Genomic DNA, 144,179 nt, shown 5'->3' with positions numbered 1-144,179 from the left:
GATTGTTGTATCCTCTAGTTAGATCTCTATCAGGGAAATTTTTGTTTTAGGACACTGCAAAGCAGGCCTCAATCTCTACAATTTCGTAACTGTATTTTCTGTGTAATCATCATACCAGTATGTTTTTTGTAAATTGATTATTGTATATAATATATATTTGAATTTTCAATTAGTTTTGTTGATTATATACTTATGTAATAACATTTGATTCGTCTTTCAACATCATCTGCCTCTTTTAAAAAGGACTCATCCTTGAATTTTCATCTCTTCATCTCTCACCCACAATATCCAAAGGACAAACAACTTTTAACACTAAAACGAATAAATATCAACCAAACAGGATAACATGCACGATTATAGATTCTGCCGGATTTTTGAGATATATTTGATTTTCACCAATCACTTCTTCTTTATTAACCTCACCTTCATCATCGGTGTCATAGATGGGTTATGTATCACACACAAAGTTTGTGTTACAAAATGGAATGCTCTTATTTTCATCCTCCCCGTCCCAAAAGATTGGTTAAATTCCGATAAACTCGAGAAAGATACTTCTAATATTGCAAATTTGGGATTCTCGACCTTTAAATCAATGTTCCTCAATGGATCATCGCAACGATCTCGTCTTGGTTTAGAAAATTGATTGACCTCCTTGTAATCGTTTCCCAAACGCACAGTTCCTATTAAGTCTTTTCTCCTAGCGAGTCTTGATGTAAAAAGTTGAGTTCTTTGATCTGTTGTTGCAGATGTTCAATCTATAATCACGTAGATTGGTTGCATCATTCATAGCACCATGCCAACAAACTTGTCCAGTGAACACAAAGAACATAAAATACGATTTCGAATATCGCTCTTTATTAATCAAAATCAAATGTTAAAACTCAACAACGATATTAGCGACTCCTTGATATTCAGCTTCAACGCTCGAGCGTGAGATCATGTTTTGACGCTTGAAAGACCATGCCAAAAGATTGTGACCCAAGAAAACACAATAACCTAAAGTGGATCTTCTGTTGACCAAACAACCACCCATATTCTACATCTGAATAGGCAACGAGGTCACAATTTGGAGAAATAAACAGCTGAAGGCCATGATCAGTGGTTGATGTGCTTCTTTTAAGTACTAGTTTTAAACCAATTAATCTAGACTAACAAACACAAATAGTAGTATACCTAATCGATAAATAACAACTAAAAATTATATACTAAAGTTATCTAAGTAAGCAATTAAATAAATGGGGGTGGGGGTGGGGGTGGGGGGGTCTAGTTTTGCATGTCTAGAAACTTAAAACCAAATAGCAAGAAAATACTTTTAGACTAAAGAAGAAACAATAAAACAATTTTAATTCAAGATATTATAAAGACTTTTTTTTAGATGCCATTCACTTGCTCCTATGGTTGATTTCGTGGAAAGTCTAATGAATTATAGAGTGATTGTTTACTAATTCCTAGATTGATTAGAATTATTATCAAAAGACTAATCCTTTAATTTAACAAACTCATTCGTTCACTGATCAAGAGAACAAATTAATAACAAAACTAGTGTGATGTTAGTATTATGGACGACTTGTAGTTTTGATTAGTGTAAATGGTTTTTAAACATCAATACACTAGTAGGGCTGACAAATATGTACGACAGAGAACTAATCAACATGTTATCAACCGAACCAATTAAATCGGTAGCCAAGTTGTTTGGTAGCCAATATGTTTGGCTGGTAATACCATGCCAATTAAGTAGTCATGGTACGGTAACGGTATGGAATTTTAAATACTACAGTTGTACTGTACTAACCAATATATATATATATATATATATATATATATATATATATATATATATATATATATATATATACAAAGAAATATGAGTTCTCATATCTTCATGTTTTAATTAGAATAACAACTAACAAATCTTAGAATTACTAAACTAATACATTGACCGACAAATTTCTTGATACTTATTGTTTGATGTGCACTACATTAACTAAAACTTAAAAAGGAATATTAACTTCTCATTCCTTGTACTTTTAATGTTACCATTTGTTTCCTCTAGCAACTTGATAGGGGCGGACGTTTTTTTAATCCTTTTAGTGGTTTCCAATAAAAAATAAAAAAATACTACTAGAAGTGAGTGAAGGAACGGCTAAATGTCCACAAATTCAACTTATATTCATGTATAGTATATATATTAGTTAAAAATTTTGGTATATACCAAATACCAATATATACCAACCAAATTTGTTGGTAGCCAAATTAATTGGTACCAAGTACACTTGGTACGGTACTGGTAGCTAAAATCTTATACCAACTATAGTTGGTACGGTACGCGGTTTGGAGAAAAAAAAAACTCGGTACCGTACCAATTCCACCCCTATACACTATATATGATTGTTCTTCATATATCAAATTTCATATCAATTTACCAACTTTTCTGTTAGAGGAGAAGTTCTAGGATAGTTTGTGTCACACCCCCAAACAAGAACGACGGAATCGTTCGAGGGTGGATGACTTCCTGTAGTATCGTAACAGTTGAATATATAGTAAATAAAGTAAACACAACCATCATATATGTAATTTAAGAGTTACATTGTTGGATGATACTTGTCTCAAAAACAAATTACAATATGATGATAAAATGAGTTTAAAACTGACGCCATAGCATCACTTCTCCAAAAGCTGAAGTTTACCTGTATTACTGAATCCCGGAGAAATACAAGTAGATTTGAAAGATTAGATCAACATTTAAGCTGGTGAGTTCATAAGTATTTAATGTCAATGTTTGTATAAATTTAAATGAATTTGTTTATAGATGTTTGAAAAACTCCTAGAAAATCTCATATTTCCTACTAGTATAAAAGTAGTCTTTTACTAAGACCCGACTGTTTCGAATGTTGTTTCTAAAATTCCAATATTTTTCCATAAGTGTATGGTAGTTAAAAAGTTCCAAAAATTATCATGCAATAGTATTTTTCATGTCTAGAATAGTAGATTTATATATGTAAAAGAATTACTAAGGCATTAGATAATCTCGTAAATCAACGTATTTTTAATACTCCATGTGAGTTTTATAACCATACTATTGACCAAGACTGCATGTAACAACGTTCTTCAGGCGTTGGAATGTTATGACGTTTGTCACCCCAGACCTGCTGGTCTAACTTTAGCTAACAGTTTAGGTGCGAGATTGTCAATCCCGTATAGATCTATACACAAGTATCACGTTCTCCCTACAAGAGATTATGGTATATAATACAGGACTTTAACTGCGTACACGAAGGTACGTGAAGCTGAATGTCTCACAAAACTTAGTATCAAATAGATTTATGTATGAAAAGTTCATTTGTTCTTATATATGAAAGTATTTCCTTGATGTAGTACTTATAGTATGTAAAATCTCTTGAATATCTAGTAAACTATACCTATTATAGTTTTTCTCAAATGTATGATTCATTGTATGATAAACCCGAGTGCAGTATCAGCTTGGTATGTAAGTACAACATTTGTAATAACACTATTGAACATTTATACACCGGAATATAAATAAAGTGTTTGATATTTGTATAACAACATGTTTTTACTCTTAAAGGACAAAATGTTATTGAATAGGTGTCGCATGCGAACGTTTTCATATGGTAGTTATGACTTATGAATCACATATGATTTGTTATATAAAGATAAGTGTAGTAAAAGCTTAATGTTTTCCACACGAGAGTAACCGTTTGTTTACTTGTATTCCCCCCCCCCCCCCCCCCCTCTGAAAGTGTATAAAAGCATTTATAAAGTATTTGAAAGTGTAGTTGTAGGGTATGAATCACTTGATAGACAGAAGAAGGTGAAACGAAAACTAAGCAGAACTTCGGCTATGGAAAGTTGAATTTCTCGGGATTCTCGGGAATCTCGGGAGTGAAAAACCTTCCTTCGGAACTTGGGTGTAAAGACCAGGGATTCGGGATGGCTTTAGGGGGTTTAAACGCAGAGCTTCGACACGAGAGAGAGAGAGAGAGAGAAGAAATGAGCAATGGAACCCAACACCTTCGGCTGCTATTTATAGCCCTATTTTGGGCGCCACGTCGTGGTACACCTCACCACGTCGTAGTGAGGGATTCTATCCTCTTCCGTTGACGAGACGTTTGCTGACGGACCTAGCACCCATCAATCACAATACCACGTCGTGGTGGGCCTGACAGCCTCATATTTTGTGCCGAAAACTTGTAAAATTCGTAATTTCCACGTACGAGTTCCGTTTTTAACGTTCTTTATATCCACGCGTAGGTGAGATTATGCTCTATAACTCTCGTTTAGACTCCGTCGGCAGATTTTGACTTTGATTTATTTTTAACGGGCCGGGACCCAAAATGTCCGTTAAAAATCCATAATTTCTTCATTTGAGGTCCGTTCTCATCAGACTTTATGCCGTTGTGCTACTATTGTTGAGATCTTCGATTCTCATTTAGGTTGTATTGGCTAAAAATCTCTCGATCTCTATTTCGAGTATTTTAGCTGTCTGCTGCTATATTTGGAACTTGAAAAAATCATAAGTTTCTCATACGAAGTCAGATTTGGACGTTCTTTTATATACGCATACGGTCTAATGATATCTACAACTTTCATTTAGATACTTAAGGCTAAATATAATTGTATTGAAACTTCGCGTTTTACGTTTATCAGTATTGTCAGTTTTTACTGTGACTCTTAGATTGGTCATAACTTTTTCGTTATAACTCGGTTTTTAGAGTTCTTTATATTTCTGAAACCCTTGATACAATGTTTATCATTTTATGTAACCCAATAGAGACTTTTGAACATTCAAAATTTTGATACAAATTTCATTACATTAAAAGAGATTACAAATTCTTGATTTGTTAGGTCATTACACTGATTCGAAATTATCGGGTTGTCACAGTTTGTTATTGCTCTAATACTACGTAAAATAGAGTATTTACCCTTAAAATCATCTTTCACTGATAATCTTCCATAATAAATGAAAATAATTTGACATATGTCATTCTCTCATTAACTTGGACACATGTCATTTTTTGGTATTTTTAAATAATTTTTTTTTTCCATTTGTCATTTTCTCATTTTATTTTATATTTTCTTAATTAGTACGTCCTATTTACACTTCAATTAATAGTTACCTTAATTGAAAATAGCAATAAATTACAATATTAATATTCATATAGTATTTAACATTTTTCTTTTTAAAATCAAATTTTAAATTCAAAATTTCAAATTTATATAAAATTTTATTTAAACTTTCATATTTAATTTTTTGTTTTATCAAACCCGTATAACATACGGATCTCACACCTAGTGCATAATATATACACGTATACAAGATAAACGGCCATATACAAGCCAATTAAATACAATGGACTAGACTCTATCTCAAATACGTATACATAACAATTATATTAATATGCTAACAGTTAAAACTCGCCTATCTAATGGTCTCCCGATACCTTTAGGCATTGAGAAAGATAGTACCATAATATTGTATGTGGACCCTATTGGTCTCCCGATGCCATGTAAGGAATATTATTCCTTCATCCCTCATGGGTGATTTGCGATTTTTTTATACATAAGATATACAAAGAAGACTTTTAGAATACAACAACATAGGAAAGAAAGTAATATAAAGAGATTATGAAGATTTGACATGATCAACAATATCCTCTAATACATTCTCAACAATATTATAATAATACATTGATATCAAATACATATCAATTATTATCAAATGTCCAAATACGGATACATTTCAAGTTCATCGATGTGCGTCACATAAATTGTGCAAAACAAATTTTAGAAATTAACTATGGTATCATAAATACATATTAAATATTCGTATAACGATACATTTCATATTCGTCGATTTCGTACAACGAAGTGATTAGCATACCAGAGTGACGCAAGGCTCCGAAGCTTGCTTCTTTTGGTTACCGGTTGGGGGTTTGAAACCAGAGAAGTATGGTACATGAATTGTGCAACACGAATGTTAGATATTACTTAAGATCTCCACAATGCAAAGATTATAGGATTTTAACGAGGAGCGGGAAAGATGGAGTGAGGTTAATCTCATTGTTAGTGGTAACATGGAGTGTGTTTAATGGAATAGTCTTACGATTACTAGTTGTATTGCAATGTGTTTAATGGAGTGTGTTTAATGGAATAGTCTTACGATTATTGTGTTGTGCTGTATGTTCCAAACTATTGTGTATAATTATACTTGCCTAATAAATAAATGTCAAATGATGAGAATTAGAATGCTAATGTATCAACTCATTCAAACTTAAAGTTGTATAAAGAGTGGAAATTTGACTTTTTAAATCATTAAATCTTTTTTTAGAGTTCAATGAATGTAAGATGACCTTAGAATGCTAACGTGTCAATTCTTGGTCGATACGGACATCAAATTCAGATTGATCCTTGAGTCGGGCTGTTGATGCTAATTATATTATAACAAACGTGATTTTTTGTACTTGTTAGATGTATGTAACGACCCGATACAACAAATGATTGGGATTAGTTTGACGTTTTTTTTTTTTTGCCTTAATTAATTAATGTACATATCAGATCGTGCCTCCAAGTATTTTAAACAAACTAATCATGCATTGAAGCTCTACGTGCACTCATGTTGTTTGACAATGATATGCTTCTGTGAAGCCAAGCAACCAACATTTCTCCTACTAGAAAAGCTCGGGAAGAACTCCAAATCCAAATCAGTGCCATTCTTGTTAGCTTATCAAAATGGCGACTTTGTTGTCTAAGCGGAGATCAAAAGTACCGAAAAAGGTTGAATCCAGAAGAGGCTGTTTCCGATCGTGTGTGACAATGTTCGTGTATCCTCTTCCCGCAGCTCTCTTTTTCATGATCCTGATGTTTGTGTGGTCTTCCTCCACCACGTATATTTCAGGCAGGATCGTTCATGTGTGTGTCTCTTCTCGTAAGCTGAGCAACCTCTACTGTCTCTCAGCCACCACACAATCGAACGCGGAATTCCATCTTCCATTCACGAATTCCACTTCTCAAGAATTTCTTGAGAAAGAGATTCCTGTTCTTGAAGAAAAACTTGAAAAGGACAGTGGTTTCCCGATTCCTGTCTCGGAAGACATTTCTGTTAACCGAAACCTCCAAGGTGATTCCAATGACGTTGTTCAAAACCCGACTCCTTTGCTTGAGAAAAGAGTCACGAATGATGAGGTTGAGGTCATGAGTGACCTCAAAGACGATACCAAAGAAGTTCCCGATGTTGCTGTTGACAACCCGCCTTCTATATTGGAGAAAGAAGTCAGGAGTGATGTGGCTGAGGTGATGCACGACCTTAAGGAAGTTTCTCATGATGTAAATCTTGAAAACCCTAATCCTCAGAATGATACGATTGAAGAGATCAAGAAAGCGAGGAAAGTAGTGGAAGAGCAGCTACGAGTCCAAAGGTCATGGATCACGAATCAAAATCAGAATCAGAATCCAAACCAGTGTGAAGGTCGGGGAATCTATGTCTATGAGTTGCCACCAAAGTTCAACAAGGAGTTGGCAACTGATTGTCACAACATGGTTCCTTGGGTCGACATGTGTAAGTATTTTAGCAACAACGCATTGGGAGAGCCCATACCAGAACTCGGGAATCGTTGGTTCCGGACTCATCAGTACTCGTTGGAATTGATATTCCATTCCCGAGTTCTAAACCATCCATGCCGTGTTTACGACGAAAACCAAGCAAAACTCTTCTACGTTCCATATTATGGTGGATTAGACATCTTGAGATGGCATTTCAAGAATGTTTCTAGCGAAATTAAGGATTCTTTGTCATTGGAACTTTTAAATTGGCTAGAAATGCAAAAGCCATGGGATAAGAACCTAGGCAAAGATCATTTCTTTGTTTTGGGAAAAATTTCTTGGGATTTCAGGAGAAAGGAGCAAACCTCATGGGGGACAAGATTTCTCGAGCTTGAAGAAATGCAAAACCCGATAAAGCTCATGATCGAACGACAACCATGGGAGATTAATGACATCGGAATCCCTCACCCAACTCACTTCCACCCACAGTCCGATGCCGACATCCGTTCATGGCAACGTACCATCATCTCATCAAACCGGCGAAGCCTTGTCAGTTTCGCTGGTGCCGCCCGTCCTGGAGCCCTGGACAACATTAGGTCTATACTAATAGACCAATGTACATCAACAAGCGAAGAACACTGTAAGTTCTTCGATTGTAAGTCAGGGCTCTGTGATGAGCCCAAATCACTTGTGGGCCTATTCATGGAGTCTGAGTTTTGTCTTCAGCCTCCGGGAGATAGCCCAACTAGGAAATCAGTGTTTGACTCATTGGTGTCCGGGTGTATTCCGGTAGTTTTCGACCCGTTTACGGCATACTATCAGTATCCATGGCATTTGCCTGTGGATCATGAGAAGTATTCAGTATTTGTGGATCAAGAAGAGGTTAGGGAGACGAAGGTGAATGTGGTGGAAAGATTGATGAAGGTGACACGGAAGGAGAGGGATGATATGAGAAGATATATAGTCTATGAATTGATGCCAAGATTAGTATATGGAGACCCAAATGCAAAATTTGAATTGTTTCAAGATGCATTCTCCATTACAATCAATAACCTAATCGAAAGGGTCAAAAGTTTGAATTTGGAATAAGTTTCCTATCATTCAAAGAGGAGAAAACTGAATTTTTGATTATATTAAATTTGTTTTGTGTTTGTTTATTGATGTATTTTTTAATGATTCATCAGGTTATAAATGTAATATTCATTAATTGATTTGTTTATATGTTACCGATTTTTGTAGTGTAATGATTTTATATATTGTAATTTACTCGAATGAAGACAACCTTTTCTACGTATAAGTTAAAATAAATAAATAAAAAATAAATTGAGAACACATTTATAACAAACTAGGTGTCAGACTCGTATTTTATATGGGTTTAATAAAACAAAAATTAAATATAAAAATTTAAACAAAATTTTATTTAAATTTAAAATTTAAATTGAAAATGAAACATATTAAATACTATATGAGTATTAATATTGTAATTTATTTGTTATTTCCAATTAAGGCAATGATTAATTGAGGTGGAAATATGATGTGTTAATTAAAAAAAGATAAAAAAAAAATGACAAATGAAAAAAAACATTTAATCAAAAATACCAAAAAAATGATATGTGTCAAAGTTAATAAGAGAATGATATGTGACAAAATTATTTTCATTTATTATGGAGGATTAATGGCTGCTATCCATAGTTTTAAAATTGGTTTTTTTAATTGAACCGTAAAGGTGATAAGTTTCCGATTCAATAGAATTAACCGGTTCGACCGTTGGTTCAATCAATTTCTATTTTTTTTTTTTTTATGTTTTTTTTTTCTTATTTTCTCTCACACAAAATTAAACATTAAAAATACACATACTAAAAAACTCATAACATTAAAAATACACATAAAAAATAGTCTTAGATCATTCAAATTACATTAAGAAACACATAATACTTTTTGCATCAGTACATACAAATAAAAAAGAAAATAAAGTATATTATCAAAACAAAGTATGGTTTTAGATAAATACAAATGTTTCAAAAAAGATTTATAACATCTACAATGTATTTGTATTCAATTTTAAGAGAAATCTAAATAAATATGAAAAGACCACCATAGTTTGTTATGTAAAATATTCAATTTTTATGTATTTTTATTCAATTTAACCGGTTCAAATAGTTACATTTAACCGGTTCAAACCATTTTTTTTGTAAAAACCGACCAATTCTTTTTGGTCCATAAATAAACATAAACCCGATGCTAGTTGAACCGCTTATTTGTCTTGTTCCAGGTCCAACTGGTTCGACCGACTGATTCAAAAGGTTTCTTAAAACACTACTACTATCAACCTAACAGTATCAAATGTTTCATTCATCTTTTAGTTTGAAGATTTAAATGCCATATGTATAAGAATAATGTAATAGTAGATCAGATTTCCAAAAAAAAACTAATTTAATAATAATAATAACTAGGGAAATATTCCCTACTTTGCATGGGTGGGGGGTTTGTTTTTTGTTTGATTCTATAAATAGAATGTAGTTGCATGTGAAAATAGATTGCATTTAAAGATAAATATTACAAAATAAATATTGCATAGATTGCTCTAATATTTCATCTTCTAAAGTTTTGTGAATTAATTATCAAGATATCCCTATAAGAAACCCAAAAACCAATCCATAAGTAACAACCTACATTTTTTTTGTGCATTATAACATCCTATGTCTTTATATTTTATCACTATACTTAAAATAAATTTCTTAGGAAGACATAGTATTCAAGAAAATAGAAGTAGGACACCATAATAAACAGAAGTGACCAAAAACAACAATACTGTGAAAGAGCACCAAATCATTTTGAAGAAAAGAGGTATAATCATTAAAATGAGTTAATGCAATATAGTGCTCATGTGGTTAACTTCACCATGTTATTTGAAGTCCTTTAAAAACTAGTGTAATTATTGCTTGAATTTGATTTGCTCTATATTTAGTTATTTTTCTTTATTTGAAGGTAAGGGTAAAATGATCATTCATCATTACCCATTCGACAACTTAACCTTGACTTAATGGGAAAATAGGAAGAAAAAAACCTTCTAAACTTTGATCGGAGCGAATAAGGCACGTGATAGGGTGTTTAATATGGAGAAAAATAAGTATAGAAAACGGTATGCAAGATGGAGGGAAGAAACTTGATTAGCAACGGGCTTTGTCAAGATCACCAAAATAAAGTTAATAAATTTCATTTGTCAATTAAAAATATCTAATTTTTATAAATTATAATACATTATTATATCTAAAACCCATAAACATCATCTTGAAATATAAAAGATAATTCTTTTTGGTTTTTTGGTTAACCATATTTGTAACCAAATTGAAAAACCAAAGACTTATCGGTTCGCTTAATCAAAATGTCATTATGTCATAAGAGGGCCATAGATTCATTAGTTCGGTTAATCAAAAAGTATGTTGCTACCGAATGATTTTCCATAGTTAATAATGAAAGCATACCTGAAAGCAACTTCTTCATACTCTATGATGTTGATCTATCACTGATTCTTGTTAGGATTCACATCCAAAACAAATAATATAAAATAAAACATTAAAATAAGATGAATATAATTTTATAAAAACAAAAATTTTCATTGGAACTGGAACGGTCAACAAAAGGTTTGATCATGTTTACTTTCTTGATTTTTAATTTTTAGTAATATAAATGTGGACAAAATTTTCAAAAATCACATAAGCACCTACTGATGGTAAAGATCCAATATGTAGTTGACCAATATACCCCTACAACCTACTTTAGAGGGATAAATTTAAGACACGAATTTATATTTAAAAAAAAAAAAACTACAAGCCTAAATAACCATCTAAATTTCTAGAAGGGCAAACCCATAAAAATGAGGAACTTTTTGTTTTGTGAAGTTTTGATTCTTTTAGAGGCACACATGCCTGAAAATAAATATAAAAAGTTAGTTTTTTTGAATTAAAAGAGAAGAAATAAAATAACTGATATTGTGAGCTTATGAGTCAAATAGTAGGATCGTGTCTCATAAATATTAGATAATGAACTTTAATCCAACTCCAGACAACTCCTTTTTCGTTTCTGACTTGCTCTTCACCGCATCAAAAGGATCTAAAACATGAAAATAGAAATGTCATGCTATGACTGATTTCTATTGTTTTCCACAATTTTGAAAAGAAAACCTGAGAGTTTTGAACAGGAGCTCGGTTGTTGGCAAGTTGCATCACAAATATGAAACTTGGAGCATCCAATTACAGAGAATTACAGTGCTATCAACTTTCATCAACTCCTATACAACCATGAGAGTAGAATAAATTTAAGCAAAATACGATTAATTTAGTATATTAATTGATAAAAGTTACACCTTCATTGTTTCTTCATCTCGATGTTTGTTGCGACTTTATAGACATGTTGATGTTTGCTTTCTATTATACTCAAAACTGAACGTGACATTACACCTGCTCCATTCACAACCACATCCTAAATAACACCATGGATCATATTACACTCACAGTGATCACAACAAACCATTTATCTGATGTGAGTGCCTTCTTCTTTCTGACACCGAAAACATACAACAATAATATTGAAAATATAAATAAATAAATATTAAGTTAAAATAACAAAATTATTATAATTTACCTACCGGATCACAAAGCATTATTGTCTGATCATCATATTCTTTAACATTGAAATCATGCTTCCTTCCTTCCCCTACCTCTATTCTGTAAATCATTTCACATATTATTTGTTAGTTTACAACGTGTCGCAAAGTTGATTATGTTGGATTAGTGTCTAAGTCCATAACTATTTTGGTATGTACTTGACCCGATGGTGCATGGTCCTTTTGGGTTGCCTTCACCAAAGCAACTTGATAGGATGAATTATGGAGAGAAAAGATTAAATATGATTTATTAATATATTAAAGGAGAAATCATATTGTTTAAATTAATATTAGTCAAGAATTAATTGGTAATTAGTTTTGTGACTAAAAGAGATTAATTAAACTTAAGGGACTGGAATTGTAATTATAAGATAATTGCAATTTGGGCTATGGATTGCCTTATATTAAGGAGTGGACGAATTCTATGGGAAAGCCCATGAGGAAATCGTCCAAGGCCTTAAGGAAAGGAATCTATGGGTTGCTTAGGGTTTAAGCATCCAATTTAGGTTTCCTTGTTAGATAACCCTAATAGCCTAACTATATATACATCCTTTATGACCCAAAAACGTGGCTAAGCATCCTTCTAGGGTTTAACATGCTTTAGGGCAGCCTCCATCCTCTCTCCTCTTCATCCTCTTGCTCTTGGTGTTTGTGAACCATTAGAGGAGTGACATTTGTGACTCTAAGCTTTCTAAAGTCAATACAAGGAGGAATTGGATTGTTATTGCTACATAACAATCAAGGTAATGTTGTAAACCCATTCTTATGTTAATATGATTACTTGTATGCTAGAATTAGGGTTTATAGTCTTGGATAACTTGCATGTACAATAGAGAAACCTAGATCCAAGCATTAGGGTTTGTATGAGCACATAAGATGTTCTTATGATCAAAACCCATCAGTGGTATCAGAGCCTTGATTGGTTTCTATTGTATTGATGGTTTGTTTGTTTGTTCAAGCTTAAAAATCGAAATTTAGGGATTCTGGGGGCTGAACTCGCCGAGTCTATAAATGAACTCGTCGAGTTCATGCTGACTCGACGAGTCAGTTGGTCAGAAAGAGGGAAAAACGGGATTTCTTGCTATTTTTGCTTGAGGATACTTGCCTTATCATATTAGATCAATATAAATCCGATTTTTTGATATATATGAGTATATTCTTGATCTAATTGAAGATATTTATCAATTAATAAAATATTTGTTTCCTTATGTGATAATTGATTAATTATTTTGATTAAATTGGTAAATTGTTTTGCAAGAAATCATTAAATAAATCAAATATGGATAATTATGTGATTAAATGTTAATTAGGATTATTTGTTATTTGATCTTTGTTGTTATGAAAAGTTTCATATTTTCTCCTTTAGGTTTTATAGTTTAAATTTAATCCCAAAAGTTTTGTTGTTTTGAAATTTAAATGGTTGAAACCCTAATGTTTTGAAAAAGGTTTCAAAACTTGCCCTCAAGTTTTGGAATTTAAATTTTGATTAATAGTTTAATTTTGATGTATATTGAAATTCTAAACCCTTATGTTTTGAAATGTTTCAAAACTTGCCCTCAAGTTTTGGAATTTAAAAGTTGATTAAAAGTTTAATTAGGAATGTTAAATTCTAAGACCTTAGTATTGTTTTGAAAAAGTTCAAATCACACCCTTATGGTTTTATTAATTTATTAAGGAGTATAATTAAAAGAGGTTTAATAATTAAGGAGTATAATACATGGTATGCTTAGCATACCAAGAGGAAGTGGATCGCGCATTTGAACCTCGTACGACGTCTGTACGCCTATATACGCGGGGTGTACAAGGGGTTTAGTGAAACACTAATTTTAGGGTGTTGCACCTTATATAACCTCCTTAAGTTCCTAGGGTTGGCCTCTTTATCAGCCTCCATTGCCCTAAAACCATAATCTCATACCCGAATAGCATCTTTGAGTGTTCTTGAGCCTTGGTCTTGATTTTAGTGGTTTATGCTCCTTGAAGTGATAGTAGAAGAAGTTGAAAGACTCATTCATTTGGAGGAAGCTTAGAGATCCAGATTTAGTTCTATCTTTTGATGACTTTTGAGGCACAAAGTTCATACCTTGTCTACTCTTTATTTAGATCTCTTCATGTTATGGTTTTATGCTTCTTCGTCCCTTTTTGGTTGGTCTTGATGGGTAAAGTCAGTTTTAGAAGCTAAATCTTGTAGATCTGGATATTTGAAGAGCTCCTTAATCTTAAAGGTGTAAATTTTATGGTGTTTATGGTCTCATGCATGAATTAAGTCATCTATTAAGTCCTTTTGAGCTTTAAGAGCTTCATTAAGCCATGCATGCACGTAAAGTTGGCAACTTTACGTGGTAAACCACCTCAAGGATGTCAGATCTAAGTTTTGGAGTGAGTCTTAATTGATTAAGAGCTGGTAAATCCAAGTTTTCCAAATGGAGGAGTATGTTGGGCGTACAACTAGAAACGCTTAGCGTACAAGCCCTAAAGTGAGTACATTGTGCATACGCACTGAGTACACCTCGCATACTCAGCCAGTTTGGGCTTCGATGTTGTGGCTTCTCGGTAATAGGCTATGTTGGATTTTGGTTTCCTTGGGCCTTTTCATGCCATTAGAATTCAAGTGTTTTACGTTAGGAATATTTTTGGACCTTGGATTAAGGCCCATGAAAGTGTTGAGCCTAATTTGGAAATTTGGACCATATTCGGGCCTTGGGTGTTTATTTGGAATTTGGGCCTTTGGATGGTTGGTTTCGGCCTAGGCTTTGGACCAAGTTGGGTAAAGGGTAAAAGAGTCTTTTACCCTAGTTTAGACTCTTAGTATGGGCTGGGATCAAATTATTAATTGGATGTTATTGTGACTGATAGCTCGGGGATTTATGGGACCAGCAGCTAGAGATTTATCAATGTGATTCAACAATTCGAAGTGAGTTTCGTCACTATGTTTAGCGGGTCGAAGGAACTAATTTCGGTCCATGATTTTGTTATGTTAGGATGTTATATGTTCAATGGGTGTCGAATCCATCAAATAAATAAATCCTATTTGCACTTATATGATTTAAAAATAATAGTAATAGTGGCAAACAGGGTCGATCCTCATGGGCTCGGTTTTAATCCATAAATACACCAAAATAGTAATGTTTTTATTCCTATTCATAAAAAGTAAATGTGGGGGATGATTTTTGCAAACGAGTAAACTAAAATACAGTACTTACCTCAACTTCTGCATTATGTTTTGTATTTTGTGCATATACATATAATCTATTTGTGAAATTTCCTGTTGTTCCACATAGGCAGAAGAATCTAACAATATTTATGGTAAAGAGTACATACTCTTGGTGTCTTCATATTAGCTTTGTGTTCACTGAATTTGACAATACTCATCTCTACATTTGTTGTATTTAGCTTAGTGATTAATTTGATGTTTGTTCATGTTATTCATTTTATGTTCCTATTATTGTTTTGTTGTTCTAAAATAAAGCATAGGAAAAGAGGTATTTTTAAAAATATTGTCAAAAGTGTTTGCTTATTGTTGTTCCATGTTCCCGAAAGGCCGAAACAATAAGATAGAGGATGCTCTGCTAAATTAAAGGAATACCAATAAAGAAAACATATGGTAACCTATCAACATAGATAATGACAGACAAAGTAATAGAAAATAAGAAAATACATACATAAGATATGCATTTAATGGAGTTAAGGAGGTGAAATAAGTTGTTATGCAAGTAAATAATTTGATTAAAAACGCAAAATTTGTAGCAAATCGAAATACTAAAACCTGGATAATATAATTACAGTTTTAAATAACTTTTTAGAATGAACATACCTTATCGGTTATGATATTTTTATGTTTTTAATAACTTTATTATTTATAATAATTAATGTTGAACCACCTCGATCCTTCGTAAGTTACATTTAATAATTGTTTATAAACAGAACAGTTTGAAATAACTCATGTAAAGCACTAAATTGTTACATAATTGTACATATTTTTTTAAACGCCAAACACACACACATTTTGATATATTTATAAATTATATATTTCGATTACAGACTTGAACCCACGAACAAGGACATTTTCGGCAACACCTTTAAGGTTAGCACATTAATATAACTCAACTTTCATTTGTTATCGAGGATCCAAAATATGATGTTAATTGCAAAGACACGACACAATCAATTATCAAATTAACCACGACATACTACGCTAATTTTGGTAAAAATTTGAATTAATTGTAAAAGCATGCCAATTGTAAATTGCTTCGATTCCACAGGATATCAATTGATTCGAAATTTCTAACAATTTAAATTTTCAACTTTTTAAATTTAAAAAATGTCAAAATTTCAAATAGTACACTAAAATATTAAAATTTCAAAATTTTAAATAAATTTCAAATATTTAATTTCTTACGATGGATAAATTTTTTGAAAGTTTTCTAATAAATTATTTATGTTCAAATAAAAACAATAAAAAAAACTATCATATTTATTAATTTTGTTAGGATACAAGGAATACTTAATTCTTAAAAATAAATTCTAATAACCTGTTTGGGCGTCGATTATTCGCTTGACCGATTATGTATCTCTACCTACATACCGATTTATCATTACTCATGTGTTTGGGATGATGGTAAATATAACAAAGTTTTCATTTGGATGATTGGCCTAACTTAAGTATGAATACAATAAAATAAATATCATTTTTAAATTTTTTATTTGTAATTTACATAACTACTATTATATCGCATATCTAAATTGGACAAAAGGTTGGCACTCGTCCCATACTGTTTTAGGCCATTATTTGTGAACATGAATTTGGTTAGACGTGTATTCTCTTTGAATCATTTTCGAGTTGATGAAGTCTAACAAACAATTCAACAACACTGAAATCTATACATAAAATTTGATATTTAAAGACGTGTTAAATGATTATTAATGCACAATTAATCACATGTTCATATACATTTGTAAAGAATCACAACTTTTCATTTTTAATTCTTATTGATTTAGTTTTCTGCTACCATAACTATTATTGATAATTGTTTAAATATAGTAACTATTTGTACAAGAAAACTAATCATCTATAGAAAACTCACTTCTGAAAGATATTATTCACACCCGTTGCTTAGTGCGGGTAAACGATTTGTGTGTGTGTGTGTGTCTATATATATATATATATATATATATATATATATATATATATATATATATATATATATATATATATATATATATATATATATATAGATCCGTTAAAAAAAGTTTTTGGTAGGAAGATAAGAAGTTTTTTTTCTACATATTTTTTTGACGAACAAAAAAAATGAATCACTAGATGATTCATTTGTTAGATAGTTCACAAGAAAAAATTCTCAACAAAATATCTTTATGATTTATTTTTAAGTAAATAAAGAAAAAATTCACTTTTATGACAATTTTAGTGAATAACAACAAAATCATTATAAAAATGAATCATCAAGACGTTTTTTTGAGAATTTGTTCTTGTGAATCATCTTACAAATGAATCATCTAATGATTCATTTTGTTTGTTCGCGAAAAAATATGTAAAAAAAAATTTTCTTACCTTGCTACCAAAAATTTCCTTCTTATTTGATCTTGATTCTATATATATATATATATAGGGATGAAAGTGGGTCCAAACCCGGACCGGATGGACCCGGAACCGGTTAACGGGATTTTGTAGAACCGAAAACCGGACCGGTATATAGGATCTGGTTCCCGTTCGGTTCCGAGTACGGTTCCGGATAAAGTGGGTCTAGAACCGGAAAACCCGAAAACATCAAAGTGGGTAAGTTGGAACCGGATAAATTGGGTTTAGAACCAAAAACCCGGAAAAACTGTAATTTTTTTATAATTACTTACTACTTAGTGGGTTGAACTTTGAAAATTTTCATATTGATATCCCGATTTTGGGGGACTGTAACTCATTGAATATGAAATCAAAATTAACAAAATTATAGTCTAAAATCATGTACAAACTCTAAAATTCACTCTGGAAAAACCGCATATCAATCCGATTTTAAACGAATGAGATATGCATGTGTTAAAATTTTCACATAATACAAATTACAAAAAACAAATATCTGAAAAGTTGAAAATTTTCAGTTTTGATATCCCGACTTCGGAGGACTGTAAATCATATAATGTTAAACTAAAAATGATAAAATTATAGTTTAAACGATTTCAAGTTGGAAAAAACCACATGTCAATCCGATTTCAAACGAATTAGATATGCATGTTTTAAAACTTTCACCGAATACAAAAACACTGAAAAACTAAAAACTTCCAGCTTTGATATCTCGACTTTGAGGGACTGTAACTCAACAAATATAAAACTAAAAATGGCAAGTTATAGTCTAAAATCATGTACAAACTTTAAACTACATGTTGGAAAAAACCACACGTCAATCGGAGTTGAAACGAATGAGATATGCATCTTTTAAACGTTTCACAAAAACCGGTTCCGATCCTAAAAGTTGTTCCGGTGCAAAACACTGGTTCCGGTTTTTAGACCTGGTTTACCCGGATCCGATGGACCCAAACCCGGATTACCCGGAACCCGAATAAAACCAATTTTTAAACCCGTAACCGGAGCCGGTTCTATATATTCCGGGTCTAACGGTTCCGGTTTTCCGGTTCTAAATCTCATCCCTAATATATATATATATATATATATATATATATATATATATATATATATATATATATATATATATATATATATATATATATATATTGTTAGGCGTGTCAGACCCAACAAATAATAGGGGTACAATAGACTCCAAATACACTGCTTTAATGCACTAAAAAGTAGTACAAGGCAAGCAGGGTCGAACCACAGAGACACGGGACAAAAGTCTATACCTTTTTGCACAAGGTACTTTGGTCACAAAGGGGGGTTTGTTTGCAAAAGTAAATAACTAAATAACAATCTACTTTAAAAACATGCACAAAATGAAATAGATTTGTAAACAAATTGATTGAATGGTTCTAGTTCTTGTTCTCAATGTTGTTGTTCAACTTGATTATGACTTGATGTAATTCAAGATTGCTATTCTATGTTGGTACTGAAAGATATTAACACGCTCTAATAACTCTCGCTTGCCAAATTATCTAACCAAAACACGCTCTTTGATTAGACCTAGCTTTACTAATTCAACCTAAACACGCTCTTAGATTGTATTGAAAAACTGCATTAAGTTTTGTACAAGCTTCCCAACAATGTTCATTTCTTCTCATACGCTCGGAAGTGTGAAAACATGTGATATATGTTTTACAATAAGAAAACTTATTGCTTGTTACCAATTATTAACTCAATAGAACAATTAGGTGCCCTAAAAGTTAATTAACTACACAAAAATTCAATTCATGAAAGTGGCCAATCAAACACAAATCAAATTCAAGGATTCTAGTTTAAACAAAAACATAATCACTAGAATAGAATCACAAATCAAACATCAAATCATATGCTTCAAGTCAAGCAATCAACATTTTTTTGAACAAGAACTAGAACTAGGGTTTCTTAGCCACACATGGCTAAGAACAAATCAAACAAGAATAAGATGGAATTGGAATGTTTAATCCTTACAAAAGTGAAATCCCAATGTTTGCAATGATTAAGTCTTCTCAAAAGCTCCAAGAATTCTCCCAAAATTGGCCTAGATCGCCAGAAACTACTCCCAAAACCGTTCTCTCTTCAAAATGACGTCTCCTGCTCTTTTATTAAAGTTCACGTGACATGCCATGAGGCCATGCGTTTTTGGCATGGCCATGCCTTTTGCCCATGTGTTTTTTCTTTGGCATGGCCATTTGTCTTGACCATGCGTTTTTGGCATGGCCCATGCTTTTTGCTAAAATTCCAAAACGTCTTCACTGTTGGCTCCATCTTCATGTTCCAAAGCTCTACGTTCCAAGCATCCAAGCATCCATGCATCCATGCATCCAAGCTCCACGTTCCATGCTCCATAATGCCTGCAAAATAAATCAAAAATAGTGAAGTACCAGGCACTCTTAATGAAATATGTAATTGCCCTAATAATCAACTAAATGCAAGAATTATAAAGTAGAATGCTATAAAAAGACGAAAATAAACATGCAAAATAGGTGCATAAAATGCACCTATCAAACCTCCCCAAGCTTAGACCTTTCTTGTCCTCAAGAAAGAACAAAATTGAGAATCAACCTAGAGAAGACGACAGGTGACTAAAAAGAAACCAAGATGAAAAGAATGGAAGGAACGAAAAGGACTAAATGGAATTAAGAGTGCATGCATGCAATAAAAGAAGAAATAAAGAAAATAACATATGTACAAAAAGATATATTTTTTTCCAAACATTAATGCAATGAACAAAACAAACGAACATGTTCAATCCAATTAACCTCATTATATCATACAGTCGAAGGTGTAGCTGTCGGGCCTTGAGATAACTTGACATTAACCCCATAAAGATATATAACAAGTAAAACAAGGTTTTTTAGCCATTCCCTAGTGCAACTCAACAAAATCAAAAGTTACAACACTTGTTCACTTTTACAGGTATTGGGTTAGCACATGGAACAGATTATGGTCTTACTCTCGTGAAAACATGTGATGCAAAATATGCTCATTTTCATTTTTCAAATCATGACAATGACTGACTCTAGCTATTTGTTGACTGACAACAATCTTTTGCTAAAAAATATTTTCTAAGAATTCCCTAATATTTACCCAGATTGGTTACACGTTTCAAACCACTTACACCAGTCAAAGTAGTTTACGGTCAGTCCCAATGTTTACAACCAAACATTTTTCAAACATATTATTCAATTGAACTATAAGCATAAATATATACAAACTATCTAATTATATTTTTCTGCAAATAAAGCTCATGGTTTCCTTTGAAGTCCGTGTAACGGGCTTCCAACCAACACATCCAAATCAGATGACCTTAGTGTGCTAGATTTAAAGAGATCCCTCGGGTTTACTTGCCCGAACATCAAAGGCCACAGATTAGCTTTATTTGTTATTATTAAGTTCATGACTTTCTATGGAACCCGTGTAGCGAACTTTCAACCCAATCAGTCCCAAACAATTTTGCTTTAGGCAATTAGGTGTAAAACACCCCTCGGAGTTTACTTGTTCGAATCCCAAAGGTCACAGATTAACTTAATAATATTTTTATTTATTTATTTATTTATTTTATTTTTTTTATTTTTTTTTTATTTATTTTTTTATTTTTTTTTTTTATTTTTTTTTTTATTATTTTTTTTTTTAGACTGATGTAAACGCGCAAAGACCCGTAAGTATAGTCGGAAACAATGTCCCTAAGCAGGGTATTTAGAAGGGAATAGGTAGAAAAGACTTTTTAGAGCGCTGGAGAATTCGAGTCACTGAAATTTTATATTCATTTTATGACTCTTTGAAATTGGAGTTTGGAGATGAATGAGCAATAACTCATAAGACCGATCGTGTGTTCCAAGGGCTAAACTATATCTCTCTTTATGATGCGGTGTTGATAACTTTATCATTTTTTATTTTGCACGAGCAGCTTCGGGAGACGTGTTCGTGTGAGATTGGTTTGCTTCAAGAGTTTTAATGAAAAACGAACAAGTTCTAATCTCAGGCCACGACTAATCTACTACTTCAACTTATTCAAAAGGATTAGGTTTCTTTAGATTGAATTTTTTTTTTTTTTTAATTTTTTTTATTTTTTTACATGCATGCTGAAACTAAAACCTAGTACAAAAACCTAGTACAAAAACCCCTCCCCAAGCTTAAGATCAAGCATCGTCCTCGATGCTCGGAGAGGATAGGGCAACCTACTAACCACGAATGTATAACTATTTAGAGCATATGAACGAATTCTCAACAATTCTAGTCAAACAATCTTAGGATTCATGCATTAAACTTGAGATATGGAAGGAATGTACCATTCAAATGCTTGAATTTGTAGTGTTGGCTTGTATGATTCAGTTCATCTTCAACCTCAAGAAAGCTTGAACTCTTCAATGGTGGAATGTCTAATTGGAGATGAAAGCTTCTAATCTTCCTTCCAAAAGCGCCTCCCCAAGCTTAGTCTTGAACTCTATACAAGAATTTTCGAAACCCAATACAAGAATTAATTCAAATTATACAAATCAAGAACTAGGGTTCATAGGATTTATGAAGGAAAATTCGATCTTTTACCCTCTAATTGAAGAAATCGATCTATAGAATGAAGATCATGAAGTTAGGACTTGATAGTAACATACCTTGGTGGCTTAATCTTGGATTAATTGAAGGAAAAAATCGAAAAATAGATTCCGATTTTGAAGAGTTCTCGGTTAGACGTGAAGAGGGGGGGAAGACGAACGAATGAACGATCGTGCGAAGAAGGGAAGAAGGAGAAACGGACGCGAGGTAGAATCGATTAGCCCTATGTTCACCGAGTCGCAGGCCAAAGCTTGTTTATGGAGGCTGTGATATGCGATCGCGAGCCGTGCCCTTTTGCAGTGAAGGCTGTGCGTTTTTTAAAAGAACTTGATCAATTAGCACGGCCATGTGTTTAGGCCGTGCGTTTTTTGGGAGCCCCATGCGTTTTTTTTCTGTTTGCAACAAACTGCGACGACACGCATGATCTAGAACCTAGGCCGTGCGTTTTGGCCTTTTACCCATGCGTTTTGGAGCCAGCCCGTGCCAAAAAATTTTTTTTCTTAAAAACCTCGAAGTGGCAGCATGGGCAAAAAATTATGACCATGCGTTTTAGCATAGGACCGTGCGTTTTTGGCTTACCCCGTGCGTTTTCTTTCTGTTAACATGAAATTTACGATTTTTTTTTTTTTTTTTTTTTTTTTTTTTTTTTTTTTTTTTTTTTGTAAACAAAAACATATTTTCTTTGAGCATTAAATAGAAAAGTTATTTGTGCGGAACCCTCGAAAAGACGTAAAAACATTTCAACACGGATGAAATAAATCAAAATAAAGAAAATAGAGAGAAATACTCCCGAGTTGCCTCTCGGTTAGCCGCCCTTGTTTCAAGTCTTTGGCTCGACTTTGCCCTTTAGATTCACTCAGTGTAGTCCGGGCGTTCCAAGCTATCAACCTCCATATCTTTCTCTTGGAAACCTTCATAGAAAACCTTTAACCTATGGCCATTAACTTTGAACACTTTTCCAGTTTTGTTACTCTTAATCTCAACTGCACCATGATCAAATATATTAGTAACAATGAACGGTCCTACCCACCGGGACCGTAACTTACCAGAAAACCATTTAAGTCGAGAGTCATAGAGTAATACCTTTTGACCAATTTCAAAGGTCTTACGGGAGAGGTACTTATCATGGAATGCTTTGGTCTTGTCTTTGTAGATGCGTGAACTCTCGAATGCTTCATTTCTTATCTCCTCCAGCTCTTGGATCTCTAACTTTCGGTGAACACCCGCTTCATCCATCTTCATGTTTAGCTTTTTGACAGCCCAGAAAGCTTTGTGTTCCAGTTCAACAGGGAGGTGGCAAGCTTTTCCAAACACAAGTCTATAAGGTGACATCCCAATTGGAGTTTTATACGCAGTTCGGTATGCCCAAAGTGCATCTTCTAATCTCAAACTCCAATCTTTGCGGTTTGTGTTCACTGTTTTCTCAAGTATGGACTTGATTTCTCTGTTTGACACTTCAGCTTGTCCATTTGTTTGCGGGTGATAAGCTGTGGACACCCGATGTTGGACTCCATACTTCTTGAGAACTGATCCAAGAGTTTTGTTGCAGAAGTGTGTGCCCCTGTCACTGATCAAGGCTTTTGGAGTTCCAAACCTACATAAAATGTTAGCCTTGACAAAATCTACAACAACTTTTGCATCATCAGTTCTGGTTGCCTTTGCTTCTACCCATTTGGAAACATAGTCGACAGCCAAAAGGATGTATAAATTTCCAATGGATGAAGGAAAAGGACCCATAAAGTCAATACCCCATATATCAAATATTTCACAGACCAAGATGGGGGTCAAGGGCATTTGGTTTCGGGTACTCAAAGAACCTGTCATTTGACATCTCTCACAGCTTTTACAAAAAGTGTAAGAGTCATGAAAAAGTCGGGGCCAATAAAATCCACAGTCTAAAATTTTCCTGGCGGTTCTTTGAGGACCAAAATGCCCTCCACAAGCATAACTATGACAAAAGTTAAGAATAGATTGTACCTCATGTTCTTCAACACATCTTCTTATTACCTGATCTGCACAATGTTTCCAAAGGTACGGTTCATCCCAAATGTACCTTCTCGCTTCTTTTTTGATCTTATCTCTCTGTGACCTCGTGAGCTCGGGTGGGAACTTTCCCGTGACCATGAAGTTGCATATATCCGCATACCAAGGTGGTGTTTGGATAGCAAACAAATGCTCGTCCGGGAATGTGTCATGGATGGGAGTCGCATCTTTGGGTTGAACTATTCGGCTCAAATGGTCGGCGACTAGGTTCTCTTTCCCGCTTTTATCTTTGATCTCAATATCGAACTCTTGCAAAAGCAGCATCCACCGTATTAACCTCGGCTTCGAATCTTTCTTGGTAAGTAAGTGCTTTATGGCTGCATGGTCCGAGTATATGATCACTTTAGTTCCAAGGAGGTATTGCCGAAACTTCTCTAGTGCAAAAACAATAGCGAGCAACTCTTTTTCTGTTGTGGTGTAGTTGCATTGTGCACTATCAAGGGTCTTTGATGCATAGTAGATGACATGGTGTGCTCGACCCACCTTTTGACCCAATACTGCCCCTACAGCCGTGTTGCTCGCGTCACACATGATCTCAAACGGGAGATCCCAACTAGGTGGTTGGATGATTGGAGCAGAGGTGAGTAAATCCTTCAAACAATCGAAGGCATCCTTGCATGGCTGAGTGAACTTAAATTCAGCATCTTTTTGGAGTAGTTGACACATCGGCACTGTAATCTTTGAAAAATCTTTAATGAACCGCCGATAGAAACCTGCATCCAAAAGCTTCATGATTTCTTTCTTTACCACCTCCATCATGGGTGGATTCAGTCTTCTCTGTGCTTCTCGAGTTGGTTTGAAGTCCTCCTCCATGAGGATCTTATGCATGCACAAGGAAGGGCTCAACCCCTTTATGTCAGCAATTGTCCACCCAATAGCTTTCTTATACTTTTTCAGCAAAGTCACCAACTCATCTTCTTCTACAATGGACAGCTTGTTGGAGATAATGACAGGCAAAGTATTCTCTTCCCCAAGGTACGCATACTTCAAATGATCTGGAAGAGTCTTCAATTCTAGCTTAGGTGCCTGTACAATAGAAGGAAGAAGTTTTGTGTCAGAAATGGGCAATTTCACATTGCTATTATCATACCTTATTTTCTTCTTTTCTTCCATGCTCTCCACAATTTCCAACAACTCTTCATCTAACTTGAAATTTTCTGCAATCTCTTTGACTGACTTGCTATCAATATTCCTGCTCAAAACTAACTCCAACAAATCATGGTTAGTCAACTCAAAACACTTTTCAGTCAAAGGTTGGATTATATCAACAAAATTTATGCAATGAACATCACTTGGGTACCTCATTGCTTCATAGATATTGAAGTTGATGACCTCCCCATCGAATTCCATGGACAGTGTACCATTGTAGACATCAATTTTTGTTCTTGCTGTTTTCAAGAATGGTCTACCTAAAAGTATGGAACTCGAGGATGGATGGTCATCATCTCCCATATCAAGCACATAAAAATCTGCAGGAAAGACAAGCTCATTAACTTGCACCAAAACATCCTCTAATACACCCTTTGGGTGTACTATAGAACGATCTGCAAGTTGGATGATTACCCCTGTTTTTGTTAAAGTGCCTATGCCAATAGATTTATAAACAGAATATGGTAAAACATTAATTGAAGCTCCTAAATCTAGCATAGCACGGGGGACATACAAGTTTCCCAATTTGCAAGGAACGGTAAAAACACCTGGATCCTTGCACTTTGGGGGCATCCTTTTCTGCAAAACTGCAGACACATTTTCACTTACTTTCACTGTCTCATTACCTCGCAGTTTCTTTTTAGATGTGCAAAGTTCCTTAAGAAACTTAGCATACCTAGGTACCTGTTTGATCGCATCTAAGAGAGGAATGTTGACTTCAACTTTCCGGAACATTGCCATGATTGCACTATCTTCTCTCTCTTTTTTGTTGCTGCTCAATCTTGATGGAAAAGGTGGTGGTGTGATCTTTGCTTCTTTCTCTTCCGGCTTCTTTTGCTCCACCATTTCTTCTTTCTTTTCATCCTTCTTTGGTGGTTCTTCTATCACCAACTCCTCTTCTTCTTCTTCGGGTATCTTCGGGCCGTCATATTTCTTTCCACTCCTCAAGCTAATTGCACAAGCATTGTGCTTTGGGTTCTTTTCAGTTTGAGGAGGTAGCTTTCCTTGATTCTCCATTTTGCTCACCGATTGAGCAAGTTGTGCCATTTGTTGCTCAAGATTCTTGATGCTTGCCTTGGTCTCTTGCTGAAAACTTTGGGTGCTGGTGGCTAGGCTTTTGACTATGTCTTCTAAGGACATACTTGAGGATCCAGCTTGTTGAGGAAGAGGGGGTTGTTGTTGCCTCGGTTGGTAATTTTGTTGTGGGAATGGAGGCCTTACTTGGTAATGGGGTGGGGGTCTTTGTTGATAACCCATGTTTTGGTTGTTGTTCCACCCTTGATTGCCTCGGGGTTGATCATAAGTTCTTTGATTATGCCCGGAATAGCCTCCTATAACATTTGCTTCTTCATATTCTTCTTCTTGCAATTGAGGACACATATCAGTCGGATGTCCCACTTGAGTGCAAATGCCACAGGGACGGGGTGTGGATTGCACACCTTTGTCCTTAGCAAGCATCATTACCACCTTAGTCAATTCGGATAGTTGAGCTTCAATTTGAGGAGTGTGCACTTCTTTTACACCTCGAGGTGCATCTGTGTACCAATCTTCATCTTGACTAGTATGCTTTGAATCCTCCGCCATGTTTTTTATGAGATCCCGAATCTCCGTTGGGGTCTTGTCAGTCAAAGATCCTCCACTTGAAGCATTAAGAAGTCTTCTTTCCCAAGGAGTCATGCCTTCAATGAAGTATTGAAGGATTTGATACTCACTAATACCATGCTTTGGGCAACGGGCACAAAGCTTTTTGAACCTCTCCCAATATGTATGAAAGGCTTCTCTTTTGTGTTGTTTGATCCCAATTATCTCTCTTCTTAGGGCTGAGGCTTTCATTTCTGGGAAGTATTTGTCTAAGAAGAGGCGTGCAAGATATACCCATGTGTTGACCGTCCCCGGTGGAAGGTCATAAAGCCAATCTTTTGCTGAGTCTTGCACTGCAAAGGGAAATGCCCTAAGCTTGATTTGGTCTTCAGTGACATTGTGCGGTTTCATGCCAACACACACAACATGGAACTCTGTGAGGAACTTGTGGGGATCTTCATTTTCTAAGCCTCTAAAGGTTGGGAGTAAGTGAATGAGACCGGATTTTAATTCAAGGTTTGTGGCTGCCGGATAGGTGATGCAAAGAGGTTGTTGAGTAACCTCTTGCCTCGCCCATTGGCGAAGGGTTTGTTCGGGTGGTGGATTTGGAGGCGGATTCCCTCCATGGTTGTCTCCCATGGTATGAGTAGTGGTTGAAGTTTCTGTGGGTGTATTGTTTGGGTTGTGATGAGTAGGTGAAGAGGGTGGGGTGGTATTTCTAGATGAGGATGGTTGAGGTGAAGGTAATGGACTTTCTGTTTCGGATGCAGACACACTTGAGAGGGTAATATCCTCCCAAATGTTGATGACCGGGGGATTGGAGGATGAAGAAGTACCGGAAACTGGTTGCCTCTTACGAAGCTTGGCTTGCTTCCTTAACTTCTTTGCAGTCTTCTCTATCTCCGAGTCAATTGGCAGTGGTATACCTGTACGAAAGGATCTAGGCATAAACAATTAGTAACACCGTGTCCCCGGCAGCGGCGCCAATTTGTTAGGCGTGTCAGACCCAACAAATAATAGGGGTACAATAGACTCCAAATACACTGCTTTAATGCACTAAAAAGTAGTACAAGGCAAGCAGGGTCGAACCACAGAGACACGGGACAAAAGTCTATACCTTTTTGCACAAGGTACTTTGGTCACAAAGGGGGGTTTGTTTGCAAAAGTAAATAACTAAATAACAATCTACTTTAAAAACATGCACAAAATGAAATAGATTTGTAAACAAATTGATTGAATGGTTCTAGTTCTTGTTCTCAATGTTGTTGTTCAACTTGATTATGACTTGATGTAATTCAAGATTGCTATTCTATGTTGGTACTGAAAGATATTAACACGCTCTAATAACTCTCGCTTGCCAAATTATCTAACCAAAACACGCTCTTTGATTAGACCTAGCTTTACTAATTCAACCTAAACACGCTCTTAGATTGTATTGAAAAACTGCATTAAGTTTTGTACAAGCTTCCCAACAATGTTCATTTCTTCTCATACGCTCGGAAGTGTGAAAACATGTGATATATGTTTTACAATAAGAAAACTTATTGCTTGTTACCAATTATTAACTCAATAGAACAATTAGGTGCCCTAAAAGTTAATTAACTACACAAAAATTCAATTCATGAAAGTGGCCAATCAAACACAAATCAAATTCAAGGATTCTAGTTTAAACAAAAACATAATCACTAGAATAGAATCACAAATCAAACATCAAATCATATGCTTCAAGTCAAGCAATCAACATTTTTTTGAACAAGAACTAGAACTAGGGTTTCTTAGCCACACATGGCTAAGAACAAATCAAACAAGAATAAGATGGAATTGGAATGTTTAATCCTTACAAAAGTGAAATCCCAATGTTTGCAATGATTAAGTCTTCTCAAAAGCTCCAAGAATTCTCCCAAAATTGGCCTAGATCGCCAGAAACTACTCCCAAAACCGTTCTCTCTTCAAAATGACGTCTCCTGCTCTTTTATTAAAGTTCACGTGACATGCCATGAGGCCATGCGTTTTTGGCATGGCCATGCCTTTTGCCCATGTGTTTTTTCTTTGGCATGGCCATTTGTCTTGACCATGCGTTTTTGGCATGGCCCATGCTTTTTGCTAAAATTCCAAAACGTCTTCACTGTTGGCTCCATCTTCATGTTCCAAAGCTCTACGTTCCAAGCATCCAAGCATCCATGCATCCATGCATCCAAGCTCCACGTTCCATGCTCCATAATGCCTGCAAAATAAATCAAAAATAGTGAAGTACCAGGCACTCTTAATGAAATATGTAATTGCCCTAATAATCAACTAAATGCAAGAATTATAAAGTAGAATGCTATAAAAAGACGAAAATAAACATGCAAAATAGGTGCATAAAATGCACCTATCATATATATATATATATATATATATATATATATATATATATATATATATATATATATATATATATATATATATATACCAAAAAATCCATCATTTACAAAAAAAACTCACCATTTTTTTTCGTTTAAATTTTTTTTATGCCATGTTTTTTATCAAAAAAAAAAAAAAAAAAAAACCCGAATATACCGTTGTTCACGATTTTCCATCTGCTTTCCATACAGATCGATGATGATATATAAAAAATGAACTTTTTTTTCGAAAAAATCTCACCATTTTCTTTAATGAAAAAAGTTAAGGTCTATTTTTATAGAAAAAAATTAATAAATATATCAAAATTCATATTTTTTGTATTTTTTAAACATAGATTCATATTCATGTAAAAAAAATAATATTTCAATTCAGATTCACATTGTGAACTTGTTCAGATTGATATTGTAAACTTGTTCAGATTCACATTGTGAACTTGTTCAGATTGATATTGTAAACCTCCTCAGATTCACAATGTAAATCTGAACTGATCGGAGCTTTTTCACATTGTGAATGTTAAAATTTGAAATATGCAATTTAGATTCACAATGTGAATCTACACTGATCGAAGTTTTTTTTTTTTTTTTAATTTTTAGTTTTTTTTTAAAACTTTCTCATATTCACGGTGTGCATAATAGTAATTCAAATTCACAATGTGAATAGGAACTGTTCGAGATTTTTCATATTGTGAATGTTAAAAATTGAAATATTTACAATTTAGATTCACAGTGTGAATCTACACTGTTCGAGGTTTTTTTTTTTAAATCGGTGTTGATGTTTATTAATAGAGTACAAAAAATTAATATTTTTGGTATAATTAGTTTTTTTTTTATAAAAAAAGCTTAAATATTGAAAAAAATAAGAAAACTAAGTGGGTTTTATTACGAAAAAAAAAATCGTTTTTGATGTATCATCATCGATCTCTATGGAAAGAGGACGAAAAATCGTGAACAACGGTATATTCGGATTTTTTTTCGATAAAAACATTGGCCTAAGAAAAATTTAAATGAAAAAAAATGAAGTGAGTTTTGTTATAATCCGGTACATGTGCGTCCATTATAAAAATTTACAATCATTTCTTTTGTCGTTGATCGCTTTAAATTCAGACGCTTTGGATTGTTTCGTTGGTTCCTTGAATAATAATGGTTATCTATTGAACTTCTCCATATATATATATATATATATATATATATATATATATATATATATATATATATATATATATATATATATATATATATATATATATATATATATATATATATATATATATATATATATATAACTCATTGTATAAAGTTAAGAGATTAAACTCTTACACACTTGTTTAATGGAGTGATTTTATTATAGTGTGAAACTAAATTTATTCGACTCTTATTATATATATAGATATATAGACAACATTTGATATATGAGTTTAAATTTTCTATTAATTATTACATGTAAACCTAATTTTGTTTGAAGAGGGGTGAATCGTGCAGTTTGGTATCAAACAAAAAGGTCAAGCTCTCCTCTTCTCCCTTCTTTCTTGTGTAGCCATTATCCTCTGATCGGTCAACCAGCCATGGCAAACCAACCTAAATCCATCCATGATTTCACAGTCAAGGTAAAGAAACCTAGCTTTCATCATGAACAAGAAACTTCTGTTTATGAAGGCTTATTGATATATTTACTTTCATTATTTGACACATTGATTTCTCAACATTTTGATGTTAAAGATCGACACCCATCGACAAGGAACTAATTTTCGATGTGTGGTTCAGCTTAATTTTGTAATTTGGGATTTGGTCCTCAAACCCTATACAATTTGACGCTCCATATTTGACTTTTAAAGTCAAAACTCAAATTTGATATGGTGATATAACAAAATCATATTTGGCTTTGAAGCTATAAACTTCAGTTCATTGTATGCAGGATGCTAATGGAAATTGTGTTGATCTTGGCATCTACAAAGGAAAAGTTCTACTTGTAATCAACGTTGCCTCCAAATGGTTCGATTATTTAGCTACCTGTGTATGAACAATTCATCATGGTGCTGCTTTTCAATTGTTCTTCACTAGTACTTATAAAAGGTTCTTTCTTTCTGGCAGTGGATTGACGAATTCCAATTATGCTGAATTAAATCAACTCTACGCAAAATACAAAGATGAAGGTTCGTTTTTCAATAGTATAGCTTGTTTGATTCGTGTTTATACGCTAAAAAAAAATCGCAAAAACTTGATAGGTTTGGAGATCTTAGCGTTTCCATGTAATCAGTTTGGGGAAGAGGAGCCTGGGAGTAACGAACAAATTCTAGAGTTTGTTTGCACTCGATACAAATCAGAGTTTCCCATTTTTGACAAGGTAAAATCCGGTTTTAATTTGAAATTTGATTCATGATTCATCTAATATGTTATATGACGTAGATTGAAGTGAATGGTGATAATGCTGCACCATTGTACAAGTTCTTGAAGTCTGGAAAATGGGGGATTTTTGGGGATGACATTCAATGGAACTTTGCAAAATTCCTGGTTGATAAGAATGGAGAACCTGTTGAACGATATTACCCCACAACTTCACCTCTTACAATCGAGGTAAAAGTAAAATCATTTTTGTTATTTTATTCAACACTTGGTAGATTTTTGTGTTTGAATCTCTTTTATAATGATTAAAGCTGTGATTTGAGAAGCTGACAATCTTTTTTGCAGCGAGATGTGCAGAAACTTGTGGGTGTCTTGGATGCTTCATCATAGAATCACAAAAGGCTTTTGTTTCCATGAGAGACTAATGTGTAATCATCAAAGTGCTAAAGGAGTCTATTTATTAACTTTGACATGATCTCAAAACGACATCGTTTTAGCTTCTTTTTTTGTTGTTGAACGCTTAAGAGAAGTGGCCGTTTTTTAGCAAAATTTCATGATACACACATGACACATGTATGTAGATGAGAATACATTCAAAGAAGTGAAGTTTCCATTAAATTAACCAAAAACAACACAAATACACAATGACAATGTCACATTTCAAGATAAGACTATCACCTCAAAACCATAAAAATGGTCGATTTCGATGTTACCAAAACTCATATACAATCTTAACATGAGTTCATCATAATCTCTAATTCTTGAGGTTTTTTTCTCCACCATTGGCATTCATTTACAACATAATTATACACCAGCACCAACCGTTGTTGTCTTGATAATATCATTATCATCATCAACGCATAAGGTCAATCTCATTTCTTGAGTTTCTCACAGCACTAGGGTTGTCAAATTGGGCAGTCGTGTCGTGTTTTTGTCTGACACGACACGACCAGGTTTTGGATGATACGAACACGAAACGACACGATGTCGTGTTTTTTTCATTAACACGAAAACGAACCAATTAAAACACGATAACACGACACGACACGACAAAGATAATATTACATAAATGTTAGTGTATTTCATTCATATTTCAAGATATATAACACGACAAAAACGACAAACACGACAACCATATGCTAAATCGTGTCAATTTCGTGTCGATTTATGAACACGAACACGGCATCGTGTTTTTTAATCTTGACACGAACACGACACGAACACGAATTCAAATTTTGATTCCGTCCTGATTTCATTTCGTTTCGTGTATTTTTATCGTGTCGTGTCATAAATTGACACCCCTACACAGCACTTTGTGCATCTAGTTGCCATGGAAGAGCCACTAGTTTTTCAAAAAAGTGTTGACTACCATCAGTTGACTCTGTTTTGGCCTTCACCTTCATATTGATATTATGACCAACACCATACACAAAACTACATACCACTACCTAAAATTACAAACAACAAGATCCCATCATTTTGATTTATTATGTTAATTTTTAGACATTTATATATATATATATATATATATATATATATATATATATATATATATATATATATATATATATATATATATATATATATATTATTGAGAACTTAGAAATTCATGAAAACCTAATAATTTTTTTCAAAACTATATTCGATATCTTTTTACCAATCATTAAAAGCTTAATTGGTTGAGTTTTTTTTAATGACTTTTTCAAAAATATGCATACAGGAAAACTTTTGATGTGCAAAATATGCAGAGAAACATTTGTATATATGCATATTTTTTTAAAAAGTCTTTTTATTTTAATTTTTTTTTTCAAAAATGCTTAAATAATCAGCAACAATTAAGTCCTCTCAACGTTTTTTTCTAAAAAAACATACAAAAAAGTTTGTGGGTTTTTATAAATCATTGAGTTCTCTCTCTGTGTGTGTCTATATATATATATATATATATATATATATATATATATATATATATATATATATATATATATATATATATATATATATATAATGGTTCTAAATAACGTAAGATGTGATTTAGTGGCAATGTCAAATTTTAAGTTTTTATGAATTATAGCGAACCATATCGTTTGTAAGGTGTGATATATGATGGCAAGTTTGTATATAACTAATGATTTTCTTTTTACTTTTAGTCATTTTTATATAAATATATAATTTAAAGTAGCATCTCATCAAAGTTTGGTGGCAAATCTAAGCTTTTGGAACAATGGCAAAGACATAGAACTTTTTAGAGTTATCAATCATATTTGCAAGAAATTTATAATAATTTTGTTAATATGATATTTGATATATTAAATTTTATTTAAACATGAATAATTGAAGAATTATTATTTAGTTTTTTAATTTTATAAAATATCATTCATATTTGTCTTATAATATTAAATCTTCATTTAAATATCATTTTACGTTATTCTTTATTTCACAACTAAAATATTAATGAATGCCATTATTATCAGGTAACTTATTAATTATTATTTTTTAGAACGGTGGAAATAACATTAAACAAACTAGCAAGATGCTAGAATTTCAGCTATAAACTAATTTTTCAAATAATTGGTCAAGATTAATAGATAATAACTAGTTAATAGAAAAAACAAAATAAATTGTGTTTAATTATTAAAAAATATTTCAAATAATAGTAAGTTCTATAAAACTCATAAACTCATTTGAAGTGATCAATCTCATGAATCTCCTTTGATAGCTTGTTTCTTGTGTTTGGACCCCCTAAAGCTTTGTTTGCATTTACAGCTACATATATTCAGTTTTGCCCTATAAATCTTCATTCCATGGACCATGGCTATATTGGCGAATATGATAAAAGTTTTGTGTTTCTTATTTTTTGATCTTGATGTTTTTTGTATTCTAAGTTTCTAACAATAAATTATTTATAACAATTATTATAACTTTAAAAGCCAATAACTCAATATTTTATTCACAATACACTCATATAGACCCCAAAATACCACACGATATAAAAATCATTTCGAATACTCACCATACCCCAAAATAAAATAAAATAATATTCATACTTAATTTTCTTCTTCTTCTTCTTCCCCATACCCATCATCCTCAACATCGTCGTCGGCCACCGCATCCTGATACTGCTGATACTCCGACACCAAATCATTCATGTTGCTCTCCGCCTCCGTGAATTCCATCTCATCCATCCCCTCACTTGTGTACCAATGCAAGAAAGCCTTCCTCCTAAACATTACAGTGAACTGTTCGGAAACTCGCCGGAACATCTCCTGAATAGATGTCGAATTCCCCATAAAAGTCGACGACATCGCCAGCCCCGTTGGAGGGATGTCACAGACGCTCGATTTCACATTGTTAGGGATCCATTCAACGAAATAAGATGAGTTTTTGTTCTGTACATTGATCATTTGCTCGTCGACTTCTTTGGTGGACATTTTGCCCCGGAACATGGCGGAGGCGGTGAGGTAGCGGCCGTGACGGGGGTCGGCGGCGCACATCATGTTCTTGGAATCCCACATCTGTTGGGTGAGCTCCGGGATGGTTAGGGCACGGTATTGCTGTGATCCACGGGAGGTCAACGGTGCAAATCCGACCATGAAGAAGTGGAGACGTGGGAATGGAATCAGATTCACGGCGAGCTTCCGGAGATCGGAGTTGAGTTGACCGGGGAAACGGAGGCAACAAGTGACCCCACTCATGGTAGTTGATATCAAGTGGTTCAAGTCCCCAACTGCATTAAGTAGTTGTAAATAAGCTACATTTTGTTACAAGTCTGCAGCTGAAAATAAATGAAATATTTCTTAGAAGACTTACAACTTGGGTTTGTGAGCTTTAGGGTTCGGAAACATATATCATACAAGGCTTCGTTATCAAGCACCATACATTCGTCAGCGTTTTCGACCAACTGATGGACAGACAAGGTGGCGTTGTAGGGCTCAACCACCGTGTCTGACACCTTCGGTGATGGAAACACTGAAAATGTCAACATCATCCTATCTGGATATTCCTCCCGGATCTTTGATATCAATAAAGTACCCATACCGGATCCAGTACCACCTCCAAGCGAGTGACATACTTGAAATCCTGTCACATATATAATAAATTTAAATTTATTATTTATTCACATTCAAACAGATTTATTTTTGTGATAAGTATCTATACCTTGTAAGCAGTCGCAGTTCTCAGCTTCCTTACGAACAACATCAAGAACCGCATCAACTAATTCGGCACCTTCGGTGTAATGTCCCTTGGCCCAATTGTTTCCAGCACCATTTTGGCCGAAGATAAAGTTATCGGGGCGGAAAATTTTGCCGTAAGGTCCGGCACGAAGACTGTCCATGGTACCGGGCTCAAGATCGACCAATACAGCTCTTGGGACATATCGACCACCACTGGCCTCGTTGTAGTACACATTCACTCTCTCTAATTGGACATGACTGTTTCCGTAGTACTTCCCGCTCGCGTCGATTCCATGTTCATCACAAACCACCTCCCAAAATTTTGCACCGATCTGGTTTCCGCATTGCCCGGCTTGAATATGAAGGATTTCTCTCATTTTCTTGAAAAATTAAGTGTAAAAAAAAATAATAATAAGTAGGATTGAAGAACTTGGAATGAGAAGAAGGATATTGGAGATGGGGTTTTGTAGGATAAGCAAAGGAGGGTCTTGATGGGGACTTTGATTATTATTATTAGTTTTTTGTTGTTGAAAATTACAAAAAATAATAATTTTAGAGAGAGAAGAAATTAATAATTGCATGTGAGTGTGTTTCTTCTATTTTAATTGTAATTTAGAAAAATAAAAATAAAGATATTATGAGTTGTGCATGTGAGGAAGATGCCAAGGATGCATAATGTTATCTCAAGTGCTCTTATTCATTTTAAATTGCCAAATTTGCCCTTCATTTCTAAAAGATTTATACTCGTGTTTTCAGCATATATATATATATATATATATATATATATACTCGGAATAAGAGTACATAATTAATATCTATAAGGTGAAAACGTAAGAAACTTCAAATTTGGAAAGAGTTACCTTAAATTTGAGTTAATATGAATAATTTCACTTATTGGTGAAGATATATTTTTTAATGTTTAATTACAATAGAAACAATGTTTGCTAATAAGGACAGTTTTTCAATAATTTGACTTATTGGTGAAGATATGTTTTTTTAATATGATGTTTAATAAGTCATGTCTCAAGCAGATGGTATAAGCAACAAACAACTATTATGACATATCAGTACTGTTTCAAGAATTTAGAGCAAGAGGGACAAAAATGTCAATTTCCAATCAATCTTTAAAGGGATCTTTATTAAGATTTAGCTCTCTTTTCAGGTTAAAATAATAAAATTTAATACATTATATGATTTTATTAGGTGGAACACAAATTATAAAACATGACTATTTAGATTTGTCGGTGTTGATGAAGAAAAATGTTATATTTCTTAATTCTTAGTCATGGGTAAACTTTTGTGATTGCCAATATAAATGTGATCATGCATCATTTATATAACAACTTTTAGCTCAAACACTATAGAGGAAATGTAATTTCTAAGTTATAATAATCTATTTGACTCTTTTAAACAAGTGAACAACTGATTATTTTTATAAAAAGTAAAATATTAAACAGATTATCAGTTAACGATAAATTTATAATATGTATTATATAAGGATTGAAAAGTCATTATATGGAATATTTATTTTTATAAAAACTTAATATACATGTTTTAAATTTGTCACATAATACAATTATACAATATCAGATTTGTTTGTCTGTATGAATTCATGCAGTAATTGATGATGATGCATTTTAAAAAAAAAAGATAAAATTTTGATTTTTGACAAGTTAAGAAATCAAAATCAAATGATTTTCTAAGACATAAAGTTAATAAATGGTAAAGATGTAATTTAGCTAAAATGGCAGATATAGGATCTAATTTCTTCTTGTTGGAATATCATTTTCATGTAACAGTAGGGGAGTGGTTGTCATCAAGAACCAAAGCAACAATCAAGAGGTAAGCTGTCGAATTTCCTTTTATATACATATACAATATATATAATTTTGGATTTGATGTTATTAGTATTATTTTTTGGGCAGTGGAAATTTTCGGTATAATGCAATTTTTCCAATATGCTACCTTTGATTGGTGCATCACTATCTGTAATTATTAATCATTGTTACTATTTATTTTAGCCATTAGTTCTCTTTGTATCAAATCTAAAAAAGAAAAAAAATTCAAGAAAATAGGTTTGTGAATTTATATATTAAAAATTTAAAGCCCCTGCCTCTCAATCATTCCAACTAAACGCCAATAAGAATTGAAAGTCCAAATAATCATATAATTTAATCGACTATTATCACCTGACTAAGTCATTGTTCTCAAAACTAAAAAGGTGTGATGTTAAATCAAAAAATTGTATCACTTTACCTATTTAAAGTTTCGGTGAACATGAACTTTTGTCTAAGTCATTCACAAGATAGAGATCTAGTGACACATAGTTGAAGTTTGGCTACTTTAGTGCTTTTAGAGATAGAATACTTTCATTTAATGTTTATTTTTTTATCGGTTAAAAAAATAAATATAGGCTGTCGAATAACATGTCTTGTTTTTATTGGTAGTAATGAACGAATATGATAGGCTCTTTGCATATGTTCTGTACTTTAGGGGACACTAGTCACTTTCTTATTTGAAACCGTACACTAAGACTGAGCGGTACACTAAGACCGAGGGGAATCGTATCAAGCTCCACCTCAGCTCTTGGTGTTGTCGGATTACTTTTTTCCATTAGAAGGGAGTGGCTGTCGAGTGTAGGAGAAAAGAGGGAGAAGAGAGACGGCTAGAGAAGAGAAGGTGGAGAGAAACTTGGTATCTTCCCGCCGAGTTCAGATGCCGACCTCGGTACCGAGGAGAAGGCCCAGTGTTTGTCGAGCCACGTAGGCGTTGTCGGGGAGGGTGTTGAACCCACATCGCCGAGCCTAATCGATCAATTTTGTTTTTCTATGAATAGAAGGTTTTGGATCATTTGTAAATGGTTTGGAAGTTTCCCGCTATAATTCTCTCAAACACATTTGACTAGTGAAATATATTTAATGTTATATCTTCGTGTTTATCATGCGATTTCTTTAAGAGTGTTTGATAGCTTCATTTTATTACTTCTTTCCGTAGTTTATTTTTAGTTAAAACCACCACATTTTAGTTAATCTTCATTCATATTTTCTCTTTTTGTTATTTTTCTCTTTTACCGGGTACTTTCTAGTCTTTTGAGCTTACTTGCAAGAATTATCGAAGACTGTTTGTCATTGGAGGCATGGAAGGAGTGCGAGACTTATGGAGACTTGCAATTTGCTTGTGGATTTGAAGTGGTGCGATTGAGCTTCGTGCTTGCATAAACAAGAAATCAATTTAGACTTAATTTTTGAGTGATAATGATGATGAGGCGACGCGGAATCGAGCTACGGAGGATTGAAGGAGCATTGGATCAATCATTAGAGGCTTTGGAATGGCACAAATGGGATCTAAAGAGTTTTGCATGTGGGCTGAAGTGTGAATGAGAAGATTGGGCTAGGTTGTATTTTAAATGGCCTAAGTCCCACAATCAGCGAGATCCATGTGGTCCGCGTGAATTGTGTTGAGTTGATCCCGAGTTTTGATTTGTTGACTCTATTTGTGGAAGGTTGGTGGGTGGCTTTTGGCACCTTTTTGAATCCGGAAACCAACTCCTTTTTGTTGGAGATTGGAGGTATTATTGGAGGGAATCACTTGAAGAACACACACAATTCTCTCTCAAGAAGGCTTTGGAACCAACTCCTTTTTGCTGGAGATTGGAAGTATTGTTGGAGGGAATCACTTGAAGAACACACACAATTCTCTCTCAAGAAGGCTTTGGAAGATTTGAAGATTTTTGGAAGATTAGTGTAATTTCTTTCCATCTTGCAACTAGAACAATGTTTGGTACCACTAAACTAGATTGCATTTCTTTTACTTTGGCCATGCTTGGCTAAACTTTCATTTGGTTGATTAGGGTTTAACCCATGGATGATTAATTGCTTTGAAGACTTATTATTATCTTGTGTTTGAAGTTTATGGAAATGTTTTCTAGTTAAACATCTTGTTGTGTCTATTTATCTTTGATCATGAGCTTGGATGAATGAACGCTTGTTTTTGTTGACTAATGTTTTGGTTAAGTAATGGAATCTCAAATTAGTAAGCAACAAATGGTTTATATGTTTGTTTTCATTTCATTTAGAGCATGGAAATGTTTCCTCCATAATGATAAGGTAAGCATTTGATTATCTTTTGGACTTGGTAACTCTTATAACTTAAAGCTAATTGATTTTCACAAGATTTTATGCTTCATTGATTTTGTGACTTTAATTAAGGAAATGTATTAAGAGTTCCTCTAGCATTTTAATATCTAAGAAGAGTTGAGGTAATTTGTGCTTATGAATTGCTATAGCCAAGTTAAACCAATTCACAAGTGTTATTCCATTAAGTCTAAAGATAAGTTAACAATGTCATCCATGTGGTGTACCCAAAATCAACCAATTTCACTTCATTGAATTTAATCAAATCTTTTATTTGTTTACTTGTCATATTTACATTCTAGCTAGTTTTAACTTTGTTAACCAATCAAAAAGAACTAACACCCCCCCCCCCTCTTTTGCTTTTATTTTTGTTTTATGTGGATACGATCCCTTTACCACTATACACTATTTTAGTGTGTAATATTTAGGGTATTTATTTTGTTGGTCTCGATAACCACCAAATTTTCGCGTCATTGCCGGGGATCGAACCCGGGTCACCCGCTTGACAGGCGGGAATACTTACCACTATACTATAACGGAGAAGGAGCTATTGGCCATAGTGTTCGCCTTGGAGAAATTTAGACAATATCTACTTGGTACCAAGGTCATTGTGTATTCGGATCACGCCGCTCTTAAGCACTTGATGACGAAGAAATATGCAAAGCCTAGACTCATCTGGTGGATTTTATTGTTACAAGAATTTGATTTGGAAATCGGGGACAAGAGTGGATGTGAGAATCTTGTTGTCGATCACCTAAGCCGGATCACTTCAAATGAAACTCCTCTCCCTTTGTGGGACGAGTTTCCGGATGAGCATCTCTTTTCCCTTACTCAATCTACTCTTTGGTATGCCGATATCGTTAACTTTTTGGTCACGAAAAGGTATCCCGACACATTCACACGAGCTCAAAAAGATAAACTGAGAAGTGATGCAAAATACTATGTGTGCGATGAACCTTATTTGTTATCCCGATCAAATTATTAGGCGATGTGTGCCCCAACAAGAACATCAATCCATTTTGCAATTTTGTCATGAATTTGCTTGTGGGGGACACATCGGACCTAGTCGGACCTTGAGAAAGGTCCTTGAATGTGGACTATTTTGGCCAACCATGTCACGCGATTGTTATATGTTTTGTAAAAGTTGTGAACGGTGCCAAAGGACGGGAAACATTTCGCAAAAAAATCAAATACCACAAAATCCAATCCTTATTTGTGAAATTTTCGACGTATGGGGGATTGATTTCATCAGCCCATTTCCCGTTTTGCTTGGTAACATTTACATCTTACTCGCGGTTGACTATGTATCTAAGTAGGTTGAGGCCAAAGGCACAAGATCGGACGATGCCAAAACTGTTATCGACTTTTTTAAAATCTAATGTCTTTGTGAGATTTGGTATGCCTAGGGAATTGATCAGTGATCGAGGGACGCATTTCTACAACAATATGATGGAGGCTTTGTTGAGAAAGTGCAATGTGACTCATCGTGTCTCTACCGCCTACCACCCTCAAACAAACGGTCAAGCGGAGGTTTCGAATCGTGAAGTGAAGAGTATTCTTGGGAAAACAGTGAATCCAACAAGAAAGAATTGGAGTTTAAGGCTTGATGATGCCTTATGGGCCTACCGGACTGCTTACAAAACCTTGATAGGCATGTCTCCATTTAGATTGGTTTTTGGGAAGACGTGTCATCTTCCCGTCGAGTTAGAGCACCATGCATTTTGGGCGGTCAAGCAATGCAATTTCAATATTGATGAGGCGGGAAGACATAGAAAGCTTCAACTTCAAGAGTTAGAAGAATTAAGAAACGACTCTTATGAAAACTCGAGAATATACAAGGAAAAAACGAAGCTCTTCCACGACAAGTCCATCACCCGGAAGAATTTTGAACCGAGACATACGGTTTTGCTTTACCATTCGCAATTGAAATTATTTCCTAGAAAGTTGAGGTCAAGATGGATAGGTCCGTTTGTTGTGCTAAAAGTCTTTGAGCATGAAGCGGTTGAGACCCAAAGTGAAGAAACGGGGCAAATCTTTAAAGTCAATGATCATCGTTTGAAACCTTTTTATGAAGGTTTTAACGCAAATGTCCTAGATGTCATCCAATTGGATGCCCCGGTGTACTGAAATCAAAAGGGAAGCACGTCTCGCCAATGACGTTAAAGAGTGGCATTTTTGGAAAACCTAAAGTTTTCATCTTTTCTAGTTCCGAATAAATGTCGTAGATAGACCATTTTTGAATTCAACATCTCTTCTCCTTCCTTCTTGCGGTAAAAGAATGTTGGATTTGAAGACTCGGTGTTCATATTGGTCAAAGAGCAAAAATTAAGAAAAATGGCAACAGAATTCACGCGGACCGCGTGTACTCCAGATCCTCTCCGCGTTAATAAACAAATGGTCCGCGTGTGGTCTCCTCAGTTGTCCACGTCCATCATCAGAAAATAGAAGAGTTTTAGGTCTATTCACGCGGACCACATGTAATCGCAATCCCGTCTGTGTGTTTATTAAATCGGACCGCGTATGCCTCTTCGAACTTGTCCGCATGCGATGAAGGAAAACAGAAGAATTTCAGGGTTATTCACGCAGACCACGTGTACGCGTGTCCGCGTCCGCGTGTGTTGTTGACCAGCGTTGACTCGCTTTTGACCAGGTTTGACCGTGATTTTTTATTGCTAAACACCACCAGCCGACCCTTCTACCCTTCTTCTTCTCCCTTCTTCTCCCCTTAACCTCCATTAGAGCACCTCCTTCTCCAACACTAAAACTCAGTTTCCTATCAAACCGTCGGTCAAAATTCCGCGAGACCACCGCCATTCTTCACCAATTTCCGAGCCCTAGAAACCCCACTAAAAACCGGTCTGATCTGTTGTTGTAGCTCGGGGCACCACCACCACTTTCCGGCCGTTTTCCAGCCAACTCCGGACACCTCTCTTGGACAAGGCTACAAACCCCACCAAAAATAGCTCCTAAAGCTCGTCGGAATTTCAAGCCATTGCCGGATTTGTTGGGTTTTCGCGGTAAATTTCTTTTCACAGGATATTGAACAAACCTTAAAGCTTGGGGTGCAGAGTTGTAAGATTTTCAAATCCTGAATTTTCACGCGCAAATTTTGAACTTTCAATAAAAGCGGGTACTTTCTTTCCTTTATTTTAATTGATCAATATGTATGTCTCTGAACAACATTTCATATGCTATTGCATCAAATGAGTTTAGGAATTATGTCTTGCTTTGATTGTTAAACTGTATTAGAAGTCCATAGGGAGTCGGTTGGTGATTTGGATTGAGATATCGTTTGTTGAGATTGTGGTTCGTGTAGCGGTTATTTTTCGTGCAGGTAGACCATGTCCACATCTAGGAAGCACCCGGCTGCCGCCCGAGGCAAGGCCTCCGCCAAAACTCAAAACGATGCACCCGACATTCCAAGATTTCGAGATGACAGGGCGTCCAAAAATTACATAAAGAGCTTGCCTAGAAAAGTTGCATCCACCAAATTTGTGTGCAAACCCACGCTTATATCATTAGGGGTTCTTGAAGGGGTCACCCAAATGTTCCGTAACATTGGGTGGGAAAACCTTCTCAACCTCATGGCACACACTTACGAGCTCCCCACTAGAGAGTTTCTTGTTGATTGCGTGTACGATAGCGAAAAAACAAAAGAAGCATTCCAACTTTTAGGGGACCAAAGGTACATCGATTTTGCAACAATAAACGACATCTTGGGCTTGCCTTCTTCAAACACATCCACAGTTTTTGACATCTTACATGCTGAGTTCAATCATAAGACCTTTTGGACGCAAATCACCGGGGGTATCTTTTCGTGTGCCGGTCGGGATAAAGCAACCTCCATCATTCACCCGTGCCTCCACATTGCCCATCGCATCTTGGTGTGTATAGTTTTTGCCCGTAAAGAAGCTGGTCAGGTCACCAAAACTGAGCTCCTCTTCCTTTGGTGTATGACGCGGCGTGCAAACCCGCCAATCCCGGACTTTGCTTCGTTCTTTTTCCACAAATGTGCACTCATGAGAACCAAAACGTCCAGTGATATTTGCATTTGGGGATTTGTCACCCTTTTGGCTCGTGGTCTTTTAAGCTTACTTGCAGGAATTATCGAAGACTATTTGTCATTGGAGGCGTGGAAGGAGTGCGGGACTTATGGACACTTGCGGTTTGCTTGTGGATTTGAAGTGGTGCGATTAAGCTTGGTGCTTGCATAAACAAGAAATCAATTTGGACTTAATTTTTGACCAATAATGATGATGAAGCGACGCGGAATCGAGCTACGTAGGATTGAAGGAGCATTGGATCAATCATTAGAGGCTTTGGAATGGCACAAATGGGCTCTAAAGAGTTCTTCATGTGGGCTGAAGTTTGAATGAGGAGATTGGGCTAGGTTGTATTTTAAATGGCCCAAGTCCCACAATCAGCGAGACCCACGCGGTCCGCGTGGACCCATACACGGTCCGCGTGAATTGTGCTGAGTTAATCCCTAGTTTTGACTTGTTAACTCTATTTGTGGAAGGTTGGTGAGGGGCTTTTGGCACCTTTTTGAATTCGGAAACCAACTCCTTTTTGCTGGAGATTAGAGGTATTATCGGAGGGAATCACTTGAGGAACACACACAATTCTCTATCAAGAAGGCTGTGGAAGATTTGAAGATTTTTGGAAGATTAGTGTAATTTCTTTCCATCTTGCAACTAGAACAATGTTTGGTACCACTAAACTATATTGCATTTCTTTTACTTTGGCCATGCTTGGCTAAACTTTCATTTGGTTGATTAGGGTTTAACCCATGGATGATTAATTGCTTTGAAGACTTATTATTATCTTGTGTTTGAAGTTTATGGAAATGTTTTCTAGTTAAACATCTTGTTGTGTCTATTTATCTTTGATCATGAGCTTGGATGAATGAACGCTTGTTTTTGTTGACTACTAATGGAATCTCAATTTAGTAAGCAACAAATGGTTTATATGTTTGTTTTCATTTCATTTAGAGCATGGAAATGTTTCCTTCATAATGATAACGTAAGCATTTGATTATCTTTTGGACTTGGTAACTCTTATAACTTAAAGCTAATTGATTTTCACAAGATTTTATGCTTCATTGATTTTGTGACTTTAATTAAGGAAATGTGTTAAGAGCTCCTCTAGCATTTTAATATCTAAAAAGAGTTGAGGTAATTTGTGCTTATGAATTGCTATAGCCAAGTTCAACCAATTCACAAGTGTTATTCAATTAAGTCTAATGATAAGTCAACAATGTCATCCACGTGGTGTACCCAAAATCAACCAATTTCACTTCATTGAATTTAATCAAATCTTTTGCTTGTTTACTTGTCATATTTACATACTATCTAGTTTTAACTTTGTTAACCAATAAAAAAGAACTAACCCCCCCCCCCCCCCTCTTTTGTTTTTATTTTTGTTTTACAAGTAGTTGAACAGGTGATTTACATAGAGATTTAAATTGAACCAATCTATGTGGATACGATCCCTTTACCACTATACACTATTTTAGTGTGTAATATTTAGGGTATTTATTTTGTTGGCGTCGACAACCACCAGTGTTGCTAAATTGACACCCCTTAGACACCCTATTAACACTTTAATAAAAGTCAACCTATAATAAACTATTTATAATTTACTTTTTCAAAAAACAATACAAATTCAACCAATAAAAAAACCTTAAAAATCAAATAGGGTGTCTAAATGGAAAATTGAGGTGCCTTTTTAGCTGACCCCTTTCTTTAATTGTGCAATAAGGCCAAATAGGATGGGAAATGCCTCCCTTTTGTGCCGCCCTGTAACACCGTAAAATTTAAGATAATTTTTCGCATTTTAAAACACATTTATTAACAAGATCTCATTGTATCATATCTTCGTTTCACAAAATATTTCCCAAGATCAAAATACATAAAATCCCATGAGTGTATATGAATCATGTCGGCGCCTTCCCGCGATCATCACTGGTACCTGAAACATAACACATAACACTATAAGCATAAAGCTTAGTGAGTTCCCCAAAATACCATACATAACACATACTAGCCACTCGAGGCTATAACTCTATGGGCCCTTGGGTCCTAACTCTGTGGACCCTCTGGTCCTAGCTCTGTGAACCTTCCGGTTCTATCTCTGATATACTCTGATATACACATGGTATAAGCCACATAGAAATAATGCAGTGCAACACAACACATAAGTAGCATACAATAACTCTATCACATAATTCTAATTACCACTCAAGGTAAAGTATAGTGAGAAGATTAACCGCAGATGTCTCGGTAAATACCTGACTCGGTAGCAGTATAGTCTAGCCTCCGCCTAATCACATAAAATAAGATACGCTCATAAATATAACTCTCAAGACTAGACCCAACCCTCTCTCAGCATCCTCAAATGGGTAAAAGACCATTTTATCCCTTTCTTGACTCAAAGATCCCATTGTTGACTAATCCTTAAAAGTCCACAAAGTCAACGGTCAAACTTTGACCTGACTCGGCAAGTCTACACGTGTCCACTAATTCTCTAGTCTCGCTTGGCATGTCGAGTCCATCCCCTTGCTCGACGAGTCACACCTGGCATGAATCGCGGGGCCACCCCGACTCAACTCGCTGAGTCTCAAGATCAACTCGGCGAGTTCCGCCTTGAACCCCAGTCCTCTAATCCCTCTCTGACTCACTGAGTTATTCCTCTAACTCGGCAAGTCTACTCACTGAGTGATTTGCGGGAAACCCTAGCCCTACTCGCCGAGTCTGCCCTTGGACTCGGCGAGTCCATGCCATGCACAAACTCAATTGACGTCCTGAGTTCAGATCTGTTCCTTTGATCCATAGATCTGACCTTCCCAAGCCTGATAAACACGTAAAGCTCGAATCTTGACACTCATGGGACGTCTAGAAGGTTTCTTTTGGTGATTTAGCCCCAAAAATAACATCCTAAGCTCAACACCTCTATAGCTCAACATAAAGCAAACTGAGATAAGCTCTTTAGACAACTATGGGTCCAGATCCGAAGTCTCAAAGCGAATAGGGGCCATATTCTCACAATTTCTTCCATTAAAGGACATGAAAACCCTACATCTATGGATTCCTCCAACAAAACAGATAAATGGGCAATATAGTACCTCAAAGATGAAGTCTTTAGCTCAAAATCCACAGATGCACCACCTCCTTGGTCCCCTCTAAGCTGGAAACACCTCCTTCTTGCAAGAATCAACCACAAAAATCAAGAAATGGCTCCTTTCCTCTCACAATCGCTCTAGCTCTTTTAGGGTTTCTCTCTGGGGTTTGGTAGCCGCAAATGACGTCCCTAAGGGCCTTTAAATAGGTCCCCAACCCTGTAAATTAGGGTTTCATTAAACAGCGTGGACTCGCCGAGTCCACTCATGAACCCGGATGAGAATCTGCGACCCTACTCGGCGAGTCTAAGCACCAACTCGCCGAGTCCCTCCACAAACTCCAAAATAAAAGAATAAAATAATATACCTGGGAATCCGGATGTTACACGCCCCTAAACCAAATATTCCTTGTTATTCTCGTTTCCTTGTCCTTCTTTTCGCCAAAATCCTTTTTTTTCTTTTTTACCTGGTTCACTCTTTTTACGTACGTTTATCTCATTTAACATTATATATTACACTAATAATTGAAATATAATACAAATGTTACTATATGGCTGAATCCAATCTCCTGCCCTCGAAAACTATTGTCCTTGCCTTCGGAAATTAAAAGAAGGTTGAACTTACTCTCATCCCCAACCCTAGAATCTTGTAAAAGTACCCTTATTTTGGAACTAGTAAGGGGGCACGACGTGCAAACAGCCCCTCTTGTGTGGTTTATTGTTATGGTCCTAGCCATCCCTCATGCCTCACAACAGAACAGTCAAAAAAATGATCATTGTATATTTAAAAAATGAACTTATTTTATATTTTCTTTAGAAATACTTAATTACTGCCAATAATACTTCCACACTACAATCTTTCATTTTATACTCTTCACACCTTATTCTTTCTCATCTATTTTTTTTACTCAAACACACCACCACCTAAACCTAAACCAAAATGGTATGTTCGCTCTAAACACAACACCTCAACAATCCTCGTATCTCGACAAAAACCTTTTCCAACAACAATTTCAACAAAAAAAAATTCACTAACAAAAATTCAAGTTTGTCAACCACAACACGGGCATGAATCGGCACCAGATATGGTTGTCGAAACACAACCACTAGAACAACATAAAGCTTCTAAAGAAAAATGGTGACTACACGAAAAGGTCCTAGGAGTTGATCTGAAGTCGAGGAAGACCTAATAGCTCATGCTTGGATATCCATCTCCAAAGATAACCTTACCCGGAACCACCAATTTGCCAAAAGTTTTTGGGAGAGATTTTAGATTTCACGAGCAAATGGGAAGCGTGTTTATCGGAATAACGATGCCTTTGCTGCCAAATGGCGCGACTTGAGAACTTAAATAGTCATAGCAATATGTGTAAAAGTGAAAGAAATGATTTCTGTTCTTCAACGATATGGGAACAACAATGATTGTAAAGCATTTACCTATCACAAAGCATGATAAGTTCTCAAAATGGTTCCAAAATGGCACTTAAGGTGAATGTATTACACAATCAACAAAATCCAACAAATGGTCCAAAACATCTAAATCAAACGAATACACGCAAACGGCAAACTCTCGTACATCAATCAACCTCAACAATGATGTGAAAGAGATTACATTGTAAGACCCCATTCAACCACCGATTGGAATGATAAAGGGATGCAAAAGTAAAAGCAATTAGAAAAAGGGAAGCCAGGAAAAGTTTGAGAACATCTTCAATTGCAAAAAGCATAATAATAGAACTCAAAAGGGAAGCCACACATGAAAAAAAAATGCAAATCTTGAAGATGTCCACCGATGATGTTGCACTAAAGGACCTCGACATGACATTAGCAATGAAAAGGAAAATCCATGAAAAAAGGAAAAACCAAATGTAAATTTTATTTAAGTTTGTTATTGTAGTTTTATTAGTGTGAGTTTTATTTAATTTTATTAATTTAATTTTTTATTTAATTTGTATCTAAATGTGCAGGTTGTCAAATAACACAATCGTGTTTTTATTTTATTTGTCTGATGTCGTTAGTCTGTTATACAGTCTTCAATATTAAACGTGACAAACTATATTACACACGTTCTGTACTTTAAGGGACTCGGATCATATTCGTATTTGAACTTGTAGTCTAGTTGCAACTTTGTTTTAGTGTAAATAGAAGATTTTAGATCATTTTTAACTGTTTTGAAGTTTCACTCTTAATTCTCTCAAGAAACATTTGATTAGTGATATATATTTAACATTTTATCATCGTGTTCATCGTTTGATTTCTTAAATTAAAAAATAAAAATAAATAAATAAAGGTGAAGAAAAGCCTCCCTCGTAGCCATGCCCCCGTAATTCTTTGTTACGCTCGCTAGTCGCTTCCTTCTTTTTTCTGTTTTCCTCTGAAATCATTTTTTATCTAGTTCGTCCCTTTTACGTATGTTTATTTCATTTAATATTATATATTTCATTAATAATTGAAATATAATACAAATTTTACTATAAGATTACTATATGCTTAATATTCATATTTTATTGATAAAATTATTTAGATATAAGGCTTTTTTGGGCTCTCAGGGCCTCAAGAGGTCCATTGCCCTTGCCCCCCAATATTCCCATCCCTAAATTCTTTTAGAAAGTACCCTCTATTTTGGAAAGGAGTAAAGCTTTCTGCGATTTTTTTGTTATTTTTAAGGTATGAATCCTGGCTTTAGATCTAAACTGATTATCCCTTATGTGATTATCGTAGCCTAATTAGACCAAGAACCCGACTACATGATGAATTTGTTATTGACAAATTTCAGGTCAAAAAAAGGATTAGATTCTAAGTTTTTCAACGTTTGGTCAATTCGTGATGTAGGCCTGTTTTATTTTTTGTTGAATGTAGTGGGCCGAGCCCATGAAAAGGAAAAGAAAGGAGCTGCCAGCTGACTGTTTCTTAAAACATGTTTATTCCTTGTTCTTTGAGATAATTTTGTGGAAAAGGTTTAATGCAAAAGTATATTCAGAATTTAATATCAATTAATGATATCTGTCATCACCCATCACTATTACAGTTTACAAGCTTAAGATCTGATTTAATCATTCTTAAAACTATTTTGAAATTTATAGAGAGATTATACCTTAAATATAATATTCTTTTAGTCGAATACAATGTGATGTTTAGAGGCATTTTAAGGATATTGTTTTAGTTCCTTTTAATAATTTTAATAGTTTCCTAAACTTGATACGCTATGAGTTCCCAATTAAGGTTTTCGACTAGGGCTGTAAACGAACTAAACGTTCGGCGAACCGTTCGTGAACTGTTCGGCGGCAAGTTCGTTTATGTTCGTTTATTTAATAAATGAACGAACATGAACAAAAATTATCGTTCGTTTAGTTAAATGAACGAACATGAACAATGGTCTCGTTCGTTCATTTATGTTCGTGAACGTTCGTTTATGATGTTTATTTACGTTTGTTTAAGTTTATTTATATTCATCTATATTCAATTATTTTTTTTTATTATATAGCAATATTATATGTTCGTTTATGTTCATATATGTTCAATTGTGTTTTTTTTTATCTATGTTCGTTTATGTTTGTCCGTTTATGTTCGTTTAGCATGTTCACGAACATAAACGAACGAACATGAACAAAGTAATTTGTTAAACGAACGAACATGAACAAGAAAATCTCGTTCGTTTATCCGTTCGTGTTCGTTTGTTGTTCGGCTAACTTAAACGAACGAACATGAACAAGACCTTGTTCGTGTTCGTTTGGTTCGTTTACAGGCCTATTTTCGACAACTATAAATAGATTGTTTATCATCTAAGATATTGATTACAATGAGTTTTGATAATTGATGTGATTTATATGCGATAATCAATTCTTCAAGAACAAAGATTGTTCTTATTTTTCGGTCTTTGTCAAGTACTATCATTCATTCATTCTGATTTTGTTTCGTATCTTTATACATCATTACATGTTTTCTATAATTTACATTAACATTTGACTTATACAACTCGTGACCAACTACATTTTGTTAGATTCGTCGAGCATGTCAATATGACCTTTGAATTGTTATTTTGATGCATATATGACAGGCATGTTAAATATGATGTATTTAATAAGCTTTTCTAAATTTGAAATTATTTTAAAAGTCTTCATTAATTATTCATCTAAATTGTTATCCGGTTTAATGTTTATGTAAGTGATATGATTGTTCGATAGGGATGGTGATAGAGATGGTAACGAGAAGGATATTTGTCATTTCAATCATATACCTGAATATGAAATCATATCCTTATCATGTCCCGTTGGTTACTTGATTAGTTAATAACCACCGAGTTTGCGGGTATATATGTGAATTTCATGTATCTCACTTGTTATTAAAATTTACCCTTTGAAATTTCCATTACCTAAAACTTGATTGCAATTTCATCCAAAAAAGAATATCTTAAAGTGCATTTAGTTGTAGAAAACAGTTTTCGATTTAGTGGGAAAAGATTATACAAAAAGATTGGGGTTTTCATTTTTAGTGTTTAGTAGAAATTTTAAAAACCTGTATGGTTAAAAATAATTGAGTTTTTATTCTTCATTTTAGAAAAATTCTAAAACATGTTGGAATGTGTATTTTCTATCAATTTTCATTTTTCATTTTTGTTATTTCAAATAATACAACATTTAACATATTACCTACATAACATTTAGTAAAGGTTGTGCATTATTCTCAAGGACACATCAAACTATAGCTCTCCCACGCAAGAATTACAAAAATGCCTTATGTGTTATAAATTTGAAGAATTGCATAATACATTTTGCATGAAATCGAAAAAAAATTACAAAAAAATTGTCCCGGTATAATAACAGGAAATGCAAAATTATAGAAACGGTCCTCTAGTAATAATAAAATTACAGTATTTATCCTTATATCTTTACATTTTTTGATTGGGATAAAGATGAGTACGGAGGAGTGGTAGGTGTGATGATGGGGTAGCCGAGTAGAGATGGGGTGTAATTGCGGATATGACATGTAGGTATAGATCTAAGGTATAGGTGTAAGACCATCTGCATCAGTTCTTGCAGTTGCAGATGGCTTTCAACTTGCCACATAGATATATTAGTGTTTCGCGTAAGCTTGCTTCTTGCAAACATTGCAACATGATTTATGGGCCCATCAACCACTAACTTCATCTTTTTTCGATACTTAAAAATCAATCAAATATTGTGTCATTACTTTCTCATTCTAAAATCGATGAATAGGCTAAGTGGTCCACCATTTGCAATGGGGAATTTGACTTATTAAGGTAAATAAGTATTTCAAATGTTCACATATGGGTAATATTGTTTTTTTTTGTACTCATTTACCCAACTAATTTGTTTCAACCGTTCAAAAATAACCAACATTACCGGCTATTGTAAGTTTTGGGTGATGTGGCATCTACGTGGCTTGTACGCTACAATACTCATCACCTACGTGGCATTGAGAAGTGTTTACATTATAAGAGGGTGAGATACGACAGCTTATTAATTAAAACCCTAGATCGATCGATGGCATCTTCTTCCTCATCCTTTTCTTCCAAACGACAAGACGAATTACAACCGGATCATCCATGTGATTGCGATTTGCCATCTCGTGTGAAGACATCAAGAACCCCAGACAATCCTGGAAGGAAATTCAGAGTTTGTCAAAACTCACTGGTAATTCATATTTTTTACTTCTTCTTCATCCTTCAATTTAACATGTTCTTATAAATTTCTTGAAGAATGGAAAAAGTCCAAGCTGTAAATTTTGGCAATGGTTGGATGAGGATGAAGGGAGGAAAGATGGAAGAGGGCATTACAGGATGAAAGCAGAAGAAAGCTGCAATCTTACCTTGAAAATTTGTACCTTGGAGAATGAAATCAGCATATGCAGGATGAAGATTGAAGAAGAGAAGAACAGGAATAAACAAGAACTTGACAAAGTCAACTGGAAATTGTTTACCCATAGACTTGCATTAATTTTCTTGTTTCTCTTGTATGTCAAAATGTTGTTTTAAATTATGTATTATGATGTAGTATGACTAAATTATGTATGCTTTTGTGATGTTTTCAATGAAAAAGGTTATATTCTATCATTGGAATGGAATAGTACATTGTAATGGAATGGGTATTAAACTTGGTAGTATAAAAGATAGTAATAAACATTGTTATGGAATTGAATCATTGTAATTGAATCATTGGAGTTGAATCATTGGAATGGTAGTGTACAAAACTTGTAATGTTATTGTTAATCACTGGAATTGTGATTACATTGTAAAGGAACTGTGATTACAGTTGATATTCTAAAAGATGGTAATAAATTATAAATAATACAAATGGTATTAGAAAGATGTGCAAAAGATGGTAATTGAATCATTGGAATGGTAGTGTACAAAACTTGTAATGTTATTGTGAATCATTGGAATTGAATTGTTCAAACAATGTAATGGAATTATGATTACACTGTAAAGGAATTGTGATTACAATTGATATTCTAAAAGTTAGTAATAAATTATAAATAATACTAATGGTATTAGAAAGATGTGCAAAAGATGGTAATATATTATAGACATTCCAGGGAACATTGACTTCAAAAGATGTGTCAAAAGTTTTACATAACATAGTTAAACATTCATTACACCCAAAAGATGTGCAAAAAGTTAAGCTATTCCAACTAGTTTTCAAAAGATGTGCCAAAAGATTCCAAAGTTAAAAGATGTCAGTCAAAGATGCCAAAAACATTAACAACAGTACAATAAGCCAAAAGTTAATCCAACTCATACGGATTGTCATCACTACTGCCCTGTTTTCCCTCCCACATCTTTCTTATCTTCAGTTTTGTAATTCTTTCTGAAGGTTTCCTTGCCCTCTTTCCCACCACAACTTGAAAAGCTGGTATTTCCACTTGATCTTGAACTACAATTTGGTTAGCATCTTCAACTTGAACTTGCACTTCAGGTTCAACTTCAGCTTGAACTGCAAGGTGAACTTCAACTTGGTTAGCATCATGAACTTCAGGATGATTTTCAGGTTCAACTTCAGCTTGCACTTCATCTTGAACTTCATGTTGCACTCCATCTTGGACTTCAAGTTCTACTCCATCTTCAACTTCAGGTTGCACATCATCTTCAAATTCAAGATCAAAAGAGTCAACATCACTTTGAGGTTCTATTTCAACTTCACTGTCACTGTCAATATCAACTTCATGTGCCAATACAACCTTCACTTTATCTGTTTTGTATTACTTGAAAAGTTAAGTTATGCCCAATATGTTAAGTTATACAAGTTATATACAAATAAATATATCAAACATACCAGCTTTCTTGGATTTCTTTTTCTTTGAACTTGCATTTGATGATTCCCCAATTGGTTTCTGAGGACAGGTTGTTCTATTATGCCCACTTTCCCTACATATGTTGCATTTCATCACACTACCTCTTTTTGTGATTGAATGCTTTTTTCCTTGGTTTTCCCTCTCAATCTGATCCCTTTTCCTTTTTGTTGATGGTCTTCCTGGTAGCCTTCTCCTTTTGGGGGGCAATAGGCTGATGTAGTCTACATGAGGCCACATGTCACTACCATTTAGTGGGTTAATGGTATTCCTGTAACAGTTTAGGTACATTGATGTGGTAAACCATGGTGACACATACTCCTCTACATCCCTGTTGAGGCTTGCAATGCAAGCATACCCATGTACACAAGGGTAACCTGTTAACTGCCAAGTTCTGCAGGCACATGTCCTACTACCAATATCCGCAACATATGCATCATACCCAAGTCTGACTTCATACTGTTGATAACCAGATGGTATTACTTTCCAAAACCTATCCATATACACATGTTTAAAGACAAACATATATAAGGACAAACATGTTTAAAGACAAACATATATAAGGACAAACAGTTTTAAGCACTTACCTTTGAAGATCCTTAAGCTTGGACAACTTCAGCCTAATGGTAGGACATATGGTTAAATCCCAAGATTGCCCCTTAATCTTCTGTCTATAAAGCCTCTCCATCACATAAATTCGAATTTCTTCTACCATGGTGATTAGTGGTCTCTTCCTAGCAACTTCAATCACAGAGTTGAAACTCTCAGAGATACCATTTTCATATGCATCACAAGCCCTATCAGTCTGAAAAAATGCTTTACTCCAAGTTTTAGGGTCCCTTTCCATCAAATGGTCATAAGCTAGTGGCTCTAATTTCTTGATTTCATTCATGTGTTGTTCAAATTTTGCAGGGGTAGTAGTTGCAGCAGCATACCAGAAAAGCTTTCTAAACACTTGGCCCTTAAACCTTTTCAGGAAGTTAGCATATATGTGCCTAGCACATTGCCTATGCTCTGCTGCTGGGACCCTTTCCTTCACAGCCTCAAGTAATCCCTGTTAGCAATAGACACAAAATTTAAACAACAAAAACATAACATAAGCTAAAATAAAGATGAAAATAATAAAAATTGATTACTTTGTGTTGGTCTGATATCAAGGTTAGTCCATGCCCAACTCCCATTCCAAGGTCCTCAATTAGAAGGTCAATAAACCACTTCCATGTTTCTTTACTTTCCACTGATACAATAGCCCAAGCAATGGGATATATATGGTTATTTGCATCTCTACCTATAGCAGAGAGCAACTGACCTCTGCATATGCCCTTTAGGAAGCAACCATCTAGTCTAATTACCCTCCTACAACCTTCAATCCATCCATCCTTCAATCCCTTGAAACATACATAAAACTTTGAGAAATATGTGGTTCCATCAGGCATGACATCTACATCCATCTTCACTGTTGATCCAGGGTTAGTCCTTCTTATCTCTTCTCCATAGCTCCATGTTTTTGCATAATGCTCTTTCAAACTACCCTCTATCTCCTGAAATGCATACTTCCTTGCATTTCTGCATTGACCAACACTTGCAATCAAATTAAATTTCTTGCTGACTTTAGCTTTCAACTTCCTTATACTCATCTTTGGTTTCTGAAGTATATGATTCATGAAATGCTTTGCTATCCATTTATAGGTAACAATGGATCCAAATTTGAACACTCTTGCACAATTATGTATATCATTCAGAGATTTAATCTGGAATGATTTTTCACTGCTCATCCAGGTTGCCCATAATCTAAAAGGACAACCTTTACCCTGTTTATTTGTCTTACCTTTACAACATTTTACCAATAACCTTTCATGATCACTTTTCTCATACCATAAATCATATCCATTTTTGACTGCATAGTTGGTGATACACAACTTCAATTCCAATGGATTAGAAAACTTCATACCCAAAACTGGCACCATTTGCTCCCATTCTTGATTCTCATTATGGACAGGGAACACAACATCCTTAAGTTTCCCATTGTTTGCTTCCTCTTCATCATCATCACTAATATGCCCTGAAAGTTTGTCCAAGAATGGGTCTCTAACAGTTTTATCAAAAGTATGTTCATCTTCATCATCCCATTCATGTTCATATTCCATTGTCATTGAAACTTCAGAATCCTTGTCATCCTCTTCATCCAACTCATACCCTTTACCATCTTCTAAGAACTCGTTATTAGCCCAATCAAGAATTGGTTCATTTTGGTGGTCAATGTACACATCTAACTCACTCTCAAGACTATCACTTTCCAGACTATAAACAGTCTCCACAAACTCCCAATAATCAACATCACTGTCGATTCTTCTAATACCCTCACACAAGCTTTCCTTTCTCATACAGTAGTAGACATTATCACATTCTCCATTTGTTAATTTCGTAAGCCACAAAAGAAACTCTTTATACGTAAATCCCCCAAAATCCACATCACGTACATTTGTTTTTACGGGGTCTAAGTACACCAATGGGTTTGGCGAAAAGAATCCATTGTAATGAAAATCTACAGATACATACATACCTGTAGATGAGGATGCCATGCTAGCAGTCGACTTCAATTCCAACTTCAATTCCAAGACCTAATCGTCGATTTGATGTATCGATTGATTTCTCACAGATGAAGGTAATCGAGGTGTGTTAGCTGACGATGACGAACCCTAATTAAATGAGAAAGGGGTGTAATGGCCACGTAAGATTCCACGTAATGTTTTAAACCGAGCTAAATCAATGTTACCGGCTAAAACAAGTAATAGCCGGTAATGTTGGTTATTTTTGAACGGCTGAAACAAGTTAGTTGGGTAAATAAGTACAAAAAAAACAATATTACCCATATGTGAACATTTGAAAGACTTAATTACCTTAATAAGTCAAATTCCCTTTGCAATGAGTTACATATTACACCGGTGTGCTGCCATAGTGCCATATATATATATATATATATATATATATATATATATATATATATATATATATATATATATATATATATATATATATATATATATATAACAATTAGTACTTTTAAAGTTATACTTAAAACTAAAAAAAAATCTGTTCTTACAAAACTTTTGGAATATTTTTTGAACCAAATATGTTTTATAACTCTTTTTCATTTTTCTTAGAAAAAAAAATCAAGAAAATTATAAAAAAAAAGAAAAAAAAAAAAAAAAAAAAAAAAAAAAAGCACAACCAAACTAATTTTTTTTTTACGACCATGCACATCGTTAAGGCTAAAGGGTATGATCACACACAACCAACTCAAAAAGTGACGTCACATTAGCACCACATCACTTCCACTACAAACTCACTACCAACACACTAACCCTTGGAAATGGTTACCAAATACCACTCCACTCATTTTTTCCTTTTTTTTTTTTTTTGAAAATATTTGATTAAATTAAAAAAAGTAATTCACATAAAACACACATTAAAAAACACTAAATTAAAACACATTGCATTAATTTTAAAACACACAAAATCAAATCCTAAAATATTTAAAAAAACAACAATAAAAATCCTAAATTACTTATTTATCATAAAATACTTAAAACAATCTTAAACTATTTATTTATCCTAAATTACTTAAAAAAAACACAGCATAACAACTAAAACATAAATATTAGAACCTAATCCTCATACTTAGCACGGACACGTTGTTGGATTTAGAGAAATGTCGCAAGATTTTCGGGGTCAAGATCTGGTAGGGGTTTCGAGTTTATGATTTGAAGATCGGTAAGAGTGGTTTTTTAGCGACGAGAATCCTCCGTGGATTCGTATTTTCTTTCTAGAAAACTTAAAGTTTTATCTATAGATTCCACAAGTCTGTCGTCGCTAGTTGCGGTTGTTTTCCCACTTGAAGACGCCGCCCGTTTTGCTTTGTCACTTCCTGGTGGTCGACGGAATTGGACTTCAATTGGACCCACGCGTAGTGTGTGTGTGTATATATATATATATATATATATATATATATATATATATATATATATATATATATATATATATATATATATATATATAAAGATTGAAAGATGTTATCTAAAATTTAAATTTAAATTAATTTTTTTTGTTTGAAATGCAAACGGTCAAAAAGAACCGTTTACACACTCTCTCTCCCTTTCATTCGTTGTCTTCATCCGTGATACGCACCACGCCACAAGTCACCTACGCGCATCTGGGGCGGTGTTCACGCGTAGGTAACCTTGCCACGTAGGCCCCACGTGTAGCCACCAAAACTCGATACCGTATAGCCTAACGATTCATATTTCCAACAACATCAGGTTTAATATCTAATAAATATTATATAAATATAAAAACAATATCGTCACTCTCTATTTCTTAATTGGGTTAATGACCTAGAAAGGTAACGAACTTTGGTATTCGTCTACATTTATGTAACTTTGTTTTTTCGTTCATATTGACCATTAAATTTGTTTGATCTGTTCAAAATAGGGTAATATGACGGGTAATTAACGGTAAGATTACCTTATTATGAACAGTTCAAACAAGTTTATTGGTCAAATGTATACAAAAAAAACATGATTACCTAAATTTAAACAAAAAACTAAAGTTCCTTACCTATTTTGGTAATAGTAGGTTCTTTATGTTAAGTGCAAGTAGTCATAAGATCCATTGATGTGAAATGAAATTGGGTTGTCCGGTCTTGTGTATGAGGAGATGGTTAAGTCTTGGGCCAACTTAGTTTAGGCCCAACTAGTTAGGGGTTAGGTTGTATACGCTTAAAGAGCTAGGTTGTATGTGTTTTAAAGACCGAACAACACAGCTTAGCCCATGACTAGACGGGATTAAACTGGGTTAGACCAAGCCTAACCTAATTGTTTATTAGCTGTCGGAGCTTGATCCTAGGGCACATAGTCCCTAAGACGGTTCTTGTCCGGTATTACCAAAACGGGTAAGAAACTTTGGTTTTTGTCTGTATTTAGGTGACTATGTTTTTTCCGTACACATTTGACCAATAAACTTGTTTGACCTGTTCATAATAGGATAATATTACCGTAATTACCGGTCATATTACCCTATTTCGAACAGGTCAAACAAGTTCAATGGTCAAATGTGAACAAAAAAACATGATTATCTAAATGTGGACAGATAAAAATCGGTTACCTTTCTAGATCATTAACCCTTCTTAATTTCCTTGATCATATGTAATCATCACTTCGTCATTGTCAAACCAATGTCCTATTAAAAAAAAAAATCCACTATTTAAACAAATAATTAAAAGATAACATATGTATTAATTAAAAGATAACATATGTATGATGAATTTTCAAGTGTTCAATAGAGTATATATTTACATCATCACCAACATCATAATAATTACTCGATTGTTTGACAATATGCTTCCAAGAGATATACATTAATTGAACAAGAAGCAACAACTTTGAAAATTCAGAGATTTATATATATACATATTAAACACATATGATACATACACCATGCTATAACCGGTAATCTAATGAGACTACCACTTTACATTTTCCATTTGCCGCATTTATAAACTATAAAAAGTACACCAAATACACAGTTTTTGATCGTTTCAAATTAACACTATACCCATAAAACTACTGTACAAATCCAACACAATTCACCACAAATCATCATCATCACCATCATCATCATGTTCATCAACAGCCACCCTTGAAGAAGGAAGCACATTCCCCTCCTCCAACTCCATTTCCACCTCAGTTTCAGTTTCCACATCAGCAAGATTCTTCAAATCAACAACCGACAGCTCATCAAGCCACCTCACCACCAAGTCAGCAGCACTAAGCTCATAAACCGGATGCTTACTAGCCACAGCCACACACTTCATTTTAGCATCATGAGCAGCTTCAACGCTCAAATTAGAATTCCCAAACACAATACATCTCTCAGGTATAAACTTCAACAGTTGAGCTGCATACATGAACATTTCAGGATCAGGTTTCCCTCTATAAACATCTTCAGAAGTCACCACAACACTGAAAACACCATTAATCCCAATTGCACCAATCGCTTCTTCAAGATTCTTTCGTGGCCGAGTGGAGACTAAAGCCATTGGGATGTTGTAACGTGTTAGAACATTCACAAACTCGCGGGACCCATCACGGAATCTGTAGATCCCACCTTGTAGGGCTTGATGGATTTCTTCTTTTCTTGATGACATTCTTTTCAATTGAGATGGATCTCTTGACCAACATAAGACTTCTGAGATCGCTTGTTCATTCTTCATGCCTTCGATTCTTTTGAGGAGAAAAGCAGGAGGTGGGGATTTACCTTCTTCTTGTGAAAGTGCAAGCCATGATTGTTTTTCAAGATCTGGGTTGTCTTCTATCAGGACTCCTTCCCATTCGAATATGGCACCTAACCAGCCACAACCCATTTGGTGTTGACGAAGTAATGGGTTTTGTAATGATGGGTTGTCTGCTTTATTGTTCGGAGGCCATGACCCTGGTTTTCTGTCTAGGTTATGGTTAGTGTTGAATTGGTTATCGGAATTCTTCTGAAATCTGTCTTCTTCTTTGAAATTGTAGATCTCTCTAGTCAACTCCATTGCTTGAGCTTTGATTGCGTAAACCTTGGACAAACGATTAGGGTTCATTGCAACCCGTTTACCTGAAGATTGTCTCCAATGGTGCCCTAAAATTGGTGTAGGCCCTAACAGGGATGTTGCAGCCATTGATTCGACCATTTTTCAGACTTCAAATTACAAGTTTGCTAAGCTCTTAAAAATTGCGGAATCGAAAACCCTAATTTACTGGATTGATTCCGTGAACGGATGAGTATTAAATTGAAGGAATCACTTTTGTGGGAAAACTGGATTAATTATTCTTGATTGTCACCAAAAGGGGGAAAGGTACAACAACAATAAAGATACAAACTTTGGTCGACAACAATCAAAATCCAACACAGAAATCCACAAATTCACCCGAATTGAGAAATTACAACACCAAACAGCTTAAACACGTCCGATTCTATAACAATTGAACTCCAGAAATCGAAGAATATGCACAGAAAAATTAAAAAAGGCAGTTAACTTAGCCAAATTGAAACGAAAGAAGAAGCTTAAAGATTAAAGCTAGGGCTATATAGAGTACATGTGATGATGATCATGATCATGGAAGAAAATAAAAAAGGAAAAAAGGTGGTGAAAGAACCTGAATTAGGAAATTGGATAGAGGATTGAGAAGAAGATTAGCGATTAATTTGGGGGAAAGAATTTATGTGGTTTATAGGAGGAGGAGAAGAGGGAAGTGTTGCGTGCCGCCGGAGACCGTAGAGTTTGGAATGCATACGTGTCGGATGGTGAACGTCATCCTTTATTTTCTAGAAATTGATAATTGATAATATAAAATATATAATATCGACACGATAAAAATAATCCGGAATAATTTTAATGAATAAATGAACAAATACATTTTCAAATTTATAAATTTCCAATACAATTCCTTCTGAAATATGAAAATCTCTAGATGAGGGTGTTAGGAAGAAAATTATTAATAAGGGTATAGATTTTTAGAGTTTTACATAATTTATTAGCATAAATTTAACAAAAACGATTAATAAATTCCAATGATGTCTTATATATATATATATATATATATATATATATATATATATATATATATATATATATATATATATATATATATATATATATATATATTCCAATACTATTGTAAAAGATTTATCAAGAGATTCGTATATCCCAAAATTGATGCGTGCTAAAATTTATTTGTGGATTAATATTGTTAGCCTTAGCCGGCATATAATTTATTGGCTAGTATTTTACTAGTTTACTTAGATCGTTAATCACTAAAGTAAACCCATGAATCATAACCGAAACATAGACCAAATTCTTATTCTAGTTTGATTAGCTCAAACGTGATGATGTTTGTTGATTTTATAACCTTTTACACGGATTTTAAAGGTTAACTAAAATTCATAGCGTGGTGGCCGTAGTGCGTGAGTTTGAAAATTTTTGTAAACATTTACCTTTTCGTTTTTAAGATACATTCAAAAAATTAAAAAAGATTTATTCCTTAATAGAAACTTTTAGCTTTTGTTTTAAACAAAAAATTCATAATACAAAACTTTTTTACCGAGAGTTCACTGTGCCTACGAGCATCTCGTACAAGACTACTTTGTCGATGATGTCATGTACGCCGAAAAGTTTCGAGGACGATTCTAATTGATGAAACAATTATTATTGCATATAGTTGATGATTTGAAGAATATGTTTGAATTTGTTTCCAATTGAAATGAATGCAAGATATAAGAAAGGTTTTACTCCGCTGCAAAAAAAGCACAACTTCAATTTGTTAATTAGTATACGGCATAAGAGTCAACTCATTAGATGAGTATATATGAGGATGTATGAGCACACCACTCATGATAGTGTCTATAAGTGTGCTAAATGTGCCATTAAGGTTTACGGCGCATGATATTTGTGTAAACATACGCTAAATGACATGTTGTGAATTATGAAAACAATATGGGTTTCTGGAATGTTATGCATCATTAATTATACATAGTCGTAGGCTATGTGTCTTAATGCATGGTATGGTTAATTCATGTGAGATGATCATAAAAACAGTAGTGTCGTATCATGTATATATTTGACATACATTCTTTGATGTCGCGACTCCCAACAATGACATTAATGTTCTTGACCAAACGTCGAATTGCATGCATCTATGACTTGTCATTTGAAGTGAATGGAGTATAATACAAACGGGGATAATCTTATTGATACGATATGTATCTTAAGTATTCTATATGTGTCGAATCATGGTTATGTCCAGATAACCAAAAACAATTAAAGTTTAAGATAGTTCCATAAGAAGCTAGGAAGGATGTGGAAATAGCGCTTAATATAAATATGCATCATATTACATAATATTATTTTAGAAAACAAAGGAAATGTAACATACTAATGTGATGAAAACGAAATTTTACAATCCTTTGAAGTAGTAGAAATTGATATGTCAATACATAGGAAACATAATGGAAGTACATAATTGAGATGTACATCACAACCTTTGTGCTAATTTAGTAAAACATATTTACAAAACTTGACTACATACTGTCGATGGATGTGGATTCGAACGAAGATTCAAAATGATATACTTAATAAATTATTCTTATGTTTTAGTTTCTTTTATTTAACTTTTATCATTTTAGTTTGAAATAATGAGTTTTTTTTTATTAATTTTGAATTTATTTATAAATAAATTGCATTTTTATATATTTATTAAAAAAACTTAAAAAGTAAATAAGTGAAATGGGACAATTTCCTATGCAAGAGAAGAGTATAGAGAAAATGATGTGGCGATAAGTTCGATGAAACCAGACCCCTTTGTCTAACTCGGGTCAACTTCAACATGGAAAATACGCAATCGAATTCCGTAAACGTACTCATTTTCAAAATGATTTTGGTTTATATGTAAGCGACATTTATGCATCTACGATGTCATTTAAGTTGTGGATTATAATATAGTGAATTTATATCACCCAACTACAAAACGTCAAGATCAAGAACCTACCCCTCCTATCACACCACGTTCAAACCCCAAAACAAAACTAGAACCAGTCAAGGATGTGGTCTAAAACCCCCAATAAAACAAAATTACCAAATTCTCCCCACACATACGACTATTCATATCACACATCTAACGGATCCTTCTATTTGACCCCAAAGCTTACATCAAACATCCTAAAGGTCCACATTTTCCCACGACAAATATCCCCATGCCCATGCCCACCAAACACAAACACACACACACACCCACCAAAAGAGAGCAGAAAACACGGTATCAAAAGAAAAAAATGAAGATGCTTTATACAGCAAAACAAAGAAGCTTTCTCTTTTATTTCATGAGCTTAATAAATTAAGCACTTAATATGGACAGCTATATATGATTGTTTCTTTTTGACTTAATATGAACATAATAACTTAATGGGTCAAGCCAAAAAGCTTTGCTTAATGTACTAAGAGTTAAAGACGCTTACCCTTCACCCATTTTTTGTTCTTTTTTACGCCAACTTTTCTCACGCTGATATTTTTAAAAATTGTAAAATTTGTATTTTTTGGAATGTAAGAAATGGAATATAAGAAATTAGAATCCAATAGTCTAAAAAAAAAAAAGAAACTTTTATCAAAACAGATATCATCATTTATTTTACCCATAACATATTTAAATGGGGGAAAATACCAAACTGAAACCCAAGGGCAAAACAGACCTTTCACAAAATTTCCTGGATGGACAACCTATCCGTCTAAAAAACACACAAGAATTTACCTAACTGTTGTTTGGATTTGTAAGCTTTTCGTGATAATGATAATGATATACCTCAAAGAGATGCATATATGATTCCAACTATCAAAACTCAAAACTAGTCTACATGATGATCACTTGGTGGTGGTGGTGGTGGTGGTGGGAGGTTATCTTGGTCCTCAACCTTTGACTTGTTAAAGGATCTCTGTTTTTCCGGCTCATTTACTTTTTTAACACCACCTTCACTACTGGCGGCAGTAGGAGGAGTAGGGTGGTGGTCACGAGGACTGACCAGCTTCTTTTCAACATCTTCAAATTTTGCAGTGGCCCAAGGTGCGGACCCCACAGTCTTTGCAGAACTGGGCCCATCTATTGTAAGACTGGATGCTTCATCTCTAGAAGCATACCACATGTTACCACATGCAGTACACTCAAGCTGTTACACAATACCAACCTACTTTACTCTTTTTACAAAAATAGCCCCTCTACTTTACTTTACTTTACTTTTCACCCATAAAAAAGCTTCTTACCTGATATCTATCCGCATGTCCAGCTGATATGATCTCTATCAATCGCACTTTTTTCTCTGTGCATCTTTTACATCGAGCGTCTGTCATCTTTTCACATAATAAAAAAACACAAATATAAAGTTTCATCTTTTTTTTTTTTTAAAAAAAACACCAAATTAATAGAAAGAAAGAAATATTACCTGCACTTGAGCATCCTCTTCAGGCTCTTTACTTGCTATCTCCTCTGCTGTCAATCCCTCCTAAAAGTTTTTTAAAACAATGTGTTCTTTATTTAGATTTGTTTTTTTTTTCAAGATTGTATAAAAAAAATCCATACCTTCAACTCGTTAGGTGACATGTTTAATATTTTTGAAGCTTCTAATTCTCCCTTTAAAAGGCGACGTGCTAACTGTGCGTTTTTCTGCAAATTAAACATTATACCTGTTAAGACATTGTTAAAATATGCTAATTAGAAAGTAGAGAGTAAAAATAGTTAAAAAGGACCTTAAGATTAAAACATAATTGACGCATTTTCTGATTATACTTCTGATAATCAGAAGAAAGAGACTCATGTGAAGCTTTCTCAAGTGAAGCTACAGCAACAACAGCATCAACAGGCCACAAAGGTTTTGAATTTGATCCTGTTACTTTATCATTCTTGTCTTCAGATACATTACTGCAGACATACTGTACACTTTCTAGAAGCTTCTCAAGCCATCTATCACGATGATGATCACTGGTTACAGCGTTGTTCTTTGCAAGAATGTTATAATATTCAGAAGGATTACTTGTACAGCTTCCTGGTGTTTCTGATCTTGATAATGGGCCAGAAGACCTGTTTGTTGTTGTTTCTTCATCTCTACTAACATCTATTGGTGCCATGTTCATGTTCTTTCTTCTCAACAGTCTTTTACTTTTTAATTGATCTTCTTCTGTGTCATGATCTTCAAGCTTGATGTCAGGAAGGTCTCCTAAACGTGACATGGTTTTCTGAACAAGTAAGTCGATTTCATGCTGCATGTTGTCTTCATAATCTTTGTCTGTAAGCTTGAAGAGTCTTTTGAAAATGGTGTCATAGACTTTTTGGACTATGAAACCAGGGTGGAGTTTACGACTTGGGATCTGTTTGTTTGCAGGGATGAAGTGGACAACACATTTGTGCATTACAGATTCAGCTGGGACTTCATCTCTGTGAAAACTATAGAACAGTTCCCGTGTATCACTTGATAGCCAGTTTCCACCATTTTTCTTTTCAGCTTCTTCAGGTCTGTAAAACCATTGTCCTGTCACCATTACACTCCCATCTTTTGTCTCGGTAATATCCTGTGCATGATATGTAAGTTAAGAATCAGGTTTCAATAAAAGCTTTGATTTAGAAAAGTAGATAGTACCTTGATTATAGCCACATATGGCTTCTTGTTTGGTCCTTCGGGATCAGGAACTAAAAGCACAGGATCCTCCTGCACATCCACAGAGACAGAAACATGGTTGCATGAACAACTTATTCATGGTGCATAAGTTTAACATCAAACAGCACTGGAAATTTACTATCTGACAGAGTAACTGCACAGATAAATAGATCACAGCGTGTAGCTATCAACTGAATTTAGCAAAGCCAAATCCTAGAACTTCTCTTTCATGAACTTGAAGCATGTATTTCATAATTCACAAGTCCTACAATCTATTTAGATGCAGATAATAAAACTGCAAAATGCTTCTCTACAGAACAACCAACAGATACGTCAGAATTTTAGTTGAGAAGAAAGAGTGTAGTACTTTGCAGGCAGACCAATCCTAAACTCTAGACTCACTCCCTAGATTCTCATAAAATTGCTTCGTAATTCATAAGTATGGCAGACTATGTAAGAGAACATCAAGCATGCTAAACCACATAACAAGGAATCTGAATTATTACATGAAAAGGCACTCACAAGTTCGTAAGAAAGGCCATCAAATTCGAACGATTTATAATGATTCCTCCTTGTTTTCCCCTTTCCTGAAACCCTAACAACGTCGCCGATTGGTTTCGCGTCTTCCACAGGTACTTCTTCTTCCTCGTCATCTTCTGGTGGCGGGGAAACTTCTTTCTCGTCCTCCTCATCGCCCTTGGGTTTTTTCTTGTCTCGTTTCGATTTGGCTACTTGCTTAATTGCTTCTTCTTCTTCTTCTTCGTCATCGTCTTCGTAAAACTTCATCCGCTTTCTCTTCCGCTGACTAGACCTCATTTCCGGTTCTTTCGGTGATGGCTGCGGATGCACGTCGTCTTCCTCGTCATCGCTGGAAGCTAGGTACCTCCTGTTGCGCATTTTTGTAACTGGGAAATTCTGGTGATGCCTGTGTCTGTACGAGAAGGCGGGGGAGCTCTATACTTTCTTTTTGGGCTAAAATAAAAATTACACGAAATTACGCAATCAATTATTCAGTAGCGTCGTTTACCCGATGTTGTAAAAAACGGTTTTTTAAGTGAACGGTTCGGGTAACGTTTTTCGTTTCATCCGGTTTAATCGAATGGTCCAACCGATTCAATATTTTTATATGTTTTTAATTATTCTGTGTACATTGATTAAAAATTTGTCATTTTTTAGTATTACAAACATAAACAGAATGCAACATATAAAAACAATGATTATAGAAGCCAAAATCAAACAAAGAAGCCCAAAACAACACAAAAATCCAAAACTATTCGATTCATCCCGGTTCAATTCAGCCTGTTGAACCGGTTTTTTACCAAAACCGGCCGGTTCAATCCAGTCAGTAAATCGTTATAAAATCGGTCCAATTTGAACTGTCGTCACCTCTGGTTCCCGATTCGACACCTCCAGTTCTCGGTTCGACCGGTTCAACCGGCCGGTTCGAACCGGTTTTTAAAACACTGGCTTACCAAATTTAACACCGATGATAACCATAGAAAACGTTACGTTTTTTGTCTATAGGTTTTTTCTTCTATTTTAGTAATCTATCTATGACAAAATTGTAAGAATGGTAAATTTGGTTGTTAAATATGTTGTTTTAGTTAAAAGGTTTGAAGGTGCATAATAGTCTACTTTTAAATTTCTTGTTTGATGGTGCATAGTAGTCCATACAAAAGCTAAAATATGAATAACAGAATTTCAATACCATAAATTTAATATCAAAATTTTAGTATCAAATTTTTAGATACATAAGATTTTTAAAATAAGAATTTTAGCATCTTAATTCACTTAAGAATTTCAAACACATCAGATTTTCACATTATAGATTTTCAATATCACAATTTCAATATCATAATTTCAAAATCAAATTATGTAGAGTTATAAAATTCAGAATCTTATAACAGGTTTTCAAAATCAGAATGCACATATCAGACTTTCAATTAGAATTTAGCATACATCAGATTAATCAGAAGTAAGAAAAACAATTACATCAGAATTTAAGAAAATCTTATAGCATAAAACCTTATAAAAGTTTCAAGAAATTTAAGAAATAAAATTCTCAGAAAATCAATAAACTTACAACAGCCCTGGATCAAGAAGATTAAAGCTTTGATCTATAACTTATTTTCAGCAGTAAGTTATATAAGAAAACTAAAATTTCATAAAATCAAGGAAACTTATAACAGCCCCTGATTAAGCTCTATTTAAAATAATTGGGAAAACTTACCTAGATCGATTAGGAGGGCCGAATCATTTATATATTCTTTGAGAGTTCACTTTAATATGACCGATTGGAAGAGTGAATGATTGTCTAAATCTTCATAAGAATAATAGGATTATAGAAGAAACGATTAAAAAAAAAAAGCAAAATTTGGAGGAGCGGCTAAGCGAGAGTAAGAGAACAGAACAAAACAGTTGGCTTGAATTAGACTAGATTAAGATTTTTATTTTGAGCGGTCCATCACCTTCTACAAAATGAGACGCCTCGTCTTCATCATCTTCAATTATTAGGCGTGGGCGTGTGGTTGATGCTTGGATCGAGAAGTGGGAAGCATGCAAAATCAAATTCCAATCGACGTCGAACTAAGTCTCAATGTTAAGAAGCGCTTCCTGCTACCCCTTTTTGAATGGGATTGGACTTGGTACTTTATCAAATATGGCCCAAATAATAAAATACATATAACAAACTTTGAAAGATTCATGCCCCTTCAGGATTTGTTGCCCTGGATCGTGGCCCAAATCACCCTGGGCTTGGGCGGACCCTGATCCTACCAATCTCTCTCAAGAAAACACATACATCATCTCCACTAAAAGAAATCCCACCTCACAACCACCCTGAGTGCATTACCATCCTCCACCTCCACCTAGATTTTATATGAAAATGTCTCAAATGCCATGAAAAAATCAAGCTTTAATCCATAAATACAATCAACTGAGTGTTGATTTACAGTATTTGAATTCTTGTAACAATTTCACATCTTGAATCCCAATAAGATATTAGGTTAATCCTTCAATAAATGGAGTTGCTCGATACACAATTGCCACACTCAAAATCTCCAGTATCACATCATTCATCAGCCGATTTGCATCCATAAACATCTATATCATTCCTTCCTCCATCTTAGCCACAACACTTGTTGGAGACACCTCGCCTGAGCCGACTTTCACATTTCGATCACCATCACCACCATTCAACACCACCACTCTCCGGTTGTTCGGGATCTATAAATGAACTCCATCACCTAAATAGGTTTTTTATATCTAACCTTGCTATTTCTCTCTTTTTCTCTCTCTCTCTATCCCCTTCTCCAACGAGTTCGATTTCAACCATACTTCACTCTCTATTTCTTTCTTAGGTGTAAGTGATGTTGATCTGTGGTGAATTGTGTATTCTATGGAGAGTTCGATTCCGACCATACATATATTTAAGTTCGTCTCCTCCATGTGGAAATCAAAGCATAATAAAACCATAGATCGGATAAGTGAAAAAAAATCAGATTGAATATGGAATACATTGAAGCTGTTCAAGAACCTAGAGAGTTACAAAGATTTAATATCGTGGAAGAATTGAGAGCCATTAAATGGTTAATTGTCGAAAACCATCAACATTCTCCATTAATGTTTGGTTTCTTCATTGTTGTTTGATTTCTTGTCGAATAGGAAAGGGAATGTGATATTGTTTTATGCTTGTTTTCTATATGTGTATGTATGTGTGTGTTTTAATCTACATGTGTTTATGTACAAAAATGGTGCAAATAGAGATTAAGCGAAGGGGGTGACATGATAGGGGTAAGGGTGGAGGTATAGAGATAAAGGGGAGAAAGGGAGTAGGCCAATTTTTTTTTAACATCCCAAAAATATGATCCAAAAATTTTGTTCTAAAAAAATATAAATAAAACCATAATAACCCAAATCATATTATAAAAACATAAGTGATAGTATCTCAAACGTCATGTCAAAACATTGTATCAAATCACATGTCTAAATATCACAGTGTAAACATCCCAGATTGAACATATAGTGTGTGCACTGTAATCATCCCAAGCTCTTTCCCTTGCTACCAGAAGTACCTGAAGCCAAAACAGAAAACTGTAAGCACGAAGCTTAGTAAGTCTCCCGAAACTACAACATACCATACACATAATCATGTTGCTTGGAGATATGGGCCCCGCCCACACTCCAGGAGACACGTGCCCCACCCACATTCTGCTGTCTAGGAGATACGGGCCCCGCTCGCACTCAACCACTATGCATACATACAAGTATCACACAGACAACAAGTATAATAAATTTATCAATCAATTCTATATCAAATAATGTTATGAGGTACGGGCCCCGCCCACACTCAGATAATGATGAGATACGGGCCCCACCCACACTCTACTAATGATAATATACGGGCCTCACCCACACTCGGTTGTTGATTTATACATGTAACATATATAGGCTGACCTTGGTGCCTTTGACCTATTCAACTAGGAGGAAACTCACCTCATATGCTAACTGTGAAATCTCGTGTGAGGAATCTACGACTGCTGCTCCAACGGCTCCCGACTATCATTAACGCAATAACACTTAGTCAAGAACAAATAATCCTTCTTAGGGTAAAATGACCATTTGACCTCTAGTCAAACTCAACATTCTTGTCAAAGTCAACGTTCTTGGTTGACTAAACTTGTTGAGTTCCTCCATCAATTCGCCAAGTTCTATAAACTAAAACCATGAAATCGCGATCCAACTCGTCGAGTCACCTCCTTGACTTGTTGAGTTCCCTAGCTACTCATAGTCACGATTTAGCAAGTCAAGTCGTTGATTCTTCCTCAGAATCGTCGAGTTCTACAATAATCATAATCGGGACAACTTGTCTCAACTCGTCGAGTTTCTCCATGGACTCGACGAGTTTCTCTGTTTGTTTAGTCCATCTTAATGGATTAAGCCCTACACTTCAGATCTAAGCTTCTTGATTCACACACATACTGAAAATGTCCTTTTAAGGGTAAAGTTTCCAACTTTACCCGTTAATACCCTTATTTAACAGGTTCGGCTCAAACCCTAACCTCCTAAACTTAGATCTCGGTCCACAAGTTCATCCATACTCCAAACTAACGTGTATAAACATAGATCTAGGCCGTAGACATCATTTGAACACGTAAAGATTCTGCCTTTTCCTCTATGCATGGCCTTTTGGGGGCTTTAAAGGCCAATATGACATCTTTGAGCTTGCATGGGGACTCCAATGGCATAAAGTTTGCATCTTTATGCCATAACAACCCTTAATGATTCCAGATCTTAAGATCTACACACTTGGGATGTCCATGTCCCAAAGATCATGTTTCTTGAACCAAAAACCCCATAAAATGATATTAAGGAGTTATAACAATCTATTAAGCAAGTTGGAGACTTGCTTACTAGAAAATAAAGAGAGAGAGGTAGAAGGTATGAAATCGGCCCTAAGAACCCTTTAGGAAGGCATGGACGAATTCTTATGGCCTTAGGAGTCTTTATATAGGTGTAGAGATTAGAATTTCAGTCCTTATCCTTATCTAGTTGCTTGTCCACCAAGCAATCATAAGATAAGCCTTGAAAACCATTATCCTTTATCCTTTGGACGATTTCAAGGATATCTTATCCCTTGAATTCGTCCAACCCATATCAAGGATAACCATTACCTTATTTTGTAACTATCACATAATTACAATTCAGCCCCTCCAGTTTAATTAATTACATTTGATCACAAAATTAATTCTTAATTAATTATTGACCAATATTAATTAAACAAATATAATTTCTCCTTTAATATATTATCCTTATAACATATTAATAATTCATAATAACCCCTTTCTTTATTATTTCTCCAGTCAAGTTGCTCTGGTGAAGGCAACATAAAAGGACCATGTACAATCGGGTCAAGTACTTACCAAATATGGTTACGGGCTTAGACACTAATCCAACAGTTTCTAGATCCACTAGCTTCCTTCTGAATCCCCAAGCTCCTCCTTCTTCAACAAGCTTCAAACACGCAACATTCACTTAAGAACAACTCACAAGCTCACACATGGCACTAGGGTTTTGTGGATTAGGGTTTGGGACTTAGAGGTTAGAAATGAGGCCAGTAAGTGGGGAATAATTAAGGTGCTTATAGGGATGTCAACAGGACCAAACGGGAGCGGAAATAGCTGCCCCCGCTCCCGCCCCCAAAATCAGTTATTGCCCCCGCTCCCGGTCCCGCCTCCGGCTCCCCCGGTCCCCTGGTTTATAGGCTTAAAATTCTTTTTTTTTTTTTGCTAAACAACTACTTTGGTTTAGGCTAAAAAACTTATTTTTAATAACTTTAAAAGTTTAAAACATAATCTTTTAGAAACTAAAAAATTACGAATCCAACATTATAAAACGACAATTCCAACAATCTTAAAAATATAAAATATGACAAATCCAATATTACAAATATAAAATACTTATGTATCCAAAAATATATGATTAATTTACTGCCTCTTCAATATCCATTAATTGGAAACGGAAAAGTGAAACTTAACAAAAACCTAAAATTAGAAAATATATTTTGTATATGTATTTTATATTAAATATATATTTTTTTCAATACTTGTATAATCGGGGGCCCCGCGGGAGTACGGGACAGAAATACCAACTCCCGACCCCGGTCCCGAAAATAAACGGGGTTTAATTTTGCCCCCACTCTCGCTCCCGCTCCCGATTTTTTTTTTAAATTTAGTCTCGTACTGGATCGGGGTCCCATGGGGGTTTTCGACATCCCTACCGTGTTTAAATATGGTGCAAAACCCCGAAATTAGGGTTTCACTGTAGCATACCTATTCGCCGAGGTGAGGGCTTTCAACTCGTCGAGTAGATTGCTTAAAACACGCGTCCCTTTCTTGTATCTATTCGACGAGTTTTAGGCCACCAACTCGTCGAGTTGCTTATAAAAATGAAAGAATTATTATTTAAATGCGTATCGGGAATCAGACATTATATTTTTAATTACTTAAAATCATTTAAATTAATCTAAAAAACAAATATAAGGGGTACAAATCGTCTTTTTAAGTGTATCGAGACCAAAATCACTAAAAATATCCTAAATAGCAACCACTAAAACTTTTTGGACCAAAATCATGGTATTTTGTCAACCACAAAAACCATTTTTGCAATTTTTCTTTATCTATTTTAAGAGAATTTTATCTTTTTATTTTATTTTGAAAGTTTCTAAGTATTATTTAATTTTTAAAATTAAAAATATGTTCTCTCTCCATTTCGGGTTTGTTTTCCATAACATTTATGTTTTTTTATTGAATTTTTAATAAATTGGGAGGGCGGTGATAGAGAGGGATTGAAAAGGAAATACAAGTAACGCATGGTGTTTTTGAAATGTCGTTTATACGATTTAAATAACCTTTAGTAAAAAAAAAATTGTTTGATTGCAACTTCGTAATGGTTAGAATGTTGGTATGGATAAAAATTGATATTTTAATTAACCTAACATTAGTGAATATAGTCATACAATAGGAATTAATTAACAAACATATTATAGAAAGCAACTTGTTTTTGAGTTTTTTGCAAAACATTTCTAGTTTCTAGTTTTGTATCTCAAAATATCAAAAGGTTTTTTAGATTTTTCAAAAGTTATAAAATATAGCAACTCATCAAACCGCAATACCGCACTTAAACCGCAAGAACCACCCGCATAAAACCGCACCGCGTAACGCAGTTTGAAACTTCTATGGTGCGGTTTGCGGTTTCAAAATAACTCAAACCGCATATGCTGCGCGGTTTGTGGTTTCGACTTTAAACCGCACCAAACCGCACCACGCACACCCCTACTATACATATTTCACTTAAATAAATTGTTAAATAAGAGATACCTATACATTAGGTTATAAAGTTTGGTTGCCTAGGTTACAAAATGAATTAAGTTTTCATAGAAAATGTAACAATTACTAATAAATTATTTTTAAAAAATATTAATTTAATATATATATATATATATATATATATATATATATATATATATATATAATGTAAAGTTATAATCGTTGATTTAAATAAATACATGAAATTTATTTTGAAGATAAAGATGGACAATTTTTTTATATAATTAAGTAAAATTACAATAAATAAATAAATAAAACGAAATCCATGATTTTAGTATCCAAAAATATATATATATATATATATATATATATATATATATATATATATATATATATATAACTAAGTATAAGACTCATGTATTACATGGGTTAATTAAAAAAATTTTAAAATATATATAAAGGTCTAAACATTTAAAAATTTTGGACTTACAAGAAAATAAGAAAAATAAGAAAAATAATGAATTATTAAAATTGATTTTTTTATATTTTAACGTTAAATAAATAAACAAAATAAATTAATGAGCTTTATTTTGAGAATTTTGAAATAAGAAAGTAAGTTCATCAATAAAACTGATATTCATTTTTTTAGTATATTTATTGTAATTATTACGTTAAACTATTATGTGTGATTTATTAAAATAGAAAACCCTATAAAATGACATGTGAAAAATAAATTAATTCATATAAGATAGTGAGAACTGAAGTGAAAGTAATATTTTTCTCTCTGTATTGATACAACTTATGATACACGTATTTATACACAAATCAAATATAAAGGAATACCTAATTCCTAATACATATGCACGTGAACAATTGTGCCTTGAGACCAGGACTTTTATGACCCATTCTAACGACTGCTTGTACTACTTCATATTTGAAATTTATTATATGTTATTACCCCCGGCAAGCTCAAGGGCTGGAGTGACTTGAAGCTTGGTTCGAAGCTGAGTTATGCGATTTTTACCCAATGGTTTTGTGAATATGTTCGCGAGTTTGTCAACCGAGTAAACTTATGAGATTTTTAATGCACCAGGTTCGACTTGTTCACAGAAAAAATGAAAGTCTAAGGCGATATGTTTCAATCTTGTGCTGATAACTAGATTTTTACATAGGAACGTCGCACCAATATTATCACATAGGAGAGTAGGAAGTTGTGGTAAGGTGATATGAAGATCATGCAGGAGTTATTAAATCCAAAGCAATTCAGTTGTTGTGTGTGCAATGGCTTTGTATTTAGCTTCAGTGTTGGATTGAGCAACCACCATTTGTTTCTGTGAGGTCCAACTTATCAAATTTGGTCCATGGAAAACAGCGAAGCCATACTGTGATCGACTATCGTCGGTGTCGGATATCCATCCTGAATCTGAGTATGCAAGTAGAGAAGTGGTATGATGAGGTTTAAAGTGAAGGTAATGATGTAAGGTTCCGTTTGGATATCATAGTATGTGTTTCACAACTTTCCAATGAAGAGTGGTGGGTGCATGCATGAATTGGCACACACGGTTGACTGCAAATGCGATATCGGGATGGCTGATGGTTGCATATTGGATGGAACTAACAATTTGTTTGTATAATTTTGGATCAGTGAATGGCTCACCAGAAAGTACAATGTGAGTGGATGGATCTGTTGGAGTGGTTATGGGTTTGGAATGAAGTATGTTGCTTTTGGTGAGAATATCTTAAATATATTTGGTTTAGGATAGGGTGAGACCAATGGGTGTTTTTGCTATTTGGACACCTAGAAAATAGTTAAGGTGGCCTAGATCTTTAAGTGAAAAGGACTGATTTAGGGTGGTGATGATTTTTTGGATTCGATGTGGATTATTCTTGGTGATTATCAAACCATCCACATAGACGAGCATGTAGATGGTGGCAACGAAGATGTATGCACAAACAAGAAGGTATCAGAATGACAGGCTTTGAAGCCATGGCTAACAAGGTGGTGTTTAAGTTGATTAAACCATGCTCTAGGAGCTTGTTTAAGGCAATAAAGGGCATTGTGAAGTTTGCATACGGATGTGGGGTGAGATGAGTCTTGCATCCACGCGGTTGTTCCATGTAAACATCTTCATTTAACATGTAATTTAAGAATGCATTGTTGATGTCCAATTGACGAATTCCAACCTCGAGATAGAGCCACATATATGACTAAACGTATGGTTGTTGGCTTGATTACTGGGCTGAAAGTTTCGAAGAAATCCACACCTTCTTATTGACTAAATCCTTTTGCAACAAGGCGTACCTTGTAGCGTTCAATTGTTCCATCCGAATGTCGTTTTATACTGAAAATCCACTTACAACCAACAATGTTAGCACTAGTGGGACGTGGAACTAGCGACCACATATTATTTCTCATTAAGGCATCGTATTCACACTTCGTTGCATTTAACCAATATGGGTTTTGAGGGGTTGTTGGAATATTGTGAGGTTCAATTATGGGAGGAGTGGAGGTGGAAGCAAGAAAGAGCGTGGTTTGAGGGAGTTTGTACATGCTCGAGTAACCATTGGATGGTGAGTGTTGGTAATTGGACGAAGAAAACAAGTTGCTTGTTTAGCTTGAGAACTAACAGTGGGGCGTTGATGAGAAGGACATATGGATGGTGGGGCGTTGATGAGAAGGACATATGGATGGTGAGGAGGGTGTAGAAGAGGTGGTAGACAGTGAAGGAGAAGGTACAAGTATGGAGGGAGGAATCAGAGTGGAGGGTAGTTGAGACGTAGCCTAACGAGTAAGATCGGCATCAATGTGAGCTTCTTTATGTATGAGCAAGCCGATAAGGTCATCAACAATGGCGGTTGCAGAGTACATAAGAAACGTAGAGGTGAAGGAGTTGTAAGAAGAATCCAGGTCTTGGAGAATGTATGTGATTAGGTCATCATCTGAGACGAGAGTCAAATTATCAACAAGAGAGTCTGTAGTTTGGCGTTTGCGGTCAAGATAATCTATCATTAAAGACGATCCTTTTGCAAGAGTTTGTAGTTGGGTGCGAAGAGCCATCCGTTTGGCACAAGTTTGGGCTTGAAAGGTACGCTTAAGAGTAAGCCAGTCTTCGTGAGAAGATGAAGAGCGAGCAACAAAAGCAAGACACCGCTCAATGAGAGTTGATTCCAGCCAAAGGAGGACAAACCTGTACCTTTTCTTCCAAGTGTTGTATTCGGGGTTGAGAGTGGGTGTGGTAGGAGTTGTGGAGGGAGTAGGTTCAGCAGTGGGGGAAATTGTTTCAGCCGGTGGAGAGGGGTTGAAAACAAACGATTCTAGGTCAAAACACTCGAAGGCAGAGATGATGGTGGTACACCAAAGGGAATAATTTTCTCTGTCTAATTTGATGCTAAAGGAAGGAATATGAAAGTTCAGATTTGTAAAGACAATCGTCATTGTTGCAAGAAGATGTTGGGTGGTGGCAGGGGTAGACATGGTGGAGAAAATAATCGGTGGACCACCTAGGCTCTGGATACCATATGAGATAGTGAGAATTGAAGTGAAAGTAATTTTTTTCTCTCTGTATTGATACAACTTCTGATACTCGTATTTATACACAAAGCAAATACAAATGAATACCTAATTCCTAATACATAGGCACGCGAACTGTTGTGCCTTGAGACCAGGACTTTTATGACCCATTCTAACGACTACTTCTACTACTTTATATTTGAAATTTATTAGACGCTATTAATTCAAAATAACCATAAAATAATATTTGACAAAAGAAAAAAAACATTCGTTTATTATAATAGATTAGTAGTTATATATGTAAATTGGAGAAATAGTATAACAACGTTTGACAAAATATTAATTAGGAGAAACAAAAAATTGACAACTGACATATTATTAATGATTATGTTTAAATAAGTGATACCTGACAAGAAACTAATATTTTATTAAAATAAAGAAGATTCACAGGGAGATATACAAAACATATATCGATTTAGAAGTAATTAATGTAATATGTAATTCTCACTAGTGACTTGCTACTGAGTGTCTTATAATAAAATTACGGGTTCAAAAAATAAAATATATCGATTTAAGAATACATTTAAAATTTTATTAAATGAAGATAATCAAATTGTAACTTTTATAAGTTAATCATAACTCGTTCAAATTGCATGCACCATGTTTAAATTCATATAAAGAATCTATAATTTTTGGCGCCACAATTAATGCTCAAATCTTGTCCAATATTGAATTAAAAATAACTGTGCTTTTAATTACACGCAATTCCCAACAAAATATAATAATAGATATTGGTAATGAGTATATTCTATATTAGTTATTGAGACGTGTACTATGGTAGTGTGGTTACACATTATCTTATAGACCCTTTGTTTAAAACAAAGCATATCAAGTTTCGATCCAAATTTTTTCTTTCATTACATTATTGGTGATTGTAAAATATTTATATAGATACAAAAGTTTGTTTTGTTTTGTTTTAAATAGATTATACATAAGAAAAAATGCATTTTTAATAGATTGACGTTTAAAATTTTTATATCAGACGTTGCTAAATGCTAACAAATTAAAATAACACATTTACACTTTCATAGTAAATGTTTAGTGTTTATTTAATTAATATATTCATAATATATGATTTTAATGTTAATTATATATTTGTTAAAATAAAAGTTTTCTTTTATATATATATATATATATATATATATATATATATATATATATATATATATATATATATATATATATACTTTATTTGTATATCTCATATTATATTGGATGTAGACAACATGTAATCACATCAAAAATGTCAACCTTATCATTCTACTCATACTTTTGGTGTTGTATCACCCAAGGTAGAAATTGACAACACCAAATAACATGTAATATCAACTACTATTTTCTATTTAATTTTTATTTTTTTTCGATGTTTGTAATTTCCATTTTTCTATTTTATTTTATTTTTTAATTTATATCATAATAATTTTTAAAAAACATATAAATTAAATAACACATAATTAAAATAAATACTAATTAAAAACTATATTACAACGAAAATAATAATAACCACATTACAACGAAAAAAACTAATATTCGTCTAAATATCTTCGTTGTCATTTTCCGGAGTACCTTAAACCGTTTCGGTGGCAAATTCTTCTTGCTAATTTGAAGAATTGTCAAATCTTTCGCAATGTTATCTTCTTCGACTTCACGACGAAGGAACTTCAAATGATCCCGTTGCAACTCATATCTTTTACGCACGATTTCGTTGTGATCGTCAAATTTTTGTTTCATTCCGGTTTGTTCTCAACGTCTGTTTTCGGCTTCATCCGCATGTCGTTGAGCACACCTCACTTTGTTGCGGCCTATCGGTCGTCGAGGCGGGAAGATCTCTTCAAGGTCGTTCAAGTCGTCTGACATCTCATCCGTATCCGCATTGAAGTCGATGTCCGTGCGTGCGTCCAAAACATCGACCGAACCCCAGCCGCGTGACCTCTTCTATTGTTGTTCCGTAAATGTGTCTGTTTTATTCAACTTTGGGTCTTCTTTGACAATCTCCCAAATTTTTTCGTGCTAAAACACGTGATCGGTCTCGACATGATATTGCTCCATCGCCGCTCTATAAACATCAAAATCGGTCGCACCACTTTGCTTGTGCGAGCAAAGTTTGTTATGTATGGAATTGAATTTGGTGCACTTATTGCTTATTTGAGTCAATTTGCTACTCAACATGTCATAATTGTGGTACTTTTCATCATTATTCAAAATGGTACAAAATTTCCCGATCACGGCTTCCCAAAAATCAACTTTTCGCATATCGTTTCCTTGCGTTGGATTTTTGATGTCCTGTACCAAGCCACCGCCAACGCGTATTCCTCATCCGCGGTCCACCATGTTGGATGTTCGTCTTCTGATTGCTCCACAAGAACCGCTTTCCCTTTCCTTTGTGCTCTCCCTTTTTGGGCAGTTTTTTTCCGCTCCCCCTCGCTTGCATATCGGGTACCGTTTGTTGGGTGGGTGGTGGTTGTGTTGTATTTTGTTGCATTGTACCAAATAGGTTGAAAATGTTTTGTCAAAGGTTTGTAGGGAATTGTGGTAGGGGTGAGGCGGGATTGAAAAGGTTGCCTTGAGTGTTGAGAATGTTCGCGTACATTTTGTATTGTGCAAAACCGAGAGACGTAGGTGTATTTGTGTTTGGAGGAGGAGTATTGAGGTTTTGATCCATAGTATTCAAAAGAGAAATTTTTTGAAGATTGGAAATATGGTTTGATATGAGATAAAAAAATAAGGTAGATGTATATGATGGGTTTTGGTCATAAGACATCCTATGTGCTCATACAAACCCTAATGCTTGGATCTAGGTTTCTCTATTGTATATGCTTTGAATCCAAGACTATAAACCCTAATTCTAGCATACATATAATCATATTAACATGAGAATAAGTTTATAGTGTTACCTTGATTGTTATGTAGCAATAACAATCCCAAATCTCCTTGTATTGACTTTGGAAGGCTTAGAGTCACAAGTGTCACTCCTCTAATGGTTCACAAACACCATAAGCAAATGGAGAAGGTATAAAGAGAGAGGTGAGAGGTTAGAATTCGTATCTAGGACCTCTTGGGAAGGGATACACGAATTCATGACCCTAGGGTTGTTTATATAGGTGTAGAGATAGGGTTTCAGTCATTATCCTTATCTAGTTGATTATCCATTAAGCAACCAGTAAGATAATCCTTGAATCCTTATCATACTCGAATTCTAAGGCTTTCCAACCTTAAATTCGTCCACCATATAAATAAGATAATCCTTACCTTATTTTGTAACTATCACATAATTACAAATCAGCCCCTCTAGTTTAATTAATTACATTTGATCACAAAACTAATTCTTAATTAATTATTGACCAATATTAATTAAACAAATATGATTTCTCCTTTAATATATTATTCTTATAACATATTAATAAATCATATTATCCTCTCTCTCTTTATTCATTTCTCCAATCAAGTTGCTTTGGTGAAGGCAACCCAAAAGGACCATGCACCATCGGGTCAAGTACATACCAAAATAGTTATGGACTTAGACACTAATCCAACAGTCTCCCACTTGGATAAGTCTAACAACTATTCTGCGTATGACTTCAGATCCTGATCTGCAATCGTAGCTTTCCAAAGCCGCTGTCAACTCTAGTCATATCAGATACGCGTGTCCTTAGATAAGGGATCATATATTCCTCCATTCTAGATATCATATGAGATATGATTTCAAATCATTCTCTTTGTACTATATCTCGATTTCCGATTTATGACGACAGACTAATTGAACAAATCAAATTAGCCCTAGCCCGACCGAGCATTTACGTATGTCATCACTAAACCATCGAGGGGCCCAAAGATATCGCTTCTATCCTACCTTAGATAAAAGGAACGGATAAACTTTGATATAATGCTTGCTTGCACTCACTAACCAAATCGCACACAACAATATGTTTTATAACACCAAGTTACTAGTGCGTTTACATATTATCAATGTGCAACCGATTAGCAAGATACAACTCACACATCTCGGTTTCAAGAATATAAGATGTTATCGTCTCACTAATCACTCGTAATACAATTCATGGAGTGATCCAAGTGAGCGTGGGTTTAATCCAATGCTCAAATCATATTCATAAGCACTCATGAACGTTGCAGCAAACATTTGCTTATGTCTAATACTCTTTTAGACAATCCACACACCAATTCACGACAATCTTCATTCATATCTACTTCCAACATATGAACGACTGTGGCCCGTTTGAATAATTCGATTATTCTTAATAAACTCAATTATTCTGGAAGTCAAAACATGCAAGGTGAAACACAAGAATAATACTAATCCCATATGGCCTCAAACCTTTGAGTATAAATAAAACGCCTTTTATTTATCACCATATTGATTACTCATTATTTGTCATTTCGGGTAATCAACTTCTTACTTGAATCATTACACTTGTCCCATGCTCCTAGCATGCACACAATGTTTACCTATGGTTCTTACTTTTGTGAAATAGACAAATTGAACACATTTCCAATCATTCTCATTTCACAACTCCAAATCCATTTTCTTAAGTGTAAGAATATCAAATTCTTGTTACTTATAGAATATACTAGATTCTAACACTTTATGCAACGATCCTTTTGTAATGTCACTGCACCAAAGTCTCAAAGACTATTGCCAATGATATTACAAATTCCTCTATCGGAGATTGTTACAAGACAATTCCTTAGATATGATGTCTCTCACTCAAAGTACATTCCTTTGAACATCCTTTTGCATAAAAGTTTATAATCTAGACATAGATTTTCAATATTTACTTCCTAATATGGACACGCTTCCATATTTTCCATATGAAAACTCATTCTTAATAGAATCCTTTCTATTTGTAATGATGTCGATATGGTCCATCCAATATGGAAACATTTCCATAATTTCCAATACTATACTTCCAACTACTCACAAGCGACCAATCATCGTCGAACTTTGGATTGTCCTTTGATAGTTGTTTAATTATTTTAGTCAAAACCGATTCTAGTCACTTTTCCCTCTAAATGCACTAGAAATTTGGAAAATCTTAGAATGGTCAAACATTAAATCATTTGCAATCGATCCTATACTCGAAGCGTATGGGAGACGACGCATAATGTTTTATTTGCTATGTTCTCAAAATTCGAATTGTGAAGAGGAATGCCGTAATCATAATCGAAAATTTAAGAACATACTATGTACCTTTGACTAAATTTATTAACATTCCACAACCTAATCCTTTAGATTTGAAATGAAGCATAATATTCTCTCCCTTAATTATAGCAAAACAATTTTTCAACTCTTACAACTTTGCAAAGTATGACTCTTGTTTTCTATAATTAATATTGCCAACTATGCAATACGTGCCTTAATAATCATACAATCATAACATTTATGCTCCCACTATCATGATGATTATTATAAAACATAACACTTATGCTCCCACTAGCTTCGACATGTATTCATAAACATCTTAACTTTCAGAAAAACAATACTTATTGAATTTCTTAAGTTCATGTTTCTAATACTTAGTGCTTTGATAATCTTTTATCAAGACTTCTTGAACTTATACACTTTTGCCTTAGATAGTTCATATGTGTGTCTTAACAATTAAGACTAATTGCCAAACCTCACAATTCAAATTATGGAAAGGGATGCCGTAACCATGATCGAATTCGAGAATGCAATTTTACAATCACTATCTTTAAAATCTTTCTTAGTGAAAGCATTTTCTCACAATCATTTTCATGAAGGAGGAAATCTTATGACACTTAGATTTAAACGGTGTATGTGTTCCTATCCATGTGAATTTGTTAAAAACCAAAGTTTACGACAAATTCAAACTCATATGGATTGAACTTTCTTAATCTTGATTTCTTGCCTTATGGTAGCACAGCTGCTCACCACGTCTTCCAAGTAGTTAAGTAGCTCACCTTTTCCTATCAATGTACTTTCCATTGATCAAGGTCCTTGCCTTTTATGCATTCAAATGAGAACTCATAGGACTCACATGCATAATTAACTCGATTAGATTGGCAAAGAAACAAAATAATGTCTTTACGATAGGTTGTAAACCTCAACTCGTGTGCTAGTGATGATCGATAAGGCTTATTTGATTTGTTCTTGAAACTTTTCAAGACTATTAAGACTCCCACTGACTCCTTGACATATACGATTCTCTTATCAAAACATTTTTTGATAAACAAATATTCAAGAGTTAGTGTAGCTTATATCAAAACAAAACACTTCATAATTTTGGTCTTAGTTGGTCTTTGTCTTATCCAAGACATCACAACTTTCCACAATTGATGAATGTTATAAACCTTCTCAATACTATTCACTCAATGTCACAATCTTGACTTTAAGACTTGTTTTGGAACGAAGTATGATTGACTTCTTGATTTGACCATTTCTTCAATCTTTGATTCCTCTTCTTGGACATACAATTGTACCAAGACTCATTAGAGGATCAATTGAGATATGGTTCTTAATCATTAAGACCTATCATAAAGCATAAAAGCTACTCTCCCTTCTTCTTAGAATGGAGAAACTCTTATCTTTCTGCCTACTTGATTCTTCTTATTCGTTTTGCTATTGATCTAAACCCTTTAATCAATTCAAAATTACACTTAATCTTGTAAGTGTAATCATATTTACTAAGCCTTTAGTAAATCATGACGAATATCTTTGTTACTCTTCTGGTGAACTTGATCAACACACAACTTTGTGTACTCGATCTCCTAGTCCTTCACTTGACACTTTGTCAATGAATTTGTCTAATTTCCAAATACGTAATTTCTCATTCATCGTGCATCCACGTTGCATGATTCCAAGTTTCTGTCCAATTGAAACTTGGGCGATGAGAAACTCTCCCTATTTGGTAAATTCTCGACATTTCCATAAATAACATAACTAAGAATCATATCCATTCGTTGTAGAAATATGCAAACATCAATTTTCACATAACGATCTCATTGCAAGGAAGTAAACAAATAAATAAGTTAAACAAAATTTGTTTTATTTATAAAAGCAGCGGAAAAACATTTGTCCTTACAATGCAAAATTTATTGAAAACTATGTAAAAGGAAAATTTCTAACAACTCTATCATAACTATCTAAGCTCAAAATCCAATCTACAAGTCCATGCGATTGAGATCCATCACTTGTGATTAGATTCATCTTGCTCTCTTATCAAGCTTCCTTTCTTTTCACCGATCCTTCAAAACATTCAAATCTTATCACATCATGTATTAAGAATCAATGAATAGGAACTTAATGGAGTGGATTCTTACCTAAAGCGTAGTCATACTTTTGACTCTCCCATCTCTTAGATCTCTTAGGTAAATAGGGCAACTTCGTCTCCAATGCCCCTTCTCTTGGCAATAAAAGCAAATTGACTCCTTTAAAACAACACATGGAACTACTTCAGACATCGCCTTTCTCTTATGATCAAACTTTTCGATCATTGCATGTCTTTCATTGCCATTGTCTATATCCATAGAGGTCTTGAAGGCAGATTCACCAATCAACTTTGCTTTTCTATTGCGCCAAACCATTGTTGATTCAGCAGCAATAAGCATGTAGGTGAGATCTATAAGTGTCACATCGTGGTTCATCATATAGTACTCTCTTACGAACTCACTATACGAGTTAGGAAGTGACTGAAGAACCTAATCAACAGCCATCTCTTCACCGACAACGGATCCCATCATTCTTAACCTATCAATGTGTGACTTCATCCCTAAGACGTGTGCACACACCGACTTGCCCTCTTTATGTTTACTTGCCAAAAGGGCTTGAGTGATATTGAACCTTTCAATTTTACAATCTTGTGGGTTAGGGAGAATAATTGGAGGAGGAGGAAGTGAAGCATGATTTCTTGTTCCTCGATCGAATCGTGGAATATCATCTTCATGTGGAATGGTTGTTCCACGGGATTTAAGAAGACCATAGTTGTCGAACTTTGACATCGGGAGAAAAACGAATTCAAGTTAGTTGATTGATTGAGTCCTTGGTAAATCACCCAAATGAAATTCCAAGGCTAGGACCCAACACAATATCCTACAACTCGGGAGAGGGATGCCGTAACCCAAATTGCAGAACATTTGAAGGTAAGTGAATGACGATTCACTAATTTCCACTATGAAAAACGAAAAAGAAATTTAAGTTTTAAATCTATGAAAACTCCTAGATCCTTTGAGATTCATTGAACATTTCAATGGCATGTTTAAATCTCGATATGCCCCTCTTGTTTGTGACTGGGATGCCGAGGATCACAAAGCGGGTGTGAATAACCATGCAAACTACATGATGCCCTCACATGTTACAATCACCTATTTGATGTGCCGGTAAACCACACACGCTCCACCGAACTATGACAAACATTGAGTCACCCTTTGCTACCTTTGCTTAGAACCATTTAGTGTGCCGGTAAACCACACACGCTCCACTAACGTCTTCGCAAGGGCACAAAGTGTAATTTCATGGAATTGCATCAATTCACTTTGCCTAAGTAACTAAGATTGGGAATTTGAAAAACATTTAGTTACTTTGTATTTCATTATACTTATAATGGAAGGTTTCGTCCGATCCTACCCGTTCGGCTAACGACCCTCCACTAGTCAAGAGTGCGGTGGGTAAGAGTGGATACCCATTCAATCGTCATTTTATAGGCAATTTCCTTAAACACCCCTTATAGACCAGCTTCGTGAATGAGGCCTACTAACGGTAAGACTGACTTTTACTCATACATATATATAATGTTAGACTTTTAATGTTATATATAGTATAGGGTGTATTTTATACTTTTAAAATACTATATGGTTAACTTTAACAATTACACTTTTAATTCAATTAAAAGTTAACCTAAACCTTTATGGATTTATTAAATCTCTTTTAATTATACTCCTTAATTAATTAATAAAACCATAAGGGTGTGATTTGAACTTTTCAAAACTTTACTAGGGTTTTAGAATTTAACATTCTTAATTAACCTTTTAACCAACTTTTAAATTCCAAAACTTGATGGCAAGTTTTGAAACATTTCAAAACATTAGGGTTTTAACTATTTAAATTTCAAAACTTCAAAACTTTTGGGTTCAAATTTAAACTATAAAACCTAAAGGGGAAAATATGAAACCTTTCATAACAACAAGGATCAAATAACAAATAATCTTAAATTAACATTTAATCACATAATTATCCATATTTGATATATTTAATGATTTCTTGCAAAACAATTTATCAATTTACTCAAAATAATTAACCAATTATCTTATAAGGAAACAATTATCTTGTTAATTGATAATTATCTTTAATTAGATCAAGAATATAGTCATATATATCATAAAATCGGATTTATATTGATCTAATATGATAAGGTAATTATCCCAATGCAAAAACAGCAAGAAATCCCGAGATAAGCATTATCTGACGCTCGAACTCGCCGAGTACCACACTGTACTCGCCGAGTTGAGGTCTACTCGCCGAGTACACTGTGGTACTCGCCGAGTTCCTCAGCTATAAAGCCCAAAAACCGATTTTCCAGTTATACAATGCATCAATACAATTGAAACCAAGCTAGGCTCTGATACCACTGATGGGTTTTGGTCATAAGACATCCTATGTGCTCATACAAACCCTAATGCTTGGATCTAGGTTTCTCTATTGTATATGCTTTGAATCCAAGACTATAAACCCTAATTCTAGCATACATATAATCATATTAACATGAGAATAAGTTTATAGTGTTACCTTGATTGTTATGTAGCAATAACAATCCCAAATCTCCTTGTATTGACTTTGGAAGGCTTAGAGTCACAAGTGTCACTCCTCTAATGGCTCACAAACACCATAAGCAAATGGAGAAGGTATAAAGAGAGAGGTGAGAGGTTAGAATTCGTATCTAGGACCTCTTGGGAAGGGATACACGAATTCATGACCCTAGGGTTGTTTATATAGGTGTAGAGATAGGGTTTCAGTCATTATCCTTATCTAGTTGATTATCCATTAAGCAACCAGTAAGATAATCCTTGAATCCTTATCATACTCGAATTCTAAGGCTTTCCAACCTTAAATTCGTCCACCATATAAATAAGATAATCCTTACCTTATTTTGTAACTATCACATAATTACAAATCAGCCCCTCTAGTTTAATTAATTACATTTGATCACAAAACTAATTCTTAATTAATTATTGACCAATATTAATTAAACAAATATGATTTCTCCTTTAATATATTATTCTTATAACATATTAATAAATCATATTATCCTCTCTCTCTTTATTCATTTCTCCAATCAAGTTGCTTTGGTGAAGGCAACCCAAAAGGACCATGCACCATCGGGTCAAGTACATACCAAAATAGTTATGGACTTAGACACTAATCCAACAGTATATGTATATATCAAGGTTCTAAAAAACTTGCAATGGCTCCGCCATTGTGCACCATGACTTCAAGGTTTGTACCTGCCGTCAAGTTTTACGAAAATGTCACCTTAACTCACATATGTGTATAAAAATGAATAATTTTTGAAAATACATATAAAAATATTAATTATATACAAAATTGACGCCTTACAAACGATGTGACTCGCCAAGGCTCGGAAAAGCTTGAGACTTGACATTACCGCCAAGTCACGTCTTACGTTATTTAGAACCTTGGTATATATAAGTGTAAAAGAGGTAAAAAGTTTGATTTTTTTTAACGTTTTTGACTATTTTACAACGGTTCAAATTTGAAATGTATACATTGGAATTGAATTTGCATCGAAAAAATTGTCGTTTTCAAGCTTTACCACAGTAACGCGTTATATCATAACGTGTAATAACGCATGTGAGATGCAGTGTTTCAGGCGTTATAACGCTGTTTTTGCTAGTCCACATCAGAATAACGACAACTGTCGTTGCCCATTCCTAGCCGTCTTATGTTGTTATATCTTTCTATTCTAATAAATAAATAGATTTATTCTTCTACTGACAAATGTCTTACTATTAGAACTCGTCATTAATATTATATATCACATATTATGTTACTTCTCAACTTATTAATTATCAATTTCAAATTTCAAATTTTCCATTCTAATTACATTAAATTAATAAATGATTCTCTATTTTAAATTTTAATCTGTTTCACTTTAATTATATTAAATTAATAACATTAGATTAAAAATAAATTAAAATTAACATATATTATAAGGTGATATAACTTAATATATTTATTTAAATAAACAATTATAATTTAATATAAGTTAAAAAATATATATTAAATAATAATTTATTTAAAATAATTAATTAATAATTTTAATTTTTTAATATGAAAGTTTAATTAATTTTATAACTGTGGTTTTCACGGATTATGTAACGACGTAAATTTTCAAACCAAAATTTTCAATTTAAAAACACATTATTAGAGTAATAAAATCTCAAAATGTCGGAATATCAAATCATCAACTCTCATAATAAAAAACTGTATATATATCGAAACTCCAGGATCCTCTCAATCTTTGACATGTGTACAATCAAACCGGCGCCTTCTCGTGATCCTGAGAAGTACCTGAAACACATAACGCATAACACGGTAAACACGGAGCTTAGTAAGTTTCCCAAAATATCACATACAACTCTTTAGCCACCCGAGGCTATAACTCTGTAAGACCTTCCGGTCAATGTGTCTTAGTGGGACCCTCCAGTCCCACAACTCTGATAAACCCTCCGGTCCTAACTCTGTTTACCATCTGGTCCTAACTCTGTAACTCATAATAATAAATGGCATAAATCACACAATGCAGGATATCACAATACTCGAATAAACACATAAGACCCTCTGGTCACACAACTTATATTACCCCTCTAGGTATGTATAGTGAGAAGACTCACCTCGTAAGCTAGCAAGTAAAAGTCTCGTACTCGGAAATCTCGAACTAGCTTCCACCTACACATAGGATAAGCATCTCTAATTAATACTCTAATCATACTCAAATACACCAAAGGTTGTTCTCTCTTTCTCTCTAACTCTTGGAATGGGTAAAAGACCATTTTACCCCTCTATGGTTTCCATTACTCATGTTGATCAAACCCTAAAGTCAACAAAAGTCAACTCGAGTCAATAGTCCAAGTTTGACCTGACTCACCGAGTGCACTCATGCGACTTGTCGAGTCCACTCGTTCCTCATAAGTCTCATGAAGGTCTAGCTCGTCAAGTTAACCCCTAACTCGCCGAGCTATCGCATGGTCCAGCTCATCGAGACAAACCCTCACCGACTCGTCGAGTCAGCTCATGGACTCGGCGAGTCCATTTGATCTGATTTCTCATTTAGACGATTCAAGGCAGATCTATCACTCCAAACACTAGATCTACCATCCTAAGGCTCGATTGTCACGTAAAGCTTCGATCTTTACGCTCATGCATGGTGGTTTTGCTTCAATCTTCCAATACATGTTCTCACAAGGTGTTAAACACCATACTCCTCACATGAATGAATAAAGTTGGGACCTTTGGGCTCTAGGGACCTCACAAGGTCCAGATTTGAGGTTTAAACCTCTAGATAACTTATTATTCTCGAAGTCCCAAATAAAATGTGATGAAAACCCTAATTTCTCAAACTCATTAGTTCTAACCAAATAAAGGGGAAAGATTCAAGATTTTTACCTTCCTCTTGAAGCTCCAGACGAAATGGACTAAACCCCAGCAACTCCTTCTTGTTCCTTTCTGAACAAACTCCTCTTCCTCCTCAAAGATGCACTAGAATCCTTCAAGATTAGCTTGGAGGCTCTCTTAGCTCACTACACTCGTTTAGGGTTTCACACAGTAAGGTTAAGCAACTAATGAGCCACAAATGAGGCTATAAGTGCCCTTATATATGCCCCAAACTCGGGGATTTAGGATTTCACTTCACAACGTCTACTCGACGAGTCGGCTCTCTGACTCGTCGAGTAGATTATTAATCCCACGTGGCACAACGCGAATCTACTCGACGAGTTGTAGCACGAACTCGTCGAGTTGCTCAATAGTCCTCAAAAATAATTAAATAGATTATATACCTGAGAGTCCGGATGTTACAGGTTATAAACAAGTATTTATTAAAAAATAACTTTAAGGGGTCGTTTGGTTCGTTGGAATCAGAAGGAATTGGAATTTAATTCCATCACTTTCCTATGTTTGGTTCAAGTTTTGAGAAGGAATTGGATTCCTAAATGTTTGGTTATAAACAAGTATACCTGAGAGTCCGGATGTTACAGGTTATAAACAAGTATTTATTAAAAAATAACTTTAAGTATTTATTAAAAAATCACTTTCCTATGTTTGGTTCAAGTTTTGAGAAGGTTATAAACAAGTATTTATTAAAAAATAACTTTAAGTATTTATACCTGAGAGTCCGGATGTTACAGGTTATAAACAACTATTTATTAAAAAATAACTTTAAGTATTTATTAAAAAATCACTTTCCTATGTTTGGTTCAAGTTTTGAGAAGGAATTGGATTCCTAAATGTGTCCAACTTTCCTTCCATTGAGAGGAAATAAATTACATCTAAAAGATGAGGAAATTCAAATTCCTTCAAGTGAGAATGTTGAAGATTACCATATTTCCCTTTTCATTTTTAACATTAGATATGAAAAACCTCCGTCATTACTCATGACCACCTCCACAACAACCTTCGCAACCACTACCCACCATCTCTACTACCACCCACCACTTCCACTACCACCCACCACCACCACCACCACCTCCGCAACCCACCATCACCACTAGTAACCATCACCACTGATGTTGTGGCCACTGCCACCCACCATTACCATCACTTCCGTTACCACCACCACCATTACCATCGCCGACACCACTACCACCACCACTATCACCACCACCTATAACCTCTGTTACCACCTAGACCACCACCCTACCACCATCGTTGTTACTACTAACTCTATCATCACCACCACCACCTCTATTGTCACCACCACCACCACCATCGCCGCCACCCGCACCCACCACCAACGACATCCACCACCACCACCGCCACCACTAACACCCACCGCCACAACCACCACTGCCTCTACCATCAACACTAGTGATGCCACTACCACCACCTCCTCCACCTTCGTTACCAACACACACTGCCGCCATCACCACCAATATCGCTTCTGCCATCATCGCCGCCGCCACTACCATTGTTTAGTATTTTTATAATTTATATAATACATATTTACATATAATTATAAAACAAAGTAAAAATAAGCAAAAACCAATAAGGGTAGTTCTGTCATTTTACATTGTTTCAATTCTATTTTCCACCAACCAAATAAAATATAAAATTGAATTCAAATTCAATTTACTGCTAACCAACATGATAAATTAAATTGGATTCAAATTTCATCTACTTTAAAAACATCCTTTGAAACAAACACCCTAATTGAAACTCATTTTTATATTATGCATGAAGCAAATTTTACAAATCTTACAACTGATTCCTCTCTTTGGTAACATTCACGAAACCCCTCGAGATTTGAAGATGATCAATTGATCTCCAATCATATGCATGAAGCAAATTTTACAAATCTTACAATTGATTCCTCTCTTTTGGTAACATTCACGAAACCCCTCGAGATTTGAAGATGATCAATTGATCTCCAATCAAAAACAATTGTCTATTAATTGGATAAATATTATAATATTATACTTAACATAATAATGACTAAGTACGGTTGAACTTGAGTTGTTATTTTGAATTCAGTCACTCAATTTTTGTCGTTAATAATAAACATTGCAAAACTAGAAATAATAAGAAAAAAGTTTGGATTGTTATTTGTAAATAATTTATTGTGTTTGTCTTTAAGTTTTAAGTTGGTAGCAAACACATTTTATGTTTTTATCTAAGGCTTGAATAAGTCACATTTTTAGGTATATTCTAACTTGTTGTTTAGAAAAAAAAAATCATATTTTCTTTTTAAACTTATACTTTCAGCCTAAAATTTTAACATTTGTTATAAATTTGGTTTGAATATTTTACGAATTCATCTCAAATTTAGTTTAATTTATATTTTTTTAAAACATTTTAAAGACCTTTTTTTTATAACTTTTTACAACATTTATTGAGATTTTTTTTTCTTAATATTTTACAAGTTTTAAATACTTTCAAAAAAAAATTTAAATTGTTTTAGCAATTTTTTATTATTTATTTACTTATTTTATTTTTTTACATTTTTATACAACTATTTTTATATTTTTTAATAGTATTCTTAAAACGTTTCATATACTTTATATATATTTTTTACTTTTTTCATAACATTTAATAATATTTTTAACCTGTATTAAAGAGTAAATAAGTTTGAAAAATATAAAAAAAAATTAAAAAAAAATATTTCTAAACATTATATAAAACTAAAAAATTATAAAAATATGTGCAATGATTTAAAATTATTAGTTTTTTTAATAAAAAGTACTTAAAAAATATGGAAAATAATTTATAAATTAAATTAAATTTGGGATGAATTCTTAAAATGTTTAGAGACCAGATGCATAAGAAAAATTATAATTTAAGCCAAAACTATAAAATTAAAGGGAGTGATGATCTGTTTAACCTCAGATAATAATAATAATAATAATAATAATAATAATAATAATAATAATAATAATAAATAAATAAATAAATAAATAAATAAATAAAATTGGTTACTATTTTAAAATATAAAATGTTTGTTGCCAGTTAGAAACAAACACGATGGTTTATTTCCAAATAACGATCTAAACCTTAAAACAAACCGATATAACATGCAGTTTGTGTAAAAGCACAAAACTATTCGTCTGTAAAATATTATTTGGAAAAGGCACATAAATATATCAAAGCACAAACATATTAACTTTATAACGATAATAAATAAAATGGAACATTTAACCCCAAATAATTTTTCCATGCACAAAGTCTACATAGACAATTTGTCTTTCGAAAACGCTAAGTTGGTCATCTTATACTCATGTTATGCATGTTCCCTTTTAAGAACATTTCATTATTTTTTTATTTTCGTCGAAGAAACATGATAATTACCAAAGTAGTGCGTTTATACTTTATATTGGAAGTTACTTTAACAAATCAATAGGAAATTTTATCTCACTATAAAAATCAACACAAAATTACATAAATGAACCTTATAGTTTATAAAAATCACAAATCCAAACACTACATTTTTTTCTTGACGAAGATGGTCTTTATAGATTCAATTATTTGCATGGTAGGTCACCGACCTATCTAAAATATATATTTTCTACCCCTTTTACTATTATGTATCTTTTATTTATTTAACTAGTCCTTATATTATTCATAAATTAGAAAGAGCTCCCCTATACCCATACACTCACACCATATTTTTTCTCCCTTCATTCTTCTATTGTCCAATGTCCACTTGCCACCGCCATCCAACGGTCACCACCACCGTCACCGCACCTCCCATTCCCATAACCAAAAGACACCATACAATACCAACCTAGGATACTCACACCCACAATATATTAACCGATTTAATTGACTAATTCCATATAAATCAAAGAACACATAACACAATGTGCACACAAAAAACTTAAAATAATACTCGATACAAAGCCATTTAAATGTGCACAACCAATCAATGTCAAAATGCATATAGATATGCACAACAAACAAATGATTCGCCCATATATATAGGTTAGAGAAATAAAGAAAACATAACACACAAAACATCAATCAAAACTAAAAATAAAAGATCGAGAAGGCCAAGAAACACACCTCTTTGTGTGTATGTGCTTTGTATCCATATTCTTTTTGTAGGTTTGAGATTGAATTGCGGGTTATCGATAACATTAAAGAAGAAAATAACATCACATACGTTAACGATGCCTGATAAATTAAATGAGGTAGAAGGGCAAAAAACCTCCGACATTGATATCATCTTCTCTCTACAAACAAAAATCATAGTCTCCATACCCGATCTTCATCGTGAGAAAAAGGGAATAACAATGACACAAGTAGGAATGGTGGCAATCTGAATTAGTGTGATATGTTTGATGATGGAGGGTTCAAGTGAATATTAGGGGGGGGGGGGGTAAGGTTTATGTTAGTTTATTCATATAACTTAAAAGTAATATAGATTAGACTTAAAAAAAAGATAAAAAATAATAATAATAACAGAATATACATTTTACATGGGTTATGGACCAACCCCACAAAAAATTAAAACTATATATATCATCTTTATCAAGAAAAAAAATTAAAGACTAAATCTTTGACTTTATATAAAATGGAGAATATTTATATAAATTTATAAAAAAAAACACAATAACCAGATAGGTATGATAATTGATAATCATAGACATAATAAAATTACAATCGAAACAAAAGAATCAAACAAAATATATGTTACCTATATAACAATATAATATTTTTATTACATTTGTACTTTAGAAATGTAATAGAAAGAAATATTAGTTTCATTATCTAAATAAAAGAACCCATGTAGAATAAGTAAGAAAAAAAATCTTATATAGTTCAAATCAAATTTTATGTAACATTGTTCAAGTGTTCCGTAAAATCACAGGGGTTAAATTGTAACATCATCAATTTAAAGGGAAGTAAAGTGATTTTTTAATCGAAATTAAAAAGGAATTGCAAAATGGGTCAAAGGAAAGAAGATGCTTTTAGCAGACATCACCACAAACCATGGCAGCTCTCTGTCTCTCCTTCTCTGTGTCTTATTGTGGAACCATGAGAGAGATTGGTAGATCATATACATACATACATATACGTACAGTTACACGTATACAGATTATACATAGAGAGAGAAAACCCTATCATTAGTACCAATAGCAGCTCTCTCACTCCAAGGCATGCTTTCTCTCTCCTCTCTCACTCTCCACAGTTCACCTTTTGCTTTTGTGTTGTTTGTTTGATTAGTGTTCAATATTGTTTGCTCCCTTTCTCATCACACCCCGCTCCTAATTTATCTACATTGTGATTTGCTCTTCGAGATCTTTCTTGAGTTGGTGAAACTGTGTAGTGTTAAGAACTTAAGGATCGGGAGAATAATGGAAAATACGGTCTAAAGATCTGTTGGGTTTTCTGTTTCAAGGTTTTTTCAAGACCTTACCTAAATTAGTGAATATAAGCAAATTAGCATTTACACAAGAGGTTGAAGCTGATGGAAGCTATGATTTTATAACTTGTGTTGTGTTTTCGGATACTTAGGGTTCACTTTATCAAGATCTGGTGGGTGGTGGTGGGGTAGTAGTGCCAGATCTCCCAACAATCATTGGTGCTTTGTTTGGCCTGCAATGCAAGCGTATGTATATAATTGCAATTATATTACTTTTTAATCATCTTGTTTCTTTATCATTATCACTATGTCCTCCACCTGTTTGATACTTTGCTTCAAAGAGATATCTTGAGTGCTTGTTTTGATTTTTGTATAGCGTTTGTACAATTAATTAGGGCTCAAATATTCTGTGAATTGAACTTGTCTCTCAAGTTAGAAATTAGCTCCTGCTTTTGCTTTTAGTGAGATCAAAGATTAATCGCTGTAACTAACTGTATGAGATTCGTTAAAGATGGGGTAAACGTGAATCCTTTTCATGACACTATTATATTCAAAACTCTTTACTGTTTGTTGCTTTTAATTCTTTATATTTTTTCTGAATAAACTTAACCGTTGTGTTCTACTGATTAAAGGCTGCAGATCTTATTATAAATGGGTCAAGATTTAGAGCTGGATTTTGAAAAGTACTGTGTAGTGGATGCAAGTCCCAAGACTGTTCTTCCTTCTCCTCCTCATCATCATTCAAATCTTGAAAAGAGAAAGGTTAGAAAGAAACCTAAACCCAAGTTCAGAAATGAAGCATCATCATTCTTGAGTCAAAACAAGGAATTTACAGAAATAACCTTCAATCGATACCGAAGTGCATCCTGTAGAACTGCTCCTTCAATTAGGTTGCAAGTTGATGAAGAAGCACCAAGAAGAGGTTCTGTGTATCAAAGCTCCATAGAATCAAGCAGAATGAATAGAATCAGTGAAGGGAGAAGGAAGATTGAAGTTTCAAGAAAAAGTGATATTCCGTTTTCATCTGAAATAATAGTTGATTCCTTATGTGGTTCAGATGAGGATAATAATAATAATAATTCAGTCAATTCAGTCAACAAGGAGAATCTTTCCATTTCAATCCCTTTACACAAATCTCTATCTTCAAGATTATCTATCCCCCAATCTCCCACCAAATCAGAAACCGATTCTTCTTCCTCATCAAAGACTCGTTTCAGTCCTTTCAGAAAGATGTTTGACCCCTTCACAAAGTCAAAGTCTCACAAGATCGAAGAACCCACATCCAATGAAGCAACATCATCCAGAAAGACTACTTTGAGAAAATCATTGCTAAATGATTTCTCAAACACTGATGAGGGTAAGAAAAAAGATTCTTGTAGCTCAATCCTATCATCTTCTTCTTTTGCTTCTTCAGCTGCTCACTTAAGTGGGATTCTTAAGGTGAGAAACAAGAATGGGATGCCATATTTTGAGTTTTCTGTAAAGAATCCACATGATGTTTGGGTTGCAAAAACATGGAATATGGGAGATGGGTTTAATTGGGTGTATACTTTTCACATGGCTCAAAACAGAAGATCGAGTAATGTCAGTGGACATGGAACATCTAAAGATCATCATCATCATCATCATAGAAATGGAAGTAAAGAGTTTTTAATGATGGCTCAGATGCAAGTTTCTTGTTATTTATGTACAGAATTGATAAATCCTGGAGGTTTCAATAACTCCATGCTCACAGAATTTGTGTTATATGATCTTACTCGCCCAAAAGAAACCCAAATTGACCAAGAAAAAGTCAACAACATGAATTCTTCAAATTCAAATCCATGGCCTGTGAAAGATTTACATCCGGATCTTGAAACTGCAGCCATTGTTTTACAGTTTCCATTGAAACACAAAGAAGGGGATATGAGAAATCATGATGTTGTTGAAACTTCAACCCCAACAAGAGTTAATGTGGTGATCCCTTCAGGTAACCATGGTTTGCCATTGCCAGGTGGCGAAGGTGAAGCTCGTGGTGGGGCCTCTCGATTACTTGACAGGTGGCGAATGGGTGGAGGTTGTGATTGTGGAGGGTGGGACATGGGGTGTCCCCTTGTTGTTTTTGGCAATCATCACGTGAAAACGGATGTGGAGATTTTCTTCAAGGTAAAGGTTTTTACTTTATTATTTTATTAAAAAAGTTATATATAAAAAGTTATAATGATGTTATTATGTTGTTTTTTTTTTTTTTTTTATACAGGGGAGTAAAGAGAAGATGCCAGGTTTGACCATGAAGTTGACCGAAGAGGGACAATATGTGGTTGAGTTTCATGCACAGTTAAGTTCACTACAAGCTTTCTCCATATGTGTTGGTATGTTGCATGGAACAGAAGCTTCCATTGTTGCATGTGGAGGAGATGTGAAGAGGAAGATTTTAAAATGTGATTCTTTGAGGGTTTTTATTGAGGAGGAAGTCAAACACTTGATGGAGGCTGTGGCAGAAGGGCAAAAAGGGAAATCAAGTAAGAATGTTGATGAAATTCCACCTACTTTTGTAGTTAATCCACCGTTTTCTCCAATGTCTCGTGCGTGAATGATGAAGCCTAAAATGATTTTGCATAATCTTTAGATAGGTTTAGTTTGTTAGGAACAATTTGAGGGGGAAAACAAAATTGTTTATATTGTTGGTTCTTTTAAGAAAGAGGATTTTTAGTTTTAGTTTTGTAAGTTATATGAAGGTGGTGTAGTAAGATATGGAGGAATATTTGTATCTCTGGAATGATAAATAATAAGTTGGTCTGTTATACAAAAGAATGTGCATTGTTATTGGAAGTTTGCAAATGTGGGTGGGTTCTTTATTTCAAGAAACTTAACTTCAAAACAAGCATAGTTAGCAACTTTTGAATTTTGATCTTCATACATCTTAAGTTATTGTTTACGAATCCTCCAAGGTATTTTCCGGTCTTGATAGATAGATATCATGGCATAAAAACTTGTTTGTTAACTTGGTGATATGCCAACTCAAGTCAGTAACTCCATTTCAAGGCTGAGGCCGAAATACTAGATACTTGTTCACAAAAAGAGAGAGTCAAGCCATTCTGGCATTAAACGATGTTTAATGTTGCACTAATTAACTTAGATTATGAACCACCAAATGACCTTTTGCTTACCAGTATCAGGAGTTGACGGATATGTGTCCATCAGCCAAAGCCAAAGGTTGATGGTTCAAATCTAGTTGGATGTGTGTCTAAATGGTTCTATAACTTAGATTATAAACCAATGTAGAATCATATCGAAGATCGTACGAGAGTACTTGAGGATCATTTTTATCGATGAAAAACCCTTTAGCATAAGCTTCATAATTATCAGATTTCTACTTGCATTTGAAGCTCATTTGACTATAGAGACATGACATGAACGAAATTGAAATTTGAATTTGTGTTTGCGTCATGTGCAAAAAACAAGACATCGTGTTTGTGTTTAAAATTCAACATGATATTAACATGTTTTTCAATGTTTGTCTTGTTTTGTATGATTAAGTATGAATCAAATAAAATGATAGTTATTTTATGCTATTTTTATTGTGCTAGTCGTGTTTTAAAATGATATCAGTTTGTGTCATATAAAAAATCGTTGTGTCGTGTCAGATAGAAAATACAAGATAGAAAATACAACATGACTATCCGATTTGATACCCTTGCTTGACTATCACCTATGCTTGAAAACTTTAAGTTATTTGAGTGAGTTTAAGTGTGGAAGCAAGTACAAGTTATTTCTATTTTTATGATTTTTATATATTCTTACCTTATCTGTTTTATCTTTTAGAATATTAAAGTGGGGTGTTTGTAACTATGTTGACCTTATGTAATCTTTGGATTTATGAAAGTAGCTGACGTATGGTCATTTAGGAACAATAAGATCCATCTTTTTTTTTTTTTTTTTTTTTTTTTTGTGTGTGTGTGTGTTGGTGAATATGTATGAAGTAGCAAGTGGGAAAACATTTGAATCATATCTCATTATATATGTGTCTAATATAATAAATAACATGCACTTGAAAAAATTGGCAACTAATTTCAGCGACATTCTACAAAAAGAATATTTTCCTTTCCTTTCCTTTCCTTTCCTCCCTCAATCCTCACACATCTTCACTAGTATATATGATAGTATCCTTCTCTTTACATGAATTTTGCACTCTAATGTTTACATGTTATATCATATCATATCATATGACACCTAAACTAAAAGAATCAAAACAATCATATCCATCCATCCATCCATCTTCACAAGAATCGATTGATTTGTTTCCCCTCAAAAATGCTTCAATAATCAACAAAAACAAGCTACTTGGTTTTTACTTTTTATGATCAAGATTCGAGCCGAATAGGTCTAGGTTCAGCTTCCACAGAAAATAACCTTTTAAACGACTCATAAGATGCAAAAAATAGTGCTCCCTGAGTCATGTACATGGCCAATCTCGGAGTCAACCCCCTGATTCCATCCATCCATCATTTTCAGAAAAAAATATATATATATTTCTTGAAAGTGAATTTATTAAATATCATTATTACCTATATAGACCCTTGGGTCCTTCATGTTGGGCTATGTCTTTAAGAGTGTCAAAAACACCATGATAACGGCTTACAGATCCAGGTATCTACACAAAATTTATTCAAATCAATCATTCATATGAATATCTTTTATTTATTCAAATCGTTCGTTTATTCACAAATGAAAAATGTTAAAAAGTAAACACAAACAAACCTGTGTCTGCAATCTTGTTTTCACCACATCAAAAGGAGTTGTAAACAAAGCAGCAGTAGATCCAGCTAATCCTCCACATAATAGCTATAAAAAAAAAGAGTATTAATTACTAATTATTAATTACCAATCAAATTCTATTACCTACACTACAGTTAAAGATCAAAAAACAAACCGTTGATATTGTGGTTGGTTGAGCATGTGCTTGATGCAAAGACATCATCTTTTTCAAACTCTCATATGTATAGAACTAAAACAAACAATAAAAATGAAAACTTTGTTAGATTTTACACTCAAAATTTTAAGTTGGATTATTATATCTAATCTAATCTAACCTTGATAATAGAATGAGGAACATTCCTACAAAGTACAGCTCCCCATCCATTGTATAATGATGAAAAGCCTCCCTTCCCAACAATCCCCCAAAAAGCATTCCTGTGATTATAAAATTACAAAATCAGTTGACCAGAAAAGTCAAATGTTATTAAAAAAAAAAAGGATCATATTCATACCAACAGCTGTGATAATGTGAGCCAACTTGCATCTGCTGCTTTATTCGCTCACTTGGAGTAAAAACAAATGATGTGGCAACACTTGCACAACCTCCAGCTATGCAATGAGCCAATGATTGATGCTCCTGTAATTTGTAAAACAAAGCATCAAGAAAACTATTTGTAAAATATATGGAAGCAAAAAGAAGAAAACCCTTTCACCTTGGCAAAAAGGGGAAGCAAAGCCCCCTTTACTGATTCATAACTGAAAGTGTAAATTGCAGAAATAGGTGCTGAAGAAGCAATATTGCTTGTGATTCCACGATAAAGTCCTGATAAACCTGAAAAACAAGATTATAATCAGTTTTAATGAAATTACTTCAATAAGAAGAGAGTAACAACAGACACAGTGCATAATACCTCTTTCAGATATAATTGACTTGCCAATATATTGAATGGATCTTTGATCTGTAGGACATGACTGAATGACAGTCTTCACTGTATCCATGGGGTGCAGACACAGGCTAACAAATATTCCAGCAAATGCTCCAGCAAAAGCATGCTCTTGTTTTGCAACTCCATGTTGTGGTTTATATGATGTTGATGTACAAACTTCCTGCTTCACAAATTTACTATCTTCACCCTCTATGATCTCACTTAACTCATTCTCTTTCTCTTCTATAGGATGAAGAAGATAATCTGAGCACAGAGACATAACACTTACACTAGTTTTGATCATATTGTTTGTGTTTTCATGTGTTGTAGTCACACTATTAAGTCTAGTAGCATCATCTGGATTGATTGTTTCAACACCGTTTATTTCTAAAGCATTAGAGCAGTATTCGGTTCTTTTCTTATACTTTGCTCCTGAAAGCTGTATGTCAGTCATCCATCCATATACATTTCGGAATTCATATGAGATCAATACACTAGAAACCTTTTTTTCTTTGCAGGATCTCAAAAGGTGGTAGCAACTGTGAGAATCACTGAAACAATCAAAAGAAGAGATTTTTTTGGCTACATGTAAAGAATCCAGGTCTTTTTGCACATCTACTGTAGGTGAAACATGAGTTTTAGCTTTGAGATTGATAGAGACATTCTGAGTTTCAGAAGGAATAGATGCAATTACATTCCCTTCTTCTGCTGGATAATAAAATGTGTTTGCTTTTTGAAGGTTATCATTGTTCTGTGTTGATGTCCTATGGCGTAAAACGGGAAGAGATGAGGTGGCAAAATTCCATAATTGGCCAGCTCCTGATATGAGATCAGTAGTGCTGACTATGGATGATGACCTGGATTCAGCTTTTTGAGAAGGTTGTTTCCTGTTATCATGGGGACTGGGAGCATAATCTTCACGAGTAGCATCCACAAGGTCAAAAAAAGGTCCTCCATGAGGATTATATCTATAGTTGATTGAAGGTTTGTCATTTGTACGAGATTGAGAACCCCCAGTCATTGATGTGATTCATACAATTCAAGAATTCCCTTTGAGAAGAAAGGTTGCAGGTGGAGAAGTAGCAATACAACTGCAATATCAATCACATCATGGTAACTTTATTAAAACTTGCTAAGAATATAACCTATAGGTCTTAAATTTGAATCCCTTTGTGTATTGCCCATTGAAATCACCGATTTTGAGTCCTGACAAGCTTAAAAAACCTCAATGACTCTAACAACATAATCATATTCGAGTTCATACTATATAGTACTTGATCAACTAAAGCAAGTCAACCCTACGCAATACCGAAATCGCCAAAACCACAAAAAGGAAAATGCAGATTGAAATCACATCAAATTAATAGAAAAGGCCAAAATCCTGACATGAATTTATCGAAGCAAACGGTTCTCAATTTCTAAACAACAAAGCGTACACAAGTTCCTATCAATGGTTATATAATATATAGATCTTGTGCGCTACTTCTACAGTTCTACTAGATTTGTGCAATAATCCCACACAATAAAAATTTACGAATAATTCGAACAAGCGCAGGAAAGAATTAGAAACCTGGATGGATTGTTGGATTGCGATAAAGAATGAAGCATAGGGCTTAACGTTGTTGGATTCATTTTCTGTAAAAGCTAATTTCAAAGGAGTGAGGGGTTTAGTGGAGGTTTTATATGCAATGAAATCTATAATAGGGGTAACGAATCTATCAGATCACACAAGTTACAAGTATATTTCCATCCAATTTAAAAGAAAAAGAAAAAAAAACATTTTTGCCTATTTTTTCTGGCAACTGTTTTTTAGATAAATAGGTCCTTTATTTAGTAATGAGCTTATTATTAAAAAAATATTTTGTTTACAATGTTTGCATATACAATTTCAAAATACGTACTCTAAAATAAACATTATTAAAAAAAATATGTTATATACAGTTTGCTTATATTACAGCTGGAAATATATAATATTCTATTCTACTTCTAAGTTGATTAAAAATATTTACTTAAAAGTATTTTATGTTTAGCATTACATTTAAATGAATATTTTCTGGATGAATGAACATATATACTACAATTTAAAAGAATATATTAATATGTTTTTTTATACCATAAAATCGAGGCTAACAACTTAAGTCCAAAATTGAGGGTTTAAAGAATCAATAAAACTTACTTGGAAAAAATATTATTATAAACTTATTATTTTATGATTAAATAAAAAATGTGCTTATCAAAAGTTAATTTTTATTTTATGTAATTGGATTATTATATTAACTATAAGTTTATAACATAGACTTTTTTTATTATTAAAACTCAGTTATAAGGTCGGAGGAATTGGTGTCACGTTCCCTTATGAAACTGCAGCGCCACGTAGAAATCATCTTATTCTTTACCACAAAAGTGAGGGTTCATATCACATCAAAAGAGTGGTGCCACACTTGAGAGAGTTTTTTTTTAATTAATAAAAAAATTAATTGTTTGTGTTCCAAACCGGTGTGTGTGTGTGTGTGTGTGTGTGTGTGTGTGTGTGTGTGTGTGGGGGGGGGGGGGGGGAATAATAATTATAAAGTGTTTGTCGGTTAGTAATAATAATGTAATGTGATATAAAATGTGCAAGACTCATAATAATCTAAGGGTCTAAAATGTAAATATAGTTTGTCGTCTTGCAATCATGTGATTACAATAATGTAATCGTCTATAATGTAACCGGCTCTTTAGAGCCTATAAATAGGGCTTTGCCCATAAGGAATAAAGCAGGAGTTACATTATTACTAACCGACAAACATTTTATAATTATTATCCTACCGACACGTATCACAATATTGTTTGCTGATGTGGTGTAGATTGGTGTCTTCTAAATAGATGGTGTTGATAAATTCATGAACAAAATAATCCTATAAAGTCATAGGACCTGATAGATCGGCTAGGAAGATTGCTTTGGGAAGCAAGACGCAAGTCATGACGAACAAAAACATTATTGAAGACATGTGTTCTTTCCGTATGGAAGGAATTGTAATTATTTAAAAAATATCGATAGGATAATAATTATAAAGTGTTTGTCGGTTAATAATAATGTAATGTAACATAAAATGTGTAATAATTATAATAGTACAAGAGTCTAAAATATAAATATAGTTTGTCCTCTTGCAATAATGTGATTGCAATAATGTAATCTAACCAGCTCTTTAGAGCCTATAAAATTTGTCATGAATATGTTCGATTAGATTGTGAACAAAGAAGGAAATCATTTAGATCGTGTAATGTTTCTAGGCATTTATTTTTCCTTCTTTCCTCTTTATATTTATACAAGTCATTGTTATCATAATATGACATTGTTATGTGGTGGAGTTTTTCTAAATACTTTCAAATTTCATGATTTGGATAAGACTATAGTAATATGAACTTATGGTAGTTAATTCATTTTGTGCCAATTTTTTGGATTCACTTTATAAGCGAGTGAGAAAGATTGTCTTTGTGACAGTAAGAACCCTCAACTTTTTTTACATGTATTTAATTATTAAAAGTAGGAAGTGACTTACAATATTCTAACTTATTTTACTTTTAAGCTTAAAGACCAAGTTTGTAATTTATGGATGATTTATATTAAAGAATATGGCATATAACACACTTACAATATGTTTTTTCTAAATATATTTTCTATCTTTTGTTACCACTAAATTTATCAATAAGCATGTGTTCTTTCGATTGCAACATGCTTTTGTCATGATTCAAAAAAATAATCATCATGCTTATCAAACCATATTATGAAGTGGTTTATAAAATTACAAGATTGGAAATGTATGGTACACATGTGGTATTATACTTGTCTCAGGAGGTTTCAAGACCCGGTGGAACGATTAGATACCCATTAAGATCAATATTTTTATACGGAGGATCATGCTTCTCAGTATCCCTGCTAGAGAGCGTCTATCTGATAAGGGTATTATGGTGGACTCGATTACCTGCCCCATTTGTTCATGTAGTGTGGAGACAATTGACCATATCTTCGCAGGTTGTGCGGAGTTGATTGTTTTATGGTCACATATTGTTGTTTGGTGGAGTCTTCAAGTTTCGCCCTAGCTTTCTGTCGAGTCTCTTATCTTGCGGTCAAATTCTATCTCCTTGAGACCAAGTCAGCAAAAGGCCTTTAATGCAGTGGTTTTGGCTTGCTTTTGGTGTATTTGGGATTTCAGAAATTCTTCAATGTTTGGAGCGGCTACTCCTAGGATATCTTTACTTTTTGATGAAGTTGTTTATAGGTCATTTTTTTGGATTTCTAATAGGTGCATTAAAGCCAAGATTAGTTGGAGTTCTTGGCTTCATAATCCTATTTCTGCTACAACTTTGATGTAATGGTTCTTTTCTAGCTTCTTGTTAGTTTTATAAAATTCACCGTTCCAAAATAAATAAATAAAATAAAAAATAAAGTCAAATAGTAGAGGATGACAAGAAGCATGTATAAGGTATTATTTGTAAGACATGTGACTATAAATATCAATCAATAAAATATGATGAAGGCATTTAGTAAAAGAGAAACATCTAAGATGATGTAGAAGAAATTTCTTGTTTGGAATTATGAAGTTACTCTAGAGTTGATGTTTAGTAGAAACTTTACATGAGTATATCGATAATTTAACCTATTTGTTTTCCAATGCTGATTTTGATAATACTATTTGTAATTTTATATCTGAAAGTGTAGAAGAAGTATATTTAAAAATTAGTGTATTTTTCGAAAGAACTTTTTTCGAGATATGTTTGGAATGGTTGTGTTCAAATGTCATATTTTTAGACAGAAAAACCAGTAACAATTTTCATAGATTTGGGTGTTGATCACACATCGGCTCATGTAATCAAATCAAATTATATGACCAAACTACAAAAGCGCATATATTAATGTTAATGTCAAATATGTGAATATGGGTTCGATTATGGACATAAACATGTGTATGTAAAGTAAACAACTTCATCACAAAACCACATGTACACATGTATGAGACATGAGTATGTTATGATCATACTCATGTTTGGACATAAACATGTGTGATTATCTAACGACCACCTATGGAGATATTTGGTGAATTATGTATTCAAATATTCAATAATCCTTTTATTACCATAACAACATGAAGACATGAGAACTGCCCATGATCACCACCACCAAAAGATCTTCACAATCACAGTTGTCCATTAATCACTACCACCGACAAAAATCAATATCTTAATAAAATCAACCCACTTTTACAAAGCCAATAGAACATGCATACTTTTGGTACAAAGACAATACCTTTGTAGTTTGTTGGTCCATTTGCTAAATTTCTAAAGCAACTTTGTCCATAATCAAAATGAAAAAGATGTCATAAACGTTTATAGTACTTTCCTCCCTCATCTCTTCTTCATTTTTATTCTGTAATTTCCATCTTTATTTCTACTCATATCAAATAAAAAAAAAAACACCCCATGATCCATATCTTTCATTTCTCTAATAGAACACCTACAAAATAAAGCATAAAACAACAGATGGCAAACATCAACCCTAAAACTTGAATAACATAATCCAATTTCCACAATCGATCAAGAAAATCTTGACCTCTTTACCCCTAGATCTAACATTCTAAGTAACACTGTTTTCATATATTAAATTTTCACAACCACAATTGTTTTCCCATGAATAACATACAGTCAATGCTAATCTATCTTACGGAACAGTCATGCCATTAAAGATCAATCTTCACCTTCTCACACCAGGTTTGACCGAAGAGCTTCCGGAAGTTGACTTTTTACCACTAGAACCTGAAAACATCATTCAATTTAGTAACAATTTTCACAATAAAAGGAACAATTAAGTAAGATGATGTACATACTTAATGAGACACGTGGCAAACCCTTGGTCAATGATGTTCTAGAAGGTGGTGCTGTAAACCGTTGTGAAGATGAAGAAGAACCTGTCTGCACCGGTTTTCTAGAAGAAGTAGCCGCCACCGCCGCCTTTTGCGGGGGCCTCGGAAGTTTAGCCGGTACATTCGGCCTGAAAATAAAAAAACCCAAAAGAATTTACAAAAAGACGAATTTGCCCCTAAAGGGTAAAAAAAACATTTGGGTGAGAGACCGACTCACTTCTCAATGGGTGGCGGTTTTGAAGCTCCGGGAAAAAGAGTCAACTCGACAATACTACTGAGTGAGCCATCGGTCTCTGTCCCCATTGAAAGTCCACCATCAGAAATATCACTTAATCTCTCTTCCGAATCATCTTCCCCTAATCCCAATATCTCAATATCATCATCATCATCATTCAGATCTTTATGGGAGCTACTTTCACTCAAACACTCGCCACGTGGCGGCGTCCCATTCGCCTTCCCACCCCGTAACCTCCCCATCTCCTCATCTTTCTTGCTCAACGCGTCTTTCAAATTACTGACCTACATATAATAATAATAATAATATTAATAAAAGTGTCGTGTCGTGTCGTGTTAAACTACTTAACGTAATGTGAAATGACGAAAATAGCCGAGGGATTTTGGGTACCTGTTCCATGAGCTCACGAACGCCCCTGGCATCTTTATTACTACGGGCTGCACCCAACTCGACACCCGACACTCTCTCAGCGAATTTCAGAGTACTGATGGTTTCTGAAAAGGATTCCACATCGGGATTCAGCTGTACAAACATGAGAGTTTTTGCTTGTCCTCCTAAAGAGCTCTGTAAGACCTGAGTCAGCTTGCTGTTTCTGTATGGGACGTGTTGACTTTTTTGGGCAAGGGCAAAAATGACATCTCCTAAAGCGGATAAAGATTTGTTGATGTGTTGAGCTTCACGGAGTCTGTCTCCTGTTGCTTCTGACCGGTCAACTCTTTCACTTCCCGCAAGGTCAACCAAATGCAAGTTGCCACGTAGGACACCATTCGTCTCCAAGTCAACTCCACGAACATGAACAGTCAACACACTGTGTTGAATCATAAAAGTTTTACACACCCGTTAAAGAAAGGAATACCACTGTACTTCACTCCAATTTGCCCTTATAAAAAAAAAAAAAAAAAATTATCATAAACCATTCTCACCTGTGGGACCGGCTGCTTCTTTCGTTCAAAGCGGTGGCCCCCACAGCCCGATTTGTTAACCCTAAATTCATCAATTCCAAAACATCTGCGGTTGATGTCACCGGGTGCATGCTGGCATCGGGTACAGCTAACCCATTCGGTTGAGTAGAGTTCCATATCCCAAGTGTGTGAAAAGTCAAGGTCAAAATTCTTAAATAAAATAAAGTCAAACTACAAAGTCAAAGTCAAATTTAAGGATATCTTCTCTGAGTAGTGTCACTCGTTAACAGATCACGAACTTGTTCATTATATATTTCCACCATTTGAACACCGATTTCGTATTCAAATGAGCTTCTTCTTGTTTGGGAGAGATGAAATAAATCATTTAAAGCTCGATAATTTACTCCCCAATCTTCTGGAGATGACACATTAGGCCCAGTCTAGAAAAAAAAAAAAAAAAAAAGTCAAATATTGTACGATAAAATTTAAATTTATTAACATAAAGATTTAATAATTACCATAGTATATGTCTTCCCAGACCCTGTTTGACCATATGCAAATATGCATACATTGTATCCATCTAACACTGACCGAATGAGTGGTTGAGTGTCAACAAATACATCCTCTGTAAAAGAAAGATTATAAAAAAGTGTTATGTGTATATAATATAATACAAAATGATAATGGTAGAAGAAAAAAAAAAACCTTGTGTTGCTGAAGGGCTAAAAACTTTATTGAATTTAAAGAGTCGGTGGCTTTCTTTGATTTGTTTTGAAGGATTTGTCACAATTAATTCACCATTTTCGCCAATGTACTCTATGGTTGTTTGTTTTTGATTTTGACCCTTGAGAAATGGCCTTATACGACAATAAACCCTAATATTCCCTGTAAAAACAATAAAAGAAATTAGTAAAAATTGTATAATGATTAATCACACATTATGTTTATATCTCTATATGCATTTTAAATACCTTTCAAATCCTGTACTTCATTGTACAACTTCCGGTTTTCTGTAAGGACGGTATGGTAATTTTGTGCAGCATCTACAAGCCCTTGAATCTTCATGCCTATTCAAATTCACAAAATGTCAAAAAAAAAAAACATGATGTAAAAACAAATGTCATTTAATTTATGAAAAAAGATAGATGTGAAAGGTGAAAATTTACCAAATTGATTAATTTCTTCGGTGTAAATCTGTTGTGTCTTCAGAACTTCTTGCTTAATGGATTCAGAACCCATTCTTAATTCCTTTAAAGATCCAGACTGGAAATCCATGAAGTTTTTGTAGCCACGTTCTTTCTTTTTCCATCTTAAGAACTTGGATTCTGTGAACTTTTCAAGTTCTTTCACCTTCTTTCTTGATCCAGTAAGAAGATTTTCAAGATCTGTTATCTTGTTCTTCAGCTCAGATTCAACTTCAATCCCATGTTTTTCAAGTTGTACATATCGAGTCTCATATGTATCCCTTGTGATTTCTATTTCCTGTTTTAATTTAGAAATCTCTAAATTACACTCATTTTTCTCTTGTCTAAGTCTAATTAATTCTACATCTTCAAGTTTTTTTATGTCTTCTATCTTCTTTTTCTCAGACTTAATAAGCTGGAGTTGGTTCTTAATGAGCTCATTTTCTTCTGCAGCTCCAATAACAAGAGATCCAAGCACTTTAAATTTTAATTGGTATTTCTCCTCACGTGTCTTGTATATATTCTTTTGCTGTAAACACAAAAAAGCAAAACTACTATTATATAAGTTTAAAGTGAAATTTGAATATTTCTAGAAACTCTTTAAGCTTTACCTTCTTGAAATATTCTGCTTGCTTTGAAATTTGTTGCTCGGTCATTTGAATGAGCTTTTTTAATACACTGGCAACTCTCTACATAATAGAAGATGAACTTATTGAAATGTTTTACAGAAATGGTAATTTATCAGAATTTAGAACCCAGTAATTGACTTACATCTGGTACATCTTCTTTCTTGTTCTCAATGGTGTCATCAAGAATCTTGTGAACAATTTTAAAAAGTGATCGAGAAGATGCATTCTGTGTATAGAAGTTGAATTTGGATAAAGGTATAGAAAAAATAGAGCAAAATGTAGATTTTACAGTTCAAGGAAAATGAAAAAGAAAAGCAGTAGATTGTTAACCTCTAAACTGTTAAGTTTTGTCAATTCTGGCACTTTAGCAGCAGGAAAACATGTGCCATTACCATTGATTAAACCATCTGATTGGTTGTTTGCACTTCCATTTGAATCTTGGTGAAGATCCATTACAAACTAGCTCAACTTTTGCTTCCTTGAATGTTAGGAGATAGTGCTAAAAGTACGAATAATTGTTAAAATTATATGTAAAACCCAGAAGAAGATAACAATCAAATGAGACTTTTCCCAAATTTCATAAAAGGATTTGGGCAACATTGTTAAACAATTCTAAATTCCATTATTCTCGACCCCCAATTTCAAATTTCAGGAAAAGTAACTCGATTTCATGTATAAAACGTACGAAAAAGAATTACAACCCCACAAAAACCCTAACACATTTATCAAAAGCTAGCAGCATTACCCAAAATCTAGTCAAATCCAATTTATAAATTGAGCTAATTGATGAAATAAATCGATACGAAAGCATTCCATCGCAGATCTACTTGAAGTCATATACAAAAACAAATAAAATTAATAAAGCAACATGGAAGAGATAACATACCTTAAGAAGATCACCGACTAAACTGTCGAACAGAAATAGTAGATTTTTGTTAAAATTAACATTAAGGGATAGGGTTTACGTTCTAATTCTACTGTAATTTCAAACTTTGAAGGTGGATCCACGAAATGCGTATACTGATTGAAGCTGGTTTTTTTCTGAGTTTTGGAGATGAGAGATTGGAAGAGATGAAAAAGGAGATAGACGACTCTGCTGGCCTGCTGCTTCTTCTTTGGCTTTGTTCCTTTTACTTTTTTCAAAATTAAAAAAATTAAAAAAAAAATGTTTTATTATGAATTAATTCATCAGGATTCCATTTGCATTCCATTCCCGCCTTGTATACTTGTACCCATATTGTTGGAAGCTTTAAATATAGACCGATTATAATTATAATTATAATTTCAAGAAGGATGGTATAATCTTTTAATATTTTGGTAAAGCTTTACAACTTTATGAAGATTTAAATGTATGTAGAATTTATTGATATTATATCATCAAAGATATAAGATAATTTTTTCAGATTTAAAATGATGAATTAGTATTTTTAACCATTATAATTATTGAAGTCTCTCATTTATGTATATGTTGGAGTAAGTGTGCGATTTATAGGTTACAAAATTAATGACTTGCAAGTAATTGCATATTTGATGTTACATATATCAATGATTTCCGATAAAAAAAAACCATTTAGCTGTCTTACCTTTTTTAATGTAGTGTTGGTAACGGGTTTTTGAAAAAAGAAAATTATAGTTTTAAGAATTTTAACTTTTAGTTTTAAAAAAAAAATGATATATATATATATATATATATATATATATATATATATATATATATATATATATATATATATATATATATATTGAAAGTATGAACATTAATTCAAAAAGTGCTTCCAATAAATTTTGATATAATTCTAACTTTTGCCTTTTATATTTTATATATTTCAAATATCTATATTTTTCTATCAAATATTTTAATATAAATAAAAAAATAATTTTTTCAAACATAATATAATCCAAAACAACTATAGATTAATTAGTCTTTTAGGTCCCTAGAAAAACTTCCCTTCGAACTATTTTTTATTAAATTGTTAGACATAAGTTTTATAGTGGGAAAATAACTTCACAGAGTAATTATCTTTTCGTTTTGTTCATGTTATTATTTACTTTAAAAATATTGTATATGCTTAAAAACAAAAGAAAAGAAATATAGAATAGGTTATATAGAATATTTCAAAAAATTAAAACATACAAAAGTGCAAAAAATGATCCCTATGGTATGCATTTTTTCTGAAGTTTAGTCCAAATCTCGACTTTTTTGGTTTTGTGGTCCTTTTGAACTAGTTTCGTTGCGGATTTGGTCCATCAGTAAAGTGAAATGACTTTAATACCCGTTGGGGTATTTATTTTCTATTTTTTCATATTTTTAAATATTTCATAATTATTAAATATACAAAGGGTCTCTCTCTCTTTCTCTTGTACGAAGCCATTCCCCGATTCATCTTCTCCAACCAAAGAACATAATTGCAGCCCCAAAACATTACATATGTTCATAAACCACAAATGATGAACGCACCAATCAAATTGATCAGATAAATCCATGCTTTTTACTGGGTACTTGACTCAGACCTTAACAAAGAATTACTCTTGGATAATAGGGATGAGATTTAGAACCGGAAAACCGGACCGGGACCAGAATCGGACCGGAACCGAAACCGTTAGAACCGGAATATATAGAACCGGTTTCGGGTTTAAAATTGGCTTTATCCGGGTAATCCGGGTTTGGGTCCATCAGGTCTGGGTAAACCGGGTCTAAAAACCGGAACCGGTGTTCGGAACCGGAACCACTTTTAGGACCGGAAGCAGTTTTTGTGAAACATTTAAAAGATGCATATCTCATTCGTTTCAACTCCGATTGACATGCGGTTTTTTTTCAACATGTAGTTTAGAGTTTGTACATGACTCTAGATTATAAATTTGCCATTTTTAGTTTTATATTCTTTGACTTACAGTCCCCCAAAGTCGAGATATCAAAGCTGGAAATTTTTAGTTTTTCAGTTTTTTTGTATTCGGTGAAAGTTTTAAAACATGCATATCTAATTCGTTTGAAGTCGGATTGACATGTAGTTTTTTCCAACTTGCACTTTACAGTTTGTACATGAGTTTAGACTATAAATTTGTCATTTTTGGTTTAACATTCAATGATTTATAGTCCTCTGAAGTCGGGATATCAAAACTGAAGATTTTCAATTTTTCAGCTATTTGTTTTTGTACTTTGTATTATGTGAAAATGTTAACACATGCATATCTCATTCATTTAAAGTCAAATTGACATGTTGTTTTTTCTAGAGTATATTTTAGAGTTTGTACATGATTTTAGACTATAATTTTGTTAATTTTGGTTTCAGATTCAATGAGTTACAATCTCCCAAATTCGGGATATCAATATGAAAATTTTCAAAGTTCAACCCACTAAGTAGTAAGTAATTACCAAAAAATTTCGGGTTTTTTGGGTTTTTCCGGTTCTAAACCCACTTTATCCGGTTCCAACCTACCCACTTTGCTGTTTCCGGGTTTTTTGGTTCTAGACCCACTTTACCCGGAACCATACCCGAAACCGAACCGGAACCGGTTCCTATATACTGGTCTGGTTTCCGGTTCTACAAAATCTTGTTAACCGGTTCCGGGTTTTCCGGGTCTGGGTTTCGATCCACTTTCATCCCTATTGGATAATACCTTACCTCCACAAACCAACTTCTAGTTCTTCACAACAAACCCATTATAGCTTTGAATATGAAGTTTCACCGACTCAATGGAATTCAACTCCAACACCTTCATTGGAACCATGGAACTTGAAAGAACCAATTAAATCATTATCGGATATTCGTTATGTATAAATAACGAAGGCAAAATGGAGTTGTCAGAAAATGGCCTAAGAGCAATAACACCAGAGGACCACATGTTCTTTCTGAAATTTCCAACCTTTTTACAAATCTAAGAAAACTAAAGCGAATCAAATCCTTACCACACAAGAGCTTAAATCCTATGAATGAGCACCAAATTGGAAACATGACCAGGATGTAGAAACCCTAGAAATGTAGACTACAAAGCCTTTCTATTTTCTTTTAAGTTATAATTGTCACCCATTTTTTTTTCTTCCTTATAAATAGTAATATAACACCAACGTAATCTTTAAAATTTTGAAAAGATCGTAGACTTCATTTGGAAACCAATTAATTTTTTAAACAAAACAAAAAATAAATGTATATCAATTTATATCTTAATAACTCAAGACAAAATTGCAAGAATATTCTGTGTGTTTAGTTGGAAATTATCACATTGGATCAAAAAGATAGAGATTAGCACTCATGGTCCAAATGCTTTCCTTTTCTTAACACTTTGGTCCAATTTACTTTAATTTTTTTGATAATGACGATTTTGCCCTTAGTTTTTTCAATTTTATTTATTTATTTAAATATTTTTATATATCTCTCTCATAAATTCAAAACACATATGCGTTCATATAAACACTTAAGAACATAAAGAACACTTGTTGCCTCCATTATCCGCCACCACCACCACCCGTCGACCACCAGACTCTGCCACCACCACCGTCATCCACCAGTTTATGCCAACAACATCATCGTCGGCGACTAGTCTCCTTCCCTTGATTTGCCCTTTACCTTCATTACCCCCATTCACAACCACGATTGACCATCACTACATCATATACTACCCATCGTCGCCATCTCCCGTCCATGTTCTTGCAAACTCTGATGATGACATTCCAACAATGGCTTTATATTATGCTTTTGGTATTCCAAGATGTTCACTATCAGTATCCGTCAGCTTCATCTCAAAATCAGCAATCTTATCATGATCTGAAACATTTCAGTCGATTCATTCAATATTATAAGCATATCCAAGTACCAAATTTAAAGGAGCAGAAGATGAGCGACGAATCTTCACTAAATTGTAGCACATAATAGCGAATCAACTAGATGTAACGAAAAAATGTGAAAAGACACTCCTATATTTAACTTTGGTTTGCAAATATAACTAATTTTCTATTGTAAGTTAACCAAATTGTGTAACACCAAGTTTTGAAAGTGTTCGTTTGTGTCTTCGGAGGACATGGGCATAAGCGTAATCTGATGATTCTATATTTTATGGGTTTCGGCTACTATTTGGAAGGATTTTAGGATTGAGGGAATAGCTAGGAGCATAGGGCTTCTCGCCACCTTTTCGTGGATATAAAGTTCTTCAGAAACGGACTTGGGACGAAGACGTTATAGCACTTTGAAGTTATTGGCAATATTGGTCCCTAATGGAGAAAAGTGGCAAGAAGGTACCACAAATGAAAGGTGGTAGGCGCGGAATTACTGTTGGATTAATGTCTAAGTCCATAACTATAACTGGTAAGACTTGACCCGACCCAACCCGGCATGGTCCATTTGGGTTGCATGGCATCATGCACTTGGATAGACTATAATGAGAGAAATAAGACACTTATGGTTATTAATATATTATAAGTTCTAGTATATTAATAATAAGAATAATGAGATTATTTAATTAGTATTGATCAAGAATTAATCTAGGATTAATTAAGTGATCAAAAGAAGACTAATTAAATATATGGGTTGATTGTGTAAATCATCCATACTTGTATAGTGGGCTTATGCTCCATGGATAATCAAGTTGGGCTAAAACCCATTGGATGGTCCATGGATGCTCCATGGTGTATTTGAACCCATGGATCCAAGGAAATGGAAAGTCATGACAATTAGGGTTTACCCTAATTGTAACACTATACAAAGATCTTATTCTTGACAAAATCGGCATTAGTATTATTCTAGAGAGGGCTAGCCGATTTCATGAAGTGTAGAATTCTCTCTAAGTTATTCCAAGTGTTCATGGTGTTGTGTGAACCATTTGAGGTGTCACACTTGGGGCACTAGGCACTCAAGCTTCATGAAGACAAACACTAACAAAAGGTATGTTATTCTAACTTGTGTTATTCAACGTTTAGTATGCTAGAATAGAACAATACCTTGGAAAGTTGATATTTGCATGTATAATAGAGAAAACATAGATCCAAGGTATTTAGGGTTGCATGTACACTTAGGAGTGTTAGAATGCTCAAAACCCTACAGTGGTATCAGAGCCTAGGCTTGTTTTCTTGTTATACCTGCAATAGAAGCTAAAAAAACGAATTTGTTGCTGTCTGATCATAAGACTCGGCGAGTCCATCAGGAGACTCGGCGATTCCTTGCCTAAAATGTGATCAAATCGATCCAACTCGCCGAGTTGGTTCATGCCCTCGACGAGTTGGACCCCCAGACAACATATTTTCGAGGTTTTTGGCTAGAAATGGACTAGGAACATTACCCTAAGTTGTTTTTGAACTTAAAAACTTGTTTTTGATGTGGTAATGTTCATGCTAATCCAATTTTAAAGATAATTGTCAATAGATTCATGTTTTGTATTAGTTTAAAGTGTTACTCTAATTACATGAAAAAGTTTGATTTGAATTATCTTGTTCTTATGAGTTGCTTAGAATTAATAGAAAAGTTGAGTGAAATAGTTGTTTTCAATCCAAATTAATCTAAGAGTTGATTCTAAAATGTGTTTTTGTAACTTGTCCTCAAGTTATATGAAAAGTCACATTTAAGTTTCATAAAACTCATAAAAGTTGGCAAAGGTTACAAAATGAAGAGTCTAGTTCTAATTAATTGGAGTTATGACTCCATAATTTGTCCTCAAGTTATGGAGGACCAAGACTCTCTTCATTAAATAAAAAAAATATAAAAAAAAACTGTAACCTTAATTAAATCCATAAGTTATAAAATAAAGAAAAGTTAATTCTTTTATTAGTTTAAAGTCTTCCATAACTTGTCCTCAAGTTATGGAACTTGAAGAGTTTTTGGATTAAAACTACTTTAAACACATAAGTTATGGAATTAATTAGTTTTGAATAGTTCAAAACTTGCCCTCAAGTTTTGGAATTTGTAAAGTTTTCTCTTATGAATACTTTAATTCCAAGTTAGCCCTTAGAATTTTAAAGAGTTAAAATTCAACCCTTATACTTTATAATATTATAAGATAATATATATATATATATATATATATATATATATATATATATATATATAAGAGTAAAGTCAGTCTTACCGCTAGTACGCCTCATTCACGAACCCGGTCTATAAGGTGGGTATAAGGTTGTTGCCTATAAAACGGCAACTTAATGGGTGTCTACTCTCACCCACCGCTTGCTTGACTGGTGGAGGGTCGTTAGCCGAACGGGTTTGACAGGACTATAATTCTCCCTTCATTAAAAGTATTAATGATAAATACTAAGTAACTAAACTCTTAATAATATCCAATCTTAGTTACTTAGGAAAAGGTGAATAAGGTGCTAATCCATGAAATTACACTTTGCACTTTGTTTAAGTCGGTTAGTGGAGCGTGTGTGGTTAACCGGCACACTAACTCGTATTTAACAAGGTAGGCAAAGGGTAACTTAATGTTTATCATAGTATCGATGGAGCGTGTGTGGTTAACCGGCACATCGATTGAGGGGTAAACACTTAAGGGTACCAAGTAATTTGCATGGTTACTTCACACCTTGTTTTGTGATCCTCGGCATCCCAGTCACAAAACCTCAAGGGCACACTTGAGATTGAAACATGCCATTGAACAGTTCAATGAATCTCAAAAGATCTAGGAGTTTCAAATCCAATTAAAACCTAATAATACATTTCGTTTATCTTGGTGGAAATTGGTGAATCGTCATTCACCTACCTTCAAATATTTTATAGCTTGGATTAGGGCATACCTCTTCTAAGTTATAAAATAGTTTGTTGGGTCCTAGCCTTAATATTTCATATTGGGTGTCATATTAAGGACTTTAGATCAACTATCTTGAATATCTCCCATAACATGTCTGGTTTAGACATTTATGATCTTCCCAAATCTCTTGAAACAAGCTTTCCTAATGAAGATGATGTCCCATGGATATTATACTTCTTTTTCCTCCTCCAATTATTCTCCCCAACCCACAAGTTCTTGAAAAGTTTAAGATCACTCAAGCCCTATTGGCAAGGCAAGGTCTAGGTGTGGTCACATCTTGGAGATGTAGTCACATATTGACAAGCCGGGAGAGTTGGGTGTCAAAGTCTTGAGAAAGTTGGTGGTTCAATCACTTTCTAAGTCACATAGTGAGTTCGTTTGGAACACCTATGAAACAGACTATGACAAGACCCTTAATGATATTATTTGTTTGTTGAGATCAACTTCCTCAAAACTTGATGGACATTGACAATAGTGACACAGGAAATACAGAAAAAGCATTCTCTTCCCAAGGAAAGGGATTGACCATAGTCAACTAGGTTGACCAAATGGTAAAGAGAAAAGGCTAAGTCTGTAATAGTCCCGTGTACCATTATCAAAGGGTCCATATGTTTATATTGCCAAAGGAAGGGTCATTAGTTGTGAAGCTGCCAAATTTACCTAAGGATGTTAAAGTCAATAAGGTTGACTCTACTTCAGGTAAAGTCCACTATTCTAACTCTGTTAAGTTTCTATTATGAGATTCCTGATACATGATGTGACTGGGTCACATGGTAATGTTTTAAGAATCAAAGAAAAGTAAAGGAACTTAAAGAAAGAATATGTTGAATCTGATCGCATAGATGGATTTCTATCGCGTAGTTTGAAAATCGGATTCTTGAGCTACTTCTTAGGAGTTATGAGATCTTGCTTAAGAATAGATAACAACAAGTTTTCATATGGATTGTAAGGATAAGTTTTCCCGCAAAGTTTAAAAATAAAAGGAAATTTTTGATTTTAGTTATTTTAAAATATCCTTACAATAGCATTTGAGGAAAAATTGTTGCCTATATGATTCCATTAATAGCAAGAGTGGAAATATGAAATTGATTCCTTCATTTGCGGTAATGTCTAAATTTACCAAATAAGGAAATATTCTCATCACCCAAGTCTCAATTGGACCAGAACTTGGAATCATGCAAGTTGTATAACATGATGAATGAGAGCTTTCAAGTATTGGAAAATTAAGACTAATTACTTATTCACATGGATGTGTGAGTCAAGTAATGGACTAAGGGATCGAGTACATAGTCATGTGCACTGATTAAGTCCACCATAAAAGATATAAGGCTATTCGTCATAGTTTACTAAAGCTCAGTAAATATGATTATACTTACAAGCTTAAGTGTAACTCTGAGACATTGGAAAAGGTTCCAATGCATGGCAGAGCGGATAAGAAGAATCGAATTAGGCAGAAGGATAAAAGTTTCTCAAATCTGAAAAGATGAGAGAGTACTTTAGTATCAGTTTTTGTGATCATCTTAAGAAACCATATCAAAATTAGTTCTCTAACTTGAATTGTTGAAATGGTTAAATCAAGAAGATGAGTCATACTTCGTTCCAATACAAGTCTTAGAGTCATACTCCAAGATTGTAATTTGAGTGAGATGTCTTTAAGAAGGTTTAAAACACGTGTCAAATGTAAGAGTAAAAGTGTCCTACTCTTGTTCATTTGAAGTTGGTAAGTTGTGATGTTTTGGATAAAACAAAGACCAACTTAGGCCAATTGTGTGAAGTGTTTGTCTTGGTTAGAATCCACACTATCTCTTGGATGTTTGACAAGGGAGTCTTATAGGTCAAGAGGACAGTGGGAGTCTTAAAGGTCTTGAAAGTCTCAAGAACTAATCAAGAATAGAACCTAGAGTTCTTCTCTAGCACACGACTTAAGGTTTATAACCTATCGTGTTGACATATCCTGTGCCCATTCCAATTAAAGTTGGCTTTGCATATGAGTTCTTAGAGTTCTCAATTGGTTGCACAACAACTTGGAAGCAATGGCAGGCCCTTGAGCTACCAGGTGGCAAGAAATTAAGATTGAGTTCAATCCACATGAGTTTGGATTTGTCATTATCTTTGTCTTGTGATTATGGTTTTGACAAATTCATATGGGTAGGAACTCATACACCATATAAATCTAAGTGTCATAAGGTTTCTCTCCGATTCATGAAAATGTTGGTGAGGAAACACTTTCACTAAGTAGATTTTAGCTAGATAGCAATTGTGATATTTGCATTCTCAAAGTCGTTAGTGGAGCGTGTGTGGTTTACCGACACACTAACTTGGACTTGTGAGAAGTGGAAAAAAGGTCTAACCATTATGATTACGGCATCCCTCTTCATAATTGTTTAGACACACAAGTGTGCTATCTAAGGGAAGGTGTATGATTTTGATAAAGTTCTATCAAGACAATCCAGTATCAGAAATCTGAACTTTGATAAGAAAGTCAATAAAGTATTGATTTCTAAAAGTCCAGCTGATTTCTGAGTACATGTCAAAGCTAGTGGGAGCATAAGTGTTATGCTAATAATCATCATGTTAGTGGGAGCATGATAATTATGATAAGTATTGCAAGTTAGCAGTGTTAATTATAGAAAACAAAAGGTTTCAATTGGGAAAAAGTTGTTCTGCTATAATTAAGGGAGAGGAAATTATACTTCATCTCAAATCTATAAGCTTAGATCGTGAGGTTTTAATCATTTAGTCAAGGATATATATGAATTTCATGTTGGAATGGCTCAACATAAGGAAATTCTGTATATGGGTCCATTATTTGCGTTCTAAAATTCGATTATGATTATTATGATTACGACATCTCTTTTCATAATCTGAATTATGAGAACTTGGCAAATAGAAATGGAAATGTTATAGCAAAAGACTGGTTTAGTCTTTATGTGAGACATCATGAATCGTGTCCCATATGCTTCGGATATAGGATCGATTACATGTGCTATAGTTATCCATTCTAAAAGTTTCCAAATGCCTGGGGCATTAAGAAGGGAAAAGGTTTAGAACTGGATATGACTAAAAGGATTAAACAATTGTCGAGGACAATCTAAGGTTTACCAAAGATTGGTTGCTCAAGGAAATTTGGAAGTATAGTGATAATTCTGGAAGGACCATATTGACATAATCTGTAAGGAGACAACTCTTGTTCAGAAGTGATAGTCAAAATGGAATCTGGAAATGTTTCAAAGTTAGAATTTTCAATCTGTTTACGATTAGGAAACTTAATGCAAGAAGGATGTTTCTAAGGAGCTGATCTCCTTTGGAATACTCTGTAATGATTGTTGCCAAGTCTTTGTGAATTTATGCATAATCGTTACAAGAGGATCAATGCATATAAGTTTAGAATCTAACAGATTTCAGTAAATGGCATGAATTTGGAATTCTTGCATTTGCAATAAGGATTTGGGAGTGTGAAAAGAGAATCATTGAAGTTATGTTCAATTGATCTAGTTCACAAAGTAAAGATCATAGACAAACATAGTATGCATACTTGGTGTGTGGCATGACTAGTGTTTAGAAAAAATAGTGTACATGCTTGGAGCATGGGACAACTATTGTTTTAAATTCAAGAATAAAGTTGATAGCTGAAACAGTATACAATGAATAATGTGTAATCATATGGTGATAAATAAAAGGTGTTTTATTTATGCACATAGGTTTTGATACCATATTGGATTCAATTATTATTGTGTTTCACTTTGCAAGTTTTGACTTCCCGAATAAACTAGGTTATTCTTCCGGAATGACTAAGTTATTCAAACCATCCACAGTCGGTCATATGTTGGAAGTAGATATGAATTAAGACTGTCATGGGTTGGCTTGTAGAGGTCTAAGGTGTTGGACAAAGCGCTACAACACTCATGAGTGCTCATAAGTTTTGAGTATTGGATTCAACCCGCGCTCATTGGAATCACTTCATGGGTTTTATCACGAGTGATCATGAGACGATAATATCTTATATTCTTCAAACCTAGAGATATGAGTTGTTACTATGAGTTGATAGTACATTGATTACACGAAACCGCATTTGGTAACTCGGTGCTATAAAACGTGTCTTTGTGTATGATTCAACAAGTAGTAGAACAAGCCATATGAGTCAAAGTTTAACCATTCCTTTTACCTTCGGGATAAAAGCGATATCTGTGGGCCCCTCGATGATTTGATGATGACAAATGGAAGTGCTCGGCCGGGCCAGGACTGATTTGATTTGTTCAATTAGTCAGTCGTTATAAATCGAAAATCGGGAAACAACAAATGGACATAGAGAATGATTATAATCCATGTCTCAGTCCATATGATATCTAGAATGGAGGAATATATGGTCCCTTATCTAATGGACAAGTCATTGACAAAGGTCAGAGTTTATCGACAAGGTCAAAGTTCGACAGAAGCTTTTGAGAGCTACGATTGCCAGTTGGTTCCCGAAGTCATACGCAATAATAGTTTTAGACTTATCCAAGTGGGAGACTGTTGGATTAATGTCTAAGTCCATAACTATAATTGGTAAGACTTGACCCGACCCGGCATGGTCCATTTGGGTTGCATGGCATCATGCACTTGGATAGACTATAATGAGAGAAATAAGACACTTATGGTTATTAATATATTATAAGTTCTAGTATATTAATAATAAGAATAATGAGATTATTTAATTAGTATTGATCAAGAATTAATCTAGGATTAATTAAGTGATCAAAAGAAGACTAATTAAATATATGGGTTGATTGTGTAAATCATCCATACTTGTATAGTGGGCTTATGCTCCATGGATAATCAAGTTGGGCTAAAACCCATTGGATGGTCCATGGATGCTCCATGGTGTATTTGAACCCATGGATCCAAGGAAATGGAAAGTCATGACAATTAGGGTTTACCCTAATTGTAACACTATACAAAGATCTTATTCTTGACAAAATCGGCATTAGTATTATTCTAGAGAGGGCTAGCCGATTTCATGAAGTGTAGAATTCTCTCTAAGTTATTCCAAGTGTTCATGGTGTTGTGTGAACCATTTGAGGTGTCACACTTGGGGCACTAGGCACTCAAGCTTCATGAAGACAAACACTAACAAAAGGTATGTTATTCTAACTTGTGTTATTCAACGTTTAGTATGCTAGAATAGAACAATACCTTGGAAAGTTGATATTTGCATGTATAATAGAGAAAACATAGATCCAAGGTATTTAGGGTTGCATGTACACTTAGGAGTGTTAGAATGCTCAAAACCCTACAATTACGCCCAACATATGAGAAGTACGCCCAACGTAGGGGTGTAAAGTGGACGCGGGTGTTGGAGGCGTACGCCCAACCCCAACGTACGCTTAGAGTTTCTAAACCCTAATTTTAGGATTATGCCACTATAAAAGGAATAATATGCCTCATTGGTCAGCCCCCTATTTCATATTTAGACAGCCACCATGAAACCCTAATCCTCCCATGAGTGTTCTTGGAGCTTTGGAGGACATTAGAGAACATTATGGTGTTGTGAATCCATTTTCCAAGCAATTGAAGAGCAAAGCAAGGTGGTGGTTCAAATGAGAAGTTGTAGATCCGAGATTGTTGCTTCATTTCATATCATCTTGAGGTATAAAGTCTTAAACTTGCCCCTTGAATTCTTAGATCTATTATGATGGCTTTTTAGACCTTTTTGGTCCCAAGGATGGAGCTTTATGGTTCAAATCGGATTCCTAGGCTTAGAGTTGCCACTCTAAGTGTTAAATGAGTCCTTAAGGCAGAAAGTTGCCATCTTGAAGGTCTTAATGGGTTGTTGCATGAGTTAGGGTCCCTTTGATGAAACTAGAATGCCATTTTCAAAGTTTGGGTTTGTTTGGAGCATGCAAAGTCACAAAGTCAGTGACTTATTGGATTTTGTGCATCAACCGTTTGTACGTTGGGCGTACAATGTAGTACGCTGCGCGTACAACCCTTTTGCCCAGTAGGCTAAGCATACAGAAGAGGTACGCTAGGCGTACGCTCTCACGAAGACTTGGGCCTTTGTGGACTTGGGACCTTTAGGCCCTAATGGTTGTGGGTCTGGATTTGCTGATAGTTGGGCCTGTATGTATCTTTGGGCCAGTAATGGAATAGTTTGGCCTATTGGGCCTTGTGGCCCAATATAGAAATGGACTTCGCGTTATGGGACTCAGTTTGGGCTAATTCTTGGACTAGGTTGATGTGGGCCTTCGTGGGCCAATTGGAAACAAGATTATGGACTAAGGAAATTATTGAGCTTTTGTATAAGGCCCAATATAGAAATGGACTTCTTCTTTTGTTGGTTGGTTTGATTCTTGACTAGATACCCGCTTGCCAAATAGTTGACAATATTCATAAACCATGGTGTTTCACCCATAATCACGATCAAGTATTCCTCGGGAAAATTATCATAAATCTCGGTCTCTTTCAATTCTTCAAGTTCCGGATTTTACAATCCCATATTGTCCTTGATCTCGATCTAGAATTCTTGAAGTAGTTGTTAGGTTTTTAGTAAAAAAAGTCAAAAATAAATAGTCAAAACAATGCGTTTAGCAACAAAGTAAACTTTATTTGAATAAAACTAAAACCATTTAAACCCGCCAAGTATGTTTTGCAAGACTTAGAAATATAAAACAACCATAAAAAGTTAAGTGTTACAACCATGCTTCTATAAAGTGCGCCATGGCGCGCCTCAAGGCGTGCCATGGCGCAAGGCGTGGTGTAGCCGTTACGAAAACGTCCAAGGCGAGTTTGTTAACCTTGGCACCCAAATAACATGTCAAGGCATGCCTTATCGCGTTATGGCGCGAGTTTTTTTCAAGGCGTGGATTTTTTTTATTTTTTTTTTGTCGGGCCTAAAATAATTGAGTTTTTGTTAACTTTATTATATTAAATATTAATATAACACTTCTAAAAATTTCATATATGTGATACAATTCAATAATTATATGATTTATCTCTTTTAATGTATATAAAATAGTTACGCCTTGAAAAACGCCATGGCTCGCCAAGGCTTGGCATAACTTAAATTTGACCTCGCCACAAAGTCACGCCTTGCGTTTTGTAGAACCTTGACTTACAACCGTTGAAGACTTTGATTCTCATGTGAGATAGAAAGTTGATGACGTGTGACATGAAACTTTCTCATATAAATTCTCTATAATGTATCCACCAAGCAAGAGTAAACCATCATTAGATGTTAGTATTTCACTTGTATAAATGTTGTTCTTAAGCTTTAAGACATATACCAAAATATGCTTAAATAGAAGCAACATATGAACCCTTTATTCTAACACTTTTTGTAAGAACAAAGGAGAAGGCTAGAGGGGGGAGAACCATGAAATTGGCAGCCCAAAATGAGAAAAAACAGTGAATGAAAAAGCTACTTCTTTCACCCATTCTGCCTTACTTTTTATCCCAATACAAAAGCAATACATACAGGAATGAAAGCATGAGGCTTTCTTACATGCATGGGTTAAGGGAATAAACAATTCAGAAGCAAGTGTTCTTCGTCATGTAAGAACCCATGTGTAACATCCATGATTAGTAAGGTACTAACTATATTATTAATAACTTAATGAATAGAATTGGGTTGGGCTTAGACCATTGAATCCTTATGATTGGGATGAGAAGTGTCGTATGCAGGGCATACTATGCCAAGTACGCTCAGCGTACTTATGAGACGAAGACGCGCATGCCATGCACGTACGCCCAACATACCAAAGGGTACGCGCAGTGTACGTATGCTGATTATAAAACCCTAAATTTAGTGTTTGATCCCTATATAAAGGACCTTATGCCTTTGATCCAACCTCCCTCTCACCCTTAGACAGCCACCACGAAAACCCTAACCTATATTTGTGTGTTGTGGTTTTGGTAGCCACTTGAGAGCATTTTAGTGTTGTTTTGGTGTTTTGGAAGAGAAAGAAGTTTGAAGAAGGAGCAAGGATTCAAAGGGAGCTTGTAGATCCAAGAGTTTAGCACCATTTCTAACTCATTTGAGGTATCAAGCTTCAAACTTGATCATTGCATGCTTAGATTTGATTTTGGGGTGTTATATGTCACTTTTGGACTACATTGTTGAGGTTGCTTGAATCTTGATAGTTTTAAACCATAAGAGATGTCCTTTTGAGCTCTTAGAATCACTTAGAGTCATAAAAATCGGACCTTGATGGTTAAGCCACAACCATGTAAGTGTTTGATGGTCACAAAGTTTGGTTAAGGACCAAAATCATGTTTTGACCCCAATCATGCATGCAAGCACATAAAGCTTATGACTTTATGGACTAGGAAGTCTTAAAAGACTTGGATCTACATTATGTATGTGAGGACTTAATGGATTAAGTTACAAATGGAGCCCCAAGGAAGTTGGCCGGTACGTTGGGCGTACACCCTGGCACGCTACGCGTACTAGGTCAACTTCCTGGTTTTGGTCAAGGCCCGCGTACGTTGGGCGTACGTGCCAGGTACGCCGCGCGTACGCATGTAGAGTGATGAAATTGGGCTTTTGGACCTTAACAGTTTGGGCATGGATAGGTGGGCCCCATGGCCCACTGTGGAGTAGAGTTTCTGGGCCTAGAACTAGGACTTAGAGTATTGGGCCACTCAAAATTATTGCTAAGGATTTATTGGGATTGTGATAAGGCCCATTTGAGGAGTTGGGCCTAATTTAGAAAATTGGGCCATTAGTGGGCCACTAGTGGGCTGGGAAAGATATGTTGGAATTGGGCCTTGGGTATGGTCCAAATTAGACCAAGGGGTGAAATGGTCATTTTACCCTAAGAAGTATTATGGATTTTGACTAAGTGTTGTTATGATAATGATAGTCGAGGAGTCATCAGAGCAGTTGTTAGAGATTCCTTTCTGTGATATTCAACAGTCAACTTTAGGAGGTGAGTTACCTTCCAGTAGAAGTGGGTCGAAGGCACCAATGTCGGCCCACTAGTAAGTGTTATAATAGAGATGATTGTCTTTGTGATAATTATTTGGTATTCCACTATCTGTTACGCTTTATGTGCTAGTATGCTATGATATTATGTTAAAGTAGTAGGAAGGGTAAGATAGGCCCCAATACCGGTCGAAAGGATTGAAGGAGTAGGCTAGGACCCTAATATGCTAAGGAGTATGTGACTTATATGTTTATCTACTAGGCGATCACATGGTAAGAGTAGGGGTGAAATAGTCCCCGGTACCGGTCTAAAGGACCGAAGGGGTATGCCAACATCCTAATATACTAGGCAAGTAAACCGGTTGAAAGAGACCAAAGGGGTAAGCCAACACCCTGATATGCTTGGCAAGTTACCGGTTGAAAGAGACCGAAAAGGGTAGGCCAGTACCCGGACATGTTAGACAGTATGTTTATTGTATGGTATGTGGTATGATGGGGGAGCTCACTAAGCTTTATGCTTATGATTTTCAGATTTTGTTTCAAGTCATTCTTCTTCTTCGAAGGGAAAGGAGTCGGCACGATAGCAACGCATCACACCACGATTTTCCGCACTATGATGTTCTTGGGATTTGTACTCTGACATTATTATATTATGACATGTTTTGAGACATATGACTTATGAGTTTTTATGATATGAAATAACTTCATGATGTTTTCAATAATCTGTTTTATGAATTATTAAATTAAAAATGAAATTTTTGATCGTAAATTTTGGGATATAACACCATGGTTCTTCATGGCGAGGAGACAAGGTTGAAGTGTTTATTACTTTATATTTAACTAGTTAGTTATATTTCAAGTACATGATTATTCAAAGTGGCCAAACATTTGTACATAACTTCTAAATTCATACCATATGAATTATAACTAGTTTTGCTCTTTTTTATTATTATGTTCTAGAAACAATAATTTCCAATATGTTGGTAAAATACTATTTTCATAAAATAATGTTTTTTTCCAAATAAATACAATTGTTGATAATATTTATTAATAATTAAATTATACTAATAAATAATCAATTAGTAGTAACTTGATATAAAGTGTGACCCAATATGATTACATGTCATTTACAATATCATTCTATAATGACTATTGAGCATATACGATCTTTCAGTAGTAGCATCCATCGAAGTAACTCGGCTTTATATCTGTTTTACTAAACAAAAATTTCAAAGTAGAATGGTCGGTGAAAACGATAGTTTTGGACAATATTAGATAATGGCGGAACTTATCAAAAGCATATATGATGGCTAATAATTTTTATTTTATTTTATTTTTGTCGTTGTGTAATTTCTCTTGAACCGGATTGAGTGTTTCGCTAGTTTAAAAGATTGTTTGAAAACGGTTTTCAACCTTTTACCCTATGACGACTCCTAAATCATAGTGACTCGTGTCGCACATCAACTCAAATGACAAGATCCAATTTTGGACAATCATGATCGGGGTGGTGATTAATTTTTCTTTTAACAATTTAAAAGTATTTAAACAATTATTTGAAAAACCAAAGTTAGACTCTTTTAAAAATAACTGAGTCAAATGATGTAATTTTTGAAAAATCTTTAATAAAACCGTAGTAAAAATCCACGTGTGCAAAAAAAAAAACTCTACACTCTTTTTCACGTTTGATGGAGGTGACAATTTGGAAATCGTGTCGAAAAATCTTTATATGAAAGTGTTGATGAAACACAACAAAATTCCCAACCACCAAAATAAAATTAGAGTAAATTACATGAATGGTCGCGATGGTTTAGGGTAATTTGTGCGTTTAGTCCCTAACTTTTTTTTTTTTTTTTTTTTTAAATTCGGAAGCTCCTTACTGTTTGTTTTTGTTACACGTTTGGTCCATATTTTACCTAAAAATATTATTTTGCCATTGATTTTTTTAATTTATTTAAACAAAACACACTCAACGCTACCCCTTTCACCTTATCTTACATACTCCACAATTTTTGTTATTTAAATAATATTCTTTTTAGATAAGACAGAGACCAAACGCGTAACAAAAACAAATAATAAGGACCAATTGCGTAACATAAACAGATAACAAGGACCTTCCGAGTTAAAAAAATATGTTAGAGATCAAGCGCGCAAATTACCCTAACCATAGGGACCATTCGTGTAATTTACTCATAAAATTAAGATGATTAGAAAATATGCTAAAAGTCAGTCATAACTCCTAAATACCTAAATATGGATTTGGGTCAAGCCTCAAATGATTATTATTTTAGATTAGTGATTTGTTTGATCTATAATATTTTATTATTTTTAGAACTCCACGAGCTACGCGTGATCTATCAAAGATTTTTTACTTCTATATTTATTAAACTGTATTTGTTTTTTCATAGTCACAACATATTACTCTGTTAACTTTGTCTCTATCGGCGATAAAATCTAAAGTGGTAAGTATGTATATAGGTCAAACAACACAATATTGATCACAACGCTTCGTTGTACTTTATTTCATGGTTTAAAGAATTGCGATACCTATTGCACAACTTAAATATCCTTTTATCGACACCAGAAGTCGATAACATTCGATAATTACTTCTATATTTATTAAACTGTATTTGTTTTTTCATAGTCACAACAGGATACTCTGTTAACTTTGTCTCTATCGGCGATAAAATCTAAAGTGGTAAGTATGTATAGAGGTTAGACAACACGATATTGATCACAACGCTCTGTTGTACTTTATTTCATGGTTTAAAGAATTGCAATACTTATTGCACAACTTAAATATCATTTTATCGACACCAGAAGTCGATAACATTAGATAATCAGTGATCCAATGTATGCCACTACAATTGATTACTATGTTGAATGATATAAAAAGTTCAAGCAATCTAACGGACTCGTGGTCTAAATGACTAAACCTAAACTAAGTCAATATTTTAAGCAAGACTTGAACCTCTAATCCTTTGGGGGTATATATATATATATATATATATATATATATATATATATATATATATATATATATATATATATATATATATATATATATATATTGAGTTTTTCCAACTTTTGATAGGATATAAGTCTTTTGGTTGTAAATTAGATAGTTTCGAAGTAACATTTTGACAAAACTGCAAAATTAGTCCTTGTGGTATTCAAAAAGCTTTGGATAAGATCCAAAAGGTTTTCAACTTGCATGGATGGTCCAAAATCAAGATTTTTCTTTGGTTTTGATCCAAAAAAAAAATTAAAAAGACGGTTTTGCCCTTTTATTTCTTTTTTGTATTTTTATATTTTCTTTAATAATTTATTAATTAAAAATTAAAAAAAAAGAATTAGCTACCCCACCCATCCCTCCACTCGTACCATCCCATTCTCTCTCCATCTCTCTTTGACTCTCCCCCCTTCTCATTCCTCACTCTACACCTGCAAATTCAACCTCCCACACACATTCACACAAACACTTAGGTTTCAATCCTTATTCATCACCATCGAAGTTATATGTTGACCTTTTCTAGTTGCTTAGTTGCTGGCTTGCTGCAGTTAAAGACATCCAAGCTTGATAACATTCATCAGTCTTCCTCTAACATTGACTAGTCAACTCTTGTATCCTTTTCTCATATTTCTCTACTCAAATTTCTCTACTGATTTCTTTCGCGTGACTTTCTTCTGTATATATTCGGGAATTTGGACACATTTATACATTATTTAGTAGCATTAATGTGTTTGTTAATAAGAACATTACATACCTGAACTGAAGGGATTTCTATATCAGCAGCATAATTCTGACAATTTAGAAAATCTTGTTTTACATCATTAGTGAGTAAATCAAAAAGAAAAAGTCAAATCAAATTCACTCATCAAAATTATAAATAGAATTAAAAATCTATATGAAACTTTAGCTACCAGAGAGCTTAGGAGCTCGTCTTATGCAGATTCCACTAACCAATGGGCTTCCAGTGATTCCTTCAAACCTAATTACAATTGTCTCACCAGGTTTGACCGAGACTCTTAAGTCAACTAACTGTAACGATTTATTAGCTCCAACAACAGAGAAGATGTCCAAATCTGCAAGAATTTGTTGAGAAACAATGGTAAGCTGGGATTGTTCGCTGGGAATAGAGAAAGGGTTAAACGGCAACGTATTTAAGTGTGTGTATCTGTGTGTGTACTTTAAGTTAAAGGTGAATTGGGAAGAAGAAGATCGGGAGTGGGGGTAAGGGATGTGAAGGTGGGTTTTTCTTTAGTGTTTGTGTGTGTGTGTTTGTGTGTGTGTGAGAGAGAAAGAGAGAGAGAATGGTGGGGCGGTTGGTGGAAAATTCTTTTAATTTTTTTTAAAATTAAATTAATGTTAACGTAATTATAAAAAAAAAAGAAAAAAGAAAATAAAAGGGCAAAATTGTCTTTTCAAGATTTTTTGGACCAAAACCACAGAAAAATCTTGATTTTGGACCATCCATGCAAGCTGGAAACTTTTTGGATCCTATCCAAAGTTTTTTGAATACAATAGGGACCAATTTTACAGTTTTGTCTAACATTTGCTTATTATTTTCCAGACAAAAAAAAAACCAATAATATAAGAGGTTTTAAAGAAATAGCGATTTTTGAAAATTTAATTTTTTTGGATCATTTCTTTTGATTTTTGAAAATTTAATTTTTTATTTGATGTATTTTTATAATTTTTTGACAAAATTGCAAAAATGGTCTCTGCGGTTGGCAAATTTATGTGCTTTTGGTCCAAAACGAAATGTTGGCGCACCACTGGTCCAAAATTGGATCTTTCTATTGTTTTTGGTCCCTATACACTTAAAATGACAGTTATTCCCTTATAATTTATATTTTTTATTTTCTTTAATTGTTGAAATACATATAATAATTTAATTTATATATATTTTTAACTTAAAATTAAAAAATAAAAACAAATAACCAATTCCCCACTCTTATCTTAAAGAAGCCCTTCATCATCAACTCCACCCTCATCACCGATATCTGGAACCACCATCATTAGCAACTATTGTCGTTGGAGTTCACCTAGATCGCAACCACCACCACTTTTTCCAAAGATCTGGTTGCTCGACTCCCCACCCCACTACCACCACCAGTCGCCAACATAGATACCGCCAGAAACCTTCACACCCCTCTGATCTATTCATACATTGGGGAAGGAGTGATGAACTGGGTCAACAGATACAACGTGAGAATTTAAACCCAAATCGCATCACCCACCAAACATGGAGCCTTCGGTGATGGGAGATCGATTGTAGAAGATGATAAAAAAAATTAGGTCAAGACCTCTTCTTTACCCACCACCAGTCGACTGCCACAACCAAACAACCTCGACCAAGCTTCACTAGACCGCCATCATCGCCAATATTGGTTTCACCTTGTTCAATTTGGTTCACATTTGCTTCCTTTCGTCTGCCACCACCATTAAATCGAAGACCATCACAGCTTCCCCAACTCCATCTCTAACAACAAGTAATCGATTTAAGTCTTACTCTCAGTCGTTCTCTACTCCACTACGTACCCTACTACTGCAAGCTCATTCCTCTAAAATCTATTGACCCCCTCACTCTATCTCCTCTCATTCTCTACACCACTATTGACTTTTAATTTTGGTTCCTGAAACAAGATTGGAAAAGATTTTCAGATTCGATTTTAGAGGAGAATTTGAAATGGGGACTTAAGTATTTGGATTTGATTTGGGGATTTAAGTGCGTTTGGAGTAGCACCATCTTGAAGGCATATAAGATGGAGGTCTCAGAGATGTAGGAACCAGAAAAATATCCTCCATCATAAAAGGGTGGTCCGATGGTCATGCCGATGAAGCTAGTGTTCCAGAAGGTATGGTGGTGTTGTTGTGGGTTTGATTTTATTTTGGTGGTGGAGGTTCCGGTTAGGAAGATGACATACAAAAAAAGAAGAAGAAGAAGAAGAGGAGGAGAGAGAGAGAGAGAGAGAGAGAGAGAGAGAGAGAGAGAGAGAGAGAGAGAGAGAGAGAGAGTGGTGGGTTTATGTTGTTTTTGTTTTTCATTTTATTATAAGAATAAGAAAATAAATAAAATAAATTAAAATATAATTATTTAAGGGGCATATTAGTCATTTTAGGTAGAATGTGGACCAAAAACACAAAAAAAATATAACCATAAGAACCAAAACCACACAGTATATCTAAAATTAAACCAAAACCACACAATATATCTAAAATTAAACCTGTGATAGACGAACGTTTCGTTTTGAACTAAATCCACATAAATTTGCGAACAGGCCATTTTTGCAATTTTGTCAAATTTTTTTGATGCTCTTGTTGGCACATTCACCAGCGAAGGCAGCAACCGAACACACATAGACAATGGAACCAAAAGAAGCAACGACTTCAGAAACCCTAGATCACAATCATCAGATTTCTCAAGAACACAACGTAGACCCTCACCACGACCTTGATGGTAACATCGATACAAGTACAAGAGAAACGGAGGATACGTTTTTCTCCTCGACTTCTTCGCCAATCAGTCAAAAGGAGATTGTAAGAGCAGTAGAAGTGGTAGAGAGGGATTCCCTCGCCATTGCTGATAGCTTTTCATCTCTATTCGCATCTCTCCGAATTGCTCTCTCCGAGGTAATCGAATTTCACATTTTGAAGCTTAACCATAGTAATCAAATTGAGCTGAAGCTACATATCAGCATATAAACCCTAAAGTTCAATCAATTTAGTGTAACCGGAATCCATTTTTTATACATACTTTTATGGATTGTTACTCTTATCTAGCAAAATTTCAAAGCTTATGTCAACAACGATGGAAAAAGTCACAAATCTGTTTTACATTGCATCTATCAATGTATGATGCGAGTCTCGAGGGGATGTGTAGTTTTTCTATGGGAAATTGCAATGATAAACTCACTCCAGCAGATTTTAAAAAGATCACAAACTTTGATATGTGCTCTTCATTGCATTGTAGATAGATCATATAAGTTCATCCATTGAAATTGTTTGTGTATGTTGTAGGTTAGCAGCCGCTCTGTTGATCATGTACAATGCTTCAGTGATGCTGCTGGGCGTCTTCAAGAATCTGGTACAAAAAAAAAAAAAAAAAAAAAAACCTTCCATTGATCTTCGTATGCACAATGTGCTATTAGATAAAGCAATATGTTAGAATATATATTTTTCACAGAGACCTTAAAGGTGCGTTTGGTTGTGGAAAATTTTTCAGTTTTCTAGGAAAATTTTCCGAGAAAAACGGAAATTTTGAAAACGCGTTTGGTTCGTTCAGTTTTCCAAAGTTTTCTAAGAAAATGAAAATTTTCAGTTTTCCAAATTCTATGTAATTAGAAAAGTGATTTTTACAGTTTTCCAAAGTTTTCCAAATTTCTAAGATGGAAAATGAAAACTCCACCCGTTTCAACCAAACACGTTTTCATTGAAAATTGAAAATGGAAACTCAACCGTATTTTCTGAAAACATTTTCATAGAAAATGAAAACAGTTTTTCACAACCAAACGCACCCTAAATAACCTCAAAAGATACTTAATGATTCTTGTATAGCTATATCCAGTCTTTTGACAGATAAACACAAGTTTTACTTTTTCTTCAGTCTCCAGTAAAGTTTAACAAGAATTTTGTTCCAAATTTTATACATTTCAGCATTGGATACTGCAACAAAGGGGAATCTGTACATAAACTCATGTCTCAGGTATATAAATCCATTTTCATGGTTTTGTTATGTTTATAACTTTATATGGTTGATGAAACCACTAACTTTTACATTTTGCAGATTGAATGAGGAAATGAGAGGCATTGACACCCTAGCAATGCAACTGTATCCTTTATTCTCATGATTTTTGTGTTTTTAGGTTTCATGATCTGCTCAAATGTGATTATAATGACATAACAATTAACAAGGTTTTCTTAACAATTGAAAAGAAAGGTGTTGCGTAGAAACGTTGATGCTTTGGATACTGCTGTGAATACCCTTGTTCGTTTTCCTTGATGTGTTATTATCATTATTTTTTAACTGAGGTTTTTATTGATTTGAATACATTTGCCCATTAATATTAATTGTTATATACTCTGGTAAAATATCATACTAATTTGGTTTTAAAATATCAAGAATATGTTTTTTTGATGTGATATTATACAAGAGTCATTGCTAAATGCTAATTATCTCACATAAAAGTAAGCCGTATCTCAAAGAAAGAACAATTAGAAAAAAGGATTATAACTTATAAAACACAAAGACAACCACAAAATGTCAAACACATTGTCATATGCAAAATTCAGCAATTACATAGTTGCCACCCTCCAAAAACCTTTACCAAATTCATTCCCATTCAATTGTTGATGGAGGCTTCGATGTAATATCCAAACAAACCCGGTTCACCCCACGAACACTATTACATATCTTTCTCGCCACATCATCCAAGAACTTATGCTCAAAATAATACCTGAAACAAAATTTCATAATAATAAAGCTTATTATATACAAGACACGTGGCAAAAGATTATATACAGATAAAGTGACATGTCTCACCAATCAGCAGTCATGCCATCTTGACTTGTAACAGCTCGAAGTGCAACAGCATTAGAATGAGTCCTCTGATCTCCTTGAACGCCTGTCGTTTTAATGGGTAAAAACACAGCAAAAGCCTGCCATATTTCATCGTAAATCCCAGCATCTTTAATCGCTTGGATAAATATCTCATCCACCTGTCGAAGAATCTCCAGTGCATTTCCTTGGGTCACATCACCGGGTATCCGTACAGCAAGACCCGGTCCAGGAAACGGGTGTCTCTTCAAGAACGCAACTGGAACATCCAAGATCCGACCCAACTCACGAACCTTTTTCACATTTTCACAACGATAAAAAAAGAATCAAGCAAAATTACATAACAGGTCCTTCGGAATTGTACAAGATACAACTAATTAGTAAATTACAAACCTCGTCCTTGAAGAGAAGCTTAAGGGGTTCAATGAGCTTTAGCTTCATGTCTTTTGGAAGCCCACCCACGTTATGATGGCTCTTGATTGTGTGAGAATGAGTTCTTCCACTTCCGGGTGGTGGGCATGATTCGATTACATCTGGATATAAAGTTCCTTGAACCAGATAACTAGGTTTTGTTCCTAGTTTTTTCTCTAAATCATGAGCAAAAGCATCGAAGATTGAGATGAACTCTTTCCCGATGATCTTTCTTTTCTTTTCAGGATCAGTAACGCCTTTCAACTCGCTTAAAAACTGCACTGAAGCATCAACGCAAGTGACAGGAAGATGAAGATCTCTTTCGAAGGTTCCCATCACTCTTTCTTGCTCCTTGTATCTATATAAAAAAGCCACAGAATATCATGATGACATGGATCATGAAAATTTGGTCAAAAAACAAAAAATCTTACCTTAATAGACCATTGTCAACGAAGATACAGTGGAGTCTATCGCCGATGGCTTTGTGAACAAGAGTAGCTGCAACTGTAGAGTCGACACCACCGGATAATGCACAGATTACATGGTCATCAGGTCCGACCATGCCTTTGATTACTTTTATTTCTTCCTCCATTACATCTTCCATTTTCCAGCCGGCGGAGACATCACAGATATCGAACAGGAAATGGCGCAACAATTCCATTCCCTCCGGTGAATGTGTCACCTACATCGATATGAGAATGAGCAGTTTTAGACAAAAAAAAAGTTCCGAAGAATAAACGAGCGCGATTTAATCTACCTCGGGGTGGTACTGCAGCCCATAAAACCGCCTGCCGGGATTCGCGACCGCCGCTACACCGCCTTGTTCGCTCCTGGCGACCACTTCGAATCCAGCAGGAAGCTTCACAGCCTCATCGCCATGGCTCATCCAAACCACCTGCTTATCACCGATGTTTTTACCCTTGAACAATCCACCATAATCTTTCACGACCTCAATCATCATTCTCCCATACTCCTGCTTTTCCCCAATCGCTACTTGCCCACCCAATTTCTGCACAATCAACTGCAACCCGTAACAAATCCCCAACACAAAGATGCCCGTTTTTTCAACATACTCTACAAAGCCATCGGGGAAACAAGGGGCGTCCTGTGCATGGACGGAATGGGGGCCGCCGGAGAGGATGATTACAGATGGGTTTAAATCAGTGATGGATTTGAGTGAGGAAGTGCCGGAAATACAGAGGGAGAACACGGATAGGCTTCGGATTCGACGAGTGATTAGGTGGGTATACTGAGAACCATAATCTAGGATAAGAACCAGGTTTGATTTCACAGCTTGGGGCTCCATTGATGGGAAATTTCTTTGATAAGATCGAGGCAATTGAGAAAAGGGGGACGAGGGTTTAAAGGAAGTAGGCTAGGGTTTTTGATAGTTGGCGGGAAGCGAATGCCCTAATAACAGATGTTGAGGCGTTTCCGTATTAGCGAAAAATTGCACTTCAACCCCTTCAATCTTTTTTGCCATTAATTTATTTGAAATAATTCATTTATTTTCTGGGCATCTTATAAACTATAACATTATCAATGTTGATAAGGTTACTTCACAAAGCACATTTGTATGAGGTTGAAAAGGCAAGCTTCATCCCTTCTCTTCTATGGAGATGAAATGGGGTTGAAAAGGCATGTTTCATCTCTTCTTCTCTCCCACCCACCTTATATTTTTGGTGTTTTGGGTTTCTGAATTAGGGTTCATTGCAGTTTTACTAATTATTTTTACTTAATTGTCATACGAGTTGCTATCATATCGTTGGAGAAGTTTGTATATGTAAGCATCAATATCCTCTTATTTTCTTGACTCTCTTGGGAAATATTATTATTCGGGCTCTTTGGTTTTGGATCCAAGGTTTACCCTTTCTTTATTTATCATGGTTCTAGTCAAAGATACTAGTAAAAGGAGAAAATATTATGTTTATAACAATGTCCTTTCAACAAAAATTAAAAATGTCCATGTTCTTGTTTATATCAACCAAAAAAAGACCAAGCTTTTTAGGTATTTAAAAAATAATCGCTTAATCAGATGCGGACCTAGAGCAAAAATCCAGGGTTGTACTGCACAAAATTTACATTATGTTGAAATTTTTTCTTAAAAAATTACAATGCTAGAAAATTTAAGAGATAACTTGTGCTACCCTAGGCTTTATAATAGATCCACCTTTGCACTTGATCAATAATGGGCCATTACAAATACCAAGAAAATTGGATCCCTACCCATTTATGTGATCCTTTATGTAAATGGGGACCTACCATCAATCCAAATGTTATTTCTTTCCAAAAACCCCCAAAAAAATCGAAAGACAACGTTTTAATTTGCTTTCGAATAGAAGAAGCGTATGATTTGATGACCCATATTAGTTTCATGTTTTTTGTATGCTATAATCTCAATATGTTAAAAACGATTGTCTGTTTGGATGTGATAAAATGATTTCGAAATACGATGAACACTTCTCGGATGTTTCATATTTAAAGGCTGGGTTTTTTTATGGTATGTTCATTACCACTGTAAATAGCTTAAATAATCGAACGTAACCAAAAAATCATGTATGGAACATAATCCCTAGTTTGGAATAATCTATAATTAACTATTTAGTATGTGTAGTTAGGTTTTATTGGTTGTCTTTGTAACATCTAAAAAATCAAGGTAAAATTTTCATTTTTAAAACCCAATCAATACCATAGTTGTTTACAAAACATTGTTCTCAAAAGCAATAATCACAAATCAAAGTATCTCCTTAATCCAATAACATATAACCAAAAGGATACGCATGATCACGTCTTCGTTTTCCCACGATCATCTAAAGTACCTGAAACATGAAACTTAAATCGTAAGCCAATACTTAGTGGGTTCCCCAAAATACCACACACAAACAGAACATATAACAGCATGCACAAATGAGCCTTCAGCTTGACTGGTCCGCCGCGTAGGGCCTACAACATATCTGGACCGCTCTTCTGGCCTTCGTCCTAACTGGACCGCCTCGTAGGCCTTCAGTCTATCCAGACTGCCCCATATATTTTGGCCTTGAGCACAAAGGAGGATCACCTCAACCCAACAAACCATAACATGTAGACATATATACAATAACAATCAATAACCAACAATATAGGTAATCATACATATCTACCAATCTAACGCATACTCAGTGAAAACATGTAATCATACAGATCTACCAGTTTAACACATACTCAACATAACATCAATATAATATATCCGGATACAAAATCTAGTGGGCCGACAATGGTGCTTTCGACCCACAAGTATAATGAGGAAAAATTCATCTCACAGTCCGAAAAGATAACTAAACAGATCACATCTCCGACTGCCAGTTTAACACATACTCAACATAACATCAATCTAATATATCCGGATACAAAATCTAGTGGGCCGACAATGGTGCTTTCGACCCACAAGTATAATGAGGAAAAATTCATCTCACAGTCCGAAAAGATAACTAAACAGATCACATCTCCGACTGCTGACTCTATAGATCACCTATATAGCAACCAATAACCAAATCCCAATCTACAACTTAAAATACCCAAAATACCCCTAAGCCAAACTTGGTCAAAATCCTAGTCAAGATCAAAGGTCAAAAAGTTAACCGAGTCGATCCAGGTTAAGTACGCCCAACGTATTCATCATGTACGCTTGGCACACATACGATCCATATACAGAGGGGTCAAAGGAGTACGTGCAACATACTCAGAAGTACGCCTAGCGTACTCCGCTGCTAACCTTTCCTTATAATAAGAGCTTAATCCAATAATTCATTTCGTTTAAAACCTAGATCTAGTCCCAAACAGTGTTCACTGTTCTAAACCATAAAGTTTTAAACTTTATGATCTTGTGTAACATCCCAAAAATACAATCCAAATTTTTCGTTTTATAAACCATTAGTAAAACCATAAATGTATTCATATGAAAAATCATAAGTCACGTGTCAAGGTCACATGTCATAATATATCAGAGTATAAACATCCCATGCTAAATAAATGGTGTGTGCACTGCAATCTTCTCGAGCTCCTCTTTTGAAAACTGAGTTCCTGAAACCCAAACTGAAAGTCGTAAGCACGAAGCTCGGTGAGTCTCCCCAAACTACCACATACCATACACATATAACATGCAACTAGGAGAATGTTAGGATGCACAGTTATACATGGATTGACTTGAGAATACCCGTTTACATGTGGGATTGGAGCCTTGTGACATGTGTGTGTGTGAGTGAGAGAGAGAGAGAGAGAGAGAGAAAGAGAGAGAGAGACTTGTTAACACCTATATATATATATATATATATATATATATATATATATATATATATATATATATATAATGGGTTGCATACCACAAGTAGAGTGTGTTTGAGAGACGTAGTTTATTGTGATTAGTGATTGAGATATTTATATATCACTAGATCTAGATCGTTTTTTTGTACTCATTACCATGATCGAATACATCTTTGAGCACCAAAATCACCATGTTCATTATGTTCTTACAATTATGCATGTCATATCAAATGTTCATGATTCACTACAATAAACATGTAAATATTTCCATCCACCCCACTAATCCACTTTTGCCACTTTTTTTTTCCTATTAGTATATGTTATCCGTTTTAGCTTTTATTTCATCTATACTAAGAGAATGTTTACATGCCCAAATCTTTTTTGAGTCCATTCGTTGGTCCTTTTCAGCATCCACATCGTTGAATGGTCTGCAAATAGAAGTTCAACTGATTTGGGTGGACTTCATGAAATGAGTTATGATCGGAACTACAATAACAATCTTCATCTTCACAATGTCAAATACTGTCTTCACAATGCCAAATACTATCTTCATATGATGTTGAAAATTGCTTATGTGAACTCTATGTTTATATGAAAAGTAAAAGAATTATTGCCAATGATTTTATAGTAAATGAATTAGTTCAACTTATGATATAAATAAGGGGAATCATAGGCTAACATCTTTATATACTACTTTAATAATCTTAACCTAATAAATACTTTAGTCATTTTCTTAATCTAATAAATGAAAATCATTTTTGCCAAATATCATATTCTAATTGATTTTGACACATCATTTTCTGGAATTTTTTTAATTATGTTTTTCCACTCGCCATTTTCTTGTGTTTTTTATTTTCTTAAATTTACAATTTAAATTTTACAAAATGTTTATATATGTAAGACAAATCATTCTATTAAATGACAAAATAAATGCTCTACAATCATTTTTTTTCTTTTCAGTTTCAAATATCTTATAATTAAATCTTAAATCATTGATATCAAGCATCCAATTAATTTTTTCCAACTTTATATTAATTTTTTTAATAAACCCGTATAATATATATGTTTCACATTATTTTAATAAGATGGTGTGTGGGATGTAAAGATTGTTAGGTGATTTCATAAAGGTATGGTTAGTCTGGAATGTACATCTATGTACATCTTGATAGTAATGTATATGTCTTAATAAATATCTTTATTTCAGACCACTTTATTTCTTGTCAAAATAGTAATGTTTGAAATGTGTAATGGGTAGGGAATGTGATGTTCGAACTTTGTGATGATTTTCCCAAATCTATGAATAATTGGTCATTTCGAATAATTATTTAGTTTTTGATTGTTATTTTTGTCAATAAAATCTGTTCTGATTTCTTAAATATTTCTTTAATTAAAAAATAAATGACAATAGCTTTACATTTTATTTTAGGATAAAATTTTATTTCATAACGATTCTTAACCATTAGAAATATTTCTTGCAAGCAATCATTTCCATTTGTCTTTATCTTTTTAAACAGAATCAATCGATCAAGAAGACAAGATACAATCTTGACAAAAATGGACACCAAATCAAAAATAAAGTACAACCTTTCAATGCATTTATTCAATGAATATCGCAACCCTAACATCTTTTTACACATACGAGTCCCATAAGTCATATGATATCCCACAAAAAATCTGCCAAAAAAAACTATATAATATAACTAGAAATTTCTTCTATACGTTAATACCCAGTAACAAAATACTTCAAACAGAAATGTCGGATATGGCTTCCATGATCAATACTTGTAGAGTTTCATCCACGACTTGAAACACAACATCATTTCCATCTGCCACGTGTACCCATTCTCCACCTTTCGCTATATCTCTCCTCACAAGATTATCTAAAGTACGTGGAATCATGAATCGACCATTATGCCACTCAACTTGTTCCATAACCTCATTAACCACATCATCTTCCAACGAAAAAGCACGAATCTTTGAGCTAACAAACATTATCCGCATATTTAAACCAATCAACACTTCCTTCACACAATCATGGAGCAGTTTATGATCACATGACAATTCTGAAGGGTAATCCGTCGCTAAAAAATCCTCCCAGTTTGACTCAGAAGCTTCATAGATTTCATTAACATACGCAGAAATCAACCCTCGATCCTCCATGAATGAACTTAAACTGGTTTTCTGATGCGATGGAGATGAAGCTTGTGAATGTTCTTCAAAATCCAGACAACGTGGTTGAATATGATGTTCAACTGATGATTCAATGGTGCTTGTAGGACTGCTGCTATTGTCTGCAAAAATCGATTCAAGAACAGATACTGGACTTGGATTCTCTCTGAATTGATCATTTTCCATGTTTTCCAATTTGAAATTAACTTTTGGTGAAGAAACATCCAATGTCATCTCCTGTAACAAAATATGCATATGTAAGTTGATGCAAATTGGATGTAGAGGAAAAAAAAATTGAAAGTGTTTTATTACACAATTTTCATCATTTTGGTTCATATTCAAGGAAAAAAGATGTTAAATTTACCATTTGTGATACTTCCATTGCACCAATGTTGTTAGGATCCGAATCCATTGTCAATAAACTTTTTTCAACACAAATGTCATCAATTTCACGATAAAAATTAGCAATTGACATGTGTATAGGAGATGACAAAAGTACCCTTTCCAATGTTCTTGATACTCTTTTACTTGAAGATGCCTCACCCTCACATTCACCCTTTACAACTTGCCTTAACCTCTCAGCAAGATGTCTTCTTGCCTCCACAAAAACATCCGGGTCTCCTTGCTTCTTCAAAAAGGGTACCAATTTTAATTTCTCGGGTCTATGGGCATTTTCGTCATTTTGACCAGGTTCACTACCCTTTCGGATGTTGTTCTTCTTCTTCTTCTTCTTCTTCACCTTCTTTGTGTCGTTTAGCTTTTTTCTAACATCATTGAAGGAGACACGATTGTGTTTGACTATTTGTTGGTTGCTTGTTGACTTGTGATGAGAGTGTAGATATGAGCACACGCATCCTACATCAACCGGAGATTCCATGACACGCTGACTAGGCGGCTTTAAAACCACAATGCTGTTGTAAATCGGGTTTTCTTTTTTCTTGTTTGGGTTTTCATATCGGGATTTTATCTTTTTCCAAAAAGATTTCTCCATGGTGGTTGTGTGATTTGAGGAGCTTGTTTCTTCTTTTAGAGATTTTTTCTTCTTTGATTCAATCTGAGCAAAAACAAAATTTGTTTTCAGAATCAAATATCGATAAGTTGTTTGATATCAAGAATAAAAGGTTGAAGATGTGTACTCACATTGATGCTTCTGAGTTGTTCATCAAAGCTGAGCAGTTTCCGGTGGGGGTGGCCATGGTGGTGGTGGTGGTCAAACATACCATTAAAATTCCAGGTGCAACCAGATTGATTTG

At 34.3% G+C, this 144,179-nt stretch overlaps 11 protein-coding genes, 1 non-coding gene and 1 pseudogene across 17 annotated transcripts in view; 4 read left to right on the top strand and 9 right to left on the bottom strand.

Annotated features, from left to right (window-relative positions):
• Positions 1-6,696: 6,696 nt before the first annotated feature.
• RHS8 (root hair specific 8) lies at positions 6,697-8,779 on the top strand. The gene has a single exon (XM_078960590.1). The coding sequence runs from the start codon at positions 6,751-6,753 to the stop codon at positions 8,647-8,649; it is 1,899 nt and encodes a 632-aa protein (XP_078816716.1). The 5' UTR covers positions 6,697-6,750; the 3' UTR covers positions 8,650-8,779.
• Positions 8,780-31,003: 22,224 nt separating this feature from the next.
• GPX8 (glutathione peroxidase 8) lies at positions 31,004-32,478 on the top strand. The gene is made up of 6 exons (XM_078961196.1): positions 31,004-31,179; positions 31,488-31,564; positions 31,664-31,725; positions 31,798-31,916; positions 31,979-32,146; positions 32,261-32,478. The coding sequence occupies exons 1-6, from the start codon at positions 31,138-31,140 to the stop codon at positions 32,303-32,305; spliced, it is 513 nt and encodes a 170-aa protein (XP_078817322.1). The 5' UTR covers positions 31,004-31,137; the 3' UTR covers positions 32,306-32,478.
• Positions 32,479-34,834: 2,356 nt separating this feature from the next.
• LOC145003245 (tubulin beta-5 chain-like) lies at positions 34,835-36,537 on the bottom strand. The gene is made up of 3 exons (XM_078962381.1): positions 36,071-36,537; positions 35,723-35,992; positions 34,835-35,639 (listed from the first exon to the last, which is right to left on the bottom strand). Exons 1-3 carry the CDS (start codon positions 36,462-36,464, stop codon positions 34,960-34,962), a joined length of 1,344 nt encoding a protein of 447 aa, XP_078818507.1. The 5' UTR covers positions 36,465-36,537; the 3' UTR covers positions 34,835-34,959.
• Positions 36,538-40,684: 4,147 nt separating this feature from the next.
• On the bottom strand, positions 40,685-40,760 carry TRNAD-GUC (transfer RNA aspartic acid (anticodon GUC)). The gene has a single exon. It is a non-coding gene; the product is annotated as a tRNA-Asp (tRNA).
• A 19,323-nt stretch (positions 40,761-60,083) lies between these two features.
• LOC145000882 (5-amino-6-(5-phospho-D-ribitylamino)uracil phosphatase, chloroplastic pseudogene) lies at positions 60,084-61,973 on the bottom strand (annotated as a pseudogene).
• Positions 61,974-64,817: 2,844 nt separating this feature from the next.
• On the bottom strand, positions 64,818-67,840 carry LOC145001200 (bromo-adjacent homology (BAH) domain-containing protein). Of its 2 annotated transcripts, none has more exons than XM_078960555.1 (7): positions 67,401-67,840; positions 66,861-66,929; positions 65,974-66,792; positions 65,807-65,890; positions 65,670-65,729; positions 65,491-65,577; positions 64,818-65,396 (listed from the first exon to the last, which is right to left on the bottom strand). In XM_078960555.1, exons 1-7 carry the CDS (start codon positions 67,773-67,775, stop codon positions 65,079-65,081), a joined length of 1,812 nt encoding a protein of 603 aa, XP_078816681.1. In that variant the 5' UTR covers positions 67,776-67,840; the 3' UTR covers positions 64,818-65,078. The 2 variants fall into 2 exon arrangements, with proteins under 2 accessions (XP_078816681.1, XP_078816682.1); XM_078960556.1 differs by having other exon boundaries at positions 65,289-65,414.
• Positions 67,841-77,486: 9,646 nt separating this feature from the next.
• Positions 77,487-78,140, bottom strand: LOC145002272 (uncharacterized). The gene has a single exon (XM_078961571.1). The coding sequence runs from the start codon at positions 78,138-78,140 to the stop codon at positions 77,487-77,489; it is 654 nt and encodes a 217-aa protein (XP_078817697.1).
• Positions 78,141-95,940: 17,800 nt separating this feature from the next.
• On the top strand, positions 95,941-99,151 carry LOC145000558 (bromo-adjacent domain protein, putative (DUF3527)). 5 transcript variants are annotated; one of them, XM_078959798.1, is made up of 4 exons: positions 95,941-96,376; positions 96,493-96,586; positions 96,980-98,485; positions 98,580-99,151. In XM_078959798.1, exons 3-4 carry the CDS (start codon positions 96,992-96,994, stop codon positions 98,910-98,912), a joined length of 1,827 nt encoding a protein of 608 aa, XP_078815924.1. In that variant the 5' UTR covers positions 95,941-96,376; positions 96,493-96,586; positions 96,980-96,991; the 3' UTR covers positions 98,913-99,151. The 5 variants fall into 5 exon arrangements, with proteins under 5 accessions (XP_078815924.1, XP_078815922.1, XP_078815925.1 ...); XM_078959796.1 differs by having other exon boundaries at positions 96,973-98,485; XM_078959799.1 differs by lacking the exon at positions 96,493-96,586 and having other exon boundaries at positions 95,941-96,132; positions 96,973-98,485.
• A 1,219-nt stretch (positions 99,152-100,370) lies between these two features.
• Positions 100,371-103,749, bottom strand: LOC145001147 (Mitochondrial substrate carrier family protein). The gene is made up of 9 exons (XM_078960495.1): positions 103,574-103,749; positions 101,989-103,094; positions 101,791-101,909; positions 101,590-101,714; positions 101,413-101,512; positions 101,253-101,327; positions 101,081-101,164; positions 100,888-100,973; positions 100,371-100,807 (listed from the first exon to the last, which is right to left on the bottom strand). Exons 2-9 carry the CDS (start codon positions 103,022-103,024, stop codon positions 100,684-100,686), a joined length of 1,749 nt encoding a protein of 582 aa, XP_078816621.1. The 5' UTR covers positions 103,025-103,094; positions 103,574-103,749; the 3' UTR covers positions 100,371-100,683.
• Positions 103,750-107,524: 3,775 nt separating this feature from the next.
• LOC145001145 (P-loop nucleoside triphosphate hydrolases superfamily protein with CH (Calponin Homology) domain-containing protein) lies at positions 107,525-111,997 on the bottom strand. Its single transcript, XM_078960494.1, has 14 exons — positions 111,740-111,997; positions 111,184-111,352; positions 110,996-111,079; positions 110,836-110,913; positions 110,207-110,753; positions 110,012-110,107; positions 109,746-109,925; positions 109,559-109,665; positions 109,302-109,480; positions 109,062-109,226; positions 108,529-108,946; positions 108,121-108,422; positions 107,868-108,031; positions 107,525-107,796 (listed from the first exon to the last, which is right to left on the bottom strand). Exons 2-14 carry the CDS (start codon positions 111,304-111,306, stop codon positions 107,735-107,737), a joined length of 2,505 nt encoding a protein of 834 aa, XP_078816620.1. The 5' UTR covers positions 111,307-111,352; positions 111,740-111,997; the 3' UTR covers positions 107,525-107,734.
• Positions 111,998-133,754: 21,757 nt separating this feature from the next.
• Positions 133,755-135,581, top strand: LOC145000323 (uncharacterized). The gene is made up of 5 exons (XM_078959520.1): positions 133,755-134,123; positions 134,511-134,577; positions 135,147-135,195; positions 135,277-135,321; positions 135,426-135,581. The coding sequence occupies exons 1-5, from the start codon at positions 133,857-133,859 to the stop codon at positions 135,490-135,492; spliced, it is 495 nt and encodes a 164-aa protein (XP_078815646.1). The 5' UTR covers positions 133,755-133,856; the 3' UTR covers positions 135,493-135,581.
• A 123-nt stretch (positions 135,582-135,704) lies between these two features.
• Positions 135,705-137,928, bottom strand: LOC145000322 (uncharacterized). The gene is made up of 5 exons (XM_078959519.1): positions 137,216-137,928; positions 136,890-137,140; positions 136,441-136,816; positions 136,033-136,340; positions 135,705-135,946 (listed from the first exon to the last, which is right to left on the bottom strand). The coding sequence occupies exons 1-5, from the start codon at positions 137,762-137,764 to the stop codon at positions 135,823-135,825; spliced, it is 1,608 nt and encodes a 535-aa protein (XP_078815645.1). The 5' UTR covers positions 137,765-137,928; the 3' UTR covers positions 135,705-135,822.
• A 4,402-nt stretch (positions 137,929-142,330) lies between these two features.
• Positions 142,331-144,179, bottom strand: part of LOC145000929 (uncharacterized) — a 2,967-nt gene continuing 1,118 nt past the window's right edge. Inside the window, exons 2-4 of the mRNA XM_078960230.1 lie at positions 144,067-144,179; positions 143,291-143,980; positions 142,331-143,163 (exon numbers count right to left, since the gene is read on the bottom strand). The exon at positions 144,067-144,179 is cut by the window's right edge and continues 132 nt beyond it. Of these exons, the coding sequence (XP_078816356.1) occupies positions 142,501-143,163; positions 143,291-143,980; positions 144,067-144,179 (1,466 nt within the window). The 3' untranslated portion in view covers positions 142,331-142,500. The remainder of the gene's footprint in view (positions 143,164-143,290; positions 143,981-144,066) is intronic.

This window comes from Lactuca saligna, chromosome 6 (assembly GCF_052625555.1).
Source record: "Lactuca saligna cultivar CGN05327 chromosome 6, ASM5262555v1, whole genome shotgun sequence".
Lineage (NCBI taxonomy): Eukaryota > Viridiplantae > Streptophyta > Magnoliopsida > Asterales > Asteraceae > Lactuca > Lactuca saligna.
This window is presented reverse-complemented; position numbering and strand designations above follow the sequence as displayed.

Bases quoted from the DNA above. Each gene is read 5' to 3' on its own strand.
- RHS8 (XM_078960590.1), top strand. From the start codon at position 6,751: ATGGCGACTTTGTTGTCTAAGCGGAGATCAAAAGTACCGAAAAAGGTT.
- GPX8 (XM_078961196.1), top strand. From the start codon at position 31,138: ATGGCAAACCAACCTAAATCCATCCATGATTTCACAGTCAAG. The intron at 31,565-31,663 runs GTTCGATTATTT...TCTTTCTGGCAG, and splicing joins ATCAACGTTGCCTCCAAATG to TGGATTGACGAATTCCAATT. The intron at 31,726-31,797 runs GTTCGTTTTTCA...AAAACTTGATAG, and splicing joins CGCAAAATACAAAGATGAAG to GTTTGGAGATCTTAGCGTTT.
- LOC145003245 (XM_078962381.1), bottom strand. From the start codon at position 36,464: ATGAGAGAAATCCTTCATATTCAAGCCGGGCAATGCGGAAACCAGATC. The intron at 35,993-36,070 runs GTATAGATACTT...TATATGTGACAG, and splicing joins GAACTGCGACTGCTTACAAG to GATTTCAAGTATGTCACTCG. The intron at 35,640-35,722 runs GTAAGTCTTCTA...TACTTAATGCAG, and splicing joins AAAGCTCACAAACCCAAGTT to TTGGGGACTTGAACCACTTG.
- LOC145001200 (XM_078960555.1), bottom strand. From the start codon at position 67,775: ATGCGCAACAGGAGGTACCTAGCTTCCAGCGATGACGAGGAAGACGAC. The intron at 66,793-66,860 runs GTACTATCTACT...TATCATGCACAG, and splicing joins CATATGTGGCTATAATCAAG to GATATTACCGAGACAAAAGA. The intron at 65,730-65,806 runs GTATGGATTTTT...AAAAACTTTTAG, and splicing joins TGTCACCTAACGAGTTGAAG to GAGGGATTGACAGCAGAGGA.
- LOC145002272 (XM_078961571.1), bottom strand. From the start codon at position 78,140: ATGACGATTGTCTTTACAAATCTGAACTTTCATATTCCTTCCTTTAGC.
- LOC145000558 (XM_078959799.1), top strand. From the start codon at position 96,992: ATGGGTCAAGATTTAGAGCTGGATTTTGAAAAGTACTGTGTAGTGGAT. The intron at 98,486-98,579 runs GTAAAGGTTTTT...TTTTTTATACAG, and splicing joins ATGTGGAGATTTTCTTCAAG to GGGAGTAAAGAGAAGATGCC.
- LOC145001147 (XM_078960495.1), bottom strand. From the start codon at position 103,024: ATGACTGGGGGTTCTCAATCTCGTACAAATGACAAACCTTCAATCAAC. The intron at 101,715-101,790 runs GTGAAAGGGTTT...TACAAATTACAG, and splicing joins TGCTTCCCCTTTTTGCCAAG to GAGCATCAATCATTGGCTCA. The intron at 101,513-101,589 runs GTATGAATATGA...TTATAATCACAG, and splicing joins TCACATTATCACAGCTGTTG to GAATGCTTTTTGGGGGATTG.
- LOC145001145 (XM_078960494.1), bottom strand. From the start codon at position 111,306: ATGGATCTTCACCAAGATTCAAATGGAAGTGCAAACAACCAATCAGAT. The intron at 110,108-110,206 runs GTAAATTTTCAC...GAATTTGAATAG, and splicing joins CGAAGAAATTAATCAATTTG to GCATGAAGATTCAAGGGCTT. The intron at 108,947-109,061 runs GTGAGAATGGTT...GATTCAACACAG, and splicing joins AGAAGCAGCCGGTCCCACAG to TGTGTTGACTGTTCATGTTC.
- LOC145000323 (XM_078959520.1), top strand. From the start codon at position 133,857: ATGGAACCAAAAGAAGCAACGACTTCAGAAACCCTAGATCACAATCAT. The intron at 134,124-134,510 runs GTAATCGAATTT...TGTATGTTGTAG, and splicing joins TCCGAATTGCTCTCTCCGAG to GTTAGCAGCCGCTCTGTTGA. The intron at 135,196-135,276 runs GTATATAAATCC...TACATTTTGCAG, and splicing joins TACATAAACTCATGTCTCAG to ATTGAATGAGGAAATGAGAG.
- LOC145000322 (XM_078959519.1), bottom strand. From the start codon at position 137,764: ATGGAGCCCCAAGCTGTGAAATCAAACCTGGTTCTTATCCTAGATTAT. The intron at 136,817-136,889 runs GTAAGATTTTTT...TTTTTTATATAG, and splicing joins GTTGACAATGGTCTATTAAG to ATACAAGGAGCAAGAAAGAG. The intron at 135,947-136,032 runs GTGAGACATGTC...ATTTTGTTTCAG, and splicing joins GATGGCATGACTGCTGATTG to GTATTATTTTGAGCATAAGT.